This window comes from Bidens hawaiensis, unplaced genomic scaffold, assembly GCF_021521415.1.
Source record: "Bidens hawaiensis isolate Kalapana, Puna unplaced genomic scaffold, B.hawaiensis_p1.1 tig00001206_1, whole genome shotgun sequence".
Lineage (NCBI taxonomy): Eukaryota > Viridiplantae > Streptophyta > Magnoliopsida > Asterales > Asteraceae > Bidens > Bidens hawaiensis.
This window is the reverse complement of record NW_027491069.1, coordinates 2834989-2959892: the sequence shown is the minus strand read 5'-3', so window position 1 is coordinate 2959892 and position 124904 is coordinate 2834989. Positions and strand designations below refer to the sequence as shown.

General features: G+C 36.9%; 4 protein-coding genes and 4 pseudogenes across 5 annotated transcripts; 3 read left to right on the top strand and 5 right to left on the bottom strand.

The window, feature by feature from the left end:
• Positions 1-4162: 4162 nt before the first annotated feature.
• LOC143564052 (pentatricopeptide repeat-containing protein At1g77170, mitochondrial pseudogene) lies at positions 4163-4546 on the bottom strand (annotated as a pseudogene).
• A 723-nt stretch (positions 4547-5269) lies between these two features.
• LOC143564043 (protein MIZU-KUSSEI 1 pseudogene) lies at positions 5270-5768 on the top strand (annotated as a pseudogene).
• A 1935-nt stretch (positions 5769-7703) lies between these two features.
• Positions 7704-13091, bottom strand: LOC143565607 (serine/threonine-protein kinase ATG1c-like). Its single transcript, XM_077052538.1, has 13 exons — positions 12969-13091; positions 12773-12893; positions 12621-12679; positions 12360-12424; positions 12196-12289; positions 12026-12106; positions 11826-11934; positions 11575-11647; positions 10543-10901; positions 9631-9971; positions 9186-9471; positions 8998-9068; positions 7704-8064 (listed from the first exon to the last, which is right to left on the bottom strand). The coding sequence occupies exons 1-13, from the start codon at positions 13035-13037 to the stop codon at positions 7819-7821; spliced, it is 1974 nt and encodes a 657-aa protein (XP_076908653.1). The 5' UTR covers positions 13038-13091; the 3' UTR covers positions 7704-7818.
• Positions 13092-15158: 2067 nt separating this feature from the next.
• LOC143564034 (expansin-A4 pseudogene) lies at positions 15159-49137 on the bottom strand (annotated as a pseudogene).
• A 4102-nt stretch (positions 49138-53239) lies between these two features.
• On the top strand, positions 53240-55257 carry LOC143564023 (PRA1 family protein A1-like; annotated as a pseudogene). Its single transcript, XR_013140774.1, has 7 exons — positions 53240-53319; positions 53360-53400; positions 53492-53570; positions 54668-54754; positions 54827-54915; positions 54999-55070; positions 55149-55257. The product of XR_013140774.1 is annotated as a PRA1 family protein A1-like (transcript).
• Positions 55258-56259: 1002 nt separating this feature from the next.
• Positions 56260-58436, bottom strand: LOC143564013 (uracil phosphoribosyltransferase-like). Its single transcript, XM_077051416.1, has 12 exons — positions 58317-58436; positions 58100-58210; positions 57955-58033; positions 57508-57566; positions 57289-57366; positions 57105-57186; positions 56968-57016; positions 56817-56878; positions 56662-56729; positions 56523-56578; positions 56384-56431; positions 56260-56311 (listed from the first exon to the last, which is right to left on the bottom strand). Exons 1-12 carry the CDS (start codon positions 58434-58436, stop codon positions 56260-56262), a joined length of 864 nt encoding a protein of 287 aa, XP_076907531.1.
• A 6696-nt stretch (positions 58437-65132) lies between these two features.
• LOC143565596 (delta-1-pyrroline-5-carboxylate synthase-like) lies at positions 65133-70686 on the top strand. The gene is made up of 20 exons (XM_077052529.1): positions 65133-65290; positions 66201-66272; positions 66579-66682; positions 66759-66861; positions 66939-67100; positions 67188-67465; positions 67570-67720; positions 67823-67987; positions 68135-68212; positions 68346-68435; positions 68652-68738; positions 68820-68906; positions 69014-69110; positions 69194-69297; positions 69387-69462; positions 69564-69714; positions 69814-69882; positions 70061-70127; positions 70218-70288; positions 70360-70686. Exons 1-20 carry the CDS (start codon positions 65240-65242, stop codon positions 70445-70447), a joined length of 2151 nt encoding a protein of 716 aa, XP_076908644.1. The 5' UTR covers positions 65133-65239; the 3' UTR covers positions 70448-70686.
• A 41652-nt stretch (positions 70687-112338) lies between these two features.
• LOC143564004 (uncharacterized) lies at positions 112339-114653 on the bottom strand. The gene is made up of 3 exons (XM_077051410.1): positions 113709-114653; positions 113109-113607; positions 112339-112613 (listed from the first exon to the last, which is right to left on the bottom strand). The coding sequence occupies exons 1-3, from the start codon at positions 114651-114653 to the stop codon at positions 112339-112341; spliced, it is 1719 nt and encodes a 572-aa protein (XP_076907525.1).
• Between the last annotated feature and the right edge of the window lie 10251 nt (positions 114654-124904).

Sequence of the window (124904 nt, the reverse complement as noted above, 5' to 3'; positions counted from 1 at the left end):
GATTTACCGGCGTCCGATTCGCTTGGCAATGGTTTAATCGACAACTTATTTGCTTATGGTTTGATTTCATTGCCGCATTTATTATGTTTTGCTTATTTATCATATTAACTTTATTTTTGGTGTAAAAAATTGGTGATAGACTCACTCAACATGTTTGTTGACAAAACTCCATTTTCTACGCATATGCAAGTTACTTGAAGTGGAAGTATGGACACTTAGAAAGACCTTAGGATTATAATAAAGACATACATGGATTTAGACTTGTATTTATTTATTTGGATTGTTTGGTTGTATTTGATTATTGTGTGTGTTGTTTAAACAAAATAATTAATTAGATATTATCATTTATACTTATGATAGTATCTTCGAGCTGTGAGCAATCGGATCACGCCCCGACATTTCCGCCTTAGGTTGGGGTGTGACACAAGCTCACTGACTATATGTGATTTTGACTGAGGTTGACCACATTTGATCGCTTCTTAGTAACTAGGCGGACTTAAAGAAACTCGCCTCGGTGACATACCTTGTAGCGAGTACTCAGGGAGTACTCGGCCTTGTAAACCTACTTTTACAATATTGCCCTAAACTAACAAGATTGGATACTAAGGTTTAAAAGTTGCAGATATGGATACTAATGTTTAAATTTTGTAACAATGTAAGGTACTAATTTTAACTTTCGTTAAAGTTAACAGAATTTGCGTTAACTCGCAGTCGTAACGCTCGGGTTTACCAATGCCCAGGCTTCAACGCTCGGATTTTACCAACACCCGATTTTTACCGACCAGATAAACATCGTTTTAAATATTTAATTTTTTTTGTATATTAATTTTTTATATGTTAATTCAACGAATTTATATTTTAGGTTTCATTAAGGTAACTTTATAAACGTAACCAATGCCCACCAAATACGCATCAACTCTCCACCGTAGCACAAAGCCCAGTTTTACGACCTATTTACATATAATTCTTTGAATATTTTTATTCAAAAATCGGTCCTTAACAATGTCCATTTGCGTCGTTGTCGTTATTAGTCATTATATTTTGAAAGCGTGTCATAACACGCCAAAAATTGTAATTTAATTCAATAAAATTCGAGATATTATTATTGTTGGTATTTGGATTATTTTGGTTGTTTCTTTTATGAATTATGGCATGTGATTGTTGAATTTTAATAATATGGATTTAAATAATATTGTCACTTTAATTTAATGTCATGAGCTACAAGCAATCGTGGCACTCTGATATATTTCAACGTTGGTTGGGGTGCAGGGTGCTACAGAACTATACATAAAAAAATCATACAGTTAGCATACTTAAAATAATAAAATTAGCGAAGCTCGTATATCGTATTATTTTCAAAATAATCATATTTAAGACGATATTTATTTGGTCGGTAAAACCAGGTGTTATGTTGCGGTGGTGAGTTGGCGCGTATTCGATAGGTATTGGTTACGCTCGTAAAGGTATCTTAATAAAACCCAAAAGATATATTTGTTAAATTAACATATAAAAAGATTAATATATAAAAAAGCTTAAAATATTTAAAACGATATTTATTCGGTTGGTAAAAATCAGGCGTTGGTATAGCTCGGTGTTGTAGCCTAGGCATTGGTAAACCTGAGCGATACAACGGCGAGTTAACACAAATTCTGTTAACTTTTAACGGATGTTAAAATAGTACCTAACATTGTTACAAAATTAAAACCTTAGTACCCAATCTTGTTATTTTAGGGAAACGTTATGGACTAACTGCGTAATTGTGTCATAATTTTTTGTTGGATTCTGAAGATAACCATAAGATGTAAATGTAACATTTGCTATTTTTCAAACCCGAAAAACCTACCCGTCTAAATAAATTTTCAGATTTTCATTTATGTTCAATGTCATGCTATATGCATACCACATGAGGCTACGCGTTCGATGCAGTTTTTATCACGCGGGCACTTAGCTATTAGCTAGTTTTATACTATTAGCTAGTTATATAAAACTAAGTTTATAACAAAAATATGAAACTTATGCAAGTATATTTGTGTTGTATGGTTGCATTATATTTTTTTGTGTTTTATTTTGAGAAAACCAAAGGAGCAGCAAGTTAGTTTTTAATTTTTATGACCAAAGTGTTTTATTTATTTATTTTAGGCATGGTGAACATTCATGGGCAAACGATCAAGAGTAAGCTTATGAAAGATATGCAAGACATCATTTTTATATACCGTTGAATCTCTATAATTTAATACTTGATAAAATTAATAATTTGTCTGGTCCTAATTTGGGACTAGTACAAAATTGGATCCCGATTGATAAATTAATTCACCTATTATAATAAAGTAAAATAAATAGGGACATCTGTTATGTTTTGGTTAATTCTTACAAATTTTTTCCCTTCAAAACTAATATACCCTTATATATGTAATAAATCAATAATTATTCACTTTTCTTTTACACTATATTTATCTTATATCTATATATTTTTATAAATATAAATATTAACATATTATTTTACTATATATTTCAAAATACTTGGTGAATTCCAAAAATCAACAACAAATCATGTTCTCAAATGAAAATTGTTTCGGGTTTTTTGTGGAAGTTAAATTTGATTTTATGGGTCAAAAGTTGGTAAATAGATTGTTTGGTACAAGTTAACTACATTTAGGTCAAAATTTGTTAATGGTCAAAAATGAAAATTTTGAGTATTTTGAAAAGTTTGAGAATGCAAAATAGATTTATCATTAAATTTGTTATGAGTTCAAAGTGTTGACTTTAAAATGTCAAAAATATGAAAGTTAGAATTTTAAACAAGATTCGGGTTTCAAGTTTATTTTTAAGGGCATTTTTTGAAATAATCAAAAGATTCAGGATTTGGCAAATTGACTATTTTTCCCTCAAATATTAAAATTTAAAAAAAGATTGCGAACACTTTCGACATGCCACCCCCATGCCTATCAATGCTTCTAACTTTTATCAAATTTGAAATATTTATGTCAACATTAATTTTTTCCTTCAATGGTGATCAAAACGTTGTATGGGAAGCATGCCATGCAAAACTATACTCAAATGAAACAAAATATTCACAAAATTGAATTGGTTAACATGCTATTTTTTATGTTGTCAAGAAGCTCTCTGAAACTTATCAAAATCTTTTTTATGGTGTAGCTCAGAAAAATATAGTTCTTGAAGAATTTATATTGCTACAATTTAATATCCTACTTTCCTTTGATGGGTGGTAAATTGATAAATATATCAATAAAGGTAAAGCCTCTTTTGTATTTAGGCTGAGTGATTAGAACTACAATCGTATGAAAAGTCTTATTTTCGAAATTGGTTCATAATCAAAATTCTTTCAATTATACATATATGACATCGAGAATGAATTTTTCAATAGAAAGAAGCATTCTTGGGTACGATTTTGCACAGACATTTTTTTTATTAAGTTCATTTAAAAAAATCATTTTATGATATAAATAAAATCAATTTATGTACACATTGTATAGATATAAGTATAGATGTAATACATTTTTTTTTTCATATACGCTATGTAATTATTTGTTTTACTTATAATTTTATAATTTGAATTATCCCGTGTGTGACACGGGCTCTAAAACTAGTAAAATAATATTAGATGATTATACCCAACATAGTCTTGATTGCTAACAGAATTGGTGTGATCACTCACTGTTGTATGGCTTGCTTATGTTGAAGCCCAGAAGGGTCTCATAAAATCAAGGGAAAATTTGTAAAATAATTCTTTTTAGAGAGAGAGTCCGCAAAATAGCCATTTTTTCCTCAAAATTTTTTAGAATTTGGACTGTCAAGACGCATTGGAAAAAGATAAGAGTAAAGAGGGAGCAGGCCAAATTTCGAAAGAAAGTCAGTTAGGAGACGAGATTCGGGGAAATAATGAAGGTAAAGTCCAAATTTTTTGTAATCTTGGAGTAAAAGTTCAAAACTTTTTTTTTCAAAAAACCGTATTGAGAGACTGTTTATTATGTTTCCTACATTTTCCGTCCATATTTTCAAATTCTTGGAAAAATATATTTTTTATAATTATACTCCTGAACCACCACCACCACCTTGAACCACCATCACCGACGCCGTCGGTCCCACCCCATCACCACCACCGTCACTACCACCATAACCGCCGCCACTACCGTTGCACCCATCACCGCTTCGCTTCAACCCCACACGTGGAAATCACGCCAATCATCGTCACACCATCTGGTTCCAACTCGCTTCTCTTCAACTCCAAAAGCATGCCCACCACTTCCAGAGCCCGCCCGCTCTGCGCCAACCCGCCAATAACCGCATTCCACGAACCGACATTTCGTTGAGGACTTTCATCAAACACCTTGCGTGCATCATCAAAGTGACCATCTTTTGAATACAAACCAATAAACCCACTTTCAGAATACATATTGGAGAGCAACCCATGTTTGATTGCAGCTGTATGAAGCTGTTTGAGCATGAAAACTTGAGTAATTTGAGACAGGGCTTTGAGAATGGCTGGCATTATGTAGGTATCCGGGTGGATCCTAGCACGGGCCATTAAGATGGCTACATATAGTGACGGCGTTGGTGATGGTGGTGGTTCAAGGTGGTAGTGGTGGTTCAAAGATATAATTGTAAAAAATATATTTTTTCAAGAATTTGAAAATGTGGACGGGAAAGGTATGAAACATAAAAAAAACAGTCTCTCAAGACGGTTTTTGAAAAAAAAAAGTTTTGGAAAAATCTGAACTTTTGTTCCAAGATTACAAAAAATTTAGCCTTTAACTTCATTATTTCCTCAAATCTCGTCTCCTACCTGACTTTCTTTCGAAATTTCGCTTGTTCTCTCTTTATTTTTATCTTTTCCCAATACGTCCTGACAGTCTAAATTCTAAAAAATTTTAAGAATAAAAGAGCTATTTTGAGGACTCTCTCTCTTAAAGGACTATTTTAAGAATTTTCCTTAAAATCAAACTTACCATTTAGCCGGTAGTTAATTGGAAGGATTAGTTATAAGTTAAAAAGAATAAAAAATAAATAGGAGGTTGATTCCTTTGGATTCCTTCAGATTCTCCCTTTATATATAACATCCACCTCATTCTTCACATTCCATACAACACACAAACTCGACTCTCTCCGTCGAGTATTCTTCCCATGCTTCACCTCCTCCACCACCACATACCACCGTACAACCACCACCCTCCGTGACGACATCTCCTCCCATCAAGACCAAGAGTCCGACTCCTCACCACTCATCACCACCGCAAACCCACCACGCCCCATGGTTATCGGAACCCTCTTCGGCCACCGCCACGGCTACGTCTGGTTCGCCCTCCAACAAACCCTCACTCCTCCTTCAACTCTCCATCCAAACCCAAACCCTCCTCCAACAAATCCACTCCGGCCTCGTCCGACTCGCCCTCCACACCCTCTCATGCCCCTTACGCTCGATTCCCACCTGGACCTTGTACTGCAACGGCCGGATCTTAGGCTTTGCTGTACGGAAGAAGCCCACGGAGCCGATAACAACAACGTTGAAGGCCGTTCAGTCGACGACGGCGGGTGCCGGTGTCATTCCGGCGTTTAACTTTGACGCCGGAGATGATAATAATAATAATAATAATAATAATGGGGAGTTGATTTATATGAGGGCCAACTATGAGTGCATTGTGGGTGGGCCCGATTCGGAATCTTTTCATCTGGTTAACCCGGATGGGTCTTTGGGGAACGGTCAGGATTTGAGTATCTTCTTGATGAGGACACGTGGACCGTCTTTTTGAATTGAGATGGTTGAGAACGATTAATTATTAGTTATAGTTAGTTGGTTTAGGTGGATGAGTGATTTTGTTGTAGATTGCCCTTAACATAAATTCATTTTAGTGTCCAACAAAGTATTATTGTGTAAAGATGCGACAAGGGTGGGATAGTAAAATCGGTTGTACCGAAAGGCTCAGCCGGGTAAAATAATTTGTGTTGTAATTTCAAATAAATGTAAATATAACTCAAAAAATAACCAAATAGTACATGATTTCATAATAAAATATAATCGAAAAGTTGTTCTATAATAAAATAATAATAAAAACGAACTCGATTTTCAAAATATATTCCATAAGTTTAATCATTTCAATGTTAATCGCTTGGTTAAATGTATTTTTTTTAAAATATGGGCCACAAAAATTTAAAAAATCTTTCTCTTGGACAAAAAGTCGGTTTAAACCGGTATTTTCAAAAAACCGTTGGTTCTATGTTTTAGCAAACTGCTCAAAATATCGGCCTAATATGCGAAACCCGGCATCACCGGTTCAACCGGCCTGTATGACTTAGTTTTTAAAACACTGCTTATACATCATTGAAGAAATATTGACACGCCGTTGTATGCATCTGCTTTAAAATGTATTTTAAAGGGTATATCTATTTTAAAGTATATATGAATATTTAGTAATAATTTGGTATGGTCATGTCAAGTTTTTAGTTTAGAAAATAAATAAAATTGTTCATTTATGAAACTTTTAACTTCTTTTTATAATAGTTTGAATTTATGAAAGTTTGGTTATTCATACAAACTTTGGTTCCTTATAAAACATATATCTTTTTATAAATACTTTTAATTTTCAAAGTGATTATGTTTTATCTTTGCAAACAATCTTGAGGTTTGTGAATACTCCATGCCATTTGTTGTAAAAGTCACTTAGGGAATCTTTGATTTTTTCAAACACGGTGACACCAACCTCCTCGTTTGAACATGAGCGAAAGACTGAACACCTTTCAGCAAGCTCATCACAACCGCATTGAACTTGTTGGGTTATAGTTTTTTCGTAGTCATTAGACTCATAATCCTTGACAAATTCTATGGCATTCAAGTATTTCTAATTAAAGTAATACTTGTGATTTTTTTTTCAGTCCATGTAATTACAACGCTTCACAGAATAAAAGATTTCACAAGATCTTTAACGCAAATATTGTAACCCATACGAACATACTTAGTTATGGGATGTTATAAGCAATATTTATTTTTCTACAATTCTTACATATCAAATCGCATGAGCTTGTTGCGTTCCATTGATTGTTACAACGATTTTATTTTATTTTATTTTTTACAATTCTTGTGTATCAAACAAGGGTGAGCATAATTCGGGTAACCCGAGTCCCGAAATTACCTGACACCTGGACCAGGCTGCACTCTATAGGTCAGTCTTTGTTTCTAATTTTCTAAGATATCACAGTTTGGTCTCGGATAAAAAAACCGAGCAACTTGCCTTCAAAATACCCGGACTGTGAGCCCATGTTGATGGGGTGATCAAGCCCGGTTAACTGAACCATTTGGGGTATAACCAATCCAGTTGGACGTGTAATGCAGGAAAGACCAAGTGGCTTTTGATTGATCATACCACCGTTATCATACATGCATCTCGAATAACATCTCATACTTTGCATCAAACCAATTTTGCACTTTACCATGATTATTAAAAACTGTTATTTTGTAACAAGAATGATGCTTTGAACGATGTTAATCGGTAAAACATGTGTTACAGGGCTGAAGTCGCTGAACTGATTTAAAATTCTTATATTTCAGTTAATTCATCAAAAAAAGGAGAAATATTGTGATGCATGTCGAGAATTATACATACCGATTTCAAACCAATAATTCAAGCTCCCAATTTCTTTTTTCTTTTCACCTTTTCTGCTATCACAAGTCAAAATTACAGAAATGTTGAATATGAACAAACCCAGAATGGGAGCTCATAAACACCAAATTCAAATCAAACTCACAAAGAATAACTTGCTGTACAGAAAGAATTTTACAAACCATATTGTAAACATGAACAGCACTCAGCTCAGGTGATCATGACCGCCACCACCACTTTTGAGGAGTGTGATCCTTTGAGACTTTGAATGGCTTTGTCGGTTGTTAAGAACATCTATATATGTTCTAAGCCTATAACGATCTGAATTTGTTATCGAGAATGGTGGATTAAGAATCAGTGAGGGTGCTTCCACTAGAAGAAAGGTTAGCAGCCGCACTGCTTTTGAATAATACCCTGCTGCATTTTCAGTAAAACACATGCACTCGTCCACCTGTCAAATGCAGACACGCATATGAAAATTTTAAGTGTCAAAGCAAAGCTGACCGCTTTCTGGAATAAAAACGTTTAGTATCTTTGGTCTCTTTATGTTCAGTTTAAAATTGCATGTTTCAAGAGCTAATATGACAGTCCAGAGCAAGGAAAACTTCCATTCTATGAGGTACAACCACTGCAGCGTATTTATCTAGACTCAAATCACTCTACTTAAGTGATAAGTTAGCTCAGATACAGTGAGGGTTTTCTTAATTGCCGTGTATTGTTCATAGGGCTTTGGGGCACAAAAGATGGGTTTTTTTTGTCCCACTTGGGTCATTATAAGGTATTTTTAGATACTCAAAATGAAAAACAAACCATCTTTTAATTACTCAAAATGTAACAAAAGCTCATTGTACTTTCTATGTGTATTTGAGCAACTAAAAGATTTTCGCCCATTTGGGTCACTACAGGATATTTTTAATCTCTCTAAAAAGAACAAGAAAGTGAGAAACCATCTTTTAATTACTCAAAATGAACATTTGAGTGATTAAAAGATGAGGTTTTTGCTCATTTGGGTCATTAAAAAGTATTTTAAATCTCAAACTGAACAAAAAACCATCTTTTATTTACTCAAATTGTACATTGGAGAAAACTAAAGATGGTTTTTTTTTGGCCCATTTGTGTCATTACAGGGGTATTTTTAACTACTCAAAATGAACAAAACCCGTCTTTTAACTACTCAAAATGTACATTTAATTGATTAATGGTTTTTTTGCCCATTTGGGTCATTACAGAGTACCTTTAATTACTCAAATGAACAAAAAACCATCTTTTAATTACTCAAAATGTACAAAAAAAAGTACAATAACCAAAACGAAACAAACAGTAAAAGTAATAAAAAAAGAAAAAACATTGTTTAGATTCAAATTTCAAACAGATGAAGACTTACAGCCCCACGTCTGCCGAAATCAAGGGCAGCCTGAAATATTGTTTCCATTGCATCCGGCATCCCGACATCTCCTGTAGAAGAGAAATAATTAACTTCACAAAATGCTTAATATTACCTAACATCTTTTGTTCTAATCCTTTTTGTAACTATAATAATTTGTAATATTAATTGTGTTATAAAACACATACCGGGCTCTATAACCTTGGCAAGTTGTTCAGCATTATCAACTTCACCAAGAAATATTCTCTCAATATGACAGCAAACATCCTGTGGTGACTTGGCGGTTTCCAAACATTCTTGGATATCAAGATTATCGAGTTCTTTCATGGCGGTGTTAAAAGTTGCAGTTTCTTGGCTCGGACTCACTTTAATGGCAGAAGCAGCCTGAGTGTGACATATATCCAATGCTTGCTTCCATATTGCAAGAATCACAAGCTGAATTGAAAATGCTTCTAATTGGTTTCCTGCCATAATCTGTATTTTAACAAAAAGTAAAAGAAATTAATAATTATATGCTAGATGTAACTTGAATATAATGTTCATTCTGTAAAGTTAAATGAACGAACATGAACACGCTATGCTCATGTTCATTCTGTTCGTTTACAGGCCTAAAGAAACGTTTAAAACACATACTTTGTCATGGACGAGTTCAGAGATGGCAAAGGCACAATCATGCAATGATTTGATTCTTGTCATGTTGTCGGCTGGCGGTTGTTCGATGATATCAATTGATCCGTGGGATGTTCCTGAGGGTGCAGAGCATTGACTTTCAAAGCTCCCGGTGGAGCAAATTTTATTGGCGGAACCGCCAATGATAGGCAGTGGTGCACTAGATGTTGAATGGGTGTTTCTAGAAGGTGATTTGGGTGTGGTTATTTGGCTCGCTTTAGAAACACTTGCTAAAGATGATGCATCCGCGAGCGGGCCCGATACTAGAACATAATCTTGATCATCTAACTCTAATGAGTCCACTACTGTTCAATGCAAAATAGAGAGAGTTAATTACATGTGTTGTCCCTACAGTTTGCCAATATTGCAGATTACAACACATATACTCCCTATTGTTCACTCATACGTAACACATGTCGTTTTCACTAAATTTGGTAAGTTTTCTGTTAGTTTTATGCAAAATTACTGATATACGCTTTTTATTTGTTTATTTCATTCATTTTATCCGCTAGAAATAAAGCATAACCCAAACTGACTTGTTCATAGGTATATGACTAAATTAACCAATCCGAGATGTGACGATTTCAACTGATTACTCTCTAAATGCACTTAAAAATTAGCTACAAATGAGAAGGGATACATGAGTCAAACAAAATCGCCCAAAGTGTATATTTAATACCTAAATCTTCTCAATTCAACTTTAATCAAAATAATAGGTATACTGATTAAAATAATATTGTTTCTGTGATCATACCTGACTCACTGATTATTTATAAAAATATCAGGACAGAAAGTGTTTTGGGCCAACCAGTACCAAAGTTACCTGTTACCCAACCCACCCGACTGAGACGTTGTTGGAAAAATATGGAAGCATACCTTTAGAATGTGTAGTCACAGGCCTATGGTCGACTGATCTCAAAGATTCTTTCAGATTTCCTTCTGACAATCTACGGTTTCCAGGTCGAAAACCACTATTATCTGGTTTTTGTCTATACCTCGAAGAAATTTCCATGTCTTTTGACGAGTCTTGTTTATCAGCTTCAGTGTCAAGAGAAAACCCGTATGTAGATCTCAGAGGTGACTTCTTAATAACAGGCGGGCTTCCATAAGGAATGCTTGAATCATAATCAAGACTAAATGGTAAATTATCTTCTTGGATATGTTCTTCTTTATTCTTGAAAGCTGGGCTTTTAGGGTATGAAAACCCTTCTGTTGTTCTTCGTGGCCTCCTAACTCTGCATATATATCAGAAATATATTCAATTATCTAGCATGCAAAAATGATCTAGTAAAATAATGCTTATCGTATACCTTGGAAATTGAATAACCTTTATTTTGAGGATAGGAATTCGTGGAGAAGTAGAATTAAAGTTGGAAAAATGATTAGTAGGGACTAATTAGAGCCAACAATGTTGTTCTTCGTGGCCTTCTTGAATAACCAACAAATAACCTTTATACCTTGGAAAAATGATCTAGACCTAAACCTCTCCGAGGACATGGTTGAGGATAGGAATTCGTGGAGAAGTAGAATTAAAGTTAAGGATTTTTAGAGAGAATTGAATAACTTAGGGCTTAGACTTAACTTATTTAGGTCACATACCATAATGGTATTTCCCTTACATATATTATTATTATTATTATTATTATTATTAGCTTTTATATTGCTGTTAAACTGTGACCTTATTATTAATATTATTATAATTAGTAGTAGTTTTTATATAACGGTTAAACTTTGATTTCCTTTATTTTGCTTCATACACATGTACTTAGAGCCGAGGGTCTCTCTGGAAGCCACCTCTTTATTCCTTTGGATAGAGGTACGGTGTGCCTACATCCCACCCTCCCCAGACCCTACCTATAGCTTTGCTGTCGGTGGGATTTTACTGGGTATGATTGATTGATTGTATACCTTGGAAATTGATCAGGCTTTTGTTGGGTGAAAAATGGGTGTGTAAAGAACTCCTCAAAAGTTAATCTTTCAACTGTCAGTCAAAGTAATCAAGATCAGAAATATAGGGACTAATTAAGCCTTCATAAATTAATTGTATCATGTAATCTTTTTTTACCAATTATATTAAAAGGGATTAATTAACTTCTAACACACACCATTTGTTGCCTCTGTAAGTTCTGCTATATTCTAAAGTTTTAAGTTACAAATACCTGGATTTTGTCGCAGTAATTTTCTACACAAATCAATGCACTCAGGACTTAAGTCCTTCACATCTGAAGGAAACTGCAGCTCGGTTGATTTCATGATGTTTTGAAGCAACTGTAAAAAAGAATAAATTAGAACAAGTCATAAAAAATAGTAGGTTAGATTGTTAATTGAAATCAATATGTGAAATAGAAGATTTACAAACCTGAATTTGATTGTTTCCTGTGAATGGCGTTCTCCCAGTTACAAGTTGAAAGAGAATGGCACCAACACTCCATAAATCTGCCTGCGTTTCCATTTCTATGTTAATATAAAACAAAAATCATAAGAGAAAATAAACTGAAGTATCTATTACACTTTCAAAGAAAATATCACCTTGGCGTCATACTTATGAAGTTGCATAATTTCTGGTGCCATATAAAGCGGCGAGCCACATAAGGTTTCAGCAAGGTTTCTAGGTTGCAAAGACCTGCAGATATAATTACATGTTCTCTTGTCATTCATAACGCATGACTCAAGGGATATATAACGCTTTTTACCTTGCAAAGCCAAAATCTGCAATCTTTAATATCGAATTGTCATCATTTGTAGACAGTAGAAGATTCTGCTCAATACATAAGATGCACAATAAATAAACATAAATACCGAAGTTAATATAGGCACGTGCACCAGCGGACGCCATAGGTTGTTACGATCCTAAAAGTCTATTTTTTATCAAGATTCCTACGCAAAGTTAACTATATGTGATCGTGCGTTTAAAACTAACATAAACAAGACGCAAATAATAAACCAACACCAACCTGCGGTTTCAGGTCTCGATGAATAATCTGATTATCGCGAAGCACTTTCAAACCAGCCGCTACAAGAAAACAATCACACTCAACTCAAATCACTCACCAGTCACCAACATCAATATCATAAAAAAAACAAAATAAACTCTTTTAACATGTACCTAACTGCTGCATGAAATGCACCGAAGTCAACTTCGAAATCCGACCTTGACGCCTTTGAATAAACATAGACAAGTCACCTCCTTTGCAATACTCCAACACCAGATGTATCTTCCCAGGCTCCTAATTCAACACAATTTCAAACATATTAAAAAAACCCTAAATTTCCAATAATGATCGTGAAATGACGAAAATAACCTTGATCATCTCGTGCAGGCGGATAATATTAGGATGATTAATATTCCTGAGGATATCAATCTCAGACATGAGAGAATCCTCCAACTTGCCCGTTGAGTTTTCCGGTGAGAATCTCTTTAATCGCCACTTCGGTGCCGTGGATCTTATGCCTCGCGTGCCAGACTGTCGAAAACGACCCTGATCCAATCTGTTTGCCAACAACATAATCGCCAACCGATCGAACCATCGTTTTTTTTTTTTTAATTTTGAGAAGTAGAAGTCAACAAGACGAGCTAGTGGTGAGTGTGTTAGTTTATGTACAGAGGATTGGAGAATGAATCTGGACAGAGAGAGGATTGAATGAATATGAATGAATTTGTTGGGGTGAATTTAAATTAAATATTGGGTGATTAGATTAGATTAGATTAGATTAGATTAGATTAGATGATAAGGTCAAAAGGAGGGTTTTGAATTAATGTGTTTTGCGTGTTGTGTTTTTGAAGGGTTCTTTTTTGAAGTGTTTTTCAGGTTGGAGAAGATATTGTGTGCCGTGTGTGTTATGCGGCATAGGGGTTGTTGGTATATGAAGTTAAAGTAACTCGGGTTAAAATAAATAATGTAAAATATAAAAAATATGTTTAACATATGATAGAATAAATTACATAATATAATATAAGATATGAAAATAAAGAGTTAGAAATTCATAAATTTTTAAATATTTTTTTATATAATATTTATAATTTAATTTGTAATTTTATCCTTCATATTAAAATTAGTAGTTTCAGTTTATTTTTAATTTGAACACTAGATAATGGAACGCATAAATGACAATGTGTTAAAACAGGTTGTCTCAAAATCAAACAAACCATTTAAAGCGATTGGCCTTAGCTTTTATTAATATTCATTGCAAAACAAATAAAGTGAAAATTTCTTTCTTTAAAATTTGAAATTATTTACTTTATCTGAATCAGCGTGAAAGTCTGTTACTTATAAAAACTTAATATTAATAACTAATGCAATTAATGAAATATATTTATATAAAACTAAATACTATATTTGTGTTGGTATTAAAATTTTTAAACTAGGAAATAATTATTAAATAGAGAAAATAACAGATCAAATAGAAAAAAGAATAAAATATGAAACTATTAATAAGAAAATGAAATATATATTTAATATGAGAGAGAGAGAGACGGAAAAATTTTGTAAGGATCACTCATGTATAATAACATATGACATTAACACTCGTGTAGAACACGGGTGTTATTATTTAAATAAATAAATTTATTTAAATAACAACACAACGTGAAATACAAAAAATATGTTCAAAATATATAAAGATATAATATATGATAGATTAAATTACACATTACACAATATGAAAATATAAAATTGTTGAAAATTCATAAATTTCTAAATATTTTTTTGTATATAATATTTGTAATTTTATTTGATGATAAAACACATAATTTATTATGCATTAAAACATGTTGTCTCAAAAACAAATCAACCATCTATAGTGATTGGTCTTAGTTTTTATTAATCTTTATTACAAAACAAGCATAAAATGAAAAAAAAAATGAAATTTGAAATTAATTATTATATCTAAATCAACGTGAAAAATCGTTATTTATAAAAGATTAATATTAATAACTAATATAATATTTTTATATAAAACTAAATAATATATTTATGTTGGTATTAATTTTTTTTAAATCAAAAAATAATTATTAACTAAAAAGAAAAAAACAATAGATTAAAAAGAAAAAAAAAAGTTAAATATACACTATTAATAAAAAAGAGAAAAGTATTTAATAAGAGAAAGGGTGGGAAATTTTATAAGAAGTTATCTTGTGTGATGTCATGTGACATTGCGAAACATTTATTTATTATATGGTATAGATAGATATGGATTGCAACACAATATTTGATACATACAGTGATACAAGGCCCATCCTTTAGAGTTTAAGCAATGATTTCTTATCAAAATATGATACATTGTCAATGGTTCAAGACTTTAAGCTCACTTTGATTTCTAATAAATAATTTGAACATAAGAAACCCATAGCGTTTATAAGATCTTAAAAGTATTTTAATAAAAGAGAAAAACAAAGCTGCGGGCTCCTACAAGAAGGCATAGCCACGCTTCATTTACATGTTCTCAATAGCAAATAAAAATGAGAACAATATTCTTGCCAGAAAATTAAACAAGATAAATTGACCCACCAACCAAATCGGGTCTTAACCTAATTCTAACTTTCAAAACCGAAAATTGGTTCCGGTAAAAGTTTGTCCAAATCGCCAATCAGAAGGTACTATGTTCATCGAGATTGAAGTGCGACCATCACTTCCCGTGATTTTGAACGAAAGAGATTATCCAGTTAACACTGTATTTGACTGCCAATTTTGACCCCAGTTTCGCTTAAGACTCATCCATGTTGTTTTGGAACCCTTGATCCAGACCTGTGTGATATCCCCAGCACCCGCAACGTTAGTGATCAAAATCAAATTGAAGTAGGGGGAACCATTTATAGTGAACCGTATCCCTCCTTGTTTATGACAAGGCACCCTAAAATGAAGGGAAATATATCAACTACTTCAAAAATCATAATAATTGAAAAATGAATATATGTTTTAATAATAGTATCTTTAATAACATTGATTAAAATCTTTTAAAATAATTTTTTTGGAGTGTGAAAGGTTGAAGAAAACCTACCGACGATAAGAAACGGGGACGATCCCGGCATGGTACTTTGCAATCTTGAGAAACATAGGCATGGAAAGGTCGAAATGGGAGCGAGGGGGGTTGCACCACCCGCCATTATCACTAGGCTTAGTGAAATCTGGAGGGCAGAAATTGGTGGCGGTTATGAAAATAGAAGGCCTGCCATGGTGGCACCATTTAGGGTCATCGATGCACTTCAACTCGAAACATGCGCCGCATGTCAGCCCATTATTGAATAGCGCTGTGCTTAACGCCGTTGTGTTCACGCCTTAGCCTTGCTTGTATAAATTTCCATACCTACATGCCCCGCCTAAAACCACAAGCAAATAAAACTTGATTTCGAAAATTGAAAAATCAAGAGGGATTTTGATTTAATTTCAAGACAAATATTATAAATGCAACTAATTTAAGCTCATAAACAAACACTAATGGCGCACATGTTTATGTGCATTCGCTCAACTTTGCTTAAACAAACGATCAAACACAAAAAGTTAATCAGACTTGTTTTCTTGTTTATATTCATTTGTTAACTGCATAAACGAATGAACATGAGAAAACTAGTAAAAAATAAACATGAACACATAGATTTGTAGACCTAAAACTAGATTAAACCGGGACTAAAAATTATATAACTAGATTAAACTGTAACGATTAATATTTTAATTTAATAAAACGATACTAAATTGTGATGAACCCATCCGTTTTAAAATAATATATGAACAAATTAAACCAATGCATAAAACAATTTTTTCTAACAATATACATTTCCACCTAGAAAAACATAAACAGATAACAAAATATTGTTCATGCTTGTTAGAAAGCGTTGAACGCGCCCATGGTGCCGGAGGTGTCCCTACCACCATAGAAGGTGGCGTGGGCGGTTCCCCACGGGCCTTCTCTGTAAACACTGGCGTTGACGACCGTAAGAATCGCTGTCAGTATGAGAATTATGCAAAAAAACAAAAACCTCCGTTGTTGAAGTAGAAACAGTGTATAAGAATCGGAAAGTGTCAAGTGTGAAGAATATGAAGAATGTGAAGGGGTACTTATATGTAATAAAATGCTTATAATTTTAGTAATTCGTGATCACAAATGATAATGATATTAAGTAGTCATTTAGTGTCTAGTAAATAATTTGCATGCAATTTTAGTAATATGTGATTAGTATAATTTAAAAAGTTAAAAATCAATCAACATTGGAATAAAAGGTTCGAAAGTTATTATATGACTAATAAAATAGTAATACGTAAGTTTATTTTGGAATGAAGGGAGAAGTATTTTTTTAAAATTTTTATCGTTATAAGTTTCAGTTGAAAACACCAAACCAACCGGACTAAAAATTAAATTTTCACAAATCCTTCCATTCTAGGCAATGACTAAAAAATGGGTACGTATCGCCCGCTTAAACCGTTCATACCGGATTTTGGTAACACATCCGGTATTTAGAGCCCGGTATATTTGGGCGGTATGCTAAAATATCGTACCGCCGGTTTCAAAAAAATATCTGTTTAAATCGGCAAATTGGTTTTAAACCGACAAACTGGTTTTAAACCCATAGAAATTTGAACTTTTTTGGCAGCCATATTTTTTAAAAATGACTTTAAACATGGTGGATAAATTTGAAACGGGTATACAAAATAAACGGCGATTCGTTAATCAACCAATTTTGTATTCTTCAAATGCAAGATTGGTTTCGTTACATTTTTTGTAGTTGATTAATTTCGTATATAAAGTACAAACTTCCTATTTGACTCAATTTATGGTTCATGTGTGATGTTTATTAGTGTACTTCTGGGTGATTTTTTAAGTTAAAGTTGTATTTATATGGAATTGCAGAGTAAACTATTTAACCCGATTGAACCTTCCAATATACTTCGGTTCAACCGGTTATACCACTTTTAATCAAATCCGGTATGAGTAAAAAAATGGTTTTAAAAAATTGATTCTAGGCACGTAATTTTGGCTTGATGTTTAACCCACAGGAAACTCAAAACTTTTATTTCTTCAACAATTTGGCAAGGATGACTTGTTTGTTGATTGAAAATGGCACATTTCATTGCTTTCCAAATGCAGCAACAACATGTAGCACCGCTTGAACTGTCTTTTTCATTAACAAATTCAATCTCAGACTACCAAGTAATTGAACAAATCATTGATTGAAGAAACAAAATTGGGATAGGCTAACGCCAACTACTTACCGACTACTAAACAAATGCTACCATATCACAAGAGACCAGAATACTCTCGTCTAAATATGGTATATTATTACATAACGAGCATCACCTTATCCTACTTGTATTCCTCTAATTAGAATAGCATCCGTAGTTGGGAACTTGGGATACGACCCAAGCCTACTCTTCAAGCAACAATGTTCTCTTGCAAGGGGACCAATTATTCCATTAAAACTCTATAAGCAAAAACGCTCTCTCGTAAGCACCAAAAATTTTCTCGTAAGGTAATGAGTTAATTTTGACCCGTGTGCTAGATGATCCTTAGAGGATCATCAACACTTTCCATGGCTGTCTGCCACCCTGCCACCACTTATCGACCAAGAAACCCTAGAATCACATATTTAAGCCATTTTAACGGCTGACTTTTCATATCCTTCTACTTGAGCCTTTTGTTATCAAGAAGTATTGAAGATTTCAAATTTTGGATCAAGTTTTGCAGCATGGTATCAAAAACTAGGAACATTTTTCGGTTTCTCATCAATCGGTTTATGTTTTTCCTTTTTTTTGTGTGTTCTTTTTAGTTTTAAAATCTGTAATCATGAAGTCTATTGAGTTTCATGTGTTATATTCGTTTCTCGACTTCATGAGTAGATAAATCCCTTTAACTACGTACTTAGGTATGGATGATAATTGACTGATATGGATATTTTCGGTTTGATTTAATCATATTGCTGTTTGCTATTGGGAGTTTCTGTCTAAACATGATCTTTGGTGTATATAATGTAACATCTCGAGAATACCCCATTCAAAGTTTGGGCTAAAAATGACATTTCTAGAAATGAAGGGGGTGTAAAATAAAAAATTTGGTTTTCCAGACCCATCGCATTACGCGATGGGCAGATATAAAAGAGCATCGCGCTACGCGATGATGATTACCAAGAAACCAAAAAAAGGGAGGTCGCGCAGAATAAAGGGGCATCACGCTACGGGATACCCCATTAAGCAAACCAGGGACACGTGGCCAACCACATGTCACCACGTGGTAGCTTTAGGGGAATTGCGGCGTCGCGCTACGCGATGGCCCTGGAAAAAGACCCTCGCGCTACGCGACGGTCTCCAAAATCCGCCTATAAAAGGGCAGCTACGGGTACAATCCCCATTCATCCCATTTCACTCTCATTCTCACATAGTTAACCTAGGAGTACGTGCCAAGATTCTCCCGACGTTTCGAAGGCTTATTTTCGCAACGAGACGAGGTTCCGAGGTTCCTTTTTCTTGAAATTCGTGCAAGTATCAAAGTTTTAACAAGCCGTAGAACAGATAAGCGAGTAGGAGCGAAGTTTTGCCAATCAAACTTCCATTCCACATTAGTATTAACATTATCGAGTACATATTAAGGTAGGGGTTCTGCCCAAATATTATTTTATTATTATATTATATGGCTTAGACCATAGTCAGGGGTATAGCCAAAACCTTGATCATAATTATGTTTATACTAGCTTTATACATGCAAAGGTTATAGTTAAAATAATGTTTCTTCATGATTAAGAAACATAAGCTTTTACATACAAGCAGATATAGTAGTTTCTTCATAATTAAGAAACGTAAGATTTTACATGCCAGGGTTATAGTCAATTCAATGTTTCTTCTTGACGAAGAAACCTATCAATAGATATTTCTTCGTGAAGAAGAAACTTAACACATGATTTGTAAACAAATGAAAAGACTACGGGTTTAAATATTTTATTCAAACAAATGATCAGTCAAGGCTGTCACACCCCGACCAAAGGTGGCGGAACATGCCGAGGTGTAACGATTGTCCATAAGCACATGACACTAATTAAAGTGACAGTATTTAATAAACTCATTTCATTTCACAACATCGAAAATGTCACATAACAATTATCCATAAAATAACCATAAACAAGATATCACAAAATATGGCAAATTTGATATTGTTCATTTTTACTAATATCCTAAGGTCGTTGATGTCGTTTTCTTCACAATCATAAATCAACCAAGATGCAAACCTGCAACATTTCATAAAATAAAGTTTGTCAACACAAAGGTAGGTGAGCAATTCATAAGTTTAATCATATTAGTATATAATAAAGATAGCCACAAAACTTGCATACGAAACGCTAAATAAAAGTGATAATTTTGATAAATAGATATTGCTAAACACATTAGCGACACCTAGCTATAAGGGGATGCCAAATAGTCTAGGATTTTATAGTTATCGTTAATTGCATTACGTTAACGACACCTTGCTATAAGGGGATGCCAAATAGTCTAGGATTTTATAGTTCCACCAACCAAAAGCGATAAACACATAGGCATATAAGCATAGAACACCAAATCGAGCAATTATTTAGGTAAAGTATACAACTACGTTTGTGGTTTAAGATTCAAATATAAAGCATTTTGTTGAATAAGTATGAAATGTCACCCCCAAAATAAAAGATGGAAAAAGGGGTATGAAGTACTCACCTTTAAGTAATAAACTTGAAAGATGATAATTTGGAGATTTGTCGGAACGACGAGTTTAACGCACAATGCCTAAAAAGAAAAGAAGTCTTGAATTTAGAAAGGTTGTCTTGAAGGTCTTTAAACAAAATAAATGTTGAGAAATGTAAATAATTAAAGTTCAAGGTTTAAAATGTAACTATTTAAGAATTAATAATAATAACCCTTTAAAAATGTAAGTTTGCTCGAAACCGGGTTAAAGTATCTAACCTTAATATTTACTCAACCTATGTTAAGTAATAAGGTGGGTAAAATGCAAGAATGCAAATCCCTTTGGAATAAAGATACTAAAACGGTTTTTTTTATCGAGTGTTCGGGTTGTCGGTTCGGGTCTTAATAATTGGTCAAACCCAAAGTCAACTTTTCAAAATATTGAATGTTATGAGATAACTCAATAAAATTTAATAAGACTTAACCAAGTATGTAGTTCCATTGTTTTTGAACTAACAACGCACGTTAAGCGAGTGTTCGGTTTTGTTGGTTCAAACTTTGTTATGAGATCAAGTTGGATCCAACATTTCCAAGTGTTGGTGCATAAATGTCAGTAGTTCATAGTCTAGTGTCTGTAATTGAGTCTGTAATGTTATTTATGTTTTTGTTTAAGCGAAGTTGTTAACAAGTTCGCCTAGGCGAACTTGTTGAACAAGCGAAGTTATGGACAACTTCGCCTGAACATATCAGGCGAAGTTGTCGTGTATTTATATAACAGCTTACGGCTTGGTTTAGTGGTAAGTCGTTTAAGTTCATAGAGTTGATCTAAGCTGGTTTTGAGTTCATTGTAACGTGAGGACGAGAGTCTGTATTAGTGATTCATATCACGTGAGTTCAGTTATTAATATATAACGTGTTTCGGTTTATTCGTGTGTGTTTGTTTGATTTGCTTTCTACGCTCGTAACGATCTACGCAGGGATTCCGCACCTGAGTAGACTGAGATATCTCGTGTGATCCGTCCAAGGAACCTTCAATTGGTATCAGAGCATTTGCTCGATTGTGTGGTTCGGGATATTCACGCGGGTGTAGAAATCATCCCGTTTCGACTATTCGCGGGACGTGTTTTCTGTGTTTTTGATCATTCTTACCTCCTACCATCGTGTTCAAGCCTTTACACCGTCAAAAACCTCGTTAAAATCCGATTTACAGATCTGCAAATCTTCCGTGTTCATCAGGCGAAGTTGCCGTCACTGTGCGTAGGGTTTCGGCGAAGATATAAGGTTAAGCGAAGTTATCCACAACTTCGCCTACCTTCTCAAGTTCGCCTTACTCAAGCGAAGTTCTCTACAACTTCGCCTACCTCTTAAGTTCGCTTACCTCAAGCGAAGTTAAGAATCAGCGAAGTTAATCAGCAGTGTTATCTGCGAAGTTCTTCAGCGAAGTTCTCTACAACTTCGCCTACTTCAAGCGAAGTTATCCGTAACTTCGCCTACAGTACTTTAATATAAAAAAAAAAAATTTAATTTTTCAGGTTTCTTACTTTTCGGGAAAGATGTCGTCGATCAACATCTCTGAGTTAGTGAAGATGGAAGTTGAAGCAGGGTCAGCTACCAAGGCCCCAAGATTGCTGAAGGGAACCGATTTCGTTGCATGGAAGGATCGGTTCATACAATATGTCAAATACCAGGATGCGAAGATGTGGGTATGCATCCAGGATGGTTATATTCCACCAGTTATGGAGTATGAAGGTCGTGATCAAATTAAAAAGTATAGTAAAATGGAAGAAGAAGAGAAAAAGATGTATGAGGCCGAGAGCAAGGCTCATGCTGCTATTACTATGGCTCTTCCTCAAGAGATCCTTCATACGTTCAGAAAGTATACGTCAGCAAGAGAGCTTTGGGAAGCTCTTGAGAACAGATTTGAAGGGAATGTAGGAATCCGTGCTTCAAAGATAAAATTGCTCAAAACCCAGTTCTCAGTCTTCAAGTATTTGAAGAATGAATCCTTAGATGATATTATCACTCGATATTACCATCTGATGACTGAATTGAGTAACTATTCAGTTTCCTACCGAGAAGAAGAAATAGTTGAGAAGCTTCTAGATGCTCTCCCACCAAAATGGGAGATGTACACTGTGCTGATGAGGGAAGACAAGGACTTTCCCACATATGATCTTGAAACGGCAGTCAACAAGCTCAGAACCTTTGAGCTTAACATGGTCAGAAAAGAGACACCTATGGATCAGGTTCAAGATCCAGGTATGTATGGAGCTAAAGTCAACACTAGCTCAGGATCGAAGACTGAATCTGCTGCCTACTACACAAAGGGAGAGTCGGGCCCCAACTCATCACATGAGGGGCATGTGTCAGTTAACACAAATGGGGATGTTTGCTATGTAGCAGCTGGATCGAGTGGTTCTCAACCCCAGGTAAGCAAGAGTAGTTGCTCTCCAAGTTCTCCCAGCAACAACTACTCCAAGATGCCTATGAGTGTCAAGTCTGCTGAAGAGCAGTTTGGTCTCTATGCTTCTTTCATTGCTTCCTATGAGAACTACATTCAATGGAAGATTGTTGATCCAGCTATGTTGGATGAAGATTACGATCAGATTGATGCTGACGATATGGAAGAAATGGATTTACAATGGCAAATGGCCATGATCGTGAGTAGAGTAAAAAGGTTTATGAGAAAGACGGGAAGAAAGTTTGTCGGTGGAAAGCCGGGGTTTGACAAGGCAAAGGTGAGATGCTACAATTTTCAACAAAACGTTCACTTTGCAAAGGAATGCAGGAATGAGCGTGTAGAACGAAGTCAGGGCAGGTCTACACAGCAAAGTGGAGGTTCTAAAGATTATAGTGCGATGATGTCCAGAGAAGATGGTGAATACAACTGGAACCTGCTGTCTAAAGAAACTTTTGAGCAGGCAAATTTGGCGAAGGTTGAAACTGAAGAAAGTGAGAAGGTTACCGGAGAAGAAAAAGCTTTCATGGCAGATGTTAAAGATCAGCTCTCCGAGGTATGTCCTAAACCAACTTGTTCAAAATGTGAGAACTTGTCTGAGCAACTAGCAACCATAACTGATCAGTATGTTAGTTTGGATGCTGAGTTTAAAACTTTAAAAGAAGATCATCACTTTATTAAATCAAGAGAAAATAATTATAAAATTAAAATAAAAGCTTGTGAAAAAGATGTTAAAAGTCTAAAAACAAAACTTGCTGAAAAAATTGAAGTGATTGATTTAAGCTATGAAGTTTTGGAAGAAAAGACCAAACTAATTGCTGAGAGAGAAAAACAGATTGCTGACCACCAAGTGAAAGTGGTGGAACTGAATCGAAAACTGGAGCAGTTAAGAAATTCCTCTGCTATTCTTGATCACCTTGTTAGTGATCAAGGTTCCTCTGTCAAGAGGGGAGGAATCGGTTATCATGAGGTTCCACAACCGTACAATCACAATTACACTTTTAACCCTAGTGTTCAGAAATCTGTTGACTTTGAGGTTGCTCAGACAGTGCCAATTAAAGTAACTGTTAAAGAACCAAATGTTAGTAGAGGCGAAACAAGTTCGCCTGTTTCAAGTGTTGAAATTTCTGATCAAAGTCCAGTCTCGTCAGATTCGGATAAGTCATCCGAGTCTGGTAAGGCAAAAGAGGAGGTTGTGTTACCCAAGAGTGGAGAAAAAAGTAAAACAAATAAAAGGAGTACTCCACTAAACCCGTACGTCCCACCATATGTGAGACGAACGGGCGGTAATATAGCCTCGACATCTAAAACACCTGTTGATAAAAAGGTTGAACATAGGTGTTGTTTTAGGTGTAATCAAATGGGGCACCTAGTTGCAGATTGCCCTCTGAAACAGCGATTCAGAGGTGTAAGGCCTACTAAAGCTGAGAATAAACCTAATAGTAATTATCATGCTGCTAAAAATGAAAACCACTTAAAATTCAAAAATTTGACTAATTCAGGTTTTCATAGAAACAAATCTCAGTTTTACACTGCTAATAACCAAACCACAAGTTATAATTCTTTCAATTCACAAAGGTTTGGTAGGCCTCACAATCAATCTTCAAGGAGGTTTCCTAATAGGACTTACAGGAATTTTCGAGATACTAACTTTGGAAAGCCAAAGTTTGGGATGTATAGATCCAAGACCAATTGGTCTTGGGTCCCTAAATTCTAATCTTTTGCTTTATTGTGCAGGAACAGTTGAACAGGGCTGCCAACAATCTTTGGGTTGTAGATAGCGGCTGTTCCCGGCACATGACGGGTAACAAATACTTGTTACACGATTTGAAACCTGTTCAAGGAGGGAGAGTGAGCTTTGCCGGTGAAAGTGGTGGCAAGATTACTGGAATGGGAACGGTGTCAAACGGAAAGATGACTTTGGAGAAGGTTAACTTTGTAGAAGAATTGAAGCACAATCTGCTGAGTGTGTCGCAGATCTGTGATAAGGAGTACACCGTTCATTTTACAAAGAATGAGGCGATTGTGTTGAAACCTGGTTTTCAGATACCAGAGGAGTGGATTGTGATGAAGGCTCCACGTGAAAGAAATACATATATTATCGATATGAGATCAACTGAAATGGCCACGGCAGAATCATGCCTTATGACAAAAGCGAGTGAATCAGAGTCCGAATTGTGGCATAGGAGAATGGGGCACATTCATCTTCGGAAGATGAACCACATTGTCAGGAATGGACTTGTGCTGGGCGTTCCCTTGAAGAATTTCAATTTTGAAGATAAATGTATAGCGTGCAAGAAGGGAAAGCAGCACAAGAAATCCCATCACACCAAGAAAGTCAATTCAATTGCCAGTACTCTGGAGTTGCTTCACATGGATCTCTTCGGTCCCGTGAATGCAAAAAGTCTAGGAGGAACTTCTTATTGCTTGGTGATCACTGATGACTACTCACGATATTCGTGGGTGTATTTCCTGAAATCAAAAGACGAAACGGCTCAGATGGTGAAGAATTTGATTACCAAAGTTGAGAACGTTATGGATAAAAGGGTTAAGTTCATCAGGAGTGACAATGGAACGGAGTTCAAGAATTTTGAGATGGAAATCTTCTGCCTTCAGAGAGGGATTGAACACCAATACAGTGCTCCGTATACACCGCAACAGAATGGAGTGGCTGAAAGGAAGAATAGAACTTTAATTGAAGGAGCCAGAACTATGCTGGCTGATTCGAAGCTTCCTGTGGTGTTTTGGGCTGAAGCTGTTGCTACAGCCTGTTATGTTCTGAATAGAGTCTTAACTGTTAAAAGACTTGGTAAAACGTGTTATGAGCTTATGCATGGGAGAAAGCCCAACTTGAATGGTCTTGAACCATTCGGGTCCCCTTGTTCGATTTTGAAGACAAATTCTAAATTTGGTGAAGTAGCCGATGAAGGAATCTTAGTCGGTTATGTTGTTGGGACTCCCAACAGACGTGTCTTCAATACATCGACCAGCAAGGTTGAGGTGGTGTGTAACACCGATATCACAAGTTACCAACCGCCAAAACCAAGCAACGGACCTGCTGAGTTTTTCGACTATGTTAAACTTTTTAAGTCTTTTAACATACCGTATTTGGATATTGCTGAAGAAGAAGAGAGAGTTGCTACGAAGATGATCCTTGATGAGGAAGAAAACCTATTGCAAAGACAGCTGATCGATAAATGTCAACCTTCCTCATCAAATGCTGTCGATGCCCCTGCTACCTCGACTGAAGAAGAATTTTTCAATCCATTTCACTCTCAGCATGAAACAACCATTGACGAACTCTCTTCTAACTTGGAAGACAATTTGCATGTCGGTTCTGTTCCGACCACGAGAATTCATAAAGATCTCCCTTTGGAGAATGTGATTGGTGATGTGTCCTCCGGTGTACAAACAAGACGTAGCTTGAATGAGCACACCTGTGTTTACACAAGCATCAAGGAGACAGGGATAATCAACGAATGCTTGTACATCTGCTTTATCAGCCAGATTGAACCGAAGAATTATCAAATGGCTCTCAAGGACAGCTCGTGGGTCGAAGCTATGCAAGAAGAGTTGGCTCAATTCAAGAAAATGGAATTTTGGACTTTGGTTGAAAAACCGAAGCATGTGCATGTGATAGGCACAAAATGGGTGTTTAAGTGCAAGAGAGATGAGAAAGGGATTATCATAAGAAACAAGGCGAGGCTAGTCGTTAAAGGTTTTAATCAACAAGAGGTGATTGATTATAATGAAGTGTTCGCTCCTGTCGCAAGGTTGGAAGCCATTAGATTGTTTTTGGCGTTCGCTGCTTATAAGAAGATGAAGGTATTTCAGTTGGATGTGAAGAGTGCGTTTCTGAATGGGAAAGTTGATGAGGTAGTGTATGTTGAGCAACCTCCGGGTTTTCCTAACCCAGACTTTCCTGATCACGTGTACAAGTTAAGCAAGGCATTGTATGGACTACATCAGGCACCTCGTGCCTGGTATTCAACTTTATCAGATTACTTGCTTGAAAATGGGTTTGAAAGAGGGAAGATAGATAGCACGTTGTTCTTCAAGAGAGATGGAAGCGACTTCCTGCTGGTGCAAGTCTACGTGGATGACATTATCTTTGCTGCATCAAGAGTCTCCATGTGTCAAGATTTTGAGGCCGTCATGAAAAAGAGGTTTGAAATGAGTGCTATGGGTGAACTAACTTTCTTTTTAGGATTGCAGGTTGATCAGAAGAAGGATGGGATGTTCATTCATCAGACCAAGTATGTCCATGATGTGCTCAAACGCTTCAAGATGGAGGACAGCACTCCATTCGACACTCCAATCTGCGTCAATCACAAATTGGGTGCTGAGTCAGACGGTGATGCAGATGTGGACCCAACTCAGTATCGGGCTATTATAGGTTCTTTAATGTACTTAACTGCTTCTAGGCCTGATATAATGTTTGCTGTTTGTCTTTGTGCTCGTTTTCAGGCAAACCCAAAGGAATCTCACATGAAGGGTGTGAAGAGGATCTTGCGGTATCTCAAGGGCAAACCAAAGCTGGGGTTGTGGTACCCGAGAGGAGGAGACTTGGAGCTAGTCGCTTACACAGATTCTGATTATGGAGGGTGCAATCAGAGTCGGAAGTCAACAACTGGAGGATGTCAGTTTCTTGGTGGCAGATTGGTGTCGTGGCAATGCAAGAAGCAGACTTCAGTTGCAATTTCAACCTGTGAAGCAGAATACATGGCAGCATCCAACTGCTGCTCCCAGGTTCTTTGGATTCAACAACAGTTGCGCGACTATGGTCTGAATTTATTACTTACACCTATTTGCATTGATAACACAGCTGCTATCTCAGTAACTAACAATCCCGTGAAGCACAGTAAAACTAAACATATTGACATACGTCATCATTTTATACGGGATTGTGCTGAGAAGAAACTGATTGTGCTTGAAAAGGTGGATACGCTTGATAATTTCGCTGATTTATATACTAAAGCGTTTGACAAAACGAGATTTCAAAACCTTATTGAGTTGAATGGGATGATCAATCCCGAGTAACCATGCTTTTCAAGTTATATTAAAAAAAAAAAAAATCACTATCGCTTAAAATATGTCGGTTACCTCAGTTTGAAGGACTTGTCTTCGGATATGTTTTGGTCCTCATTTTCTACTTGTAGAATTTGAGGATAGCCATTAACCAGATGACTGAAAGTGACCGGGGCGGTTTATGATGAGTTTTCATTCTTTCGCTTAAAATTAGTCGATCATACTTAGTTAGAAGGACACATACTAGTATGTGGTCGGTCCAGCTGATCCATTGGATCTTCGGGATAGCCGTTTACCTGAAGACTTTGTTTTGGTCGGGGCGATTAATGTTAAAATTTTTTAAAGGGAAATGAAATTATTTTTCAAGTCTACTACTTCGTAAGAAGTTCGTTTGCTATGTTTAACAGAAAATTGATCCAACCTTGGAAAATGATAGATATACTGATTCTGTGTGCTTAACTAGTGAAGTTATTAGGCTTAAAAGGCTTTAGGACAGTCATTGTATGTCATGGTAACTTTTTATGGTGCATAAAAGTAGATGTGATACAAACTAATACTACTTGATTTTACGTGGAAACTCCTTACGAGTTTTGCATGTCTTCATATATATCTTTCCGAATGATAGGCAGAAAAGCGATTACCCAGTCATACACGAGCCCGTAAGTGTTCTGATTCCCGTGAAGATAGCGTTTCAAGAAACTGCAGTGATCCAGATTCGGGACTTGCAGTTGTTACTACTCTGAAGTCTATATGAATGTTTGAAAAAAAAAAAAAAAAAAAAAAAAAAAAAAAAAACTTATGAGTTATTGAAACATTCTAGAGTTCAAAATATCAAGACTTCTTAATCATGGAGTAAGAAAGAGAACGGGAAGCAGATGAAGAATAAACTTAATCAGACACTAAGGGTCGAAGTCAATTCGGGGTGACTTGGGGAAAGCCAAATATGCTTTGAGAATAGATAGGAGGCATCATAATCTCTGAGTTGTTGCCCACTTAAATTTTGAGGCATAATTGAACCTAACTCGTATCACAGAAACGATGAAAACCATCTAAAGTTATTTACCTGCTTACAACCTGTCTCTATATGTCATAATACAGCTAAACACGGATCTATGTGACAGTCACGTAATTAGTATGATTCCTGTTCGGATCTTTTCTAAAACGTAGTAGTCCCTATCGAGACTGAAATTTGATCCCTTATACTTTAATTGTTAAAGTTTTCTTTTTATGTAGTTGTATGCTTTTATAAATGGTTATTTGGACTTGATCGTGTCATTTAATTCTTAAAGGGTAGTTTTAGAACTTAATTGCAAAATGTTCAAATTATAAGGGTTGATTTTGTAAATATAGGCGATGTTGTTAAACAGGCGAACTTATGAATAACTTCGCCTAGGCGAAGTTAACCGTAACTTCGCCTGTATAACTTCGCCCCTATATAAGGATTTTCAAGAGTCAAAACTGTTCATAATTTCTAAATCTCAGCGAACTTATTATCGATTTTCACAGCGAACTTATCTCCGATTTTCATCCGTTTATCTGTTTCCGATTTCAATCAGTATTCAAGGTGTGTTTGGGTTCTATATCTTATACTCGATGTTCGATGTTGTTAATCCTAGGTTGTTTCGACACCCGGTTAACGACCTCGGACGTTCGAAACCTATAACCGATTTCAAAACCTTGTTTTCACGTGGTCATGTACAACCTGGTCGTCTAGTTATCCTTAAAAACTTGTGTTTCAGAGTCCTTAATCTCCACGTTCGTTAAATTCGCCAACGGCACGTCGTTCGAAATCCTTACTGTCGCCGATTCAGATTCAGGCGAACTTAAGGTTTAGGCGAAGTTATCCGTAACTTCGCCTGAGGCTCAACTTCGACTGAGGCGATGTTGTGGTGAGGCGAAGTTATCATTAACTTCGCCTGGACCTTTTAATTTTTTAATTATTAGACGAACTTAAAGATGAAGTGAAGTTGTTCCTAACTTCGCCCCAACTTTAACTTCGCCTATACAGATTTTATCACAACTTCGCACATGGTAACAAGCGAACTTGTGGTACGCCTTAATGTTTATCTAACTTGGTTCGTTTGTTTCAGATATGGCTGCTGTTGCCGGTGCTGGAGGTGCTGGAGGAGATGACGGAGGAGATAATCAGAGACAATTTTTCCCGGGTCACAATATGTACATTACCTTAGACCCGGAAGCGAGCGGAGTTGAAGACTACCGTGAGATCATCACATTCCTCATTCGCTCGAGGATATTCCACGCAACCACGACGACTCTGCCGATATCCTTACCCAATATCGAGGATTTCTGGCAGACGGTGGAATACGATTGCCGTGTTGAGCCCCCGGTTATGCATGCAACCGTCAACAACCAAGAAATTCAGTTCTCGTCTGAACAAATACGGGTGGCGTTATGTTTTGGAGAGGAGACTCGGGACGACCCAACTGACTTTGTGGCTCCGTTTCGTGATGGAGCATTCCTACGAATGGGATATTCTGGTCCCTTGAGCGATACCCAGAGACGGAAGGGGTTCCTGCTCGATCAGTGGCGCTTCCTCATGCACGTCATGATTGTGTGTATGTCTGGGAGGAAGGCGGGTACTGACGGAATGGGTGCGACCATGCAGTCAGCAATGACTGCTCTAACTTATAACAAACGTTATAGCTTTAGTCAGATGGTCTTTTATGAGATCGACAGACAGAGGAGGGCGATGGCTCGTGAGCGGTTCATAATGTATCCAAGATTCATCCAGATGATCTTGAACCATGTGGCTCCAAATTTGCCTCAACGACGCCCAATACGATACGTGGAGAGTGTGAGCAAACGTATCTTTGCTCAATGCCGTACTTCGAGTGCGAGGAGCAAGCCTGAACTTCGTCCAAGGCATACTCCACTCTTTGGGTTCTTAATAAACCCGGGGTATGTGCCAGCTCGGGGGGATGAGTTCAGAGACCCTCAACCACAACAGGCAGGAGCAACTCGAGATGCACCTACTGTGCCTGTGGTGTCGGCTGAGGAGGATGTAGACCTTGATGCTGCATTTGGCGGCCAAGGATTCTTCGATATGGACCGTTTTGATCCACAAGAAGAGGTGCATGTTTCTGCTGCACAGGTTCGGGAAGTGAATGTTACTAGAGCAGCTACGACGGTGGCTGACTCAGATCTTGATGATGTTATGGATGAGGCGAGAAGGATGTTGGTGACTCGAGAGAGGACGATTGGGAAGAGGAAGAGGACAGTTGATGATACTGAGTCAGAAGAAGAAGAAGAGGATATTCACAAGCTGATTAGACGATCAAGACGTGAAAGGACAGGTGCAGGTATGGGAGCTGGAGAGACTTCAAGAGTTGTACGGTTCGCTCCATCCGCACTGTCAGGTATGTCGATTGTTCCTACTTCTGTACAGGTTACAAGCGCCGCGGATGTTCCCGTGGTGGCTACATCAGCTGTCGGCATCCCATCCATCACACTACAGACGACGACTCCGGAGATTGTGTCGTTACCACCTCCAACGCTTACTCCTTCAGAGGTGGTGGCACAATTTGTAGAGTCTACCGTCGTTGCAACTGCAGGGTTGTCGGTCACGATACCACATGCGGTTACGTCCACAACTGCTTCTGATGTCCCGGTTACATTCGAGATCCCAGCTGAGTATACTCAAGACACATCTAACATGAGGTTTGATTTCGATGCAACCCTCTCAGACTCGGAGAGAATAGCTGCACTTGAACGGGTCGTGGCAGAGCAATCGAGGATAAACTTTATCCAGACCCAGGCTATTCAGCGCCTTGTAGCAGAGAATCAACTACAGTCGTCCCTCCTGGTTGAACATGGGCGAATTATAGATGCTATGAAGGAGTTCTTGGCATCTCAGGGGGAGACAGGCTGTAGAGGCGACGAGTTAAGGACAAAGAAGAGAAATGATAGAGACGATGATCCCAATGCACCGAAAGGTGCAGGTGGTGAGTTGCCAAGAACTACTCAAGCTCTTGGGACTTCCACAGCTCAGGGGGAGTCTGCAGGTGCAGTTGGTGGTGATGAGGTGGTGATGGTTGATGATGATGATGATGATGTGATCGATGCGTTGAAAGAATTGGATGATGATATGCTAGAGGATGATGTGATGTTTGATGATGATGTGCTGCCTATTGAGGAGATTGAGAAGATTGGAGCACAGATTGTGATTGAAGATGAGATTGAAGAAGGTGAAATAATTGAAGAAAATGTTGAACACGAGATCCCAGATATTGAGAAAGCCGATATGGGTACTGAGATGGAAAATGATGAGACTGAGTGGGAGGAGCAGCCTAGGTGGAAGGAAGGCTGTGCTCATTGGTTTATTAAAACTAAGAAGCCGGCTGTTCCAACCATGTTCAAGAAGAGTTATAATATCAAGGCTATGCTGAGTCGAAGAAAGGAATTATCTGTTGGCTATATGATGAACAGATAAAGTTGTTTGTGGTGAAACGTTTTGATGGGATTCAGTATTTTAAGAGAACGTTGAGATCTCTCAATACATTGCCTGAATGTGAGGTGGAGGATTTGGCTAGATTGGGGCTGATCAATAGAAGCGACGACAACATGGCAAGGGTTATTGGGAAGATCGTGTGGAAAGAAAGCATAAAAGAGAAGAAGTTTGAGTTGTTAAAGCCACAGAAGGGAAAGCTAGTGGAAGATAAAGAAAGGGGAATGAGAGCAGATGGCAAGCCATGGATGGTAATGAAGTACAAACCGATTCGATGCATTAAGGAGGTTCCAATGAAGATTATGCCTCAAGATGTGTTGAAGAATCTTAAATGGTGGTATGTTGATTGCCAGACTGCTGAAGCCGTGATGGAAGACGAAGACGAACAAGAAGTGCTGAGGGTGTATGATCCGATGCATCTTGTTAACTTATCGAAAGCTGATCTGCAAGTGTTGAATGAAAAGAATATATTCTATATTCCTGCTTGGAAAGACGAAGCGAGGAAGTATCAGCGAGTAGTCACGGTATGTGTTAGAGAAGGAGTGCATGCGTGAAGATTACAATACAAGTGCTTAAAGATCAAGATATGAAGCTACTGCCAAGGGGGAGTCTGTTGGTGCATAAATGTCAGTAGTTCATAGTCTAGTGTCTGTAATCGAGTCTGTAATGTTATTTATGTTTTTGTTTAAGCGAAGTTGTTAACAAGTTCGCCTAGGCGAACTTGTTGAACAAGCGAAGTTATGGACAACTTCGCCTGAACATATCAGGCGAAGTTGTCGTGTATTTATATACCAGCTTACGGCTTGGTTTGAAGTTAGTCGTTTTAGTGAATCGAGTTGATCTAAGCTGGTTTGAGTTCATTGTAACGTGAGGACGAGAGTCTGTATCAGTGATTCATATCACGTGAGTTCAGTTATTAATATATAACGTGTTTCGGTTTATTCGTGTGTGTTTGTTTGGTTTGCTTTCTACGCTCGTAACGATCTACGCAGGGATTCCGCACCTGAGTAGACCGAGATATCTCGTGTGATCCGTCCAGGGAACCTACACCAAGTACTTAAGAAAATATTTAAAAATCAAGTTGTAACTATTTTTAAAGAAATATACAAGTCTTGATGGCTAAAACTTGTGTGTCTTAAGCGAGTAAGAATCGGTTTGGTTCGGTTTCCATCTCACAACAAGTTCATAGATGGTTTCCACATGTCCAAACGCTAAAGAACTTGTATAATGATGTACAAATAAAAATACTTTAAGTTTTACAACCAAAAGTTAACAATAAAGTCTTTAAACAAAAGTTCGGTTTTCGGTTCGGATCGTGTGTCGGGTTAAGACCGAGGTAAGATTCTACAAACCCATAACCATTGAATTTGTAAAAATTATTTTAGAAACTTAGATCTAACAATAAGTATGTTTAAACAATTATTTAACAAAACTATTAACAAAGTTCGGTTTACGGTTTAGAGCTATTTACTATTAAACCGAAGCATAGACTCTTAAAAACCCATAACCATGGAACTTGTAAACATGACCAACAAACTAAAATAAGCAAGATTAATATGTATGAACAAGTTATATAGATGTATATATATCAAGGACACGAAGTCCTCCATGAAGCCTTGCCTTATGAGGTCCGAAACCTCACCGACCGGAATCGAGAAGTAACTACCAAAGGTAAACAAGGGGTGTATATTATATATATGTTGCACAACCATAAACAAGTATTAATAAGGCTACATAAACTAATTAAGATGAAATACTAAAAACCTTCAAGAACACTTACGAAGATAACCTTAAATCTTTGATGTTTGAGAGAGTTTTTTTTTTTGGAGTAGTAGCAAGGGAAAATGAAGAGGAAATGTGATGTATATATAGGGTAATGTTGGTGGTCAAATATAGTTGTGAGACACAAGAGTTTTCATGCAAAATGGATCAAGACAAAAACACAAAACAACAAAAAATAAAAATAAAATAAATAAATAAATAAAAATAAAAATAAAGGTAGGATGTTTTCAAGACCTAACAAGTGTGAAACAATATTGTAACATAAATCCATCATTTTGATTATAACATAAGCTTCAGTTTACAAATCGGGTCGGTTTACATAATAAACAAATACAAAAAACGAATACAAATAAGACCCGAAATTGAAGAATGTCACAATAGCTATCAAACCAGAACAAAGGTCTGTAGCTGGATCAAGAGACGATTCGGGTATTTATATAAACTTATTTATTATAGATCAATCATTAATCATTCACAAGGGTTTTCAAACGAGATCACCATATCATTCAGAAAAGACAATCATAATCACAATCATAGGTGAATACGTTAAACCTTTTAAAATCAGATAAACGGGTTGTTTATCTTAAACAGTCAGTCAAATATGAGAGTACGTGATCTCTAAATTTTAAGGGATCACGTGATCCCTAAGTTACAAGGTATAAAATAAAAGCAACTCAGACCGAGTACACATGTGTCTAGATCAAAACATATCTGTTAACCTTTCAATCAAGGCTACGTGGCCGCAGGCTAACAGACATAACGAAAGTTCTCCAATGGGAATGAGTTCTTGGAGAACCATAATTGTGTGTGTATGGCAGTGGCACAAGTTCCCAGAAATAAGAGACATTTCTACTGAGTTTGTTCCAAAACTATCTTGTCAGTCAAATGTTTTCAGGGTCAACGATTCACTAGCATATCACTGACGTATTTTTCCCTCACATTACAGGAAATCAAGTATAGCATAGATAGCTAGGAATTAGTGTCATTCATGGAAATAGATGCTCACAGATGAAGATGACTCAGTTTTAAATAAATTAAATATTGTAACAAGAATAAACAAGGTTGTAAACCCAAAAATATTTGGATATTTATTATCCAAGAGATTTTTAAAATAAATTAATATTTTATTATAATCAAAGACTTCCGCTAATAACCCGCAACTCTGATATATTTCAAAACAGGTACCAATTACGGGTGTCGGGCCCTAAGTCGGGGTGTGGCATATAAATTCTCGTTAGGAGATAATATTGCATACTTGTTCGTCTTGTTTTTGTAGTTTGATCAATGTTGTGTCTTTCCTTTAGATGAAACATTCGTTACTTTTTCAAACCCGAAAACCCGACCTGTTTCGAATTTTCGGATTTTTGTTTTCAAGTATTTATATATATAAAGATGTATTATTAAATCCCCAAGATTTGTTTGACGTTTGTCAATGTTTCCGACTCGGTTTCTCGTTCAACGTATATTTGTTCATCGTTTATATTCCCGACGTTTGATGTTTAATGTGCATTCGAATATTATTTCATTGATTCGTTTACAGAATCTCGAGCTTTATCGTTAATCAACTTTCGGGTTAAATGCGTAATTATCCAAAACTCTTAATGTTAAATCATGAATCACATCCTTAAAGTTCAAGGGTTAAACTGTAAATATAATTATTTAAACCTGATTTGAATATCATTCAATAGTGCAAGGGCTGTTATGTAAAATATATTATATATTTTGTTTTAAAAAGAATCTAATATTTCAGGGGCTAAAATGTAACATTTTTAAAAATATCATATAATTAACCCAACCCCCCCCCCACCGGTCACCCCGTTTTTCCAATAACCTTCCCGGCGCCGGAAAACCTATTTTGGCAGTTAATCTCGTTAATCAATCAAATTAATTATTGTATAATCCTTAACCGTCGATATTATATTACAATTAACATATTAATTTGATTATATTAACCGATAACTGTCATATAATCCCATAATTCTAGCCGGAGATAATTCATGGAAATTAACTCCAAGATTTGACCACCTCGTTGCAATTCACCTATAAATAGGACCTTACACAACCTCTTAAACTTGCTCACATCTTTCTATCACTCTTAATCTCTCTAATTTGGCCGTAATCAAACTCTTGGTTCCGTTTTTCCGGCGACTACAATTCCGGTGAAGCAAAGTCTCTAACAGGTAATTAAAAGATGTATTACAACTATTTTTAATCACTGAACAAAACCCCTAAATCCTTTTGATTGAACATGGAACGGAATTCCTCAATTGAAACCCTAGGGTTTCAATGAGGAAGACGATCATCATTTGTTGTTATAAGAAATGGGTTCCATATGTTAGCTGATTAAACATCTTAGTTCATCTGGTTACGTTCTGGTTATAGCATACACGTCGAGACCCGGGTCTGAAACCCAGGTCGGTTTTCTTAAATTATTATTGCTAATTCACTTTTACTAATAGTATATTTAATAAATAAAAAATCATATTTAGACGAATATCCACCCTAGATCAATTGGTTAATACACTAAACTTGTAACGCATGGACCCGGGTTCTAAACCCGGGTCAGAACCTCTTTTTTTAATGTAAGTTTATTAAATTAATTATTCTTTACTAATTAATTATAATCAATTAAAAATCATAAAAAGCATTTTAAATTAAATAAAAATTATATAAATTAAATATAAAATATATTTCATCTATTTCGCTTAAAAACCAAACTTCCGCTTTCTTAAAACGTAAATTAAAAATTACTATTTAACTCTGATCGTAACATATAAATTATTCAAAATCCGTTTTGTTAAATCGCTAAATATGTTTTCAACTTGTAAACTTTAATCCAAGAATCCCGAACATATAAAATTTACGACTTCATCAATATACTAATTATATTATATTAATAACCAAGTGTTCGTTAAAACATAAATATTAATATAATAATCAAAAGCTACAAAAATTAATAAAATATTAACTAACTCTCCAATAAATCTATACGATAAATAACCCCGTAAGATTATCGATTAAGTCTCGTATTTATATTTATCTTAGCTAGTGCGGATCGCCCAATTCGGCTTTTGTGACGCCTTCGGTTTGTTCGCCGTTTACAATCTTTTAGACGCTTTCGGTTATCAATAACATCTCAATTCATAAGGTGAGTTTCTCACACCCCCGTTTTAAACGTTTTCATATCTTTGGGGGTAGTGTATGTATCCTACTCAAAACCTCAAGATTTATCATATTGCTTACAAACTACAATTCATTACATGGACTTGTGTGTTTACTTGATTACTTGCTCAGAATTACTTGCTTAGTGGTTGCCTCGTGGTTGCCTCAATAAGTATGATCATGCACCCCCTTTGCACTCAGGTCCATTTTTATAGAGTGGAAAAGGGACCCCATATCCGAGTACGTTGGCATCCCCTACTGGAAAGGACCTCATTTGTTCTTTACACTAAGGTCCATTGCATCGAGTGTAAAGAACCTTTTGTGCTCATTTCACAAGTTTCATGGAATTGTATGCTTTTACGTATTATATCAAACTATGGGAATCTCACTGGCTCTGTTCATAGCTGACTTTATTTTATATATATGCTAAGGTGTAGAGATACGAGAATGAAGGGTAGAAGACACATAGCATGCTTATAGGATATTCAAAGAACAACTTATCGTTTCGTTTATTTATTTGTTTACAACTTGTATTATTTGATAAATTTGTGTTACATGAAGATTTAAATGAAATAATGTGATTATGGTCACTTAATAGTGTCACGTGTGTTTGAGCAATCTGTACGTCACACTCAGGCGTTTCCGCTTTAGCTGAAGTGTTACAGATTTACTCTAAACATCCGGCCCCTTACACCACCAATATTGTCCGCTTTGCCCACTAAAAGCTCACGGATTTGTTTTTGGTTGCCCAGTTGGAGACTTCCCATGAGGTCACCCATCCTGCTACTACTCCCACCTGAGTACGCTTAACTGTGGAACTCTCCTCTCGTCCACTACCATTAAGCCCAAAACGCGTTGGTTATTTAAAAGGCAGGACATTTAATTATGAACCAAGGATCTCTCCTGCCCACGACCGGTGTGGGATTTACCTAGGGAGTTAAAAATACCCCCCCTTTGGATTCATAGTCCTCGATGAGGTTTGCCCCACCATCAAATCCAGGATGTGGGATTCGCCTAAGGTGTACCTCGCGACACCTCCGGGGACTCACCGTCTCTGATGAGGTTTGCTCCACCATCCCAAACAACACAAGAGTGGCTCTGATACCACTTGTAACATCCGGCCCCTCACACCACCAATATTGTCCGCTTTGCCCACTAAAAGCTCAAGGATTTGTTTTCGGTTGCCTAAGTGGAGACTTCCCAAGAGGTCACACATTCTGCTACTACTCCCACCTGAGCACGCTTAACTGTGGAACTCTCCTCTCGTCCACTACCATTAAGCCCAAAACGCGTTGGTGATTTAAGAGGCGGGACATTTACTTATGAACCAAGAATATCTCCTGTCCATGGCCGATGTGGGATTTGCCTAGGGTGTTACAATAGAATTGCAAGTTTAGGTAATCTACTTTGTGTTATTAATCTGATTGTGGTTTAGCTAGATCAGGAAGCCATTGGGAAATCATGTGAGATTGTCAAAAATCATTGTTTTACCTTCCTTGAGACTAAAAGGTGATAAGAAGTCAGTTTCATCTTGTTTCATTCGTCAGTTGGGATAGAGTTGTACGAAAGTAAGCTTTACCATCTTGTAATTGAATTACTTGTGATTATGCGTGTTAGATAATATTACTACTTTATCCTGAAAGTAGGTAGTATTGGTTCTTGGAGGATACTGTTTGTTGAATGTTCAGACTGAAAGGTAAGACATCATTAGGGTACCTTAACATTCCAATATTTTCCAGATGAGCTTTACTCAACCCTTAGGTTACTTTTGGTGAGTTAGTTAGTCTGAAAGGAGATCTTGAAAATCTGAGTGTTTGTTTCCCTAGTTGATCTTATCCTTAGATTTGGATCCATTTGGTTATTCAATTTAATAGGATTCTTTGTTTAATGTCTTATCATATTTGATATCTCTCGTGTCAGGTCATTTATCTTAGTTTCCCGTTTTGAGTTATCTGTTATGTTCGATTGTTCTTTCAGTTTTTAGAATAAAAATATCTTTATAAAAAACAGGTGAGCTCCAATTGGGTGGTTGGTTACACCTTACAAAACACGCGCATAAATATGATAATAAAGTCCCTATTTATAGCTAAACAATACAAATAATCTAGAAGCTTTCTCCTCGTTGAAGCTCAACAAACGTACGCACCGAAGCTCTCGTCTCAGATCCGGATTTCTTGACAACTTTACCTTTGATTAACCAGTATATAAATAAAGAGTTTTGCCACATTGATATCACAAGTCACAATTTTTGGACTTACAATCCCCCCGTTGACTTATGATATCAGCTTTTTAACCATGTCACACATCTTAACGAATCACCCGATAAATCGAAGCCTTTTTGTTTCAATTCACCACCTCAAGGTATGTCCCACCTAATTTCATTCATGAAGGAGTTCTCGCTTCTTTATCCATTTTCTCGGATCTTAAGCTATATAGGCTTGAGATGAGCTCGAATATCCACAAATCGTTTTCGAATTACTGGATTTAACGATTGAATGGCAAAACTTATTATTTCCTATTCAAATCCAAATCCAATTTGTTCGAAGTTCACCACATGGATGCAACTTCCTGAACGTCTTGGAAAAAATATAAATAATAAGTTTTGAACACTCGATCACACTATGACAAAAACCCGATCAATTTTGACTTTCTTTGGTCAATCCAAAAAGTAAAAGATTTTTCTCAGCCCAAAATATCTTGCAAGCACTTGGCTCGGTTCATTATCTTTTGCAAGAATTGACCCATATGTTAAAAGAATTACCTTTGTTTGGATCAGGCCCGAAATGAAAGCAAATCCATTTCTTCATATGTTTAAACATCCATAGATGGCTCAGGGTGAAGTGTCCATATGTAACATCCGGCCCCTCGCACCACCAATATTGTCCGCTTTGCCCACGAAAAGCTCACAGATTTGTTTTTGGTTGCCCTGGTGGAGACTTCCCAGGAGGTCACCCATCATGCTTCTACTCCCACCTGAGCACGATTAACTGTGGAGCTCTCCTCTCGTCCACTACCATTAAGCCCAAAACGCGTGGTGATTTAAGAGGCAGAATATTTGCTTATGAACCAAGGATCTCTCTTGTCCACAGCCAATGTGGGATTTGCCTAGGGTGTTACAAACACCAATTTTGGACTCATCGTCCTTGATGAGGTTTGCCCCACCATCCAATCCAGGATGGGGGATTCGCCTAAGGTGTACCTCGCGACACCCCCGGGGACTCACCGTCTCTGATGAGGTTTGCCCCTCCATCCTGAACGGCACAAGAGTGGCTCTGTTACCACTTGTAACATCCGGCCCCTCGCACCACCAATATTGTCCGCTTTGCCCATGAAGAGCTCACGGATTTGTTTTTGGTTGCCCTGGTGGAGACTTCCCAGGAGGTCACCCATCCTGCTACTACTCCCATCTGAGCACGCTTAACTGTGGAGCTCTCCTCTCATCCACTACCACTAAGCCCAAAACGCGTTGGTGATTTAAGAGGCAGAACATTTACTTATGAACCAAGGATCTCTCTTGTCCACAGCCAATGTGGGATTTGCCTAGGGTGTTACACCATATCAGCCTAAGTCCATTTCAGAGTACTCAGCCTAGCATGGAGAATTCTCATAATCTAAGGAACCCTAGTTGCAACATCAGCCGCTATCATCATTAGACCACTTGTTACCTCGCTGCCGGAAAACCAATCACTGGCAAACGGCTCCCTTCGCTAGAAAAATGATTTCTGACACCTTGGCAGCCCAGTGTAAATGAGCAAAACTATCGATCTCTTGCTTGCCATGTTAACTAACAACCACCCATGGCTTGAGTCTAGCAGCCAGGTCAGCTTGGAAAATTTTATTTTCATTAATAAGCCTTTACTAAAAACTTCATCAGAAAATTGAAGTTTAAACGAATTGAGTTTTTTAAACCATTGGAATCGAGTTTTCACTCTAATCGAATCGAGTATCTCATTTGATTCGATATTTTTCGATTCAATCGTTTTATCTTGCAAACAAAACGAGTTTCTCAAGAACTCGATTCAAAAATGGTTTTTCGTACCTTTTCGTTCTAACCACCTCCTTACATCATGTTATGCCCGTTTTACTGATATAACGAGTTATGGGCCATAATAACTTCATTTTCTTGCTTTAACACGGTCCGAACGTCACTCGTTCGTCCCGTTTCGCGCCCGTTAAGTCGTTTACCTTAAAGTTCATGTTTTTCTAACACTATAAGGTTTGCCTTACTATCAAATCTTAAGACAATCCGACATCTAAAACCTAACCTTTACACCAAGAACATACCTTTTTAGGTTTCGGTTTTGCTTCGGACCCAATTCAGCTCTTGAATTTGGGTTCGTTCCTTGTTTCTTGTTTGTTTAGGTGAAGATCTAGCACAAACCTACCTAGGTTCGGACTGGATCTGGATCCGAACGAAAGGACGAATGTTTGTGTGTGTTTTGAGTGTGTGTATGGAGGCAAGGTGGTGGAAATGAAAGAGTTAGGGTTTTAGGAAAGGCTTAAAGAGTTTAAATACTCCAAGCCCATAGACCTTAGGCCCATAACCATCTCCAAGTCGAGATTTTATTTTCCAAGCCCACACTCAACTATTAATATTCAACGTAATTAAATAATAACACACAATTTATGAAATAACGGTCGTTTATTATTTATTCATAAAAAGTAGGATGTTACGAATTATACAGCTATAACCCATTAATTACTATATACTTATGGTAATAGTTTGAATAATTGACCGCAAGTTAAATATATTTTAAATTTTTTTATCCAGATCAAATTGGTTAATTAGTCAACTTACAAAAAATATGGAAGATTTTTTAATTATGAAATATTAAAATGGAGGTTTATCTTAAACATTAATTTTGACATTTAGGCATAATTAAAAATGGTCAAATATAAACAAATGGAAACTTGGTTGACATTGGAGAATATGTAAAGCTTTAAAAGTTTGTTGGTAATTGGTCAAATTCAGTACTAACCGAGTTTAAATATGTTATGAATATTAATTAAAAATAAATTAAGCAACAAAGGTTATACGTAATTTTTGGTCAAAATACGTATTTGAAATAATTAATGCTGGAACATATTTTCGGATTAAAAATCTTTAAGTTTATACGTATTTTTTGAATATTAAGCATAAATTAAGCAACAACTTATTATATTTTATTTAGCAACAACTTATTATATCTTACTAACCTATGGTTGTTTATATGCAATCAAATATTCACAAACAATTAATAGAAGTTTTCAATAACATTGAAACATGTTAACAGTCAAAACAAAATTTGATCATATAAAAATGATAAGAATAATTTACAATTTGTGTATGTGTTAAAGGAGTATTGATAATTGGTCAAATTCCATATCTAATCATGTTTAAATATGTTATGAATATTAAGAAAAAATTAAGCAACAAATAATTGTATTTTAAGTAAGGCTTTAAAGAAAAGTCAAATGACCATCTTCATTTGAAATTTAAATATAAATTTGAAATTTATGTAAAAAGAACATTATAAAAAAGCAATCACACACATGTTTACAATTGATGATAACATCCACACATGTTAATAATCAAAACAAAGTTTGATCATATAAAAAAGCATTAATTTACATGAATTGTGTGAGCTACATAAATAAATAAATAAATAAATAAATAAATAGCTGTAACTTAATAACTAAGGCATATTCGTCATGACAAAAAAAAAACTCATCCGTAACATAGCGAATAGTTAGTTGTTGTACAAAAGCAAATCCATTTTTCAGAAAATACTTATTCCATACAATTAGCTAATCTACCAACTTGGACCGCCAGAAGCTGAAATAAAAAAAATTAAATTAATGTTACATAATATGTTTATAATATATGTGCTAAATTAAAAAAGAAAAACGTATATATTGGTTTAGCAAGAATTAACAATGAATATAACCGAAACATTTAAGAGAATAATTCTGAGGACCACCTAAATCAACCATATTTAAAAGAATAATTGTAATCAGCACCTAAATCAACCATTTATTGTTGAGAAGACGGAGCGATTACAGAAACTTCATCATGCCCATTCAATCTTGGATTTTGATATAGAATCTAAATAGAGTAAACGAAAATCAGATTAAACAATGACCAATAAACCGGTAAAATGGAAAATAATCGCAATAATACTTAATAAAATGAAATGACAATCTTATCTTACTAATATATTAAAGCAACATAATGTGTACACATGGCATTATTCTAGGGCCTCCACCTAGATGCCATGTGTGCAATTTTCATTTATGTCTATTCCTCCTTTAAACTCTATAAAAAACACGGACCTGTATTCATTTTTTATAACTCTTGACCCGATTTTCATGATATATGACCCGCTTTGTTTTATAATTCAATATTCATATTAAAGCCACATTATAAACCCTATCCATCAGTCTATCTTCTTCTTCTTCTTCTTCTTCTTCTTCACATGCCGATCGACTTCCTTGAATGACCTTCATCATCAGTGGCGATCTTCAATAGACAAGTCCGATCACCATCTATCTAATCGTGGCTACTCAATTTTCTAAGGTATAATTGATTCGATTTCATCAATATTATGTATGCTGGATATTCGATTTCGATCCGATTATAATTATAAACACTAAATCGATTTGGATATCCAGATTATCCTACATATTCGACTTCGATTTCATATTAATTATAAGTATTGAATTGATTCGTATTAACTGATAGTTCGAGCCCTAAATTGTGGATATGATGATTGTTATGTTCTTCTTTATTTTATTTTTTTTTTCTTTTACATAATTTATAATTTTAGGATTTTATATGATAATATTGAGATCTGCAAGTTTCTTGATAATTTTGGGTGAAAAACTATCTAAACATAATATGAAATGGAACTTTATTATGATTAAACATATAATTATATATGATGACCAATAATTATATCTAAACTTTAAATTTAGTTATCTACTTTAGTATTTGACCGAAAATATATTTCTATATATGCAAATCCATTTGAATTAATTTTTTTGCAAAATATGTTGACCATTAATTAATCTACCAGTTATGACATTTTTAAAATTTTTCAAATTTCTAAAATGGAATTTTTCAAAAACATTTTGACCATTAATTAATTTACCAGTTATGACTAAACATACACTTTTAAAAACGGATTTTTTCAAATTTTCAAACTATTTGTCAAAGGTTTTGTATGCTTTCCTTATATACAAAAATCAAATGGTTATTTTGTATTAATTATATTTAATTGTGTTTTGACCTTACTTAAAATGTTTTTCACGAAACACTTTGAAAACTACTACACATCGGACATTTCGATCAATCAGAATATACAATCTTTTAATTAAGATTCGTATTTTTAATAAAAAAAGTTCAAAATATAAGTATCATTCAATTCAATATATAAGACATTAGTAAGTCTTTCATTTTTCTCACTAGCCCCTTCCATTTCAAACTATCTGTGCACTACAATTCATCCTCCTTATACAACATCCATGTTTGTTATTTCATATTTTGTTATTACGATTTTATATGCATTGTACTGACTAGAATTTGTTTATATCAGTTGACAAATAGGGCCATTGGACAATCGTTAGCTGTTGCTTGTAGTGAATCAGTACTAATTTCTTTTATAGTGATGATATCATGCAAGTAGGAAATTTTAACATCGAACTTACTGAAAATGAAAATAATAGTACAATAATAATTAGATTTGTAATTTCATTCAAGATGTTTGGGTGTAAATAAACATAATTGGGTTTAAAAGTTTGTAAGTGATCTGATTTCTATGCCCTCGGAGTAGATATGTTGCATGACATTTGATTTTCTATGGATATAATTGATTTTAATCATGTCTCTTTGTGTGGGACAAGTGATACGTGTCAAAGGGAAAATATGAAACTCAAAATTATAGGCTATTTTGGGTAAATTTGAAACTTAATTATTATTACTTTCATTCATAAATGATCTCATATTTACTAGCAGTTACTAATGAATTGATATTTGTTTTTCTTTATGTTACTGATTTGCTTGCTTTCCATATGAAGGTTATTTAAGTTTGTTTATGGAGGTTAGTAAACTTTGTTTATTTTTTTTATATTAGTTGCGTAAATCATTTTATTGTTTGTGCTTTTCGCACGTAACTATTGATTAGTATATTTCTGAGGGGTGACACCAAGGTGTCTACAAAAGGCCTCAAAGGATCTGCTAGGATATATTGTTGATTATATCGTTGAGACATGTGCAAAATATAAACCCTAATATGTCAATTCAGTCATTAATAAGAAATAGACATCATAATAATATAACTTACTTGTATGAAACAAGACCTTAGAGAATGAAGACGGTGCGATAATGATTCCTAATTCGGTTCCGTTATGAGGTCACTGATTGATGGAAATCTTAGAGAGAAAATTATTGGTGTGTGTTTTTCTCTGTTGTTGTTATGTGACATCTAAGGGAAACCCTAATATATATATGGGTATGTCCATCAAATAGCCCATATATCTTATGGCCCAATTAGGTTATTTGACTAATTATAATATTTAAATGGTAATGATGCCACATTATATGGGTTTTTCCAACATTCTCCCACTTGACTGAATAACCATTTATGATGAGTATTCGTTAAATTAGTGGCCAAGTTAAACACTCATCAAATTGTGCATTAAAACTATAGTAGATAGTTACAATCGTTCAAGTTACTGATAACTTGAGATCCCCAACAGTCATACTATAGTCTCAACATACAACATTTAAAACTTAGTGTCAAATAACGGGAATAAACCCTTTAAGGTAATTAATTATTTTGCATAAATTTTGTCTATAGATCATAATGTGCACATAAACTTTATTATAGACAAAAACAAAGCATTCAAGGAAATCATAATAATTCATACACACCATATGCTATTATACAATGTCTCTACTTATACCCATCCGCGTTATAAGTTATCAGATACTTATGGGCGGGAGACCTTAAGTTATCGGATTCTTATATCATATTTATAGTGTTAATTATTCGATACAAAGGTTATTTTCCACTACTCGGTCACGTACGACTACGAACAAGTACTTTGCATCAAAACATAATGCAGCACCACTCGAACTTTTACTATTCGAGAAACTAATGGCAACTGACTTATTAAAGTATATCTTCAATTTTCATGATATGGAGTTAAACAATTTTGAGTCCACTTATCAAATGTTCTAACAATATTCCATGGCACGTTGCATTGTACACTACAACATATTCAGCCATCATTATGGAGATTGTTAGCTGTTGCTTATGACTTCTCCATGACATTAGTCCGCCTATCGACATAAAGAGTTACCCTAAATCTGATTTCTTATCATCTTTGCTTTTAGCAAAGTAAGAATTATAATAGTCAATTACTTCCAAATTATCAATTATTTTTATATCAAGCTTCTTTTGTTCTTTATAGATATCGCAATACTTTATTTATGGTCTTACAATGATCTAGACCATAATTAGATTTATAACGGTCTAACATTCCAACAATAAATGTGATAACTTGACGAAAACAAACTTAACTATACATCACACTTCCAACTACTAAACCATAATGTATCAGTTTCATTCACTCCTTCTAAACCTCTATTTTTGGACATTTAAAATGAAATGAGAAGACCTCTTTTAATTATTGGAGCTACTAATGGAAAGTAACGTTGCATGCTATATCGTGCAAGAACACGATTAACGTAAGCCTTTTGAGACCGACCTAATGTCTCATAGATACGATCTCGGTTTATTTTGATGTCTAATACATAAGGAGCTTCTCGGAGATCTATCATGTCAAAATTACGTGAGAATGATCTCTTTGACCCATGCAATAAATCTAAGCTATTACTTGCCAAAAAAATATCTTCCGTGTAAATGACAAGTATAGTAAAATTGCTCCCACTCATTTTGAGGTAGGTGAATTGATCCACTTGGTTTTCATAAAGCATGTATTCTTCATAATTTCATCGAACTTTAAGTACCAATTGATGTTATATCTATTTTAGCCCATATTTGGATTTCTTTAGCTTACAGACTAATTAGTTTGAGTTATGAACACGTCTTTATGCAAGTCACCATTTAGGAGAGTAATTCTTGACATCAATCTAATGTAGCCTTAAGTCATAATTTGCTAATAATGTCATACCAATACTCAAGGAAACCTTCTATAATACACGTGAGAAGGTTACCTAATAATATTCTCTTTTGCGTATAGCCTTTAGCAGTCAATCTTGCTTTATAATTTTCAACGTTTTCGTTTGGGACTAATTTGGTTTTGTAAACCCATTTACAACCTACGGGTTTTACACCCTCATGTAATTTGACCAACTCCCACAGGTCATTTTATTCATGGAATCAAGCTCATTAATCATAGATATATTCCATTCACAAGACTGATCGCTACTAATGGCTTCATTATAAGAGGCTTGATAATTATACTTTCCTAAATTCAAATCATCTTCATTAAGATAGGTTACATAAGCATCAAAGTTAGAATTCCTTTTAGACTTGTATGACCCTCAAGTTGATTTTCGGGTTCTTAATCGTTAATAGGTTCAGGTTTTTACTCTTGTGTGTTTGAGGTGCCTTAACTCTCAGGAATATTTGAAGCATTATTTTCTGAGGAAACATTAGGTGGTGCAGTGTTATGTACAAGAGGTGTAATATGAGGTAAAGTTGAAGAGCCCATCCCTTATCCTCTTGCACTTCTTGGAAATCAAAGACTTCACTTTCACTACTCCCACTAATCTTGGAGTTCTCTAGAAACTTAACATTACGAGTTTCTACTAGTATACGTAGGGTAATAGAATTTAAATCCCTTAGAATGTTTGGGATATCCTATAGAGTAACAACTGGCAATCCTCAAGTCAAGTTCTCGTTATAGAGTATTATAAAGTTTAGTTTTGGCAATACAACCCCATACTTTCATATATCGTAAGCTTGGCTTCCTTCTTGTCCTAATCTCAAAATGATTTTTAGGGACAAAATATATGAACAATTGTCTTCAAGGCCTCAGTCCATAAAAAGTTAGGATGATTTGAGTTTGCTAACATACTTCCAACCATATCGTCAAGGGTTCTAATTCTTCTCTCAGCGTTGACGTTATACTAAAAAGTACCCGTAGTGGTAAATTCGTATGTTGGCCATAATACTTACCTATTCTATCTGATCAGTTTACCTATATCTTATGCTTAAGTTGAATTTTAACTTTAGACATAAAGGTTTTAAATATGTCAGATAATTCATATTGTATTTCTCTTTAACTAAATACAAGTACGCGTAAATTATAGAGATTTCAATCAAGACAAGCAAAAACAAGAAATTTAAGAGTTTAACTAATAGTGACTTTTTCACACCCATGCAAAACTTCATAACCATCATTGTCTAACTTTGGTAGTGATACTAAATTAAGGTATCATAAAGTGTAATACAATGACAAGTTTTTCATAATAAATTGCATGGTTCCTACGACATCATTAAGTTCGTCACCGACTCTCGTTCTAAAAGTTCTCTGGTTTCTTTTTAGTTTTTGGATTGTAAGAAATCCCTTTCTTAGTTAGTCCCACCTTGAATTTTGACAATCCCATCGCATGTGTCCTTTATTATGGCACAATTAGCATGTGATTGTCCCTTAGAAACATTACGGTCGAGAATAGTACTTGATTTAGATTTATGGACCCTAAAACTTTCCTCTTTGAATTTCCCCTACTTCTTATGTGAGTTACTATAGATATCTAGTTTTTGGTTTTTCTAGTTTTCAATCGCTTTTTCTTTTGCACACATATTGCTTATCAACTCATCGGTGACTATCTGTCTTTTATGAGTGTTATAGTTGATCTTAGAAGCATCAAAATGTGTAGGAAGAGAAGTTATGATAAAAAAAAAAACTAGAAAACATTTACCGATCTCCATGTCTAATCCATTTAGCTCTCCTGATGACACTTGATATGGAATTATTGATGATTATAAAAGACATTATGTTCGACTAGTCCCATTTATCATGCTCTAATTTCTAATCTGCAGTTCTTCAAGCAGTAAGAGCTACGAGGGCGTTAGGTCTTCACGCATAATCAAGATCCATCATTCCAAGAGTGATTTTAATCGTGTTCATCTAAGTGGCAAAGTTCGATGACAAGCCAAGGACTTAAAGTGGATACTAGATTGATATGAATAGAAGAGTTTAAATAAGCTAAATTAAGGGTAGTCAACAAGGTAGACAAAACAAATGTATTGAAGATAAAGTCAATTATGACACCAACATAAAAGACTGACTTAAGGTTCTGTTTGAATTTTGGCTTCGCGTTGGCTAAGACCAAAATTTAAATATTATGAACATACCTATGGAGTAAGGTTCTACTTGAACTTTGGTTCAAATATAATGAATGCACGTAAATAAAGTAAGGGCTCATAAACATAACACGTCACCTTTGGGCAGAAATGAAATGTCTATGTAAATAAGGCCAATAGTTCATCATGTATACCATCAAAACAAGTAGCCGTTGGGTTTATTTTGTTTTGACAAAACACATAATTACATAAAATGGTTTCATTAGACTTCAAATTCAAATCAAATGATATCTCGTTGGTTCAATCACCCAATCCTTCATTAAAGTAACCATTAAAATTTTAACTTGCGCGAAACTAATGCGAAAGTTATGGTTTTAAATATAAATAAATTTACGTGCAGAATAATGATATTCAAAATAAATGGCAGTTTTAAGTTCGTTTACTCGAAAGCTTATGACATACGGAAATTAGACCATTCGTGAGTTCAATAAAACGAAAGCTTTGGCTATTCGTAATCTTGAGTCACACGAAAGTTTGGCCGCTCGCAAGTTAAGCCACAAAGTTTCATTTATTTAAGTGAATCTAGGCTATTTGAATATTCAAACGAAAGTTACTAAGGTCTGTTTCAAGCAAAAATTTAAATAATGATGCGTAAAAGCAATATCACGCAAAACTAATAATGAAACAAAAGTATAGATGAAACTTAGCTTGAGCAAAAACAAAATGAACGAAACTAAATTGTCGTTAGAATTCAAGCATTAGAAGTTAGTTTGAATAATTAGTGTCGTTTGATAAAATAATTCATGAAAAGTAAGCAAAACTAATTCACCAAAATTTAGGGAAAGTTTGATGAAATTAGTGATAAATTAATTCACCGAAAAATAAGTCACCAACTTAAGGAAAGTTATTAATAAAATTAAACTTTCGTTTGAAAGAATATATTAGTGAAATTTAAACTTTCGTTTGATACCCATACTTAACTTTTATTGGAAGTAGCATCAAACTTAAGCTAAATTGTTAAATGCATCCAGCAGCAAATTAATTGACATAGATCGGTAGGTGAGAATGTATAAGATTTCGTAAGGATTGCATATAAAAGTCAACTTTTCTTGATTATGGGAGGAAAAATAATGGAACAAATATTTAAAATCATGGTCATAAACTTTATACAATAATAATATGTCTTTCTCCAATTTCTAGCAATGAATCTTACGCATGAAACAACCGATTAAATTTCTAAGTTTTGTAAGTAACGATATATTCAAAAAAACAACCGATGAAATTTCTAAGGTTGGTAAACTTGAAAACATCGATGGACAAAATTGATTTTAATGATTGTTCAATTTTTTTTTCTTTTCGGGACATTGGAATAAATAATAGTTTGTTACGTGGAGAACAAACAAACCAAAACTTTCATTTTCATATCTAAGTTTCTCATACGCTATCATGATTCTAAGTTTTCGCTTAAATCGATTCTTAAGCATTTTTAGAAATTTACATTTGTATATAAATGGAAAGTTAATACTTTGTGAAAATAAGACAATAACATACTCCACCATCAAAATTAATTTAAAGTTGTGTGGATCAAAATTAATTTCACAATCATAAAGTCAGAAGGTTTTTGTTCGATTCACAGTTTTCAAAATCAATAAAAATCCATGAAGTCATTTAACTTATTTGAAAACGCATTCTCACAAAGCATATTTGTTTCAATAGAATTTTTTTTTTCGAACAACACATCAGACGATTATTAATTCGTCTCTGTCTCAATAACAAGCTCATAAATTACCCTTTTCATTTGCTGACAAACAAACGTTATGAATCGATATAATCAACATAAAGCTCTCGTTGAGACATGTGCAAAATATAAACCCTAATATGTTAATTCAATCATTAATAAGAAACAGACATCATAATAATATAACTTACTTGTATGACACAAGACCTTAGAGAAGGAAGACGGTGCGATAATGATTCCTGATTCGGTTCCGTTATGATGTCACTGATTGATGGAGATCTTAAAGAGAAAATTATTGGTGTGTGTTTTTTGTTGTTGTTGTTATGTGACATCTAAGAAAAACCCTAATATATATATATGGGTATGTTCATCAAATAGCCCATATATTTTATAGCCCAAATAAGTTATTTGACTAATTATTATATTAAATGATAATGATGCCACATTATATGGGTTTTTCCAACATACATGAGAAGCAACATAATTAGAGCACGCATGTCAATATCACATAAATGAGTACCAATATAGATATGTACATTGGTTGTTCCAAGCCAAGTGCCAATATCACATAAAATCATGATCCACGCATTTTTTAAATCCTTTCTGAAATATATATCATCAATCCTCTTATAAATAACCGCATAATTGTTTGCGCATTCATCGTTCTCCTCTAAACATATCAAGGTAATTGTTCTTTTATTTTCTTTGCATATATCATTTCATTTTAATAATGCTTGATTTCTTGAATTCAAAAGTGAATGTTTTAGCTTTATTATCTTCTAATGTTTTATATTTCATTTTTGAGTATTTGGTTATCGATTCAAATAATTCGAGATCAGCTAAGGGGTTGAAAATAAAAAGTTTTGAGGTAAGGGGCATTTGGGCCATTCTATAATATATGAAAATAAAAAGTTTTGAGGTAAGGGGCATTTTGGCCATTCTATAAGCTAATTTTGACTTTTTGGTCCAAGGTTTTTTTTTTCAACTTTGACTTATGTATACGTTTGACATTTTTGGTCAATTTTCACTTTTTAGTCAGGTTGGGCTTTTTCACTAGCAAGGTTGACTGTTCTTGGGGTAATATGCTTTGTAAATTTTCAGATCTTAGGCTCCTTCCATGTTCAAGCATTACTTAGAGAATGTAAGTTTTTCTTTAATTATTTACTTTTTATATTATAACTAATGTTTATTTATTTTTTCTAATGTATGCGTGTTTTGAATTTACATAATGTTAATTTTTTTTTCTGTTTCAGTTAATGTGTATGAGAATAGACATTTTGGATGTTGATTTCATTAGATGATTAAATTTTAATTATTATGTATTCTTTTGTACTCATGACATAAGTTATAAAGATGCTTTAACTTTTCATTTATCTCTGTTAGTTTTTGTATACTTTTGCATTTGAATTAAAATAACAATGTAATATCTTATAAGTTATAACTCATGTAAAATTATCCTTTTTTTATATATATGACATTTTCATTTCATTAAATTTATAATATACATATATACGATGTTTTAATTACTTTTCACTCGTGTGTAACACATGTACTATTCTATCACTCAATAATACATGAGAATGAAACCTTAGCGTAGAAGAAATATTAAAAAGGTAAAAGGGAAGATAATTGCCGGAGAATTGCCTAAACCGCAAGAGAAAGAGAGAAAAATAAAAATATTTATTAGGGTTTTTAATGCTAATGTTTATATACTATGAAGGGGATGAGTTAACATTAGTAAGGTAGAAAACATGTGACATGACATCTAGGTGGATAAGCTAGAATAATGCCATGTGAAAATCGTTGTTTGCTTTAATAATATAGTACGATTATTTAAATAAAATGAGGTCTTAAGTTGAAGTTTCATTTGTGAAAAAAGGGGTTCAGGTTGAGCCAAGAGTTTTCTCACACATGATGAGTTTCATTATAAGGTGGCCCCCCGTACTTAAAAAATAGAGACAATCAGATGGACTAATAACCCGTCGGTGATCCAAATTCACCCTCCCTCGTTCTACCAACAAATGGAACAGTCGCCTCAAGTGCAATCTCTACTTCATTTTTCAATTTAGGTTAGGTTTACTGAATCTAATTGGTATATGCTTTTTGCAGCTACCGGACGAATTACTTCCTCATGGTTATCTTTATTCTTGGTGAGTGATAATAATAATAATAGGAGATCTAATTCTAATTGTTCTTTACTATAATTATCATTGAAGGTGTTTGTTTGGTGGTTATTTCTAGGGCTGGGGTTCCTTAGGAAGCCACTTGCTATCGTTGCAGCTCTGTCAACTGCTCTTACGATTGCTTTCTTAAATGATAGGTAATTAACTCCTCACCTACCCTTATCTCTATATTCATCGATTAAACGGTTATATTGGTGTTCCATTCCTGTGTAAATTTTTATATACATCTTAACAAAGTTATAAAATTAAGCGAGCAAATGAAACATATACGAATATTGGTTACTATTTAACTAAGCACTTAATGCGAAAAAATATCAGATATCGGTGGGATATCGCCATATCGGTAATTTCAATATCATGTAAAATTCATATATATAGCAATTTAACACTAATAATTCAGTATAGTCTCCTACCATTAACAAATTAACCTTTTGCAAATTGTAAAACACTAACAATCGTAGCAAGTAAACTTGATTAAGAGTTAAAACAATAACATTGAACACTAAAAGTTGATAATTAAGACTTAAAACACTGATATCAGGAATATCGGTGATATATCGGTCACATATTAAGCCAATGTCGGTCAAATATCGGTCAATATCGTTGATATTATCGGTACCGATATTTTGACTTATATATTGCCAAGGGACCGATAAGCGATACGGTGATATATCGGCGATATCGAATGCATAGCTATGTAGTGATTATTATTATTATTATCATTGTTGTTTTCAAATTGACTTAAATTTAACAATTATGAAACTTAGCTAATGTTTAGTGAGTTTTTTCTTTACTTAAAGTTAATTGGAAAAAGGTTATCACTTGTTAGTAACAAAGATTCATATTTGATTTGCTTCACTTAGTTTTTATAAACTTATAAGCATTTATAAGCAGTACTTCCTTTGTAAAAACATATAGTTTTCTTTTAAGAGAAGCTTGTGCTTACCAAATAAAAGTTTTTGATGATTTATAAACATGCTGCAAGTTATGCAAATACACTTAATTGTATACGTACACTAAAATTTAAAATCAGGTATTTTGTATTTCTCTTTTTGTTGAAACAAAAGCAGTATGTTCTTCTGGTATCTTTCAAATGGATGCTAGTTTGTACATATAAAACATGAATAAAGGTGATTCAGTGAAAGCTTATAACAAGTTATAACCTTTAGTTCTATTTCGTAGTGGTTTTATTGATATTAAACATACGCTAATTTGGTAATGGAACGGTTTACAGTTTTGCGGGCACGTTTAGTGAGAAAGCAACAAGATTCGTGAGGCAGTTCTCTCCACATTTAGCTGCAAAAATGAGACCTTCACTAACGTGAGCTCCTGTGCTTAATGTTTATAAACATATAATGATATCGTTTCTTAAATAACCATCTGCAACTTGCAGGCCTGTTCTTCGCGGGCGCCCTTCTTCTAAGAGGGCAGTTCATATATGTGGGCGGCCTCGTTGGCAGTTCGTTGTGATGTCCTCTGCTGGTATGGAGAAGCATTTTTAACATTTGTAATTTGTTTTGTTGGTAGTTTAGTAATTACCATCTTACCCTTTTCTCCTCCTGCAGTGAGTTTCATTCTTTGGTTTGTTTCTTGCGGCCTCTTGACGTTGTTATGGGCATTGGCGGTTGGTCTTCTTGGTATGTGACTATATTTTAACTTCTTATTTTTTGAATATTTTAAGTACTGTTTGGTTGCTGACTCTTATATGTTTTCAGCTACTATCATGCATGCAAGCTTTCGGACACCTAACCTGAAAGCTTGATTGAATACATTCCGTGAGGAATTTCGGGCAGTTTGGCGAAATTACAGTGAACTGTAGTCAATATTCATGTAACCTGCTTTTTTGACCTTCAACTGTATACTGCTTTATTATATTGTATCTTAACATGTTCATCATGTTGTTATTGTTGCAGAATAATCCTTGTAGCTCAGTTCTTAAAGAATTACATCACTGGTTGTAAGTTGTCTGAAACTCGGTGGGTGAAAATTAGACGAGGAAATCTTATGTAAAATCTTATGTTTTTATTTTTGTTTCTGTTTCTGTTTTATGTTCCTAAATCTGTGAATGAGTCAATATGAAACATTTACTTGTAGTCGTTATTGAACCATATTTTTCTGTATTTTGAATCTACTATCTTCCTTCACATCGATATGGCATGAGATTCTTTGTGTGACTATATTTGCCTATTGCTTTTACCTCCCTTACTTATCTTCAAGTCACTATATACAAGGCTTATTGCTTACATATATTAGTCATTAAGAAACACATTAGTTTGTGAAAAGCATCAATCATTAAACTGGTATTTGTTTATAAAAAAAGTCGCTATATGCTTAGCAAATGACTAATTAAAAAACAGTCGAAATTCGAAAACATGTGTTAGAAAGTTTCAAACCCGCAATCATGAGTTAATCAGACCCAAGTTGGCATGCTGACAGCTGACCGGCTGGACGGCTACTGACTGGAAGATGTTACTCTTATTTGCAGCGGTTTGAGTGGCATTGTTTGTTGATACTGATTATTGTATTTTGATGCATTAGTAAACTGTTTTGAGGGTGTTTGGGGATTGCATACTCCATATGTAACAATTTGTAATGGAAACAAGCGATTTAAGTAATTTATTTTTTACTGCTTATTAAAAGAAACAAAAACAGTTTCAGGGAAGCTCTATGTAATTAACTTATTTTACCAAACAAACACGGACCAAACACTCAAAAACTAGACAACAGAAACAAATACTCGCTCAACAACACACAATAATTAACATTCAGACATACATCAACATTTTCAGCAAAATTGTGCCAAAACTGCAACTTCTTTAGCTGCGCTTATGTACCAAAGCACCGGTCTCCTGCATCTCCAAGTCCCGGGACAATCATCCTAAAATCATCATTCAAGCAGGATCATCAGATCACTCAATAACACAATTAATTGCTTTTTATATTTGCTTACCCTTTATCAGTAAGCGTTGGGTCAATAATTCCAGTATATACATGAAGCCTGAAGAGGTTATAAAAATAGTATCAACCTCAAACAATAATAACACGTGTCACCAACTCTCAATGGTTTTTGAGATAGAATAGCATCATACCCGGGATACTTCTCACTCAGTTTCGAGAGTGCGGGTGGACATGCCACAGCAGATATCTAAATACACGTCAATCTCTACTGTTTAGGGTGTGGGGGCAAATTGGTAATTTAACATAATATGGAACGGTTTCTCTACTTACCACTTTGATATTCTGGTTGTTAACTCCACGTTCCTTAATCATATCAATGGCTGTAACTATAGTACCACCTAAAGATTATTAAAAAACAAAAGATAAGTATAGTATTATTAGTGAATATAAAAGTGGCATTATGTAATAAACAGAAACAAACTTACCTGTTGCTAGCATAGGATCTACAACAAACACTCGAGTTCCGTCAGAAAACTTCTCAGGTAACCTGCATAATTTTAAAATATAACAATACTAATCAATTAGCTTACTTATAAGACTGCATAATAAGTAACGATCCGCGTTGGAACTTCTTACTTGTTTAAATATACAGTCGGTTCAAGAGTCTCCTCGTTTCTACTAACACCTTGATTAAAAAAAGGTATAAAAAGATATTAACTTTATGTAAAACTGCCACTAATAAATTACACTTTTGCGTTAACATTATTAACTACCTAAGTGATACGTATTGGTTGCTGGTAAGATAGATGCTGCATGCTCTGCAAGAGCAAGACCGGCTCTTAAGATGGGAACAACCTGCAAATGTGGCTTATAAGTTAATAATTAATTATAACACATGTTATTATCATAATCGAATTTGAAATTCAGTGACTGATCAATAAATTAGAATATACTAACCGCTACAGGTTCTCGTGGATCAATAAATTCCACTGACGCAACTCCAAGTGGTGACATAATCTCCCCTGAAACCGTAGGCTGCAAAAAACAGTAAGTTCACTAAAAGTTTCAAATATGCCAAAAGCTAAATTCCACATGTATTACATCAATTTTGACTTTTGGTCAACTCTGTTCTAATCTTATTATTATCTCTAATAAAACAAAATGAATAAAAAATACCAGCCAATCCCTGGATGCTTCATACATAAGCAGTCTTCCCAATTCAGCCATGGCACTCTCTGTAATAATTTACCAAATAAATTTGCAAAATTATAATAATTTGACGAATATATTTGCAGAATAATAACAATTTCACAAATAAACTTGCAGAATTATAATAATTTGACAAATAAATTTGCAAAGTTATAATAATTTGACAAAAAAAATTTGTAAAATTATAAGAATTTGACAAATAACTTTGTGAAATTATAACAATTTGACAAATAAATTTGCAAAATGATAACAATTTGACAAATAAATTTGCAGAATAATAATAATTTGGCATTTATTAACAAATTTGCAGAAGCTGCTTCAAGATCATGTAAACTCATTCTATAAAAACTAAAATAAATATCCTAAAAAGATAGTGAATTTATAAATAATAATAATAATAATAATAATACTTACTGAAGATAGGGCATGGTGTTTGCTCATTTCTCAGCACTGAAACCCAGTGTTTAATCAAAGGATGAGGTGGCACAAATACCTACAGATAATTAACAAATTCAAACAAACAAATAACCGAAATATAACAGAATAATAACAGAATTACCAGCATTCTGTTATCAAGAACGGATTTCTTCTCAGTCGTGGCTTGCAATGGCTGAATGGAGGTACGGTGTTGCCGCCGCTTATTATTATTATTATTATGAAAGCATGAAAACTGCAGAGAGGAAATTAGGGTTTAGATATAAAATATAAATAATAATTGGCATGGAAAAGAGAGAGAGGAATAAAGAATTGGGATGGTGGAAGTGAATAATTAATACCTTATTATTATTGTGAAGGTAAAGTGAGAGAATGCGGTGAAAAGGAGGTGCCGGCGGCGGCGGTGGTGGTCGACGGTGGTCGGCGGTGAGGAAAGTGGATGAAATGGGTGAGGATGCCATTATCAAATTTTACGGGATTGGGTTTTTGGTACTCATGGAACATGTGTCCGAGTTGTTAGTTAAGTTGCAATAATAATCCATTCAAGTAAGATGTCATAAGTAACACTTTAATAACATCTAGACTAGATTCAAATCATGTTATAAAGTCATGGGTATACTCTAACGTCCACTAATATTAGCATAACATGACATTTTAAACATACATTAAATCAGTCCTCATTAGTGTTAAGCTTGTTAAAATGACACATGAATTATGTTTTTAATGGGTTAAAAGAGCAATATGTATTAATTAATAATGATTTGTTATTTTAATTAATTGACTTGTTATTATAACATACTCTTTTGGCTGCTTAATTTTTTTTCTATTTTTAATCGAAAACTTATTACTATATAAATCAAAATTTTATTATGGTATCAAACTAAATAATCTTTATCATTAATAATACACTCTAAAATTTTTAAACAATGTTATCGTCGTCATTGTCATCATCATCGTCATTAGGGGTGTGCGACGGTTCAGAACCGCGAGAACCAAACCGGAACCGTTAAATGCTAAATATAAGAACCGGAATCGAACGGTATTTTAATGGTTCCGGTTCGGTTCAGAACCGAGTTAAACTGTTCTTGTGTAAACGGTTCTTGCCAGAACCGGTTTTCAATTAAAATTCTAAATATGAAATATTAGAAGGTGCAAGAAACAAGTGACAACCCATAAAATAAAACATTATCATATCAACATGTTACATTTTAATGAAGGAGATTGAAAATAGATTAGAATAACTCAAAATATTTCAGAAAACAATTATTTTTTAAAACAGGTTAAGGGCCGTAGAAGATGATTATTGCTTATGATATTGTAAGGGATTTAATGTAACCGGAAAAGTAAGAACGTGGATGGTCGCTCGTACATAGAAGTATGAAAGCCTACTAAATAAATAGGATTTTAAATATAAACTTCAAAGTTTAAACTTAACCTGGTTTTAGTGGTTCTATAACTAGAACCGTCGGTTCTAACTGGAACCGAACCGGGAATCGTTTTCAGCCAAATTTAAGAACTGGAACTGGACCCGAAATACAATAATACCGTTCGGATCTAGCGGCTTGATTCCGGTTCCCTGGTTCTAGCGGTTCGGAACCGCAGATCGCTCACCCTTAATCATCATCATCTGACTTTGATACCGCGGATGAGGTTTTTTGTTCAAACAGTTGTAGTCGCGGCCCAAGCTTTTCTACAACAACCACAAAGCGCATATTTATTTGCCGTGTAGCTCGGTTGGTTAAGGAGGCGTAAGACTTGGAACAATAATAACTATAAATGAAAAGAGTTTCTAAAACACTTGCTGAAAATTGTATATTAATAGTTTTTTTCACAATTACAAAGTTACTCCTAACGTTTCCTTAAAGTAACAATATTGGGTACTAAGGTTTAAAAGTTGTAAGTTTGGGTTCTAAGGTTTTAATTTTGTAACAATGTTAAGTACTAACTTTAACTTATGTTAAAAAGTTAACAGAATTGTGTCAACTCGCCGTCGTAATGCTAGGGTTAACCAATGCTTAGGCTTCAACGCTCGGATTTTAACAAAGTCCGATTTTTCCCTACCGACATCGTTTTAAATATTTTATTTTATTTTTTTGTATGCTAATCTTTTTATATGTTAATTTAACAAATTTATATATTGGGTTTATTAAGGTGCTTTTACTAACGTAACCAATACTCGTCAAATATGCGTCAACTTGTTGCTGTAACATAATACCTGGTTTTACAGGTCGAATAAATATTGTTTTAAATATGGTAATTTAAAAAATAAAACTATATGCGAGCGCCTCTATTTTTTAAAGTATGTTAATATGACGAACTTAGTTTTTAGGTTTAGTTCCGGTACCGTAACGAGCGTAGTCAATACAGCCAGAATTCATATTGACTCACAACTACAACGCCTAAGTTTTACCTACCGAATTCGTTGTGAAACGCACGAGTAATCACTGGCTGCCATACTAATTAGAATGTGAAATTGTACTATATTCCTAAACACAAATATGCCAATTAACTTAGTGAGAATGTGTAATGACAATAATGTCATATTTAAAACGATATTTATTTGGCCGGTAAAACAAGACGTTGTATTACAGCAGCGAGTTGACGCGCATTAAGTGGGTATTGATTACGTTAGTAAAGGTACCTTAATAAAACCCAAAATATAAATTTAACATATAAAAAGATTAAAATATTTAAAATAATGTTTATTCGGTCGGGAAAAATCGGGCATTGTAAAAATCCAACCGTTGAAGCCTGGCATTGGTAGACCCGAGCATTACGGCGGCAAGTTGACGCAAATTCCGTTAACTTTTAACGGAAGTTAAAGTTAGTAATTGTTACAAAATTAAAATCTTAGTACCCAAACTTGCAACTTTTAAACCTTAGTATCCAATCTTGACACTTTAGAGAAACGTCAAGGACTAAGTTTTTAATTATGGCTAGTTTTTATACAGAACGTTATCAAGAGTTTGACCACCTTCTGTAAAAGAAAAAAGTGTGAATACCTTGAAAAGTAATATTCGTGTGTTTGAACTTTGAATATGAAGTAGACATTTCGTTGCAAAATATGTTTGACACTCTTCCACCACTAGCTCCACCAACCCTTTTGTTCATATAAAGGCTTGTCCCCGGAAGAACTTAAACCATTACAAAACCAAACCTTAAATTACAATCACTTATTGAACCAGTTAATCCAAAAATGGCCAACGAAGCGAAGTTGTGCGGAGGTGCAGGAAGTCTAGACGTTTTTAAGAGTTAGTGTTGAATTGCAAGATTTAGGTGTGATATTTATATATAGCTTTTCTTCAAATAATTAGCTGAAAGTAAGAAACTAAGAAAGAATAGTGAAAATTGGGGATGACATAACTATGATCATTTTCCTAGGCTGAAGGAGTGCGACGACATCAGTAGCCATGAGTATGGATGGTGCTACAACACTCATTGGAAGACTCAACACTATCTTGCATGCCTAGACGTACAGGTAAATGATAATTGAAGGGAGCATATATTGGTACACCACCCCGAAATCCAAACACTAGTTGCTTGCCATGAATATGAGTGGTAGAGGCCTATACAACTCGTATAATCTTGATGTGTGAAAAACTACATCAATTTAACTTATGGAAATCAATTCCATGGATTAATTAAGTTTTATGGATTCACTAAATTACGCTTCACATAATGGCAAGTGTACCGGTCATGCAATAGCAAAGTATAGCAAATCCGGATATCAAACTTGAGGACACATAGTAGCAACTTAGCAAAGTATAGCAAATCCGGATATCGAACTTGAGGATACTAAACTTTCGTTAGGTCTTTTAACAATGAAGAGATAAATTTCTTCATTTCAAATAAATAAAAATAAATTCTAGGTTTAAGCAAAGAGAAGAGTTTAGCAACAGGTAGTCTAAGACTCTAAGGAATATGACAAAAGCCAAGGAATCACCTAGGTAAGGTATCCTAATGGTGAAACTCTCGGATCTTAACAGGCATGTAATACCGGGTTCTGTAAAACACTACAAGGGAATGGATATAGGCAAAAAGAATATCCGGTCGGTCTCACCAGTTTACACTACATACTATGGACTAGAATAATCTTATGGTGGGAAATCTAAGTACACAATTGAATTATCACTTGATTGGTCTTTAAACCTATGATTCTCCTAAAGGTATTAAACCTAGAGAAAAGGGGTTATTCTTATTTAAAAAATTAAATACCTTGTCGAAAACTTAGCTCACCTAGGTAGGAATCAACTAACCGAGGTCTCGTGAAAGTCAACTAAACGAGCCTGTCAAGAAGATAAACCAAATCGTAATTCCTTGCTCATGCAACATGATGTGAGCTAACGAGACAGGAATGCTAAGGTAGATAAATCTTATGGCAGGCTTTAACCAAGGAGAATCAAAAACACCAAGTAATTGATCAAATCATGCAACCCTAATTAACATAAAACCAATACATGCCAACAAGATCACAATGGATTCAATCTAACCTTAACAAAATCATATTATATCAGCATATCACAATATAAAATCATCAAAACATTGTATTAACAATAGAAATTCAATTCATGATCATTAAAACCCGAAAACCTTCGTTAATCAACCATTACATAACCATACCTACATGATATTATGATTTTAGCCTCTCATTTCAAATAAACATTCAAAATCAAAAGTAAAGATGCTAAACATGCTCACAATTAAGATTCAAACGTAGAAATGATGTAAAATATGAAAACCAAACCGAAATACTCGCTTAAATATTCGATCTTTGTTCTGGTTGTCAAGCATGGGCTGTGTGACAATTGTCAAACGTTTTTCACAGTTTCAGCCGCGGTTTCGCCCCTACTTTTACCCATACAGGCCATACGAGCTATATGATCGTCGGCATCCTTTTGAATTGATTGGCACAATTTTGGCTCATATTCCACCCCTAATTTCATTATATACATTCAGAAACTCAACAAGGAGTCAAGGACTTCCATAAATGTATTTTACCACTCAAACTCTCCATTTGGGTTATGTATTCAATCAAAATTGGGCTTTTGGAGAGTGTCCAAACAAGTTTGGTGTGCTCAAATATGTTCTTGAGTGTATTGAAGCTTCATTTAGGGTGCTTCATCATCAAGGAAGGTTGTGATTTTGAATTTGAGCAAGAGTTACCTAAGCTTGTAAAGTATTCCATTCGTGTCGTGCAAGTGAACGAGGAGAACCTCAACTCAAAACACATCAACATTCTAAGCTTATGGTATTTAGATCTTGATGATGATAAATGGGTTGCATGCAGATCAATCCAGAGGCAGATCTAGCGGGATCCCGGATGCCTCTTAAGTTTTACGGAGAAATGCAACATTAATGCAATATTTCTTTTTTCTTTTTCTACGTTTTATGTATCCAGATATACTTAAGCAAATATTAGGATGCCCGTAGATCCAAAATTTTTTTTGAGATACCACTGAATTTTTCTTTTTAGATCCGTTACTACATGAATCTAAGGCTCTAAGTGAGACTTTTTGTCATTAAACCACTAGAGGATAAGCATTTGTAACCACTGGGTCTCCTAAGTGTAATTTTAAGCTGAAAATAGAAGTTTGAAAACCAAACATAATTCAATTCAATGAAAACATATATAAGTTCATATAATATCATACAAGTTCACATAACATCATATAAAAATGTAAAAAAAAAGGCCTACTTATAAGTTATTTATATTTAACTTCTTTTCAAATTCACAAGTTCACTAGACATATAAAAGTTCGTATAATGTTATACAAGTTCACAATGAAATGAACCGTACCATTAGGCCTATCGCAGCTAGCCCCCCCAACAAGTGTAATGGGTCAGTGGGACCGTGACTTCTTATAAGCGTCAGAGATCGAGCGTATTGAGCATTAGCATCACGAATATGATGTGGCTTATTATTCTTCCCATCTCCCTTCCTATAACATCTAGTTTCCCATCCCCTTCTCTAGTTGGTTATTTCAATTTCTTATCATAATCATTTCGAGTTCAATGGAAACTTATCATCTTCTATACTTAATTTTAATGATTGTTAGTTGTGAAATATCGATTCACAACATCATAGAAGTCACAACAGGTGATACGAGATTCAGGGTCGTCTTCGAAAACCCCTTAAAATTTTGGGGTACAGAACAAGTAAAAAATTTTGGGGTACAGAACAATTATTGGCCTCTCGAAAGAGTGGGCCTAAGTCCGTCGCCCTCCCCTTGGGCTGGGCCTGACGAGATTGTAAAAAATGAAGTTTGACACTACGAGTTAGCTCGGATGATCAAGGGGTTTTTATAAGGACTCTTCTTGGAAAAGTCCCCATGTTTGATTCTCACAATGCACGTATGCCCTAAACTGGGGAGAGCATCACTGTAAAGCGATTCGTACTTTGTGGGCTAGACTAACTTCATTAAAATACAAATGAAGTTTACAATTGAATGAAAAACCGTAAGACAGCATGGTGTTATTCATCAACTTCCTAATGAGCAATTTCCAAACTTTATGATTCTTTTCAAGTAACACATGAGGTTATGAACTCTTTGATTTACCTATTTTTTTTTTGTTAATAAGGCGCTAGAGCATTATTATCCCCTTTCTTATCTTCAAATCCAAAATTACATAAAAATAACAAAAATTTTTCTTTTCTTTTCAATTAAATAATATTTTCTTTATACTTTATCATTACGATTTTTCTTTTCTCCACTCATAACCACTTTCAAATAGTTTTAAAAAATTATGGGAGGTGAACTATTATACAGAAAAGTCACTGTATTTTCTTTCTTTTCTACTCACAACAATTTAAACCACTCCCTATATTATAAAAAACCTCCCTCAGTAAAATTAATGGAAGGAATGCCAATATCATTTAATTAAACTTTAAAAAAATATCATTTTATTTACACTCATGACACCTAAACATTCCTAAGATTAAGAATTATCGTCAGCTAAATAAGAATATTATTACATAAGCTTACCATCACATAACAATAATGCTATAATAACATTAATTAATAATAACAATTCATTAATAGATTAATAAATGCATGAATCAGGTACATTTATTTATTTATTTATGATTTATATATGATATATATAAAACCCAATAAAACCACACTTCAGGTGCCATCTGTTCGAAGCCATATATAGTCTTCACCTTCACCAAAGTCTCTGCCGCAACCCCACCATTTTCGTCACTCTACAAAACACACACACACACTCTCTACTCTCAAGCCATCTGAGAGGTTTATCCATCGCCATGGATCCTACCCGAGCTTTCATGAAGAACGTCAAGCGTGTAGTCGTCAAGGTCTAATTCACAGATCCGTTCAATTCTCATAACATTTCTTAATAGTTTACTTATTTTATTATTCCAAATCGTGTGTTAATAGTTTCCGATCGTATGATTTGTTTTCAATTCAATCGTGTAGTTGATTGATTAATTAGATTCATCGATTTGGATTTGTTCGTCTCAGTTTTTTCGGATCGGAGTTTGTTGTGATATTTGGTGCATTGATGAACGACACTTGGCAGTCACTGCCATGCACACGATAACGACAATTCTGATGGCTTTTTAGGTTTCGTGTGGCGACACGGTTTATTTTATCTTTCTCTGCATCAGATTATACGGTCCACATAACCTTTTTTTTTTAATTTAAAGATATATGTTGATTGATATTTTTGTATAGATTATATTTTATTATTATTATTATTTTATTTATTATAGTTATTACTTATTTGTGTGTCATGATTGTAATTTGTGTCTCTTGTTTGGGGATATAATTTACACTTAAATAGTAATAAAGTAATTGTATTTGTGTAAATGGTTAAGGTTTTTCTGAAAAGGAGAAAAAATTAGGAAAAATAATAGGACTTGCAGGTTATTCTCAAAATAGTTATTAGCTAGAAATAGAAATGAAAATAATATAATTATTTCGATGAGTATAATGCCTATTGTTTTGTTTAGACATTTTGAATGTATAAACACTGTGGGATTTAATATAGAGGATGGTTTTGAATGTCAAGGTTATTTCTAGCCATTTGTTTTGTTAGGAAATAGTACTTTATATTCTGGAATGCGAATTAGTTAAAGATTTTGTGGTGATAAATTGCTTTTATGTCAACAAGTGGTGATTATTATGTTCTTGAAGCAAAAGTTATATGAATGTGGATTTTAGGTTAAAGATTTCATTAATTAATATTTATTTTCGTGACCGCAGGTCGGAACTGCTGTGGTTACCCGAGATGATGGAAGACTAGCTGTGGGCCGACTTGGAGCTATTTTTGAACAGGTATTTTCGACAGTTTTACATGAAGCATGGGCATAAGTTTCAAATGTAGCAACATTCCATATTTAGTCAAGGCACTAATTATAGCGCGATTGTTTGTTATATTATCAGGATATTACCTAATACATGTTACTGAATTTTCCATCTAAACACACGTTAAATCCCTTCAGCATGCAGAATAGCTTCAATATTATTTTACTTCCTCTTCATTACTACCATACGCGAATATAAGGAAGCAACGATAAAGATTTTCATTTCTAGATATGACGCAGGCTATTGATCTTACGTAACAAATAACTTTTTTTGCAGCTTGAAAAGTTGAACTCGCGAGGCTTTGAAATCATCTTGGTTACTTCAGGGGCTGTTGGAGCCGGTCGCCAAAGGCTTAAATACAGGAAAATGATCAACAGCAGGTATGTTAATTCATTGAGTACATAATTATCAAACTCTGTTAATTAGTTATCAACTGCTGACAATTTGTTACTGTAGTTTTGCTGATCTCCAAAAACCTCAAGTTGAACTTGATGGAAAAGCTTGTGCAGCTGTTGGTCAAAATGGTTTGATGGCGTTGTACGACACCTTATTCAGCCAGGTATGAGTGTTAGCCTGTTTGAAATAACATGGGCCTTTTGGTAATTTGGTTTGTGCTTACGCAATGCTATTTTGCAGCTGGATGTGACCTCCTCTCAACTCCTTGTCACTGATAACGATTTCAAGAATGCGGATTTCAGGGTGCAACTTTGTCAAACTGTTGATTCATTGTTAGATCTTAGGAGCATCCCAATTTTCAATGAAAATGATGCTATCAGTACCAGAAGAGCTCCTTATGAGGTATTTGAATGCTTGGTTATATTCCATACAGTTTTAGATAACTAGATACACATATATGCTTACTTTCAGGAAATCGTTTACTTTCAGGATTCATCTGGTATTTTCTGGGATAATGATAGCCTGGCAGCTCTGCTGGCAACAGAATTGAAGGCGGATCTTCTTGTGTTGTTGAGTGATGTGAATGGCCTTTACAGTGGTCCTCCTACCGATCCCCGTTCAAAGCTAATCCATACGTATGTTAAACAAAAACATCAAAAGGCAATCACTTTTGGCGATAAGTCAAGGATGGGAAGAGGTGGTATGGATGCAAAAGTCAAAGCTGCATCTAATGCAGCTTATTCTGGTACACCTGTTGTCATTGCAAGGTATCATGTTCTTGAACCTAGATTCACAGTATATCATATATATGATTATATGATGACTGCTTTACAATATTTTATTTTGGTTGCTTTGCTTCATCTTTTTGTAGTGGCTTTGCTCCCAATAACATCATAAAGGTTCTAAACGGAGAACGGGTGGGCACCCTGTTCCATAAAGATGCACACATGTGGATTCCAGTTACTGAAATTGGTCCACATGAGATGGCAGTTTCAGCTCGTGAAGCCTCTCGAAGACTTCAGGTTAAATAAAGAAGTTTATATCATTTTGCTTTAATTGATGTGTTTACTTAAGCTGCAATCATGTGCATCATCAACTATGTTTGATTGATCACTTAATTACAGGCATTAACAAGTGAAGAAAGAAAGAAAGTATTGTTAGATGTAGCTGCTGCATTGGAGGCAAATGAACAGTTTATCGTGCTTGAGAATGACGCTGATGTGGAAGCTGCACGTGAAGCAGGATATGATGAAGCTTTGGTAGCTCGTCTGGCTTTAAAACCTAGCAAGGCATGCATCTCTCAACATTCATGAAATCTTCCTTTTTTGGGAAATCATAAATGCATTTCATGTTCTTTTTTACTTATTGGGATAGTTGTTTTAATGCTTCATCTGGATGTATATTAATGTGCATCAGTTTTATGTTTTATTTTCCAGATACGTGCTCTTGCAGCGTCTGTGCGTAGACTAGCAGAAATGGAAGAACCCATCGGTCAAGTTTTGAAAAGAACCGAGGTGACAATTTAAGGGCATATTTTGGGCTCATTTTAGTTTCAGTTGCTCATATAACTATATAACCAAGTATTATACACATATTAACATCTAATATATGGAACTTAGAATAAGTTAATAACCAATTCATGTGCAGCTTGCAGAAGGGCTCGTCTTAGAAAAGAAATCCTGTCCTTTAGGTGTCCTACTCATTGTTTTTGAGTCTCGGCCAGATGCTTTAGTTCAGGTAACAATAAACTCTTGTTCTAGTAACAAATATATACCATTTCTGTTTTTAGCAGATGTCTCAGGTTCAAATCTAGCTTTCGTTGGTTCGGTATTGGTGGGTCCGTGATTTTGCCTAACTAGTTCTCGTGGTCTTAAAAATAGTTTCCTTTTATGAGTTTAACTGACACAATAATAACAAATTTAATATTTGGTTTTCTTAAATGACATTTTGCAGATAGCTTCTTTAGCAATCCGTAGTGGAAATGGTCTGCTATTGAAAGGAGGTAAAGAAGCTAAAAGGTCAAACGCGATACTGCACAAGGTTTGTCTCAAAATATATTTCTAAATAATCCTATATATTTTTATTAGATATAAATAATTAAATTTGATTCTGTTTTATTAGGTAATTACTTCTGCCCTCCCGGAAATGGTTGGAGCAAAACTAATTGGACTGTTGACATCAAGAGAGGAAATCCCGGACTTGCTGAAGGTGTGTGAAAGTTTTACATGATTTGTAATTGTGATTACTATATTTTCAATCTAATAATCGTCTAATATAACACTTCTTCTTTTTCCCTTCAAAAATATTTTAAACAGCTTGATGATGTCATAGATCTTGTGATCCCTAGAGGCAGCAATAAACTTGTTTCCCAAATTAAGAGCTCAACCAAAATTCCAGTTCTTGGTCATTCTGGTAAGCTAAAATTTGAAAAAAAAAGAAGCTAAAATGATAAATAAATGTTGTTATGCAAATGAATTAACGATTTTCTGTTGCAGATGGAATTTGTCACGTGTACGTTGATAAAGCTGCTAATTTGGAAATGGCAAAGAAGATTGTGTTGGACGCGAAAACTGATTACCCGGCAGCCTGTAATGCTATGGTAATTTTAGTAATTAATACAAAAACTTTATATTTGTACTTTTGCACACGCGCTCGTGTTTCTAACCACTTTTGGTTCAACTTTGCTAGGAAACACTACTTATACACAAGGACTTGTTGGCTAGTGGAGGACTGCAAGAGCTTGTTAAAGAACTTGAACAAGAAGGTAATGATGCATGTTCACATTTCACATTACTTAATTAATGTTATAGAAGCAGAATTATGATTATGTTATAGAAATCATATTTATGTTATTATATATTGCAGGCGTTACACTGTTTTCTGGACCGAGAGTGAATGGTGTGGTTAGCTTCTCAAAGGCAAATACGTTCCATCACGAGTACAATTCCAAGGCTTGCACAATTGAAATTGTGAACAACGTTGATGAAGCCATCGAGCATATACACAGTTATGGAAGGTATGCTATTAGTTTTGAATACCATATATATTATTAACTAATCTTATTAAAGGGAGATCAGTTTTGAATTTTTGGTAACTTTTTTACTTTCTATTTCAGTTCACACACTGAATGCATTGTTACCGACAATCATGATGTTGCGGAACATTTTCTAAGTCGAGTTGACAGGTATGCTTATCTAGTATTAATGTTGTTTCTGTTTTAGAAGATATCTAGAGAAAATTGCCCGAAAGGTCTCTTTGGACCAAATTTGCAATATGGTCAAACCACAGTGACCATTTTCTCAGAATATCTAGCATTAATGTGCTGGCTTCATTTGGTAACACTTGTGTTTTGCTTATGTCAGTGCTGCAGTTTTTCACAATGCAAGCACTCGGTTTTGTGATGGTGCACGGTTTGGACTTGGAGCCGAGGTTTGAATTCTTTAAACCAGAATTTCAACAAAAAAGTTATTTGATATTAATTTCGTTTTCTTGGAACTTTTATAATACTTTGTTCAACAGGTCGGAATCAGTACAAGTAAAATCCATGCACGTGGTCCAGTCGGTGTTGAGGGACTCCTAACAACGCGCTGGTAAGCATGAAATTTTAAAATATAACGCGGTGGACATACTTTATGTTATAATACTTTTGATATGTGTACAGGGTGTTGAGAGGTAAAGGGCAAGTGGTGGAGGGTGACAAGGGGGTTGTGTACACCCACAAAGAGCTTCTAACATCTAACGGCTATTAGACTCGGTCCGTTACTGTTTAGCTCATATTATGGTATGATTTTATGACTGATTAGGATGCTAAATGAAAACAGTTACATTGACTTGCTGCTTCTTATATGTATTAATGTATTCAGTTCAGAGTCGGGTTTGAAACCATACTGGTTTTAAACTGGAACCGGACCGAATTAGGATGGTTTGAGTTTTGGTTTGTTTTTCAGTTTGGTGAAGTACACATCAAAACCAGAATTGTATCGTTTTATTTTCTTAAGCTTGAAACTATGTTATTTTGTTTTATTTTTATTTGTTATAACAATAGTGTTGCTTGATGGCTTCTTATTGATTCCATTAAGAGACTACTTCTTAATTAGTCAGCAACAAAGTGCGTTTGGTTCACTAAAAGAAAACCTTAGAATCAGACAGCACCAAAGCGTGTTTGGTTCACTAAAAGAAAACATCTGAATCAGTCCTAGAGTCTCTTACCCGGTCAAATTTAAAACATGTTGAATAGAGCCTTTGAATCGATCAAACCTCTTTTGCCTCCGATGGTGGGTTCCAAACAGCCTAAAACTTAGATATGTTTGTTTCCATAGTATAGTTTGTGAATGAACTTACTATGAACAAAAATCAAATAGGTTTAGATCAGTTTATTTTAGGTTATTTATTTATTTATATATTCATTAGGTTTTTAGCTTTCGTTACATACACTATTAAAAATTCAGGAGCTAAATACGGTTCTAGAGAGAATATAAAATGATTTATAGGTGAATACGTGTACTAATGCATGTATCTAAGATAAAAAGACTAAAATGCGCTTGTGTTTAGCATATTTATTTAACCGAGTTAAAAAAATAGAGTCCACTGATACAAAATGAAATAATGAAATGAAAAGGCAAAAAAATCTTTTGAATTAGAAGGGCTTTATGGGTCAAGCCATAGGGACTAACACCGTATTTAACTAGAAAATCATATATATCTCTTTAGTGTAATCTGGTTTTATAAGATACATATGCTATAATATTTTCGCATGTTCAAGAAAGAAATTGGGCCCTTAGAAATGGATTATGTAACTCGAAGTCAAAGGAACTTAGTTTGGAATACATAAGCAGGTTATGTATTGTTAAACGGGGTGGATTACATAAATTAGGGTTATAGTAGTTTCTTCATAATAAAACACGGTTTTCTAAAACAACCAAAGTTCTATATTGTTAAATCTGTGTGATGTTTTGGTACTAACGAGGTTCTATTAGTCAAATGCATTCTAGTGACTTCTTAAACTGTGTATTTTAAGCATCATAGTATCTGATTTTTTAAATTTAATTTTCAAGGCAACCGCGCTTTCAATGTTTTATTTATACCAAAGCGTGTTTGGTTCACTAAAAGAAAACATCTGAATCAGTCCTAGAGTCTCTTACCCGGTCAAATTTATAAACATGTTGAATAGAGCCTTTGAATCGATCAAACCTCTTTTGCCTCCGATGGTGGGTTCCAAACAACCTAAAACTTAGATATGTTTGTTTCCAAGTATAGTTTGTGAATGAACTTACTATGAACAAAAATCATATAGGTTTAGATTAGTTTATTTTTGTTTATTTATTTATTTATTCATTAGGTCTTTAGTATTTCGTTACGCACACTATTAAAAATTCAGGAGCTAAATACGGTTCTAGAGAGAATATTAAAGGATTTATAGGTGTATCACGTGCATTAATGCATGCATCTAAGATAGAAAATACTAAAATGAGCTTGTATTTAGCATAAATATTTAACCGAGTTAAAAAAAAATAAAGTTGATTGATAAAAAAAATGAAATAATTGACTAAAGAAGCCAAAAAAATCTGTTGAATTTGAATGACTTTATGGGTCAAACCATAGGGACTAATACCGTATTTAACTAGAAAGTCAGATATATATCTTTTAGTATAACCTGGTTTTATAAGAAACATATGTTATAACATTGTCGCATGTTCAAGAAAGAAATAGGGCCCTTAGAAACAGATTATATAACTCAAAGTCGAAGAAATTTTGTTTGGAATACATAATCAGGTTTTGTATTGTTAAATGTGGTGGATTGCATAAATTAGGGTTATAGTAGTTTCTTCATAATAAAACACGATTTTCTAAAACCAACCAAAATTCTATATTGTTAAATTTGTGTGATGTTTTGATACTAACAGGGTTCAATTAGTCAAATGCATTCTGGTGACTTCTTAAAACCTATTTTAAGCATCATAGTATCTGATTTTTTAAATTTTAATTTTTAAGGTAACTGTATTTTCCATGTTTTAAATTTATACCAACTTAAAAGCGATGTATATGATATATGTGAAAAAGGAATATATAAAATTCTTAAATCATTGCATACATGATCTACGTAAAGAAATATATCACATATACTAATGATTGAAAGAAAATTTACATTTACAATTCATAAATAATCTCATGTTTGAAGTTTTATCCATATTTTTTTTCATCTTTAACACCAACACCACGATCACCGACACGATGACAGCAACAACAATAATAGTAGTTTTTGATAATATAACTACACCACTAATGTTCAGTATTTTGTATTAAATAGATAAAGTAGACAAAGAGTTGATGGGTGAACACAACTTAGTACTAAAAATTTGCTATTGAGAAACAAAGTTACAATTTCTAATATTAACGGGTATAACAAAGTAACATGAATTTCGGTCCGACACAACACGCTTTTAAGCCTTGTATTATCAATTTAAACAATAGCAAGCTTTTGATGTTAAGCTCCACAAGGGACCACGGATCAGGTATGTCAAAGTTTTCCACACCTGAAATTTATATGAAACATGATATAAGGTCAAGAACATCACAAGAAAATTATATATTGAAAGGCAAATTGGAAATAAATAATCTCAACTTTTGTATACTGGCCGATAATAATCCTAACTTTAAAAATCACTACCAGCGGTCCCAACTTTCAACTATTTTTGTCTCAATGGTCCTCCGTTAAAAACACTTAATGCCATTATGTTTTTTCCCAAGTTTCAAACCGATGTTTTAGGGCTTTTGATCGGAAGAACAATACGATTCGACTGATGTAAAACTTATCTCAAAACTGCTATCCAAGAAATGAAACAATGTTTCAATTCGGGTGTTTGAATTTCCAATTAACAAAAATCAAGTCATTTAAATTACCGTTTCAAGAAAAATTTTACATCAGCCGAATCGTATAGTTCTTCCGATCAAAAGCCCTAAAACATCGGTTTGAAACTTGGGAAAAAACAAAACGGCGTTAAGTGTTTTTTAACGGATGACCAATGAGACAAAAATAGTTGAAAGTTGGGACTGCTGGTAGTGATTTTTAAAGTTGGGATTATTATCCGCCAATACCGAAAAGTTGAGATTATTTATTTCCAATTTTCCATATTAAAAAGTAATTCAAGCTGCTGATGGGTCGGATTCAGTTCAAGTATTCGAATTGCATGGATCAAGTTTTATTTAAATTTGAATAACAACTGTTGCTATTGAGTCATATCTTTGGCCGGTTCCTTAGTTTTATTTTAGAAAAGTTTGTTTCCTGTTTTCTCGTTTTGATTACGTTGTAGTTATGCCTTTATAAGGCTTCTCCTTTCTTCGTATGCAATTCAATTAATATCAACCCTAAAGCACTTCAGATCCTATTCTTCTGTTTATCAATATAATTCAATCTTTCATAGTTCTAATACCAACAATGGTATCAGAGCTTGTGTAAGATCAATCGTAAGCCTCAGTACCCAATCCTTCCAATCATTCCAATGGCTGAACATACTAGTACCTTGCCCACTGCTCCTACCCCAATACCCTTGTTCAAAGGTGAAGGGTATGAACATTGGAGCATCAGGATGAAGACTATTCTTATGTCTCATGATCTTTGGGATTTCGTTGATCAAGGTGTAGATGAAAAAGAGAAATACGAAGGCCGATTTAAGACTGCAAGAAGAAGGGATGCACATGCCATGGCCATCATTCAGCAGGGTGTGCACGATCAGCTTTATTCCAAAATTGCATTAGCAAAATATGCACTTAAAACTTGGTAGATCTTGCAAATGGAGTTCTAAGGGACCCTCAAGCTAAAGCGGTCAAACTGCAAGGGTTGAGAAAATATTTCGAAAATCTCTCTATGAAAGATGACGAACCCGTGGGAGAATACTTCTCTCGCGTGATGGCCGTAGTAAGTAAAAGGCAAGCCTATGGAGAAGTTGTTGCTGATCAGACGATCATGGAGAAATACTTCACATCCTCTCACCAAAATTCAATTATGTGGTGCCTTCCATTGAGGTATCACTTGATCTGTCCCAACTCACACCCGTCAAACTAATGGGGTCTCTTCAGTAACAAGAAGAAAGAATAAATAGATGAACAAGCTCTTCAAGTTTTTCAGGATGGTAATTCACAAGATCGTATGAATAGTAATGGTGGAGTTAGGGGCCGAGAACGTGGTTCCCTTAGAGTAAGAGGCCGAGGTCATGGACTGAATAGAGGTAAGGTGCCTCAATGTAACCTCTGCAACAAGTTTGGCCATTTTAAAAAATATTGCTGGTATAACAAAGACTTGCAAGCGAATGTTGCTGAAGAAACAAAACCCAAAGGTGAAAATGGATTTTTCATGGCCATCATCACACATCCTGAAGAATCATACAATCTTATGTATACCTCACCACCCAGTAATGCTAACAGTTTGTGGTTCGTTGATTTTGGCTGCTCAAATCACATGACAAGATCTAAGTCCATCTTTGCTAAACTTGATTACACCTTCAAACTGGAGGTTCAATTAGGAGATAAAAATAAGTTGATGGTTGAAGGGAGAGGCACGGTCCGTATCAACACCAGAAATGGAAGTCATAAGCTGTTGGATGATGTGTATTATAATTCATATTATTTTCAAATCTTTAAAAGTAATCATTTTAATTTTTAATCAATCTTTTCAAAAATTGCTTGACATGGTCTGTCCGCATTTAGTTAATAAGTAATTTAGTTAAATAATTATTTTAGTAATATTAAATTAGCACTTTCCTTGAGTTCCTGTGGAGACGACCTTATTTACCCGTATTAGTTATAGGTATTTAAGTATTTTAATTGATTATTTGAGTAGACCGCGACAGCCTACGTCATAGTTTCGGTTGTATTATTATTTTTTGTTCTATATCTTCGGATAACTCTTACAGTTTACAATCAAATACAACAATATTTATTGTGAAACAAAATTATTTTATAGATTTTTTTAACGAAAAATTAATGTTAAAAAAATGAATACTTTTAAATGGATAGTGCAAAAGGAATTTTGCATAAGAAAAAACTTGTGAGTTGTTCCATTGACAAAAAGCTAAGACGTGACATCAAATGTGTAAAAACATCATAAGAGTTTCATGAGAAAACGTGGTGAGTGTACTGAGATAAAATACACAAGAACAAGATATGTCATCTAATGTTGAGAGCGTCAACATGGAAATGCATAATTGTGTGTTTTTGATAATTATAACATATGAAGAAATATATATTATTCTTGTAAATGAGTTTATAAATCTTGTGAGATCTATTATATGAGACTTACAATAGCTAGTGATGGATTTGTAGATGATTATATTGCTATAAATGTTGTTGGAACTATTTGGAGGATTTATCTTCAATTTTGAAAAGACGGTCCAATAAATAGTTGCATTGAAACAACAGTAGAAATGTTTACATCACTTTAGGCATTTAAGAATGCTACGTTGTTGAAAGTCAATCTAATTGACTAAATCTTCAAATGTTAGTGATTTATATTGTAAGACCCCGAAACTCGGGAATCCTATAGTTGGTCATCACGTCCACAATTTCACAAAAATTTAAAACCCAACAATTCTTTGTATTTAAAACCAGTTCAGAGTAAATAATAGCGGAAAAGTTTAAGTATTAAAAATCCCAAAACACGGGTACAGGTGTCCAAATCAAATGTAAATAAAATATTCGTTTTATTTGAAATCCTTGACCAGAAATGCCTTCAACCTCCCGAGTAGCATCCAGCACGTCCAAGCAGTAGCATCCACTTTTTAACCTGAAAGTCAATCTAACATACACGCAAAGTCAGCTTGAGCTGAGTGAGTTCAAGTTTTCATAAACAATATTTCATACTTCATCTCAAAATTATAGTTCTAAACAATAGAGAGGATAATGATAAAATAATTAATATAATTCACCAAATAATACATTCATCGTCGAAGACACGTACACAGGCCTCTCCACCACGAGTCAAGACTCGAGTAATATATTTGACCCGGACGCGGTAAGACCTAAGCATGTGACACGAGCCTCTCCACCACGGGTCAAACCTGAGTAATAATATTTGACTCGGTCACTGCTTACACATCCAAGCACGAGATACGGGCCTCTTCACCACGGGTACAACCCTAGTAATATATTTGACCCGGTCTCGGCTCACACATCCAAGCACGTGATACGGGCCTCTCTACCATGGGTACAACCCGAGTAATATATTTGACCTGATCGCGGCTCAACATCCAACGGGCCTCTTCACCACGGGATTTTAAAACCCGAGTAATATATTTGACCCGCCAAAATGATGATCACGTCACACGGGCCTCTCCACCACGGGTACAACCCGAGTAATATATTTGACCCGGCCGTGAGTCACCATGCACACACACATCAATAAGCCTACTCACATCATTCTTAGTCACGGGCACTAAATATCATCACACAACCGTAGGCTATAAGGTAACACATACCCATACATACATACATACCTCCATACATACATACATACATACCTCCATACATACATACATATATACATACATATATATATATATATATATATATATCATCCCATACGGGAACTAGGTAAATAGGTCTAATCATATTCAATCACTACCAAGTCTACTAACATCCTCGAGTCTAGACCAAACCTTAAAGGATACAAGACCATAAACGAGTCTAAAATATCCTAAAGCATATAAAATAATTCAAATATAACTTTCAAAATGCACAATCACGAGTGAGACCATGTAGTACCATTCAAATAGTTGTAACGGGTAAAATCGTAAAAAAATGGATTTCAGTGTGTATGCTAGCCCAAAACGTAAAAAGAGTAAAAAGGGCATCATGAACTCACCTGGAATCGATCGAACACCTGCAACGAGCTAGGAAATCCCTAAGTGCACACTCACAAGTAAGGGCCTGTAAATAGTACACAACGCGTTACTAAACTAGACCGTAAGAACACTCTTGCCTAATGGCTCGTTCAAGCCCAAAACTTTGGCCCAAGGCCCCACACGTTGGCCCAAGGCCCAACACTTGGCCCAAGGCCCAAGTTGCAAGGCCCAACACTTGGCCCAAGGCCCAACAACTTGGCCCAAGGCCCAACACTTGGCCCAAGGCCCAACAACTTGGCTCAAGGCCCAACCCATACCCAATTACTTTACCTCAGCCCCTAAAACCTTTCAACTAACCAAATCCACCGGTTAAGCCTAAAACGAACTTATCGATTAATAACGAGTAAAACGTGTAGATTTTAGCATGCGAAGATGCATTTAATTACATAGGATAACCTTTGAAATAAATTATCAAATTTTTACCAGACTTTAATAAATGTCTTAGGTTTATAAAAATATTTTTATTATATTTTTCTATTGGACACAAAAATTATAAAAATTCCTCCAACACAGAAAGGTACGTGCAGCTATTTCAGTGCCTAACAAAATGGTTTTATTTTTATAAAATTCATTACTGAACCAAATTAAACGATTCCAATTGGGTTTGGTTCCTAACTCAAAATATTAACTTCCAGAAGTGGAACCAACCAATTTAGACTTGTCGAGAAAAAGTTATGATATCAGGAAGACAGACCAGAATCCGTCGTCCCTCATCAGCTTTGACACTCGATTTTATAAAATCATAAAAACCATTCAAATCTCGTCCAAAAATTACGTATTATACCTTTCTGGAAACTAGACTCAAAGTAGAACATCATGGAATCAAGAACCGATCAAAAACAATGGATTATCATCGCGTTACAGACCCTACAATAAACATATACGAATCTGTCAGCAAACTGTTATCATCAAAACTCAACCTTAACGACCAATAAGCGCGTTAATATGATCAATTAAGGTGTAAAAGACATGGGGAATCATAAAACCGACCTTGAATTGATGTTTTGAAACTTGGCTGGGCAGAAGAAAAATGAGCAGGGGGGGGGGGTCTTGAGGCCGATCGGCTGCTGGGAATAGAGTTAGGGTTAGGGTTTTTTCTTTTTTTTAATATTACGATATAAAATAAATTACACTCTAGTCCCTCCAGTATGAAGTGTGTAGTAACTTGGGTGGAAAGTCAATTAATTCAACTTACGGGTATGACAAAGAGGTCCCCGAAGTAAGCCGGTTCAAACCCGATAAATATACAAACTCTACAATGTGCATGCCGATAAACGAAAATATCGGGTGCTACATATTAATATAATACTCTAAGTCGTAAGAGGGGATGTTTTGGGAAAAAGGATGGACAAACGGACTTTTAAAACGTATTACAAGACTCTAAATTAGAAAGATGAAACCCCGGCTTTTTGACCAACATTTATAAACGATCGAGCCGATTAACGAAATTTACGGGCGTTACATATATTGCTATTATTCATCATGTTTGTGATGAATGTGCTCATCAAAGCGACTTGGATTAAAGACTTACATTGAAGCCTTGGAGGTTAAAGGAAACCGAGTTATGACCTTAACGGATGAATTAAGTATTGTTTAAAGGCATTCCAAAAGACGAGGCTTAGGAATAGTAAAATGAAATATGATTATTTTGTCTAAACTGATAAATGAATGTTGTGGAAGAGATAATGTGTTATCTCTTAAAGCTGTGAAGGATTAGAATGATGCATCTTCTGTTCGCATTCTAGAGTATTGTAGTCTAAAGCATGCTAGACTAGTACTTGTTAATTATGGTGCTTTGCGAAGACTAATTAACTTGAAACATTCAAAACATTCGCAAGAAAGAATTTGCGTATAGACAAATGTAAAGCAGGTTTTCATCCAATCTAAGGAAATGACATAACTTATGAGGATCTTAAGAAGATCTCAATTTTCTAGGTTTATCCAAGATAGTGGATTTATGATGGTTTGTTAACAAGCTTTTATGAGCAATTTGGCTTAAAGGCAAATAAGTGGTGGAAGCTTACACTAAGGCATGTATTGCACTATGAGCAAGTATTGATGAACTTGCTGGTACAATGACGTGATCTTTTTCAAATCATGAGTGTCAAGTTTGTCCTTAGTAAAGTTAAACAAACAAAATTCAAATGCAAGAAGTGGGGGTGGGGGGGGGGGGAGGGGGCATTTAAGAAGAAGCCCTTAGGGGTATGTACAAATGGTAATTAAGGTGACTTTTTAAGCGTGTGAAGAAAGAGAGAATCTTTACTTACCCTATCTGCAAGTTGGATAATGTTTTCCAATAACACTTAAATGTGGGGGTGTATTGCATTTAACTTGGAAGGTTTAGCAATGATTATTGTAAAACAATCTAACATTGCAAACTAAGTGGAGGACAAAAAGGTTGTAGTACATAACGGAGATGTGTTTGCCTTAATGATAAGTGTATATTACAAAGACAAATATTATAACCAGATTCAGGTGGCCACTGAGGTTATAGTCTTAGAAAGTTGACAATAAGCAAAATTAACTTATAAGTGAAGAGCACATCATGACAACTGATCTCAACTACACAAGTTATCTGTAATGACTAGACAAAGTCAATGATAATGTTATGGATCCAACAACCTGTGGGTTTAGTAGAGATCATGTTGTGGAATGAGACTAAAGCCCATGAAAAAGGTTATATAGAGGAAAACCTAACTTAGTTGACTGAAAATCCCAAGATCTAAGTTCAATAGGACAACCTAATTATATATCCAAGGGTGGTCACTAGGGGGCATAACTTATGTATAAGTTGACACATAAGCTAACACACACACACACACACACACACACACATATATCCTCCTAAATTATAAAAGGAGTCTAATTACTTCATAGTCCATTCCTATAACAACAGTGACATGTTGTGAGGCTAAGCATAATATATGGTTAATGATTTGTGTAAGTCATTATAATCTTAATGATTTCAGGATAATCACCTATGTGAAAGTGTGGGGTGCGTAATTCCTAGGAGCTTTCAAAGAACCAGGCTAGTGTTCCAGGACCATAATGGGCACGACAATGAGGAGATGTGCCTGGCTAAGGAGAGTATTGTGTGAGGTGTATTGCCGTCTACACAAATGGGGGTTTGTTCAAGGACATCGCGTCTACTAACCGCTAGGAGACTAAGTATGCTTCACAAAGGAAGATTCAAAGCTAACACCTACCTATCCTGCAATACTCAAATGTCGAGGTTCCATTGGATATTTTGTGTGTTTTGATCAATCTCCATTCATGTGGGGGATTATTGGAAAATATGGTGAGTGGATAATTGGTGGTTTTATTATATGTGACTCTTCAAGTGGTGAATTGAAGACTAAACTCTTAAGTGATGTTTTATTTCTCTTAACTAGAGTACTTATGTCACTTTATTAGAGGGTTAATGTCTAATATTAAGTCTCTAATTAATAAGAGACTCTTCATCCATGCATGGCTCGATATATGAGTTCTTTTGTGTCTCATTCATAAGAGAGAAAAAGAGAGAAAAAGAATTCTTGGAGAAGTGAGAACACTTGAATACCTCATATGAGGGAACCTATAGAGAGGAGTACTCACTACTAGTTTCCATCCCTATTTCTTTTCAATAGCACCACTTTACCTAATGCAATCTCGGGTGCGAGTGCCATCTCCGCCAGTACACACACTGTTCCGGTTGTTGTACCCTGGGAGGCAGACGAACTCTTTAGTAGAGACCCGAAATCTGTTTTAAGGGAAACGTATTGAATACGTGCCTTAACCACTCTCAATATATATATTGTTTTGTTTATCTTTTGTTGTAGTCAATGGAATTAGCCACACCAAGGAAAACTAAGACAAATGTGAAGATACTCAACGGGTGGAAGACTTAAGTTAGGAAGTTACTGTTGAAGTTCTCACCAAAGACATCAGCATGAATATTTATATACTTTATATTTATTTCATTTTTTATATTGTATACGGTATTGTACTACGGTATTTCTCTTGTATAACGAGAGTAACACTATACTTATGTTATTTTATTATTTTTAAATATATTATGACCCATTTCCTGCATTTATTTCCTTTGTAAGTTTGGCTACATTGTTCAATCTTGAATAAAATCTCAGTTTCACATTGAAGCATGAACACTTTCACGCGGTGCAGTTGCCGGAGTTAATTTGCCAGAAAAAAAATGGGGTGTGTGGCAATTGGATGTTGTAGATAACTCTTACGGGTAATTTAAAAAGACCCATATAAAGATTATGATCCAATATTCAATGAAATATGAACTTTTCAAAAGATTCGATCAGTTGAAAATACTGTTCCTATTGTGGCCTGAAGAGGTATGTACCCGCCTCAACACCAAGCAAGGCGGGTCAACCCACAAGATAAAGACATTATGAAGGCACAAAGCCAAAACCCAGGCGCATCGCGCATACAAAACATGCTCAGGCATCATATGCTCGCGCATCACATATGCGCGCGGCGCATATCGCATGCTCTTGCACATCACATATGCTCGCGTGTCACATATGCGCGTGGCGCACCAGCGCGCGGCGCATATCACACGCTCGTGCATATCACACCTGCGCATGAAATATCTGCGCGTGAGAATAAAAAGAAGACTTCGCGCATCCTCAGGATGGGCGCATATCACACGTGCACATAATCAACCTCGTCCTTATCCAAATCAGGATCAGGGCAACCTTGATTGTGCACGTCAGACACTCTTCTAGAAGGCATCTTTTTAAGGAGTAAGAATATGCTGATGTTGACAGCTGCCAAATAAAAGGTCGACAACTCAGCATGACACATGTGCTACCATATGATTTCAACCAACGAGAAAGCGCCAGGTGTCCCAGAGGACACGTGGCGCAGTGCGATTGGAGGAGGCCAACGAGGCTGAGCCCAGCCAGTGGAAACCCTAGCACTATAAATACAGCATCAACTCCACTTTGATGAGACATTCATTCACACTCAATCATTGACAGTTACAAGCAGTGATATCACATTCAATCATATTGAATTATATTCACTCACAGTCAGTTACAGAAAAACACACAGTCACACAATCAAGAGTATTCAGCGATTCAGCAATACTCTTGAGATTTCACTGACTCACACTTTATTATCTTCTCCACAAAGATACTGATTCTCACGCCGGAGGGTTACCCCAAAGAGGACCCCTCTGTCCCTTTCTGAGGGGTAAGTAACGGCGCTGTTCATTTTGTAGGTGGAAGAACACGGATTCAAAGGAACCATCGGTGAAACAGTTTAATCATACCCGAGGAAAGTAGATCTGCTACCAGTGAGTAGATCCACGTTTCTTCATTGGCGCCATCCACTGTTACAAACGGCAATCAGATCTCATCCAGATCTACGAAAAAAAAAAATCAATCACCATGGTTTCTGGAGTTCGTAACGTTGATCAAGCTCTGGAGGATATTGAACGTGAGGGTGTTAACGACGGACAGCAGGTTCTGAGGGTTCCGCGTGATTCTACGCGTACCACCAGCAACCGTCCCTTCGTCACAACCCCTCACGGCCAGACTGAAACTCCTCCAGACGATCACACGTTACAAAATATGGCCGGCGCGAAGCTGAAAGGACCAATGGGTCCAGAAGATGAAGCAAACGATCCGAATGAATGGCTCATAAATGAGCAGCGGCGTCTGATGGAAAAGTACACTGAAATGATCAAACAGAAGAAGCTAGCCGACCAAACACAAAGGCAAGCGATTGATAAGCAGCCTACAAAAAGGCCGCGCGCGCCGGAAGAAGGGCATTCTGTTCACACTGCACACACTGAGTTCAGTGATGAAGAAGTGCATAGCATGAGGAAGACAAGGGATACTCATGCAGGAGGCTCGCAGCTACGCGCGCCTGTGAACATGGCGCCTGGGGCCAGAGCAGATCTGGATCTGCACATGCCATACAGCCCACCGGTCAGAGGGCAAGTTGACGTAACCACACCCTACAGACCAGCCATCCTGGTAAAACACTCAAAGTTTACTGCGCGCATCGCGCAGGCTCCCATCCAGCACAAGACCAAGATGCCAAGTGGTCTGGGCAAATATGATGGCACAACAGATCCAGATGACTTTTTGCAGGGTTTCTATAACACGGGAAACCTAGAGAGCTGGACGATGCCAACATGGTGTCATATGTTTGCTCGCTGCCTCACGGGCGCTGCGCGGGTATGGTTCGAAAGCTTGCCGACAGGGCAAATTGATGGGTTCGAGGAACTATTAGAAAAGTTCCAAGCCCACTTCGTACAGCAGCGCAGGCACACGCGCGATCCTGATGACATCATGCACTGCATACGCAGGAATGATGAAACGATTGAAGATTACATCACTCGTTTCAATCAGGAGTCCCTGGCAATCGGGGGCATAACTGAGCAGCTCCTGCGCGTGGCCTTTATACAAGGCGCGCGCAGTGATCAGTTACGACGAGCTCTCGTAAGCAAAGATGGTATGCCCACCACGTGGGCCAAGTTAATGGAGGCATCGCGAGTTTTCGCGAGAAATGAGAAACAGATTGCCCAAGATAGGGCAAGAGAAAGAGCGCATCAGGCTGAATCACCGCGCAGCAAAGAGAAGAGGGCCAAACAGAACTCTGTATGGTCCAGGTTGCAGCCAACAAGTTTTTCTTCCGCGGAAAAACAAGCGCAACCAAGCTCACCCCAGCCCCAAAAGGATGCTCGTAAACACGGGGAGGGTGACAAGAGGGAGGGCGGCAGAGATCCCAGCAGACCTCTGCCAAGAATATGGACTCCCCTCACTAAAACACCTTCACAGGTGTTAAGTACTGAGAATGTCCAATTCAAGCCTCCCAAACAACTACATTACAAGGGACCGCAAAACAGTGGCAAATATTGTGAATTTCACAGGTCCCCGGGCCACAACACCGACGCATGCCATCATTTAAAGGATGCGATCGAGAAGGATGTAAAGTCGGGCAGGCTGGCTCACTTGGTAAAAAACCAAAGAATAGAAGATGAGCAACCGGAGGGAGCCTCTGCCAGCAAGAAGTACAAAAGAATCTGTGTGGCTGAGGGGGGACGACAAGGGCAGACGTCAAGAAAGAGAAGCGCGCAAATTCACGGAGATTGGCGCGAGCAGCAAGTCATCTTCCCAAGAATCAGGGGAGGCCCTTCAATAAGCAGTCCTCTAGTCATTACCACACACATTGCTCATTACGAAGTGTCAAAGGTCCTGGTGGACACTGGAAGCGAATCTGACATTATGTATGAGCAGTGTTTCAGAAAGTTAGACCCGGCAGACCAAGCGCGGCTCGAAATTGTGAACGCACCGATCTGTGGTGTCTCAAATGAAATCATACATCCCCTAGGCCAGATTCAGTTTGAACTAACTATGGGGGATGATGAGCACAAGCGAGCCGAAGTTGTCAACTTCTTGGTCTTGCCCACCACGTCATGCCACAATATGATCCTGGGTAGGGGAACGATTGCCCAATTTAATGCTGTACCGTCGCCAGCGCACGGCGCATTGGGGATCCCTACACCAACAGGCGTAGCATTTGTTTACCGCGATCATTTGTGCGCAGTGACAAGCAAGCCGCGGGAAGGGAGAATGAAACTTACAATGGCTGACAATGCGCCAGAGAAGTGGATTTTAAACCCAAAATTCCCAGAGCAAACGGTCACAATTGGCGCAACCATTTCAGACGAAACGAGATTGAGAATGAAAAAGTTGCTTACAAAATACACGTCGGTTTTCGCGTGGCAACACTCCGATATGACGGGGGTCCCGCGAGACTTGGCGCAACATTCTCTTAACACGTTTAAGTCGGTGGAGCCAATTGCACAGAAAAAGAGAATCATGGGGGATGAAAAGGCGAAGGCCATGAATGAGCAAGTGGAGGACCTGTTGCGCGCAAACATCATCCGCCCAATTCGATACCAGACATGGGTAGCCAATCCTGTGATGGTAAAGAAAAGCAACGGGTCATGGAGAATGTGTATTGACTTCAAGGACCTCAACAAAGCATGTCCGAAAGATTGTTACCCCCTCCCAAACATCGACGCAAAGGTGGACTCCGTGGCGCCATTCAAGCTCAAATGTTTCCTGGATGCCTATAAAGGCTATCACCAGATTCAAATGGCACCACAGGATGAAGACAAGACGGCCTTCAGAACCGACAAGGGTGTTTTTTGTTACACAAAAATGCCCTTTGGTTTAAAAAATGCGGGCGCAACCTATCAGAGACTTATGGATTCGGTTTTCAGTGAACAAATCGGAAGAAATCTAGAAGTCTACGTCGATGATTTGGTGATCAAGAGCAGGGAGGAGAGACAAATGCTCAAAGACATCGAGGAAACCCTTCAGCGCCTAACGGAGGTTAACATGAAGCTCAACCCGAGCAAATGTACTTTCGGCGCAGAAGAGGGGAAATTTCTTGGTGTAATGGTCACTAAGGATGGTTTCAAGGTGAACCCTGAAAAGGTGGAAGCCATCCTTGACATGCCTTCACCATCCACCATGAAAGAGGTTCAGAAGCTGAATGGTAGATTGGTGTCAATCAACAGGTTCCTAGCGAACCACGCCAGCAAATCTACTCCATTCGTTAACACCTTGAGGAACTGTTTGAAGAAGAGCCAATTCAAGTGGACGCCTGAGGCTGAGCAAGCTTTCACTGAGATAAAAGAATGTCTCATTAAATTGCCAGCGCTCACAGCTCCACTTCCTGGCGAGACCCTTACATTGTACCTGTCAGCTGGAGACCGCGCGATCGGCGCAGTATTATTGGTGGATCGCAAGGGGATACAAACGCCGATATATTATGTGAGTCGGGTGCTCACAGACCCTGAGACGCGCTATTCCATAATGGAAAAGTTAGTTTTGTCACTAACACACGCGTCGCGCAAGCTCCATAGATACTTCAATGGTCATCCTATTGAAGTTCTGACTGGTTACAACATCCAGCAAGTTTTGCGACGCCCCGCGCTCTCCGGAAGGCTGACAAAGTGGGCGCTGGAATTAGGTGAACACACGATCACTTATAAGCCCCGTCCAGCGATAAAGGGTCAAGTTTTGGCGGATTTCATCACGGAAATCCCAGACGGAAAGATTGAAGAAGCTCAGCGCGAGGTAGATCCTCCGCGAGCAAATGATGAAGAAGATGTTTGGAGGCTATTCACTGATGGAGCCTCCAACAGCGAAGGGTCCGGCGCAGGCCTCAAACTGATGGACCCTGATAATCGTGAATATACTTATGCTATCAGGTTGGACTTCAAGAGTACCAACAATGAGGCTGAGTATGAAGCCCTGCTGGCTGGTCTGCGCATCGCGCGCAAGTTTGGGGTTAAAAGACTAGAGGCGCATGTTGATTCTTACTTGGTAGCTGCTCAGGTCAACGGCCTATATGACGCCAAGGAGAACACAATGCCTCTGTATCTAGAGCAGGCAAAAAAGCTCGTTGAGCAGTTTGACTTCTTCAGAATAATACACATCTCGCGCAGCGAAAACAAGTCCGCTGACGCGTTGAGTAAAATGGCATCAACTAATTTTGATCACTTTGGCAAAGATGTCAGGGTGGAGGTAATGAGCAGCCCGTCAGTGCAAACGCAATCGGTCCTTGTAATTCATACAACCCCTTCATCCTGGATAACTCCAATAACAGAATTCCTGATGAAGGGGAAGTTACCGGACGATCGCGCACAGGCGAGAAAGATAAGACACAAGGCACAGAACTATGAATTACTTAATGGTACATTATATCGGCGCTCTTATCTTGGACCGCTCATGAAGTGCCTGGGTGCTGAAGAAGCAACCTATGTGATTAGGGAGATTCATGAAGGAATCTGTGGAATTCACGCTGGCCCGCGCATGGTGGTTGCCAAGGCGATGAGCTCAGGCTACTATTGGCCAGGCATGTACTTGGATGCGCTAAAAGAAATCCAAAAATGCAAGGCATGTCAGAGCTACGCGCCAAACACCATGCGTCCAAAGAACAACTTGATTCCAGTCACCTCCGCATGGCCTTTCCACAAATGGGCCATTGATATTGTAGGGCCCCTGCCGCAAGCGCAAGGGCGAGTGAAATTTTTGGTAGTGGCGATAGACTATTTCACAAAATGGGTTGAGGCCAAGCCACTAGCAAAAATCACAGCTGAGGCGATGAAGCAATTTATCTGGAGCCACATCATTTGCCGTTTTGGCCTTCCCATGGAAATTGTGAGCGACAATGGCAAACAATTCACTGACAGGAAGATATCAAGCTGGCTCAGAGAATTGCACATCAACCAAATCTTCACATCCGTCTACCACCCTCAGGGGAATGGTCAAGTGGAGCGCGCGAATCAAAGTTTGCTAAATGGGCTGAAGAAAAGGTTGGAGGGAGAATCCCATTCTTGGGTCGAAGAGTTACCTAATGTCCTGTGGGCGCACAGGACATTAAGCAAAACTAGCAATGGCGAATCCCCGTTCAGCCTAACCTATGGGACAGAGGCTATGATCCCAGCAGAAATTGGATGCCCATCCCATAGGGTACTCATGATGAGCAAAACTGATAACGAGCGCGAAAGAAGATTGGACCTTAACTTGCTTGAAGGGCGCAGAGAAGCGGCTATCATTAATGAAGCCAGATACAAGAAAAAGCTGGAAAAATATTATAATCAGCGCGTTAAAGAATGCCACTTCAAGAAAAATGATTTTGTCCTTCGAAACAATGAAGCTAGCCGCGCAATACCCCCAGGAAAAATGTCCCCCAATTGGGAGGGACCTTATCAAATTTCAGAAGATTTGGGGAAAGGCGCGTACGCTTTAAAAGATTTGAATGGAAAAAAGATACCGCGCTCGTGGAACGCGGCACAACTTAGAAAATGCTTCATGTAAAAGTTCAAATTTGTAATGAAGGCTTTTAAGCCATCATGAATGATGATTCGCGCTATCTTTCAATATTTGTTCTATTACCTTTGCATACATGTTTCACACTTCCTTTATTAAATTGGAACAATATGACAACACTATATTGACTTCAAAACAAAATAAAGTGAAGTAAAACATACATGCGCGAGCCTTAGCTCAAACGCGTTAACGAGTCTTAACTCTAAAACGTCAGGGCCTTAGCCCAAACTTACGAGCCTTAGCTCAAACACGTTAATGAGTCTTAACTCTAAAAACGTCAGGGCCTTAGCCCAAAACAAAGAGCCTTAGCTCAAAACACTCACAAACATCCATCTTACATCCCGCGCAGCCTGATCATAAAAATCCTTAAACATAACTAAGGCAAAGTACATGCCATATCATGTTAAGGTCTCAGGTCGAGGCCGCGCGCGGAATCATAGTGGATATCTGAGTAACACAGGCTGACATGTAAATGGCTAAACTCATACTTCCAGCCCGCGCGACAACGACGCGCGAAAAGGAAAATAACGACAAGTTAGCGCGCATGTCAGCATGAGCAAGATACTGCGAGAACCACAAACAAAATAGAACAGAGGTTAAGTGAATAATTTCCATACAACCTTGTTCTTATTTTAACGTGCAAGCATATCTTATATCTATAAAACCAAACATGAAGAGATGAATGGAAATGCGCAAGATATGAAAACGAGAGAACAAGTTTCATTCCATTGGATCGAAATTTACAAGTATGATGAGTTACAAATTACAAGTATAAAAAATAAATATACAAAATTTGATGAAGGGCTTCTCAAGTCTCCACGTCGACGTCAGCCGCTTCATCACCCTCATCATCTCCCGCAGCATCTGGCGCGGTCTGCTCCTCATCCCCGAACTGACCATAGTCAAGTTCTTCCTCCTCATTGGAGTCTTCGATCACAACGGTGTCACGAGCAGATTCTTTCGCCCCACCAGAGCCGCTGGCAGGGGCAACATCCCCCGCGCCACCATCATCGCCACCAGCCCTCTCGCAATCATCAAGCAACTTCTTTAGCGCGCCGAGGTCGGGCTGGTCAGCAAGCGCAGCTATCTGTAAATCATTAGAAAAGTAATGAGTACAAAACACTTAGAAAAGTTAGTCAAGAAAAACTCATTATGATCAAGGTACCTGCATAAGGATGGGGATGGGAGTATTCATATACTTTTCCCCCACCGCGGCCATGTCCGCGCAGGCCGCATCGCTCTTGTAAGGGTACTCGGATGGGTTCTTCCTCAACATGCCATATTCATACCCATCCGTAAACCCTTCAGCTCGGCCCACCAAACGCGCGGCGGCATTGCAGTCCATCACAAGGGCTTGAAACTCGGCGGAATATTTCATCGCCAAAGCGCAGCGAGCCATGCCCTGTGACACCAGCCATTGGCGATCCTGCGCGAGGCCAGCAACAGACGTCTCGAGGGCAGGAACCTGAGAGTTTAATAACTCAACAGTTTCCTTAGTCTTTTTTAGTTCCTCCTTATCAGATGCTGCTGCCGCCAAAATTTTTTCTTTCTCCGCCTGCGCAGCACCAAGTGCTTCCTGGCTAGACGCCGCCGTCGCTAAGGCCTCATCTCTATCGGCCTACGCGGCCGCCAAATCCCTTTTCAGGCGCCCAACCTCGCTCTCCAGTGATGATTTCTCAGTGATACTCTGGACGATAGCTTGGTCACGCGCCTCGGCCTGCTGTTCCAAGACGCGCACTCTGCGCGCGTACTTGGCAACTTCGGCCTCCGCCAACTGCTGCTTCTCCCGCGCAGCTTGGAGCTCATGCCCGCGCTTGATGTATGCGGTGTTGGCACTTGCTCTGTTTTCACTGAGCTCCGCCTGGAGTTTCTCAGCTCGCGCGCGAGCATCAGACAGGTTCCAGGCGGCCACCTTAGCCTCTCGCTGGGCTTCCACAAGAGCGTCGCGTACTTTAACATAATCACGACGAAGCTCTTGGGAAGCAGCGAAGAAAGCCGACCCAGCGAAAACATGGTCGTTCAGCAAGTCCGCGCGGGTGCGCTCCTCCTGATACCTCCTTTCAGCAGGAGGCACGGCATGAGCCCAGAAGTCCTCGCATACGCCCATGGATTGAAAGGAACTCTCTTCATTAATATTCCATCTCGGGCGGTAAACGGGGACACCTTCCTGCAAAACACAAGAAAAGTTCTAAGTCATAAAGCATACTTATATGGAAATACGCGCAGCGGACCAACAAATCAATACATACCTGCGGGGATGAAGCAGGAAAGTCAGCGCCAGCCCCACCAGAGGTCTGCGCTGCGAACACTTGCGGCATCGCAGGGCTGGCGCGGTCTCCCAAGGAGTCTTCAACTTGAACCCCCTCGCCCTCCTCGTCTTCTTCAACAGGCCTCTTCTCCTGCGACCTGGAAGGCTCCAAACCAGCCTCGCGGGGAGGGCTGCGTGCAGGAGGAGGCGAGGGAGGTCTCGACGCCGCCAGTTCGGCGCGCAATACGGTTTCCTGCTCCTTGGTAATCCCAATAAGGGGAGATTCAGCACTAGCAGGAGCAGGACCAGAACCAGCGGCGCCGGAAGTGCCGCCGGGAGTATCACCAGCAACTGTTGCGCCAGCTACAACTCCTATGAACAAATAAACAAGGAAAAATTGTTTATGACTGACTCCAAAGGGAAAAATTTAGAAGACATATGTGCAAAACTTACCTTGGCGCAATTCTGTTCGCGCATCGAACATCGCCATAAAATCCATTCTACCCTTTTCAGAGGGTAGAACAGGGGACTTCGATGGAGTCCCCGGCGCAGCCGTGGCACCTTGTGGCGCCTGCGGCTGATCTGTTACCGTCGCTGCCTCTGCAAACATTTAAAGGAGCAAAGGTTTAATAACAATTCAGCCAGATGAAGATAAATAAAGTATACCTGTTGCAGGCGCGGCACTGCTTCTCTCTTCAGCCGCGCGAAAGGAGGAGGCGACGCCACCATACCTCAAGTGGACAGGAGGTCTGCCCACTCTCACAGGCAGAGAAGCTAAAGAAACCTTTGTGGTAAACACTTGGGTTTCCTTAGGTCCCTTCGTTTGAGCATGGGGATGAGCGACAGGGGTGTCCTCTTTCTTCTGTTTCTTACTGGCCCCTGCGCCAGATTTCCCCTTAGCTTTGCGCTTTAGTAAAGGCGCCTCCTCTTCCTCCTCCTCCTCTTCCGCGAGCTCTAGCTCGTAGTTTTCAAGCGCATCTACAAAAACAAGCGACAGAAATGTTAATAAACTTGGGTATTCTAAAGGAATGAGCAGCAGTGCGAAGACTTACCAGGCGCGTCACCGTCAAAGTCAAAATCCAGATCTACTGGGATGAACAGGTCATCGAAGCGATCCGGGAAACCAACCTCCCCAGCGCCAAGTTCGACGGAGCCGCCCTCCACATGTTCATCATAAGCGGCAAGGATGTAATCCTTGGTGACTGCGCAAAGCCAAGTTAAATGATATCAGCAAAAGAACGATGCTCGCGCAAATATAAAAAAAAAAAAAAAAAAAAAAAACTTACACAACCCGTCGACTTGGATAACGGGCTCAAGCGCGCTGTCGGCCCAGAGCCTGCTCATGCCGACCCCAACCAGCGCCTCCTCGCAAATTTTCTTCGCGGGGGATGGTTCGGCGGTCAGTTTCTTAACCCATGCGCCAGTTGGGTTCTTGAGGACACCCTCATCCGCAGGCGCAGAAGTAATAGAGCGCATGGTCATACGGATGGGGATCACACCGGCCTTAATGTAAAAAAACCTCTCAGACCAGTCATGAAGGCTCTTGAATGAAACAGTGGAGCACTTCACTTTCTGACTGCGAGGAATAAAAGAGATCCAATTGTCTTGGATCTTGGCCTTATAAAAATATTGAAAGCGCCGAGGAGTGGGTTCCTCGCGCTGGGATTTGCACATGAACTCAAAGTGAGTCACGCGCACGAGTCCAAACGGATGGACTTGGGATATGTGAATCCCATAGAACTTCAACAGTGCACCCACAAACCTTGTCATCGGGAGACGGAGGTTGCAGTGGGAGAAAAAGTGGCTATATAGGGATATATAGCCGGCAGGCGGGTCCGCCGCCGTTTGCCCGGACCTAGGCAACATGCAGCCAAACAGGGTGGGAAAGCCCTGAGAGGTGATCAGGTTGTCGAGATCTGCCTGCTTCAATTTGCAGGGGATTTCATTCCACCTTTTGGTGGCCTTGGTCCTCCCTACTTCCTCCGATGTGGTCTCAACAACCTTCTTCCCCTTCCCCTTTTGCTTCAATGTCGACATCACCACAGATTTCACACGGCGTCTTCGAGAGGCAACGGAGGTGATTGAAGGGCTAGACGAGTATGAACTATCAGACATACAACTGTAATAGCCGATAATCGAGGATTCGAATCGATGTAAACACTCAAATCAGAATGTGAAAGCAGAAATTTGAATTTTAGCAACAATGAAGATGAAGATAAAAATTTCCTAAGGGCCTGCTTTTATAGGCCCAGGAGAGAGAAATGTGGCAGCTTATCGGGTTTCACGCGCCCCCACTCGCAGGGGCAACCCAACGACGGCGCGACACGTGTCCCTAACAGCTGTGTGAGGGGACAAAAAGATGTAACCGACCTGCCACGGAACAGAGACGCGCCCCCACTCGCAGGTACTAACCAATGCGAGTGCGACACGTGTTCAAGACAGCTGTGTGAGGGGACGTGAAAGGCAACTGTAGCACCTCGAGCACACGAAACGTCTGACACGTTTACGGCGCACGTCATCACCAACCAACCACGTGTTTGGACCTTTCGTTTTCAACCAAATGGATAGAACTTCGCGCGACGGTGGAAACAACAAAGAAAACGACAAAACCCCCTATAAAAGGACAATTCAGTGAGTCTAATATCTATCTTACCACGCTCGCGCAAGATAAGACACACATTAGACTGGGGGGGCTTGAAGAGGTATGTACCCGCCTCAACACCAAGCAAGGCGGGTCAACCCACAAGATAAAGACATTATGAAGGCACAAAGCCAAAACCCAGGCGCATCGCGCATACAAAACATGCTCAGGCATCATATGCTCGCGCATCACATATGCGCGCGGCGCATATCGCATGCTCTTGCACATCACATATGCTCGCGTGTCACATATGCGCGTGGCGCACCAGCGCGCGGCGCATATCACACGCTCGTGCATATCACACCTGCGCATGAAATATCTGCGCGTGAGAATAAAAAGAAGACTTCGCGCATCCTCAGGATGGGCGCATATCACACGTGCACATAATCAACCTCGTCCTTATCCAAATCAGGATCAGGGCAACCTTGATTGTGCACGTCAGACACTCTTCTAGAAGGCATCTTTTTAAGGAGTAAGAATATGCTGATGTTGACAGCTGCCAAATAAAAGGTCGACAACTCAGCATGACACATGTGCTACCATATGATTTCAACCAACGAGAAAGCGCCAGGTGTCCCAGAGGACACGTGGCGCAGTGCGATTGGAGGAGGCCAACGAGGCTGAGCCCAGCCAGTGGAAACCCTAGCACTATAAATACAGCATCAACTCCACTTTGATGAGACATTCATTCACACTCAATCATTGACAGTTACAAGCAGTGATATCACATTCAATCATATTGAATTATATTCACTCACAGTCAGTTACAGAAAAACACACAGTCACACAATCAAGAGTATTCAGCGATTCAGCAATACTCTTGAGATTTCACTGACTCACACTTTATTATCTTCTCCACAAAGATACTGATTCTCACGCCGGAGGGTTACCCCAAAGAGGACCCCTCTGTCCCTTTCTGAGGGGTAAGTAACGGCGCTGTTCATTTTGTAGGTGGAAGAACACGGATTCAAAGGAACCATCGGTGAAACAGTTTAATCATACCCGAGGAAAGTAGATCTGCTACCAGTGAGTAGATCCACGTTTCTTCATGGCCAATTATAACATCTTGAATATAAAATTAAATTAAAATACAGTGTATTTAACTTTGCTTTGTAAACTGAAGTAGCCTACAAATTAAAGAAACAAAACAATGAGAAAGATGTAATCCAAATGATGAAAGGAATCCGCGAAAGAGGAGATGGAATATGAGGTGGTAGGGTTGTTTACTTGTTTTTGCTACTTATATTTTTGTGTTTATTTAGTAAAGGGGTTAATTAATATATATGTTTTAATTATAATAATACAGTAAAATGGTGATTTAAATAGAAAATCTAACAATAGTAAGAAGGATAAAAACAATAAACATGAAGGATGTCTAGCGTAATTAATAAAGATTAAAACCTAACAGATTAACAATAACATTAAAAAGTGTATTCGGAAAGTTGCAGATGGTCACTTTACTGCGTCAGTAAAGGTGTTATGCTCATTCGGTGTTGCACCATACCATTATGATACCACAAAGGCTTTAGAGGCTAAACACTTGTACAAGAAACCCCCGGCTATGCCGAACATGACATATTCCAAGCCTCCTCTTGTGGCGGAGGTTGATAGAGTCCTTGGTTGCACTAAATCATTTCCTAAAGGAACTTTGTGTGGGAGGGCCGGTTTGAGGGCCCAACATATTTTGGATGCTCTTCTTGGAGAAGGGTCGGCTATTGCCACTGACCTCATATGTGCTATCACCGCAGTAGTTAATTTATGGTTAAGAGGGAGATGCTCGTCTACTTTGGCAGAGTTTGTCACGTCTGCTCCTCTTACACCGCTTTTAAAACCCAACAACAGGATTCGACTTATTGCAGTGGGTACTATATGGAGGCGTTTGGTTTCTAAGTTTGCTATGAAAGGTGTTGGCCAAGAAATCACCAAATATCTTAATGATTTCCAGTTTGGAGTTGATGTGTCGGATGGTGCGGAGGCCATATTACATAGCGCCAATAAGGTATTGAGTGAGCGCCACACTGATGGGTCTCTTGCAATGCTTACAATTGATTTTTCTAATGCATTTAATATGGTGGATAGATCAGTTTTACTTCATGAGGTAAGGCTCAGATGCTCTTCTATTTCCATGTGGGTGGAAGTTTTATATGGGAAGCCATCAAAACTATATCTTGGGGATGATTATATTTGGTCCACCACGGGGGTTTAACAAAGAGACCCATTGGGACCATTTCTTTTCGCCCTTGTTTTACACCCCCTTGTACATCAGATTTGAGACAATTGCAAGCTTCTTCTTCATGCTTGGTGTCTTGTAATGGGAATGCCATTGGAGATTCAATGGAGGTGGCTAAAGTGTTGGATATCATTAAGGTGATGGGTTCAAATTTGGATCTTGAACTGAATATTAAAAAAACTTAGCTATTTTGGCCTTCTTATGATGCCATGAAGTCTTGTGACGGTTTATTCCCTGTTGACATCGGGAGACCATTATTAGGGGTGAAGCTTCTTGGGGGAGCTTTTAGTAAAGACACCGGGTTTATTAGGGGGTTGGCAAAGAAGAAAGCTACTAATGCTTTTAATTTGATGCCTCTTCTCCCAAAACTTGGTGACCTGTAGAGTGAGTTACTTTTCTTCGATCATGTATGGGTATTTCTAAACTTTTCTTTGTTTGAGAACATGCCAACCTGCACACATGATGGAGGTAGCATTGTTCTTTGACAAGGGAATGCTTGAGAAGATCAAGGACATTGTAGTTTGTGGAGGTCCTTTCATTGGAGACCTCCAATGGCGACTTGCTTCCTTACCCATTAAGAATGGGGGTTTGGGGTTGTATTCTGCAGTAGAGGCTTCCTCCTATGCGTTTGTGACCTCGAGAGCCTAATCGTGGGCGCTTCAGGATCACATTTTGCGAGACAACGGTATTTGTTGGATGGATTCTGATTATTCTTGTGCTTTGGCTTGTCTTCGTGATATAATTCCAAGTGTCTATCTTAGTAGTTTCACTAACAAAGAGACCTCCCCCTCTAAAGCCCAACATGCGTTGGCTAGTGCTTTTTTTAGTAAAATTATTCACAACATGGAGTCACATTTGACATGGCAAGTAGACAAAAAGCCATTTTTGAGTGTCTACGAGCACCACATGCTCAAGATTTTCTTCTTGCTATCCCTATAGATGGATTGGGCCAGCATATGTCTCCAGTGGAGTATCGTACTATCCTTAAGTATCGCCTCATGATTCTTTTATTCCCGGTTGACGAGATATGTCCTGTTTGTCATAAGGCGTGTTTAGACTCATATGGGGAGCGCACGGTGCATTTTAAAGAGCTTTCGGGGTTCAAGTACCGACACGAACTGGTTAGGGATGTGCTCTTTGACTATTCAGGTTGGCCGGAATTTCTGTTAAGAAAGAAGCACCTGTGAATTTGTCGACTGACCCGTCGGAGGGAAGATCAACTCTTCAACCGGCTGACATTTTGGTGTTTGGAAGGATAGGAGGAAAACATGTGTGTCTGGATTTAATTGGGGTTTCCCCTTTGGTGGGCTTAGGGAGTAGTGGTTTCACAATCGATCAAGCTTCTTTAAAAGATGCTTCAAGCAAGGTGACTAAACATGAGAAGGCGTGTCTTGACAACCAACATGCATTTATTCCTTTTGCTTTTCACACTTTTGGTTTCCTCACTCCTGAAGCTATGGAGTTACTTATCTAAGCTCAATGGGTCATGTATAGTAATGTTATGACTCCAAGATCAGCGAATGTGATTTTTAAAAGATTGAGTTTTGCAATTCAAAAAGGGGTAGCGACGCAGCTTATTGCCCGTTTGCCTTCTGTTTCGATGTAATCACTACCTTGCTTGTTATAAATAATCACAAATCATATATTGTGTATATAAATAAAGTATGAAATTATAAATTTATGACCAACTTGTCAAGTTACATATATAATTTCTTTTTAGGGAAAATTCCTAAACTAGCTATTTTTGACACACCTTTCTCGGTTATAGTCCAACACCAAAAGTAATTCCCAAAGTAGCCAAATTATTCCGTCGAATATGACGGAAATCGTTCCTGATCCGATGAAATTTTTACCCTACCCTGACGCGACATGTAGCATGTTAATCCGTTGGATCCGACGTTTTAAGTTTCCGGGCTACCGATTAGTCGGACGAACCATCGGCGTAAAAAACTGTCGGAGCCGACTGTCTTTTACTCCGTCAGAAATTTGAGAATCTAGTTGGTTTCATTATTTTTTATACATCGACCTTTTCCCTTTAGTTTATCTTCCTCCTCATCTTTTCTTTTATCTCCATCCATGTGATCATCATTCTTTCCACAAGAATACATGTCGGACGAGTACAATCCTCAGCCGCCACTAAAGACATCAGCGTGGGTTCCGCAGAAGTGGAGGCGCCCGAAAAACAACTCTGAATTGCCATCTTCCATGGATCGAAGGCCCGTTGAAGAAATTCGCGACCCCGAACGACAACCAAAATTGCCTATTCTAGATGACGTGTCAGACAATTGGTCTTTTAATGCCGAAGAGTTTTATAATAGTGGTAGCTATCTATTTTGTTATTCTACGGTCTTTTTTCAACAGTTAAAGCTTGACAAACGTTTCTGAGCACCTTGTTACGTTATGCATTTATGGGGGAGCTTTTTTAATTAAATTTTATTAATCTTCGGCACATACATGGTGGGGTTGGAAGAATGAGAAAATGGAGGCATCGATAGCTTCAAAGTGATGGATTATTGATATGCGTTGGACGGTTCTACCACCTCATTTCTATGAGTATTTGGTAGACTTGTTACCAAGAAAGAAGCATCACATTTGGTGTTAATGCCGATTACGTTCAGGCGCACGATGATCTTGTTGGAAACGAAGCGGCGCACGTTTGCATGCTAATTGACCACTTACTTACGGGGAAGCCGATTGATCGTACAACAAATTTTAAACAGTCGTGTAAGTCGTTCCAACGGTTCATGGCGGATCAGTTTATTTTTGGCGTTGTTTACCTAATTCTGTTTAGTATTGATGGTTATGTTGGGAAATGTAATGAGTAACGTATTTGTATCTATGTTAGTAACGATTTTTGTGAAAATGTAACCTAAAAAGATTTCGTGAGATACAAAGTTTCCAAATTACATATGACATACTACTATTTTTTAAAAGTCCTTAAATGAAAACTATAGCTTCCTTGTATTGGATCAGTTATTCAATTTCCAACGAAGGCACGAAATTCTTCGGGGTCGACATTGACGTGTGGTGTTTGTAGTGATTTGGTTTTTTAATTACTTGAGATGAGATGATGAAAGGGGAACTTTAAATATGTTTCGCTTATGACCTTTATCTCCACACCTGGAGCAACCCTTTGGTTCTTCAATCTCTCCATGGGACCGTACGCGTTTGTTTTCTCGCGGACGACCGACTTCCCTTTTATCCATTTGTGGTGGAAGTAAAATATTATGTTCACCCTCCCATTCAGATTCCTCCGCAACAGGATTTATTGACTCCGCATAAGTTGCAATATGAACCTCTTTTTTAAACCAATCTATAGGCCATTGAGAACAATCACGCTGATTCAATAATTTGCCTACCGAAATCACGTGGCCACATGGTAACCCAGATAACTGCCATTTTCGACATGTGCATGTCCTGCCTCCAAATCAACCGTACGACGATTTCCTCCATCGTGAACACTAAATTTATGTTCGTTCACCCCCCTAACTTTCAACGTGCGACAATTTCCCCCTAACTTTAGCGTGAGGCTATTTTGTCAAAACGTGTATATTTTTGGCTGATAAAAACCATATGTATAAGAATGTATACATATAAATATTATTATAATAGAATGATGGATGAATATTATCTGCAATTTGACGCCTTTCAAAATACCATATGTAGAGTAATTCGTTAAAAAAATCCATCAGTTTGACGACTGTTGCTTTTCTTGGATCCACAGATAGTGCATTCATGGACTTCGCTTTGTTGGATTCCATTATATTAAAACGACTGACTGTAGAGTGTGCTCTAGCCCATTTTTTGAATGGGATGCTTCTGAGGGTCTTCTCAACGGTAGGACGTCTTCAATAAAGTAACTTAAAATAACAATTAAATTCTCCAACGGTGTAAGCTTTACATGTAGCCCAAATAGATAGATTCTTGAACCCTCCCCCTTAATCCTAGATTCACCATTAAATGACGACAACAAATTCCATGATATGCCTTTGGAAAGGCTGTTTTAATGGCTAAATCAATCGACTGTGCTCCGTCAGAAATAATAGCCAATTGTTCATGATCACCGATACATTCTTCAAGTTTCTTTAAAAACCAAGTCATGAATCCCCACTTGTAGTCTTTCCAATCCCGTATGCTATTGGAAAATTTAGATTATATGGATCCATACCAACAACCAAAAACATCATTCCTTTAAAACTTCCCTTTAGATATGCACCGTTTATGTCAACTATATGCCTCAAATACCTAACAAAACTATTGATCTGAAAAGATATGAATTCAAATATCAAATTCAGTTAAATTAAAGTAACGTAACATTAGTTCCAAAAGCATGAATAACATAGTAGAAGTAAAACTAACCGTAACACATGGAGCAACAAATAACATTTCAAACCGATTTAAGTCATCTCTCAATATGTACATAACAGTTCCGGGATTAACTAGTTTCAAATTGTGGCAATACGCTGGTAGTTTCGCAAAAGATTCTTCAGAACTTCCACCAAGAAGCGTTTCAGCATATGTTTTCCCTCTCTAAGCTTGTTTATAACTCAAGTTAACCTTAAACCAATGATTAAAGTCTGGACATATGTCTTTACCTCGGTACGTTCTTCCATGCTCTTTGATGAGATCCTTAATGTAATGACCCAACACCTTTTTACTCGCATTGCGATTATGTGAATATGTTTGTGCTCTTGAACACGTGTAGTTGGGATTAAAATACGTTACATGAAAGTTGTTACTCCTGCTCAAACTACATAACCTCAACTTCCACTGGCATTCATCTGAATTACAAGAACTATCGTATCTTTATTTTGATGATCTATCAACTTTGAATTCAATACCTTCTAATATAGTGATAAATACATATGTTTCCCGTGTATTTGTAAATAGTATTTTATTAGTTTTTAATTAGTTTTTGTTTAGATTTGTATACTACTAACCTTTTAGTGTTTGGTAGGTGTCGGTCGTTAAAAATGGTTAAAAAGAAGAAGAAACAAGAAGGTAATGAAGAACCGGTCGAACAAGGAAGAGAACCAGTCCAAGCGACATGAAGAACCGGACCCCTTTTTCTCCCACGCCGTGCGGCCAGCTCTCTCTTTTCTCATCGCGTGTGGCGGCGTGGCATTTTCCTTATTTTTCCTCCCCACACAGCACGACCAGCTTCCAATTCCTCGTCGCGCCGCGCGGGGCCTCTTTTTCAGAAAGTTCTGAATTTTGTACGGGTTTTGAGCCTAAATCACCTATATAAACATACCAACACAAGATCGAAGACTACGGGTTTTGTCACCATAATCTACCGTCTTTATCTAATTTTCACCATGAATTATATTTTATCTATTTTGTTTGATTTAATAATGCTAGGTAAACGTTTTAGACTGCCTAGGTTTATGATGAAATTGTGTTGACATTTTATTTTGGTTTGGATTTTGTTTTCGTTTATGGATTTATGATCAAGTAAACAGTTTATTGTTATTCATTTGAGGCACATGTGTGCTTAGAATTGATTGATAAGTTTTTATTGTTTCACAGTTTTTTTGGTGATTGTCTGTCATATAATAGGATTCTGTTAGGTCATTTACTATGTGTTTTCTACTAGTTTGTGGTTGATATGCATTAACACCATAGAAATGATATTAACTAATCAATTAGATCTAATTGTACAGCTAATCTAAATAGTTGTAATGTGATAGAGTATGTGATAAGTCTTGGTTGTTTAAATTGCTAGATTTAGTTCTTCATAAGGAGTCCATCTAGGTTTAATTTATCAGCTTTGTTTATCTAGTCGAGTGAATACTTTAAAATACATTTGATTTCCACGCCGTATGGTAGAATTTCTTATGGAGGTACTTGACATAAATTAAATTAGTGACCATAAGCGAGTCTGATTAAACAGGTAATTTAATAGCTTATAAGGGTTCCATAGGATTTCTTAAGGCGTCAACGACCACATTAGCATTCCCTGGATAATACTTGATGTCACAGTCATAGTCTTTAATCATATCTAACCATCTTCTCTGTCTCATATTCAGCTCTTTCTGCTTGAAGAAGTACTTCAAACTCTTATGGTTTGAATAGTGCACTTAGTACCATACAAGTAATGTCTCCAGATTTTGAGGGCATGTACTATAGCTGCTAACTCTAAGTCATGCATCGTGTATGTGCTTTCCTGAATCTTCAACTGTCTGGACACATATGCTATGACCTTCCCTCGTTGCATCAACACACAACCTAACCCACGATGCGAGGCATCAGTACAAACTACTAAATCCTCATTACCATCTGGTAGGACGAGGATTGTAGCCTGTGTTAGTCTTTTCTTCAATTCTTCAAATGCTTCTTCCTGGTACTTACCCCAATTGAACACTATAGTCTTTCGGGTCATACCGGTCAACGGTGCGGCTACCTTGGAGAAACCTTTAATGAATCTCCTATAATAGCCAGCCAACCCTAAGAAACTGCGTATTTAGGTTGGGTTTTGTGGAGTCTTCCAACTCTTTATCGCTTCAATCTTTGCTGAGTCATAGTAATCCCTTCAGGATTGATTATGTGACCTAGAAACTGTACCTCTCGCTGCCAAAACGCGCACTTTGAAAACTTAGCATAAAGTTTCTCCTTCTTCAAAACTTCTAGTACTTCTCTCAGATGCTTGGCATGTTCAGACTCACTCTTCGAATAAATCAATATGTTGTCAATGAAAACAACAACTGACTTGTCTTAACATCGACCGACATACCCTATTCATCATATCCATAAATGCTGCGGGAGCATTCGCTAGACCAAACAACATCACGAGTAACTCGTAGTGCCTCTATCGCGTCCGAAACGGTGTCTTAGGGATGTCTACCTCCTTTACCTTCAATTGATGGAAACCCGATCTGCGGTCTATCCTTGAGAACCAGCTTGCACCGTGTAATTGATCAAACAAACCATCAATCTGAGGCAACGGATATCTATTCTTCACCGTAAGCTTATTTAGCTCGCGATAGTCTATACACATTCTCATGCTTCCGTCTTTCTTCTTAACAAATAACATTGGCGCACCCCATAGGGAAACACTCGGCCTTATAAAACCTTTATCGAGGAGTTCTTGCAGTTGGGATATTAGTTCTTTCATCTCTGACGGCGCCTGACGGTAAGGTGCTTTCGCCGCGAGCTGTGCTCCTAGTATTATTTCTATCTGGAATTCTACCTCTCGTTCTTGTGGTAACGCCGGAAGGTCCTCAAGGAAACTTCAGGATAGTCACACACCATAGAAACATATTTCACTTCTTTCGTCTCGGCCGTAGCTTTGACAATGTACGCCCGGTAGGCACTTCACCTTTGATTTAACAAACCTTCTGCTTTTATCATCGAAATGACGTTAAGCCCCAAACTTTCCTTATCACCATAAACCGCCACTGTGTCACCATCCAAAGACCTCATTTTATCATTCTACTCTTACACAATATCTGAGTCTGGAACTCAGACAACCAATCTATTCCCAAAACCACATCGAACCCTCCTAAAGTCATCACATACAAGGTAGCAGGGAACTCATGTCCCTCTAACTCTTTGACATTCATAATTCTAACTGAAGTCTCACTAGCGGTCTCAACCGTAAAAGTATTAGGCACACGACAACTCATCTTAGCTACCTTACAAAACAACGTATCTACAAAACTCCTATTCGCACCTGAATCAAGCAACACTGAAGCGGAAATACCGTTTACTAGAAATGTACCTGTCACGACGTCGGGGATCTGCCTGACCTGTTCCTGGGTTAGCATGTAGGCTCTGGTGTTTGGCCTGGCCTGGTTCGCCCCTTTCTTACCGCTTCCTCCAACCTCATTAGCAGTGCACACCCTTGCCATATGGCCAGTCTTACCACACTTGTAACAAACATGCTCACTGTTACAATCACAGGAGTGGTGCCCTGTTTTCCCACACTTATAGCAAGTGTTCACCCCTACGCCCCACTTACACTCTCCATCGTGCATCTTCCCACAAGTCTTGCATGGCTTATTTTCCCACACCGTTTTCGTCTTATCCTTAGGATTCAACATCTATGTACGGGTCGCTTAGCAGGAGCAACCCATTTCTTCCCCTTCTTCTCTTCCATCACCATATCGTCCACCACCAGGTCATCATAAACCATTTTTGTGAGGTTAAAAACAGAATCAAAAGTAGCTGGCCTAATAGTCATGACTAGTGTGCGGGCGTCTTGTGGAAGTCCTCTTATGTAACACTTGATTCTTTTTGCTTCATTGTGTTCACCATGTCGGGCACCAACCTGGACATGTGATTGAATTCAGTAATATACTCCTGGTGTGTCATTCTTCCCGCCTTTAGATTCAAAAGCCATATCTCAACCCTTTCAACTTCCGTATTAGCACAGAATCGCTTCATAACAATTTCCCTCAAGTCGTCCCACCTCATAGCCTTGATCTCTGCAGGGGTCTTTCTTTGCTTAATAGTCTCCCACCAAAACCTGGCTTCTTCACCAAACGACTGGGTAGCATAGCCCACCGCTTGATCGGGATGAGACTCACAAATTCGGATAATCTTGTCCATTGAGGTTATCCATTGGAGAGTAGTGATTGCAACTCCCATACAAGTCAGCTTCGGTGGGTCACAACCCTTGAACGACTTGTGTTGTACCCACCTCGGCCCCTCTTCCCTTCATCGATTTTCATAAACCGAACTTCAATTGACTCCTGATTCTTAGTCTCATCATCCCTCTATCACTTCCCCCTGTCTTCTCAATGGCCCTTACATGGCTTTCAGCCAACTTATCCGATTGGAGATTCTTCACTACAGCAGCTACAGCTTGGGTAATGGCAAATTGAACAGCAGGATCAAGTTGATACCCTTCTTCTCGCTCAGTTACACTTATTTCATCTCCTGTTTCAGTAACCGGTTCTTCAGAGGGTACCAGGTTAACACGTGTCCTACCACGGCGTCACGTGAGACCTCCCTGTCCAGTAACCTTTCTTACGCCAGCTGTAACATCTCGGATTTTTTGAACTCATATTCGTTTACACATAACCCGATCCGGGAACATTTTCGGATCTTTATTATTAATCAAATTAAACTTTTGTAAGTATTCTTTAATATATTTTCAATTGTATCCCTTAAAGTTCCTTGAATTGGCATTTCTTGTTTTAAACTTTAAAATAATAAAAAATTAGGCATTTTATAAACTACAGGGGCCTATATTGCTAAAAACCCAAAGATTTCCTTCCTCCCTCCTAAGGCTCTGCGCGACCAGCCAAGGGTCTCACCATCGTGCGATGCGGTGACAAACCTGATCAGATTACATGCACGATATTGTTTCCTAGTTCGTTTTTAGCATCCAAATCGCTTATTTTTGGCATAAATCGAGTGAATTAAGGTCCGAGAAAGGGAATATAACTAAAATACATGTCCATATTCATTACCCCTTGATCAAGCACGAAATTTACTACATATAATATTGATTTTGTCATTAAACGCTTATTCAGTTTCCTAAACGAGTAAATATATTAAATATGGTTCGTTTTTGCTTATTCTATATAAGCAACACTTATAATCTCTGCCACAATCTTCCCTAAACTCTAAATAATCATTCCCCAGCCTTCATATGCCTCTGCTCATCATAAACTTCTTCGGTTTTGCTTATTTGTTGAAGATTTACTCATAAACGGTTGACTTTGCTTGCTTGTGGACCTTTGACTCATCTTCTTGATTGATCCTTTTACTTTCCTCCGGGTAAATTGTAAACTAAGATTTATCTCGTTCGTTTATCATATTTATTAATCACTTGCCTTTAATCTAAGGTGAGTTTTGTCATTCCCCTATTTTAATAAATTTTCTAAAACGTTTTGGGGACATATGTGTATTTTATATATATATCTCAAAAATTAGCAAACATATAATTGGGTGTGATTGATCAAATATACTTGTTATGTGTTTACTTGTTTATGTGAACATTCGCATTCGGAGAGGTCCAACATATCTCCTTGTATAGGGTTCTCATTACTATTTATCCGCACCCAATTCGCTTGGCAACGGTCTTATTATTATTTACTCATGGCGCCCGATTCGCTTGGTAATGGTTAATTGACAACTTATTTGGTCATGGTTTAATTTAATTATCGCACTTATTACGTTTTGCTTATTTCTTTTATTTTTTATATTAATATTATTTCATTGCAAAAACTGGTGATAAACTCACTCAATATGTGTTATTGACAATCTATGTTTTCTACGCATATGCAGGTTACCATTAATTGAAGTTGAAGTATGGACACCTTGAAAGACCTTAGTATTTTAATGAAACAATTATTATTTAAATCTTGATTGGATTATGATGTGTGAAAAGTATGTATAATATTATAACCAAGTTTTACCGAATTCACCTAAAAACCACACAATCGGCAAGTGTACCGGTCATTATGTAGCTAGCAAGTAAGAATGGATATCGAACCTAGGACCTAAAATGATTACTAATATAGACTTTCTTTTGATTTTTAGATTTTTTTTCTTTTTAAATATTAATTAAACTAAATTACTTAACTAATTAAAACTTAAACTAAAAACAAAACTTTAATAAAAATTGGGTTTTAACCAAATGCGAGAAACGACTACCTAGGTAACGGAATCCTACTAGTTAAATTAATAGCTAACGAACTTGACTTGGTTGAAAAACAATATCTAAAAAATTATGACACTAAAGACCACTAAAGTACGCTAGATTGCCTCCCGGCCTCACCAACGACACCTTAGAACTCTAATGACATGTGAAGCTCAATTGTTAAAGGTTTGGATCACCTCCCGGTTTCACCTTACCTAATAATACTATGGTATCCCAAAATCCAAATCACCTCCCGGTCTCTTAGAATACAATATATTAATATAAAGGGGGTATTTTTAATTAATTTGAACACGACTTTTATCACAATAATCTAAAGGGACCTAGGCTAACTCACTCCCGTGCAATTAGTACCCAAACCCACAAAAGACAAAGATGACACAACACTAAATTGCCTCCCAGCCTCTCTAGAGATAGAATAATAAAATCTAATCCGCTCTCTATAATTATTCCTACGATTCTTTCGACCATAATCCGCAAACAAGTTGAAAACACAAAGTAGACAACCTAATCATGTATTTAACAATCACCAATGACTATCAAACACAGGTGGAATAAATATTAAAGCAAAAATTGGATTCAATTACGCATATATATCATGAACAAACCAATTAAAAACTTTACCAAAGCATTAAATCAACCAACGTCAAATAAAAATTCGTCAAACGATTAATCTAACATAGTACTCAACCAAAACATAGGTAGTTCAAAATTCTTAGCTACTCATAGCAATAATAAATGAAAACATTCAATTGTATTCATGACAATAATTATAAAGAACGAAATTTATAAAGAAAATAATAGTAATAATTTCAAACCAATGGTCTCCACCAAAACTCAGTAGCACTTCCTCCTAGGATTCTGTTATGCCCTTTTTCTTCTTTTACCTTGACAACATCCTCAGAAATTTGCACCGTAGCCAACTCTGTAGGGTTCTACTTTCCTTATCTAGCGGCCCCCCTAATATACTAATAATATGCCGCCTCACTTAATAGGCCTCGTAACCGTCTGTTATGTTAAAGTTTACCAAAAACCCATACAACCTCTAGCCCGTTCCTTCTTTAGTTGTTTGTGGGCCCCCACTCTTTTCTCCTGCATAAAATTCCACGTCCAACATATCAATTTCAACAATAATTGTTGAACTCGATTTCTAATAATTATTGGAGAGTCACAATTACTTTCAATTTATTATTAAAGTTATATTAATAAAGTCAACTATTTGAACTTATTATTTCTACAATCAATCACTTATAAAAAATGTATTAATATTTGATAAACAATTAATATACAAACATAAGTACCTAAATCGCACCCATCACATCTAAATATGAACCCGTTAACGAAGTTTTTAATAAAACAATCATAAAATTACTCAAAAATGTAGGAAATATTAATATAAAATTATCTATAATTAAGACCGCATCAAATATCCTCACACTTAAATCTTTTTCATCCCTGGAAAATATACCTGCACAGGATCATAACCGATATCTAAAATATAAACCCACAACTCTTGAATTTTCTTTTATTTTCGATATTCAAAAAATATCAAACACATTTATCGCGATTTTCAATATACTTATCCGCTTTAAACCCTGACAACTACACAGCTGTCCACCTATCGGAATTGGCCTAATAAGATAAATCTGGTCGATTGCCAGTATTTTTGTCCACCTAAACCCATGCCCTTTAATACTTACCGAGACAAGTAAGATGTGACAAGTTTATTAGTTTATATGATCTAGTGGCGCACATAATTAAGAACAATTTCGCACGGTTTTACTGGACCAAGCCACCCCAAGTTGACTTAAACCTTTTATCTAGTTGATCAAAACATGTTATGCCAATATAAGAACAGCTAAGGACGATCAAGGATATTGTTTGTCCACCTAAGCTTAAGCATTAAGGTCTACCTGACAGCCATTAGATACGATTAAGGTATGTATTAAGTAACTAACTAGTAAGTGTTCCCCACTACATGACATACCCCCGTTATCAAGCAACACCCAAAGTCCATTTCCATGGATTAGTATGCACGAATTCATCTGTAGGGCTTACATATGACGTGTCCCTTGTGTCCGTTTCTTAATGGTATTAGGACGCAAGCAAGGGGACCCCATATGACTAACAGCGTGGATGATCAAGTCAGTAGTGTATTTGTACTTTGAAGTACGGGATGATCATGTTTAATGACTTATGAGTGGCAGAAAAACTGCGAGTTTGCTCTTTGAGCTCTTTTAATATTCATAAATCCACCTAGGAGATATGAATACCCAGATGATATACTGCATAAAGACCCATGGTCTCCGAACCCCGGAGCATCCCATCAATACAGGATTTAAGGTTATAAAACCATACGCCTATGAAGTGTTAACCACTAAAACTAGAAGTATGAAATTTATGTTTATATTACATGCTACTTAGGCATACCCTAACGTTAAACCTACCCAAGCATCGTATGGTTAGTCTATTTAGATTTCTATAAAATTTTTAATTTTTATGATCAACATAAACATAAGGCTTGAGTATGGCCCGACCTTTCATCCCATTTTCTATAGTCTAATATGTATCCCACTAAAAATCAAGCAATTTAAGTTCAATTAAGTCTACAAGCATACTGTCCTTTCATTCTTAAGGGGCTAAGCCTACTGACACATCAAATACAGAGTCTACCTGTTTGGTTACATCCCAGTATATGTGTTGATCTAAAAATTTTCAAGAGTGTCAAAATTCATCGGTAAATTAATATCATCTCCTGTTAAATGCAGAAAACAATTTCAAGGAATTTTTTTTTATTTTTTTTTATTATTATTATTTTTTACATTTAAAAAAAAAATTTTTAAGAAAAACACCAGTTTCCCATCCCCACACTTAAAATCTACATTGTCCCCAATGTAGGAATAGAAAATGACAAAAAATAAAAGAGAATTAAAATCTAAAACAAGTAAAGTGGAACAGACTCCCCTGGTAATGATGCAATTCTCTTCACAAGTCTTGTTCCTAGGCGGCCGTATAGCATTTCATTCGCGGCCGCAGCTTCTGGGTGTCCTCTACAATATGATAGGCTCGGAAAAATCCTCATCCAAATGGAGATTGAGTACAAACGAGAAAATCCAATCCTTCAAAATAAAACTCAAAACAACCTAAAGCAGACATCAAACAGACTCTAAGGACTAAAATAGTCTCAAAGAAAAATAAAATAAAATAAAGAAGAATAAAAATAAAAGTAAAAAATGCAACTAAGTTTTATACAACTCTGCGACTCGGGTGAAGTCCCGAGTGTGCTCTCATCCTCTACTCTCTAGGCAGATCAAGGTAGATCGCCTCCTCCTCGCGATCACCAAGTGGACCTCCAACATAATGCTTCAGTCTATGCCCATTCACTTTCCAAGAATGTCCATCATCAGCCTCTATCTTGACCGCTCCATACGGAAATGCCTCCTTCACAACAAACGGACCAGCCTATCGGGATTTCAATTTACCCGGAAACAACTTTAACCGGGAATTATATAGAAGAATCTTATCCCCACACTTAAACTCTTTGGGCCCCTTAATATGTTTATCTTGAAGTTCCTTTGTCCGCTCCTTATACCCCCAACTTCTCTCGTATGCTTCGTTCCGTAGCTCCTCTACCTCATGAATTTGAAGATAACGACTCTTTCCCGTCGCAGATAAATCAAGATTTATGACTCTTAAAGCCCAATACGCACAATGCTCTAACTCAACAGGAAGATGGCACGCCTTTCCATAAACTAGCCGAAAGGGAGTGGTCCCGATAGGCGTTTTAAATGCAGTACGAAAGGCCCAGAGTGCATCATCTAACTTTTCAGCCCAGTCCGCTCGACTGTTCCACTGTTTTCTCTAAAATCCTCTTAATGCCACGATTGGGGTTTTCCACTTGACCGCTAGTCTAAGGATAGTAGGCTGTAGAAAGTCGATGGGTGACCCCATAACGTTTCAGAACCTTATCCATCTGAGCATTACAAAAGTGGGTACCCCGATCACTGATCAGGGCCTTAGGAGTGCCGAATCGAGCAAAGAGTTTCCGAAGGAATCCCACTACAACCCGTGCGTCATTTCTGTACGGCCTGAGCCTCCACCCATTTCGACACGTAGTCAACAGCAACGAGGATGTATATGTTCCCTCTAGACATAGGGAACGGACCCATAAAATCAATGCCCCATATATTGAAGATCTCAACCACCTGGATGGGGTTTTGGGGCATCTCATTTCGGGATGAGATGTTGCCGGCTCTCTGACACACGTCACACGAACAAACAAACTCATGCGCATTTTGAAGCCAATAGAATCCAGCTCAAACACGCGTTTGGCGGTATAAGTCGCACCGAAATGGCCACCGGTCGGGCCCTCATGACAATGTCGAAGAATACTGTGACCCTCATCACCAAAAACACATCGACGAATCACCTGATCTGCACCAATATGGAATAAGTACGGATCCTCCCAAATGTAGAACTTGATATCTGCAAAGAACTTCTTCTTTTGCTGATATGTCAGTCCATGAACTAACTCACCAGAGGATAGATAATTAGCAAGATCAGCAAACCATGGAAACCCCTCTTCACTCGCTTTTAAGTACAACATAGTCTCACCCGGGAAATCATCACCAATACCCTGTTCTCGGGTCTCATCCATGTCGGAATTTTCTAGCCGTGATAAGTGGTCAGCAGCGACATTTTCAGCCCCTCTTTTATCTTTAATTTCTATATCGAACTTCTGAAGCAGAAGGATCCAACGAAGGAGTCGGGGCTTCGCATCTTTCTTAGCGAACAGGTAATGCAGAGCCGCATGATCAGAGAATATGATAGTCTTAGAAAGCATGAGATATGAACGAAATTTATCGCACGCAAAAACAACCGCAAGAAGTTCATTCTTTGTCGTGGTGTAATTCTCTTGAGCATCGTTAAGGGTCTTGCTAGCGTATAGATGGGATGGAAATGCTTCTCTCGACGCTGCCCTAACACGGCTCCAACAGGAAAGTCGCTTGCATCGCACATGATCTCAAACGGAAGAGTCCAATTAGGAGCAACAAGAATAGGAGCACTCACTAACCTCTCCTTAATCAACTCAAAGTCCCTCAAACACTCCTCACTAAAATTAAACGGCCTATCTTTCTCTAGAAGTTGGGTCGTCGGATGGGAAATCTTCAAAAAGTCTTTAATAAATCGGTGATAGAACCCCGCATGACCTAAGAAACTACGAATAGACTTCACAGAAGTGGGCTGTGGAAGTTTGGAAATGGTGTCTACCTTAGCTCTATCGACCTCAATCCCTGCACTAGAAATCTTATGACCTAAAACAATACCCTCACGAACCATAAAATGACATTTCTCCCAATTAAGCATAAGATTCGTCTCTTCACACCTAGCGAGCACTCGATCTAAGTTACGCAGACAATCATCGAAGGAATTCCCAAAGACAGAAAAATCATCCATAAATACCTCCATGGAATCCTCGATCAACTCATGGAAAATGGCCAACATGCACCGCTGAAATGTAGCAGGAGCGTTACACAATCCAAATGGCATGCGTCGGTACGCGAATGTACCAAAGGGACATGTAAATGTGGTCTTCTCCTGATCTCCCGGGGCGATGGGGATCTGGAAATAACCGGAAAAGCCATCAAGGAAACAATAGAACTTCTTCCCTGACAAACGCTCAAGCATCTGATCGATGAATGGAAGCGGGAAATGGTCCTTTTGTGTGGCCTCGTTAAGTCTGCGGTAGTCGATGCAAACTCGCCACCCTGTCACAGTCCGTGTCGGTATGAGTTCATTCTTTTCATTCTTGATAACTGTCATACCGCCCTTTTTAGGGACCACCTGGACTGGGCTAACCCATGCGGAGTCAGAGATCGGAAAAATCAAACCAGCGTCGAGTAACTTAATAACCTCCTTTTTAACAACCTCCTGCATGTTTGGTTTAAGCCTCCTCTGCGGCTGCACCACAGGTTTAAACTCGTCTTCCAAAAAGATTTTATGCGTGCAAAACGACGGGTTTATACCTTTGATATCCATAAGCTTCCATGCGATGGCATGCTTATGAGATATCAGAACAACTATCAACTTCTCATTCTCTTCTGTCTCCAAACTCGAAGAGATGATGACGTGAAGTTGAGACCCCTCCCCTAAAAAAAAGCATACTCGAGATGAGATGGTAAATCTTTCAGCTCTAAGGATGGGGAGTTCTCAACAGATGGTTTTTCGATCAGAAACTCTCTCTCTTCAACCGCTAGGACATCAGAAAAAATCTGGGAACTCATAATCGGCTCGTGTCCTCCTGACTCAGGCAACTGCTGCTCCTGATCAAAATCAAATACTGTCATCTCGACTAACTGATTCTCCACATCGATGATCTGAGTGTCGGATGTGTCTCTCTCGCAGAACTTCGTAAGATAATCGCCTACATGCGTCATGAAAGTGTCGATAAAGTAGAGAGTGTCATCCTGCTGCTGAGTATGTCTTATGGATTTCTGTACGTCGAATGTGATCGTGTCATCATGAACTCGAAGAGTCATTTTGCCATCGGCAACATCAATGAGAGCACGTGCGGTGGCTAAGAATGGACGGCCGAGGATGAGCGGAACGTTCGAGTCCTCATCTATATCGAGAATGACAAAATCGATCGAGAAGATGAATTTGTCCACCTGCACCAACATGTTCTCTACAATGCCCCTTGGGAACTTCACAGATCGGTCTTCCAGCTGGATGCTCATTCGGGTGGGAAGCAGCCCTCCCACGTTAAGTTTGGCAAACACAGAGTAGGGCATGAGGTTAATGCTTGCACCGAGGTCGGCCAAAGAATTACTTACATTAAGATTACCAATCAAGCAAGGAATGGTAAAGCTGCCCAAATCTGTCATCTTCCTAGGAAGCTTGTTCTGTATGGCGTCAGAACACTCCTCACTAAGAGTAACAGTCGAAAGCTCCTCGAGTTTCTTCTTATTAGTGAGCAAATCTTTAAGAAACTTGGCGTGTTTTGGCATGTTTGCAAGAGCTTCGATAAACGGAATGTTCACATGGAGCTTCTTAAGCATGTCAAGAAATCCAGGGTATTGCTCCGAATCATTCTTCCTCACCAGACGACCGGGGTATGGTGGTTTTGGTTTATAGACGCGCATCGGTTCCTGCTCAACCTGCTTCTCCTTCTCAACTAACGCACCACCTGACTGTGAGGTACTTGCTGGGTCTCGCCTTCGGTTCACCTTGTCAGGTGGCGTCTCTAACTCTAACTCCTCATCGACTTCCTCCTCCTCTCTTGGTGCGCTGCTAATAACTCCTCTCCCACTTCGGGTGGTCACTGCCTTGGCATGAGCATTTGGAAATGGTTTAAAATAGGTAGGACCGGGATTAGGGACGGTGTCACTAGGAAGACTCCCCGAGGGTCGTTGATCAATCTTTGCGGAAAACTCACCAAACTTGGCCTCAAGATTCTGAAATGCGACCTGTTTCCCCTTCATAAACGTCTCATGCTGCAAAGAGTGGATATTGTGTTGGCCTGATTTTGTAAGAGCTGATTTAACAATTGAGATTGATTAGCCAATAGCTCCTCGATCTTGGAAGTATTATGTGGCACAGGAGCAGCATCTGGGGCGGGTTCTTGGAATAGATTTTGGCGTTGCTGATAACTGGAGTTACCTGCTCGCCAATTAGAGTTATTGTTTCGCCACCCGGAATTGACGGAACGGTTTTGATTAGTAAGAAAATCTACCTCCTCCAGAGAATCAACGGGACAATCGGCTGTCTCGTGATTTTTGTGACAAATCTCGCACTTTTGTTGCAACTTTAAATCTCTAACCTCCTTCGTCAACTCCTCCAATTGTGCCGACAGTCTCGCATTCTGATCAACATGATGCAATCCACGGGATGATGCGATGGCAGCGGCCTTGGCAGCCAAAACGGACCTTCTACTTGGTGTATGCTGGTCTGCCAACGCTATGCTCTCGAACATTTCTTCAGCCTCCTTTATGGTGAGCTTATCGAGCATGCTTCCTCCGGTGGCGGTATTGAACCGCTGTTGAGTTTCGGGGGTAAGGCCATTATAGAATTTTTCAACGATAGCCCAATCGGATAGGCCATGTCGAGGACAACGGTTTAGAAGAGTTTGGAAACGCTCCCACGCAGAAAAATAGGATTCATCGGGGTCCATGTGAAACGAATGGATTTGCTCGCGGAGACGTCCGACCTTTGATGGAGGGAAATATTTTCTTAGGAACTTTGATTGAAAGTCGGCCCATGTGGCGATTGAGGCGTTTGGCAAAGATTCGAACCATGATGCAGCACGACCGGAAAGTGAGAATGGAAACAACTTAAGATGAATGACGTCGGACGATATATTATTAATATTAAACGTTTCGCAGATCCGAACGAATCGGGACAGGTGTCCCGGAGCATCTTCGTCATCCAAGCCGTAGAACTGAGCAGAATTGGTGATGGAATTCATGACATGAGAGGGAATTTGCCAGTTTTGGTTATTAGTCGCAGCTGGTCGGACGATTGCAGATCGGGCTCCCACGATGCCATCATTGGCTTAGCATGAACGGTCTGTCTCGATGGTGGTGGAACGGCGTCCTCCATATCTATTCTAGGAGTAGAGACGCGTACCTGGATGTCGGGTATAGAACTAACGCTTCCTCTAAGCTTCTTAAGCCTCTCGCTAAGATCTCTCTCGGGTTCTTCTGATGAAGAATACGGAGGCGGTCCTTGCGAACGAGTATGGTGCATAAACTAAAAATTATTTAAAAAATTTGATTATTTATTTTATTTTATTTTTTTTTAATTTTTTTTAAAGAAACCAAACCTAAAGGTACAAATAGCAAGTAAAGGCACCTAAAGGCAATTAAAAAGCAAATAAACAAATAAACAGATCAGATAATCAACTCGGTTTAAACAAAGAATTTACTAGTGTTCCCGGCAACGACGCCAAAAACTTGATGTGTGAAAAGTATGTATAATATTATAACCAAGTTTTACCGAATTCACCTAAAAACCACACGATCGGCAAGTGTACCGATCGTTGTGTAGCTAGCAAGTAATAACAGATATCGAACTTAGGACACTATGGGTAAATTCTAATTGTTAAACCTAAAATGATTACTAATCTAGACTTTCTTTTGATTTTTAGATTTTTTTTTCTTTTTAAATATAATTAAACTAAATTACTTAACTAATTAAAACTTAAACTAAAAACAAAACTTTAATAAAAATTGGGTTTTAACCAAATGCGAGAAAGAACTACCTAGGTTATGGAATCCTACTAGTTAAATTAATAGCTAACGAACTTGACTTGGTTGAAAAACAATATCTAAAAAAATATGACACTAAAGACCACTAAAGTACGCTAGATTGCCTCCCGGCCTCACCAACGACACCTTAGAACTCTAATGACATGTGAAGCTCAATTGTTAAAGGTTTAGATCACCTCCCGGTCTCACCTTACCTAATAATACTATAGTACCCCAAAATCCAAATCACCTCCCGGTCTCTTAGAATACAATATATTAATATAAAGGGGGTATTTTTAACTAATTTGAACACGACTTGTATCACAATAATCTAAAGGGACCTAGGCTAACTCACTCCCGTGCAATTAGTACCCAAAACCGCAAAAGACAAAGATGACACAACACTAAATTGCCTCCTAGCCTCTCTAGAGATAGAATAATAAAATCTAATCCGCTCTCTATAATTATTCCTACGATTCTTTCGACCATAATCCGCAAACAAGTTGAAAACACAAAGTAGACGACCTAATCATGTATTTAACAATCACCAATGACTATCAAACACAGGTGGAATAAATATTAAAGCAAAAATTGGATTCAATTACGCATATATATCATGAACAAACCAATTAAAAACTTTATCAAAGCATCAAATCAACCAACGTCAAATAAAAATTCGTCAAACGATTAATCTAACATAGTACTCAACCAAAACCTAGGTAGTTTAAAATTCTTAGCTACTCATAGCAATAATAAATGAAAACATTCAATTGTATTCATGACAATAATTATAAAGAACGAAATTTATAAAGAAAATAATAGTAATAATTTCAAACCAATGGTCTCCAACAAAACTCAGTAGCACTTCCTCCTTGGATTCTGTTATGCCCTTTTTCTTCTTTTACCTTAACAACAACCTCAAAAATTTGCACCGTAGCCAACTCTCTAGGGTTCTACTTTCCTTATCTAGCGGCCCCCCTAATATACTAATAATATGCCGCCTCACTTAATAGGCCTCTTAACCGTCTGCTATGTTAAAGTTTACCAAAAACCCATACAACCTCTAGCCCATTCCTTCTTTAGTTGTTTGTGGGCCTCCACTCTTTTCTCCTGCATAAAATTCCACGTCCAACATATCAATTTCAACAATAATTGTTGAACTCGATTTCTAGTAATTATTGGAGAGTCACAATCACTTTCAATTTATTATTAAAGTTATATTAATAAAGTCAACTATTTGAACTTACTATTTCTACGATCAATCACTTATAAAAAATGTATTAATATTTGATAAATAATTAACATACAAACATAAGTACCTAAATCGCACCCATCACATCTAAATATGAACTCTCTAACGAAGTTTTTAATAAAACAATCATAAAATTTCTCAAAAATGTAGGAAATATTAATATAAAAATATCTATAATTAAGACCGCATCAGATTACTTGTATCAAATTATATATTTGTGTTTTGACTACTTGTGCACTGTATTTGGAAATAATTAACTTAATAGATATTGTCACAATTTATGTGTGATAGTATCTTCGAGCTGTGAGTAATTGGCTCACACCCCGACATTTTAGCTTGGGGTGTGACAGATTGGTATCAGAGCCGAAGATTTTAAGATAGGTCGTTAGAAATTGTCCTAGTCATATGCTTAGGACCCTATACGTGTTTATCTGAACTGCCTTATGTGCTATTTAAATTGTTTACAGCTTATATAGCTTAATTATTTTAATTTATATTTTATTATTATTTATTGTGCACACACACGAATTCCGAAGTTATGCCTCACTTTTAAAATATTTTTAAATCCTCTTATTTTTGGTAGATTGTCTTTTATTGTGAGAAATTCTTGAAGAATTCTCATGTTTTGTTTTGCTCTTTCACCTTGAAGCATGGGGGTATAACAAATGTCGTACAATCGTAACTTTAAGTGGTACACGTAACTGGCTAAACGGTTGTGTGGTAAACATAACCGGCTAAAACGGTTACGCTCCAAAATTGTATTTTTAATTATTTTAAAATGCTTAGTTGGGTGAAAAATCCATGTAAATCCATGGGCACTCCAACTATCCATTTCTCAACCCGTATTCAATTTGATTTTTTGGTTGAAACATGTTGTCCGGGGTGGTTCCCGAGATACACCAACTGCTCATATTTGATTCGTTGATTTGATATTTAGTTGGGTCGGTTAAATGCTATGTAACGCTCATGCTCCGACCAACTCAGTTGGTTTGATAATTCGTTAATTTGTTGGGTCAGTTAAATGCCATGTACACGCTCATGGGCTGACCAACTCAATTGTTTGTTACTCGTTATTTTAATTGGGCCAATAAATTGCCATGGAACGCTCATGGGAGGCCCAATTCACAAACTTTATGGTGCATTATTTAGTTGCGTCATTTAAATTGTCATGAAAAGCTCATGGGAAGCCAACTCATTGAATATGTTTTGTTATTTAAATTGGGTTCTTGAGCTACCATGGGAAGTCCATGGAAAGCCCAAAATAACATTTTACTTTGGAATTTTTAGAAACATTGTTTATTTAATTAAATGCCTAAAAAATTATTCACATTATTTTAATTCCAGACTCGTCCTCGAGTCATCACTGGCACGATTCTATCACATTTCCTTATCATCTCATATTGACTCATTTCACACAACTTACTCATCATCTCGTAAGGTTTCATCTTTGGTCCTCATAGAATGTCTTCCCTAAGAATTCATCATCATCATCAACGTCGTTCATTTGCTTCTCATGACCGCCGTCTGACTATTAGAATCGCCAAGAAGTTGTTGCTGCTATGCAGTTAACCAACCAACCGCCAACCTCGACAAAACCAAAATGCCCCGAATAAGAAATCTTATACTAACCTATATCCGCTATAATTCTATTTAAATTATATTTTCTCATTTATTTTCATATTCTCAAACTATAAATTATCAAGTGTATTTAAATCCGTACCCTCAATTTTAAATTATAAATATTTTAATACCTCTTGTTTTTCCTCAATCTCATGTTACTTTTCACAACTTATCTTCCATCTTATAAACCCTTATTATTAAAAATTTAATTTTTGTAATTTTGTTATTAAATGGTGATTCTTAAATATTTTAACTCCCTACTTTGATTTTTGATACACGTTGAAAATTTTGAACGTTTTAAATGATAAATTCATAGTTGTTAAAATAGTCATGGTGGTTCATGCATTTCTAGCCTCGCGCTTATCTATGCTTCACATCTTATTGTTGGTATCACAATTAATTTAAAATTTGTTATTTACTTGAATTTCCATTATCGATTATTCAATTTACTGATTTCCTAATATTTATAACGTTTTTGTGAAAAAGGAAGAATTCACAAATTCCCAAATTTAATCTAATTTAATATCTTCAATTGCTCACCTTATATTTTATCTAATTTTTAAGAATAGGACTATCTCGTTGATTCGGGAATATCCGCTTCCCAAATTAATTTCTTAACGATTGGTTTGAATACGTACATTTTCATTAATATTTCAAATTTTTGTAATTTTATTATTTGGGAATATCTACTAATTACTGTAATATTTTAGTTTTGTTAAACGAATTAATCTCATCTCAAAAATATAACTTTATATCAATTTCCATTTAATTTCATAAGTCTCTCAACTAACTAAACTCGACTCACCAAAATCTTCGTTTAAACTTATACTCTCGATCTTAAGAACTTCGTTCCTAATGAATACGATCTTTAAAGATTCCACATGTTACTAACTATTTTAATATTTGTTATAAATTAAACTTTTGCGCACTTCATCTCCTGAATAAAGTTCCTGTCATCAAGGTAGACTTATTAGAATCTTGTACCTCTATCTCAATTCCTCATTCTCGATTATCACAATTCATAATAACATCTGTTTCAAGAAATTCGTTTCCTTTCAATCTCCAAAACTTTTCTTTTATAAGTAAATGTTTTATAACTTACATCGTTTTATTAATCAAACTCGAATATTTATTGATTATATTCTGAATTTATACTTAAATAATCAAAATATTTGGTTTCTCTTAAAAGTTTGTTTCAAATGTTTTATAACTCATATGAAGTCATAACACGTAAAATTGTGTGTCATGATTTAAAACCTAAGGTAGCTTGGGTAATGGTATGAATGATGAGATGATAAGGACATGGTGGATACGCCGCTGGTACATCCTATATATAAGTGCCCTTATCATATTGTCATTTGAAGCGTTGCTTCGATTATTAGAAGTTCTATGTTATGATATTCTTCTTAAAAAGTTTAATTATTTTCAAAACGATTATATTTTAGTTTTCCTTAATTTCGGGACGAAATTCCCTAAAGTAGGGGAGACTGTAACATCTCGGATTTTTCGAACTCATATTCGTTTACACATAACCCGATCTGGGAACATTTTCGGATCTTTATTATTAATCAAATAAAACTTTTATAAGTTTCTTAAATTGGCATTTCTTGTTTTAAACTTTAAAATAATCAAAAATTAGGCATTTTATAAACTACAGTGGCCTATATTGCCAAAAACCCAAAGATTTCCTTCCTCCCTTCCGGGGCGCTGCACGACCAGCCAAGGGTCTCACCATCGCGCGACGCGGTGACAAACCTGATCAGATTACATGCACGATATTGTTTCCTAGTTCGTTTTTAGCATCCAAATCGCTTATTTTTTGCATAAATCGAGTGAATTAAGGTCCAAGAAATGGAATATAACTAAAATACATGTCCATATTCATTACCCCTTGATCAAGCACGAAATTTACTGCATATAATATTGATTTCGTCATTAAATGCTTATTTGGTTTCCTAAACGAGTAAATATACTAAATATGGTTCGTTTTTGCTTATTCTGTATAAACAACACTTTTAATCTCTGCCACAATCTTCCCTCAACCCTAAATAATCATTCCCCAGCTGTCATATGCCTCTTATCATCATAAACTTCTTAGGTTTTGCTTATTTGTTGAAGATTCACTCATAAACGGTTGACTTTGCTTGCTTGTGGACCTTTGACTCATCTTCTTGATTGATCCTTTCACTTTCCGGGTAAGTTGTAAACTAAGAAATCGTTCATGCATATTCCCTAGTCAATAACCTTCAATCAATTTCGGTGGTTGAAGGGTGTTGACTGGTCAATTCGTTTAAAACTAGTTAAAGGGCAAAACAGTCAAGAAGTTTGACTTTATGTTTTCTCATACTTCTGGTCGGATTCAACGTTCGGTCCAGAAGACTTTTATTCTCGTAACAAAATTTTAAGGTTACTGACTAAAACCCGACTTCCGACTCGCTGTTCAGATTATGGTTAGTACCAGCTCGCTTAAATCTTTAATTTAACATAACTAGAGTTGTAGACGTCCGTTTGGATTGATTCAAGTGGCATTAAGTTTGATCTTATTTTTTATCTTGTTTGACGCGTTAGTGGACAACTCGTTTAGATCTTAGTTCGTTTATCATATTTATTAATCACTTGCCTTTAACCTAAGGTTAGTTTTGTCATTCCCCTATTTTACTAAGTTTTTTAAAACGTTTTGGGAATATAGGAATATATATATATATATAGGATCAGGATCATGTGAGAACTTTTTGGGAATTGAGAACTATGTGAACCATTTTGGACCACAAAAAAACCTAAAAATAAAAAAAAATCATAAAACAAAAAAAAAAAAAAAGTAAAAAAACCAAAGTTCTTATTTATCATCCCGGTTTCTAATAAAAACAAAAAAAACAAAAAAAAATTCTCGGTTTAGCTAAATTATACATATACATATATGTACACACATGTTTTTTTCCTATACACATATGTATAATTTAAGGTAAATGATAATGTACATATGTGTACATTACATAACTAGAGATTAAATGAAAGTATACATATGTGTATAGGTATAATACGAATTAAAAAGAAAAAAAAATCGGTTTTTTTATTATACATATATGTATAATATGCACACACATGTTTTTTCCTATGCACATATGTATAATTTAAGGTAAATGATAATGTACATATGTGTATATTATGTAAATAGAGATTAAATGAAAGTATACAAATGTTTCTAGGTATAATACGAATTAAAAAGAAAAAAAAAATTTGGTTTTTTTTTTCTTTTTAATGAAACCGGAATGAAATATAAGAATTTTGGTTTTTTTTTACTTTTTTAAAATTTTCGGTTTTGTTTGTTTTATAATTTTTTTAATATTTTTTAGAGGGTTTTTTAGTGGTCTAAAATGGTTCTCAAAGTTCTCAATTTGCCAATGGTTCTCTTAGGATCCTTACCTTATATATATATATATATATATATATATATATATATATATATATATATAGAGAGAGAGAGAGAGAGAGAGAGAGAGCAAGGTTAGAATAAGAAGTGGTTTTTTACTAAAAAGTGTAAGAAGTGATATGAACCATTGGATGAAATATTACAATAAAGGGTAGGATGGTCCATATGTATTTTGTTTTTTTTGGAATTAATTTATTTGGTGCTTCCTTGATAAGGCAATTCAATACTAGTAATATGGACCTTAAATCATGCACCAGAAGTTTCAATCTTTCATGTATCATATCGTAGTTTCCCAAATTGGGCCTATGATTCGATTATTGGGCTGGATTATTTTAAACTTACATCATCATTCGGAAAGAGAGAGAAAGAGAGAACACTTTCTTGGCCATGAAAGCGGTTGTGATGATTGGTTTTAACGGGGATTTTTCAAAACCGTTATGAGGATAGCGGCTATCGGACAACCACCGATAGCCACCACCGTCGTTCCGAGGACGTCAGCTATCCGACAGCCATCACCGTTGTTCAACCAGCCACAAACACCAATCAGGTCAACTATCTACCGCCACCGCCGTATGTGTATTTTCCGTTTTCCAAGTTTTACGACCGCCACCGTCTGTGTATTTTCCGACCACCGTCTACTTATCCCATCTCTCTAAATCACCTATGTATTTTACGTTTTCCGACCGCCATCTGACGTTTCCGGGTTCCGATCTGGTACCGTTGGTGATAGTGGGGTGATGGCGATTGTGTGTTTAAGCGGAGTGCCGACACCGGAGTTTGTTATGTGGATTGCGATGATAAATGGGTATGTGAAGTTGGGGAAAGTGTAGGTTGCACGCCAACTGTTTGATGAAATGCCAAAGAGGAATAATGTGTCGGCATTTCATCACTTTCCCCAACTTCAATAAAATACTAACGTCTTTCTAAGTGTCCATACTTCAACTGTTTGATGAAAGTCCTATACACTTCCTTTTGTAAGTCCACTTGTGCTGGGTTCTACTTATGAATAGTTAGACAATCAATCAAACACATATTTCTATTTCTAGCAATTAAGCTAACTTTCTTACTCATTCTTTACACTACACCTGAAGTAAATCATGTATCTTACCTCTCCTAAGCTTACTTGAGTGACACATGGCTTTCTTGGACTGGCATATTTATTCTTTTCTTTCACTTAGTCCCGTTCTCTGTTCGAGTCTAAGCATATTGGATGCTTATTTCTCTCGAACCTATGCTCTAATACCAACTTGTAAGGTCCTGATCCCGGTTCCTAACATTGAGTGTTGGATATACTTAAAAATACATTTCTAATTATCAGAGTTAATTAAAACTTGCGCGGAAATAATAAAAACTTCAACCATTGTGTTACAAAAGTCTATACTCTTCCAAATAATTTTATGCATTGTCATTTAAATTCAAAATATAAAACATCACATGACTCTTTCTTCTTCCGATGCCAGTCCCTATTCTTCGGTGTCATGTGTCCCACCTCAAGCTAGATGTTTCATTCTACTCACCTACGTGCATATTAAAAGTCAACTACGCTGAGTGAGTTCTAGTCTAATAAGTCACAGGTTAGTCTTACACATTCGCATCCGTAGATACTATTTTTACCTTTACCCTGTACTTGCTTTCTTACTTCTTACATACACTTTGGGTTACTCTTACATATACATATATTTACTCTTACACATTCTTACATAATCACACAATTATTCATACAGTCTTGAACAGATATTATAAGGGTCTGCCGCCCTACCTCTTGCACAAATATTATAAGGGTCTGCCGCCCAAACTCTTGCACATATTGATGTGGTCTAAAATATACATATTTATATATAAATATTTCCTATACTTTTAAATACTTTTGAGCCAAATTTTGTATTGAATATTATTATTCTTTGGTTCACATGTGAGTTTAATGGTTTCTAGACACTATGAGCTAAAATGGAGCACTTTTACTAGACTTAAGACAAACGAATAAATAGTCGAATAGATATTATATATTATTTTTACTATGCACCTTTAACTCCTATAAAATTAAAAATCAATTCCCTTTTATTAAATAGAAACTCAAAACTATGTAACAAGTTCAAAGTCAATATGCATTCGTATGGATACCAATAATAACTAATAAATAACTTGTTTTCGGTTTTATTTTGAGGTCCAATCCCAGCCCACATGACTTGCTAAACTGGATTCTTGGCCCACAAATAGCAAGGTGAAACAATTAGGGTGGAATGGCACTGAATAAAAGAGATCTTTTTACGGAAAAAGAAAGGGGGAGCTACAGTAAAGGTCACGGCTGGAGTGAAAATTGAGGGGGCTCCCGCCGCTCTTGAAACAAGGAGAGCCAGCACAGGAGTTCAACTAAAAATATTATTGAAGTTTTTTTGGAGAAAATAAAAATAGAGAAGGGGCAAGCACGTATTGGTTCAACATCAACACAACCAAACACTATTTTTTGGTTTGAATTTATTAATGTTTATGAATTCAGTTGTTGAACTTAATTATTTTGTTTTGTTCTTTAGTATGATTGTTGGCTAAACCCCCTAACTACCTAGGTTTTTTATGACTACTTTGTGATTCGCGAATTGTTCTTGGGTTTTTTTGGTTTTTATTGTTGGATTAATATTAAAGTAAAGAATCTTTTTACAATTGAGTTAATGTGTTTGCATTTATGGTTTTGATTTATTATTGATTTTTGTTCCGTATGTGTCTTGTTGAACGTCTTTCAGTTATAGACGCATATTTAGGTCGTTTATTGTGTGTTTGTGATTATTTTATGGTTTTGCTAGACGTAGTAATCCATATGAACATTGGTTGGTGATTTATTAAAATTTTATATTCTACCTATCTAGAGACTGAGAGGTAATAGATAGTCGGGTTGTCCTTGGGATTAGGTGTTTAGGCTAGAACGCTCTGACAGAAGGTTTCTTAGATTTCCCTAGTTTCATTGTAATTCCGTATCTTATTGATTGTTTTTAGGTTACCCCTCTCACTTTAGGGTGTATTGAGATAGTGAGACAGAGAGGTAATCTATCTTTTAGGGTACTTTAGTGTTGATGGAGAGACTGAGAGGTAATCCAACCAACCGGTAAGTTTACACGCCACTTAAGGTTTCCTTTTAGGCCACACCCGGAGAATGATCAGGGATCCATAGGTTGC

Coding starts and splice junctions, on each gene's coding strand:
- LOC143565607 (XM_077052538.1), bottom strand. CDS start 13,037: ATGTCTGAGATTGATATCCTCAGGAATATTAATCATCCTAATATTATC. Junction 12,894..12,968: donor GCCTGCACGAGATGATCAAG/GTTATTTTCGTC, acceptor GTGTTGAATTAG/GAGCCTGGGAAGATACATCT. Junction 12,290..12,359: donor GCAGATTTTGGCTTTGCAAG/GTAAAAAGCGTT, acceptor TTATATCTGCAG/GTCTTTGCAACCTAGAAACC.
- LOC143564004 (XM_077051410.1), bottom strand. CDS start 114,653: ATGAATTCCATCACCAATTCTGCTCAGTTCTACGGCTTGGATGACGAA. Junction 113,608..113,708: donor ATCAGCTCTTACAAAATCAG/GCCAACACAATA, acceptor TTTTCCGCAAAG/ATTGATCAACGACCCTCGGG. Junction 112,614..113,108: donor TGTTACTCTTAGTGAGGAGT/GTTCTGACGCCA, acceptor TGACGCATGTAG/GCGATTATCTTACGAAGTTC.
- LOC143564013 (XM_077051416.1), bottom strand. CDS start 58,436: ATGGCATCCTCACCCATTTCATCCACTTTCCTCACCGCCGACCACCGT. Junction 57,187..57,288: donor ATCCACGAGAACCTGTAGCG/GTTAGTATATTC, acceptor CCACATTTGCAG/GTTGTTCCCATCTTAAGAGC. Junction 56,730..56,816: donor AGATCCTATGCTAGCAACAG/GTAAGTTTGTTT, acceptor AATAATCTTTAG/GTGGTACTATAGTTACAGCC.
- LOC143565596 (XM_077052529.1), top strand. CDS start 65,240: ATGGATCCTACCCGAGCTTTCATGAAGAACGTCAAGCGTGTAGTCGTC. Junction 67,988..68,134: donor TGGCTTTAAAACCTAGCAAG/GCATGCATCTCT, acceptor TTTATTTTCCAG/ATACGTGCTCTTGCAGCGTC. Junction 69,298..69,386: donor CGGCAGCCTGTAATGCTATG/GTAATTTTAGTA, acceptor CAACTTTGCTAG/GAAACACTACTTATACACAA.